A 115,800-nucleotide genomic window follows, 5' to 3' on the forward strand; every position below is an offset into this window, starting at 1 on the left:
TGTTTAATTGATTCAACTTATTGTGTACTATACATATAGCTTCTTGTGAAATATGTCTCATAAATTTCACTAACAACAAATATGGGGGAAAAGAAAATTCATAAACGTCACTTCAAATTGTGCATGTCAAACTTACCGAGAAATATACACTCGATAAAGATGAACGAATGAAACAGTATATCAATAAAGAGGAGCGAATGAAAGAGTATCATAATAAAGAGGAGCGAATGAAACAGTATCTCAATAAAGCGGAGCGAATGAAACAGTATCGCAATAAAGAGGAGCGAATGAAACAGTATCGCAATAAAGAGGAGCGAATGAAATAGTATCGCAATAAAGAGGAGCGAATGAAACAGTATCACAATAAAAAGGAGCGAATGAAACAGTATATCAATAAAGAGGAGTGAATGAAACAGTATATCAATAAAGAGGAGCGAATGAAACAGTATCTCAATAAAGAGGAGCGAATGAAACAGAATCTCAATAAAGAGGAGCGAATAAAACACAGAATCTCAATAAAGCGGAGCGAATGAAACAATATCTCAATAAAGAGGAGCGAATGAAACAGTATCTCAATAAAGAGGAGCGAATGGAACAGTATATCAATAAAGAGGAGCGAATGAAACAGTATATCAATAAAGAGAAACGAATGAAACAGTATCTCAATAAAGAGGAGCGAATGAAACAGTATCTCAATAAAGAGGAGCGAATGAAACAATATCTCAATAAAGAGGAGCGAATGAAACAGTATCTCAATAAAGAGGAGCGAATGAAACAATATCTCAATAAAGAGGAGCGAATGAAAGAGTATATCAATAAAGAGGAGCAAATGAAACAGTATCTCAATAAAGAGGAGCGAATGGAACAGTATATCAATAAAGAGGAGCGAATGAAACAGTATATCAATAAAGAGAAACGAATGAAACAGTATCTCAATAAAGAGGAGCGAATGAAACAGTATCTCAATAAAGAGTACGAATGAAACAATATCTCAAGAAAGAGGAGCGAATGAAACAGTATCTCAATAAAGAGGAGCGAATGAAACAGTATCTCAATAAAGAGGAGCGAATGGAACAGTATATCATTAAAGAGGAGCGAATGAAACAGTATCTCAATTAAGAGGAGCGAATGAAACAGTATCTCAATAAAGAGGAGCGAATGAAAGAGTATATCAATAAAGAGGAGCAAATGAAACAGTATCTCAATAAAGAGGAGCGAATGAAACAGTATCTCAATAAAGAGGATCGAATGAAACAGTATCTCAATAAAGCGGAGCGTATGGAACAGTATATCATTAAAGAGAAGCGAATGAAACAGTATCTCAATAAAGAGGAGCGAATGAAACGGTATCTCAATAAAGAGGAGCGAATGAAACAATATCTCAATAAAGAGGAGCGAATGAAACAGTGTCTCAATAAAGAGGATCGAATGAAACAGAATCTCAATAAAGAGGAGCGAATGAAACAGTATATCAATAAAGAGGAGCGAATGAAACAGTATCTCAATAAAGAGGAGCGAATGAAACAGAATCTCAATAAAGAGGAGCGAATGAAACAATATACCAATAAAGAGGAGCGAATGAAACAGTATCTCAATAAACCGGAGCGAATGAAAGTGTATCTCAATAAAGAGGAGCGAATGAAACAGTATCTCAATAAAGAGGAGCGAATGAAACAATATCTCAATAAAGAGGAGCGAATGAAACGGTATCTCAATAAAGAGGAGCGAATGAAACAGTATCTCAATAAAGAGGAGCGAATGAAACGGTATCTCAATAAAGAGGAGCGAATGAAACAATATCTCAATAAAGAGGAGCGAATGAAACGGTATCCCCAGAGAAATGAAAAGTAACCGTAGGCAATGAAAAGTTGTCTTGTTTATCATAAACCTTATAGAATGACGATTTTCAAATGTTGAAGTCAATGTAATAAGAATTGACGTCGAATTTAGTAAAAGTGAGTAAAGTTTGAGAAACTTTTATATTTTATTAAACTCTGGATTTTTTAAAGGGAACATTATTTCACATTTTGACATGGTTCGTCTTTTACCAAAGAGGAAATCCTGGATAATCATAGGTTTGTTTTAAGTTCCTTTGGAATTTCAACCAAAGATGAAGAACTGGATTTTCCATCACCGTATTGGATACCTAAACTACATAAGTGTCCTTACAAACAACGGTCTTGCTGGGTCTTCTAAGTGCTCCACGAAATCTCTTTCTAAATTCTTAACATCTATTTTATCAGCAATCAAAGCCGGGCCCCAAAGTTATTGTGAAACTGCCTAATCTAGAGGTGGCGTGAATCTGATGTGGATACTAAAAAATTCCAAAGATCTTTTAGAATACATACAATCTAAGACTCTCTCATCTTGCAATAGTATTAAAACATTTGACTTTTCTACACTTTACACAAGTATTCAACACTGGACACTTTTAATTTGCAAAACACTCATTTGCAAATCCGCCGCCGCCTCAAATAAGAGCTACAATGTCATGAATATAACCAAAATGTGCGGAATTATATGGGATTCAATATAAATTTCATTTGTTTTCTACTGTTACTATTATATTTATTTTGCTATTTGATTTATAAAAACATGGGATTTTCAATATCCCATGGAACAGGGCAAAATCCCATGGAATAATTGTAGTCCCATGGGATATTTGTTGTCCCATGGGACCAAAAAAATCCAATGGGACTATAATTATCCCATGGGACAAATTAAAATCCTATGGGATTCAAATTATAAATATATAGATATAAATATACAGTAATGTGTGTGTTACAATGTATTCTATTTGGTAGTAAATTGTTATAAGATGAATTTTTTTAATTGAATATCTTTTTTTCTTTGGAAATGTTATTTCAACATATTGTTCTATAACTGTTCAAAACTTAACTTTTAAACAACAAATCAGATAATGTAAGTATCAATATATGTTTATTTAAAATGTTTGACTTTTCTATTCTTTACACAAGTATTCCCCATTCCAAACTAAAAGACAAATTGAAAGAGTTGGTATAAATTTGTTTCATTAAAACGAATGGCGAACGTAGATACAAGTATCTTGTCTTGGGGATGGATAAATCATACTTTGTAAAGAATTACTCTGATTCAAACAAAAAATTCTCTGAAATTGATATTATCAAGATGCTTGATTTCTTGATTGACAACATATTTGTTACGTTTGGGGAACATGCTTCAGCGGCAACAGACTGTCGAAATTCCAATGGGAACCAATTGCGACTTGTTTCTTTATTATTATGAGACTGACTTCATACAGGAACTTCTTAGGAAGACAGATAAGAAGTTAGAAATATACGTTCTGATGTTCTCTCACTAAATAATACAAAATTTGGTGACTATGTTGAACGAATATATCTCATCGAACTATAGATAAAGGATACTACAGATACATACAGTTAAGTCGGCCTCATATCTTGACTTACATCTAGAAATTGACAATGAGGGTCGGTTGAAAACAAAACTTTACGACAAAAGAGATGATTTCAGCTTCCCAATTGTGAACTGGCCATTTCTATGTAGCAACATTACAGCAGCGACTGCAAACGGAGTATTTATCTCCCAATTGATACGATATTCCCGGGCTTGTATTTCCTATCATGGATTGGTTTCCTTGATAGAGGATTACAGTTAGTTGTTTCATTGACAATCAAACCACATCTACTCGTTTTATATCTGACTTAAAAAGCTTCAGCTATATGTTGTGTTTCGTTGAGTTGTTTTAGATTTAAATCACAAACTGAGATTTATGACATTAAAGAAATTAAAAACGCAATACGAGGGGCAAAGTAAGTGCTTATCATTATCCAAATTTTTAATATTTTTAAATAATAATGACAAACACTTGTGCATGCATGCTATCTTAAATACAAACATGTCGATAGATATTACGTTATGAATGAAAAAAACAAGCTATAATATATGCACTGGTAATGACGTTATAACTTGCTGTTCGGTGTGAACCAAGGCTCTGTGTTGAAAACCGTACTTTGACCTTTAATGGTTTAGTTTTACAAATTGTGACTTGGATGGAGAGTTGTATCATTGGCATTACCTGAAGATCTGTGAAAGCAGTGCAAGTACTAGTAAAAGTTATAAATTGAAACCGTTATTATCTTTTAATAATTTTCATATAGTACGTCTGAGTCAGTGACAACTCTACAACAGATTTATCCATCGGATCGCCATCAATAATGTCTAGCGGGACGGCTGCAGTGCAGGCGATTTGGTGTCACGATATCACAGTAGCATGGGTTCGAATCCCGGCGAGGGAAGAACAAAAAATTTGCGAAAGCAAATTTACAGATCTAACATTGTTGGGTTGATGTTTAGACGAGTTGTATATATATATATATGAAGTGTCTAGGTTGATTTTCTAGGCACTTTATACATATTCTAAGGCCTGGTATTTATGAAGTGTCTAGGTTGATTTTCTAGGCACTTTATACATATTCTAAGGCCTGGTATTTCTTAATCATAAGAAATCCGATGGACAAGGTATAATTTTCAGTTGTCACTACACACAGGCAGACATATACATGTGATTGTATGCTTCTAAAAATAGATGAGCATCCTGCAATTATACTGAAGAGATGAGTAGATGGTCATTTCTGTACACTAAAAATAAATACTTCGTGTGTTATATCAGAGATCCTTGTTTAATTCCTACAAGAAGGTAACACCTCTCGAATCGAAAGGTTAATTTTTTTAAGCTAAAGTTAGAGGAGGGGATAAGGTCTCTGCGCATTGCTAGGCGGTGTTGTAGTAGAAGTTAGAAAATAAAGTACAGGTTCCAGCCCCGGCGCCGGGGAGGAAGTTACGAATCAAATCTACTCTAACATCGTTAGGTTGATTTTCTACGCACTTTATACATATTCTAAGGCCTGGTATTTCTTAATCATAAGAGATCCGATGGACAAGGCATAGGCGGATCCAGGGTGGGGGCCCGGGCCCCCCCCCCTTTCGTGGGAAAAATTTGGTTGATTATATAGGGAATCATTGAAGCATGACTGGAGCGGAACCCCCCCCCCCCCTTAGGTCAGTCAGCGCCCCCCCCTCCCCTTAGGAAAAGTTCTGGATCCGCCACTGCAAGGTATAATTTATAGTTGTCACTACACACAGGCAGACATATACGAAAAATATTACGTTATGAATGAATTAAAACTCGTCTAAACATCAACCCAACAATGGTAGATCTGTAAATTTGCTTTCGCAAATCTTTTGTTCTTCCCTCACCGGGATTCGAACCCATTCTACTGAGATATCGTGGTACCAAATTGCCTGCACTGTAACCGGCTCGCTAGACCACACGACCACATGAGCTTCATTAAAATGAAGCTTTCGGTGGCCGGGTGTTACCTTTCCACGTCAGTTTTAATCTAGCGTCGTAATTACAGTACATGACATATATAAGGTATGAAGATGTTATTTTTTACAGATCAGCTTAATTATCTATAGTAAAGGATCCTACAAATTAATGTATGATACAGTCACAGAAATAGTTATATTGATAAGTACGTCTATATGTATATAAGTAAGCAATGAATGGTTGTTAAATTTAATAGATGCTTTTTGTGCTTAATCGAGATTGTGATACAGTGATGACTGTTGTACCCCTATTTTGGCAATTTTACCTTATGTCTGTTTTGTTCCCGCATTGTTGTAAATATAATGGAATTTGGTGCGACTGTCATACAAGTGAGAGGTTTAGTGCTATAAAACCAGGTTCAATCCACCATTTTCTACATTTGAAAATGCCTGTACCAAGTCAGGAATATGACAGTTCTTGTCCATTCGTTTTTGATGCGTTTTATCAGTTTTATCAGTTGATTTTGCAATTTGATTAAGGATTTCCCATTTGATTAAGGATTTCCCGTTTGATTAAGGATTTCCCGTTTGATTAAGGATTTCCCGTTTGATTAAGGATTTCCCGTTTGAATTTTTTCTCGGAGTTCAGTATTTTTGCGATTTTACTTTTTTTTTTCTTTCCTAAAGTCTACTCAATGTGCCAATAACCATTGCATGTTGATATATTTAAATGACACAGAAACACTGTGGAAAATTCTTTTTTAACAGCTCATTCTTTAATTATTGAGATCTAAGATAAAGACATCTAAATATCACAAGAGAAGAAAGCCCGAATACAGTCCTTTTTGTCATTCAACGGTAAGATGAACAACATTTCTTATTATACTGTACTTGTAATAGAATTTCCTCAAAACGAGAAATATTAGAAAGGAAAATTAATTTTATATTCAAAATACAGCATAAAATTTATACTGCTGAGATTTGTTTTGTTGTGGACAATATATCAGCTTTACTTATATTAGGGAATCGCCGGGTCTGATAAAATGATATATTATTTAATGTTTAACTTTTGATTCTACCATATAAAAAAGAAGATGTAGTATGATTGCCAATGAGACAACTATCCACAAAAGACCAAAATGACACAAACATTAACAAATATAGGTCACCGTACGGCCTTCAACAATGAGCAAAGCCCATTCCGCATAGTCAGCTATAAAAGGCCCCGATAAGACAATGTAAAACAATTCAAACGAGAAAACTAACAGCCTTATTTATGTAAAAAAAAAAAAAATGAACGAAAAACAAATATGTAACACATAAACAAACGACAACCCCTGAATTACAGACTCTTGACTTGGGACAGGCACATACATAAATAATGTGGCGGGGTTAAACATGTTAGCGGGATCCCAACCCTCCCCCTAACCTGGGACAGTGGTATGACAGTACAACATAAGAACGAAATATAAAAATCAGTTGAAAAAAGGCTTAACTCATCAGATGGACAAAAATACAAGTGGACGTGGCCGGGTACTTATACATCCCGACACAAAAGGACACAATGATCAGATCTGAGAGTACTCGCAGTTATCTGACAGCTAGTTCAAAGCCACTAACAACTAATTAAAAAATCATGCATTTAAGACTAAACTATCAATCCGTACACATCCAACATCCAATGGATTTAGTGTAAAGACGTCATAAACAGCCAGAAAAAAAAGACCTTGTGCAATGCCGAAATACAGGTATCGACAGATTGTAGGTCCATGAATATGTATATGTATATTACATACTAGTAATATTTAGTTGGCTTTTAATTTACTGATAACAAAATCAATAGTTATACCAATAAAAACAATATTCAATGATCTTATTACAGTGTTGAATAGGTAACCTTTTAGAATAAGTTTATTTGAAGGAGCGACAAGTTTACATGGATCATTTCTAAATTTCCGGGCACGGCTAACAACATTTCCGTAAAAGAGGATGTGCTATCCCGTTTGAAATAAGTTTTCTACAGGTACAACCAAACTTCAAAACCAAATCTTAATCTATGGAAAAATTTAGTAAAGGTTTTAAGTAATTTATGGAAACGATATCCCTGGCTTAATAATTTACCAGTTATAAATAGGTTACGTTCGTTAAAATCAAAAAGTCACAACGAATAGCGAACAAGTTGTTCTTAGGAAGAAAGATAAGAAGTTAACAATATCCTTTAACTCTACTTTCCACTATAAAGATGATGTTCTTTCACTAAATAATTCAAAATTTGGTGACTATGTGGAACGCATCTATCCAATCGAGCTAGAGATAAAGGATACCACAGATACAGTTAAGTCGGCCTCATATCTTGACTTACATCTAGAAATTGACAATGAAGGTTGGTTGAAAACAAAACTTTACGACAAAAGAGATGATTTCAGCTTTCCAATTGTGAACTTTCCATTTCTAAGTAGCAACATTCCAGCAGCACCTGCATACGGGGTATATATCTCCCAATTGATACGATATTCCCGTGCTTGCATTTCCTATCATGACTTTTTTGATAGAGGGTTGCTGCTCACAAGGAAGCTATTAAACCAAGAGTTCCAAATGGTGAAGTTGAAATCATCCCTTCGTAAATTTTACTGACGCCATCACGAGTTGGTTGACCGTTCTGGAATAACCGTTTCACAAATGATATCGGATATGTTCCTTACGTCGTAACTACAATCCCCTTCCCTTTCATGAATGTGACCTACCGAATTAGACTATTTACCGGATTTGTTATCACATAAGCAACACGACGGGTGCCACATGTGGAGCAGGATCTGCTTACCCTTCCGGAGCACCTGAGATCACCCCTAGTTTTTTTGGGGGGTTCGTGTTGTTTATTCTTTAGTTTTCTATGTTGTGTCATGTGTGCTGTTTTTTTGTTGTCTTTTCATTTTTAGCCATGGCGTTGTCAGTTTGTTTTAGATTTATGAGTTTGGCTGTTCCTTTGGTATCTTTCGTCCCTCTTTTGTGAAATATAAACACCGTAAGATGGTGCCAAAGGAACATCACCATCTAAAAATGGAAAATTACAATAGGGAACGAAAAATCGTCTCTTTTGTCGTAAATTTTAGTGTGGAGTTTCCCGTTTAAAACCGAAATATCTAAATACAGAAAAGGACAGTTATTACCGAATAAATTTGATTTATTTAAAGTAAGTTCCTTAGGGTAAATATCAGCAGTATTTTGAGAAAATTCTTGATTATTTAATGAAAAAATATCATCAAGATAACGGTAAGTGTTGTTGAATTTATCAATTAAATGCAATTTCGACGGGTCTTTATTGAGTTTAGTCATAAACTGTGATTCGTAACAGTACAAAAACAAATCTGCTATTAAAGGGGCACAGTTAGTGCCCATGGGGATACCTACAACCTGTCGATACACTTTGTTTGTCTGTGCATTATATCATTAAGTATGCAGTTGCCAACAGGTCTAATTTATTGTTAATTAATTTGTGTCTCGGAATATAAAGGTGTTTTTTGTTGTTTTTTTTTTGTATTGAAAATATTGTGCCAACAGAACGACAGTACTTTGTTTTTTAATCAGTTCTACTAACCGAATTATTGTCAATCTGGAAAATTAACATGCGTCTTTTATTATCGATTGAAATCGAAATTCAAAATTGCTAGATACTAATATGGGATATCGTTTGTTAAGATTATCCCTTGAGAACCTCACTCAAAACGAAAATAATCTTATGTGACGTCACAAGCACTGGTTCTTCCAAGATGGCCTACGGAGGTACAGAATGTTTGTGTGTGGATTATTTTTTGTTTATATAGTGTACCGACATTTCTTTTGAAATTTGTTTTTATCAATATTCATTTGATTAGGATAGAACGTTTTATTTTTCATGTAATCAATTTAATCCTGTTATATAAAATCAATGGACTGAATAAAAAATACAAAACATTGAAATCAGATTCTGAATACAAAGCCAAGGTGTGAGGCATCGGTTTCTAACGTAATTATTGTGATGTCAGATTTTGCAGCTTTTCAAGTTCATTATTTCAAATCATTCTCATATTGGATACAATAGTGATTTATAAACGCTAATTAATAACGACTTTGTTCTCTTTTGTTACAAATATTTCTATGCACCTGATGACTTCGATCAGTAACAACTGTGGAATGACTACATTTATTTGTGTATTATGATGTGAGTTAGATTGTGTATACACCTGATCTTATTAATTTGAGGGTGAATATCATGTAAATAATGGAGTAAATAAGTTATAAATGAATTACACAAAGCCTAGATCCAATGAAGATCTTTCTCTTCTTGGGCACTTTGGTATGGAGTTTGTTAATTTTACACCCTACGACATGTGGGGCTTGCCCACCAAGGTGCACATGCACATCTATAAAGAACAAGGCTGACAAGAATAAAGATATTGTGGAGACGCCTAGAGTCGGTCAGGGGAAAAAAGTGATCTGTTCAGGGGACTATATACAAATCTCATCTGTGGCGGAAATTCGAAATCTACCGTTAGACACTGTAATTTTGTAAGTATATAAATGTATTGTTTTTTAAAAGGTCCTTTGCATAGATCTATCATTGTCTATGGCAAGGTGTACCATTAAAAGATAATACCTATGGTCATTGGTAATTTCAAATTGAATATATCTTGTATATGTTTATATTTTTCTTTCAGTTTCAAATATAGAGCTCAAGTATACGTACCAGGCGAGTCCATGAGTCCTGGACTCCTCAAAATCTGTCTGGACTCACCATTTTCAAAACTGGTGATTCCACAGATGCATCAAGATTGAAATATTTTGAATAAACTGAACACAGTTAAACAAAAATATCATCATTTTATAGCAAAAGTTTAAAGTGATCTGAATTTAATGTTATTTTATTGCTCTGTTATGAAATGGAGACTAAAATATTACATTACATTGCAATAGAATATTTTCTTCTTGCTGTAGGACTCATCATGTCCAAAAATGACAAGTCCCTGGACTCTCCTTCAAAAAATCTTTAGCGAGAACCCTACATATTACATGTAGTTAATTTAACATTTATGGATGTCCCAGAGAAAATGCAAAAATTAATATTTTATTATATATAAATTATAAGAGTCACATTTTTAAACAGGTTTATTTTTTATAAATCATACTAAGCAAGATAAAAATTGTAACATACATTTACAATATATTATAAAGAATTATGATCAGTGACAAGAAAAATACAACACAGCACATAATACCTTGCTAAAAGATACTGCAAAAAAAATAGGAAAATTAAGCTCCGATTCAAATAAATACACATTGTACAAAAACATACATACATTTTTTACAAACTGATTTAATTTTATTTCAATTTCTAATTCAAAAGTGAATACACATACATGTACAAAAGTACATGATGATGTTGTTGTTCAATGGAGTAATGCATTATTCATCATGTACATGTTATACAATTGCAAGGAAGCACAAATTTGTAAATACAAAGTTTACATTTAGTCATGCAAGCTAGTACCATACATTTGTACATGTTTTTATGGCATGTCAAATATATGTTAAATTGAAGCTTTCTACATGCATATATGCCATTACCATTACACAAGATCATGAACATGTATACTTTTATGGTAATATACATGCACCTGATAAGTCTGCTGAGTGGTTATTTTCTTTATACAAATTGTATATTAGAATCATATATGAGGGGGAGGACAGGGGGTACCCTTCTCCCTTCTCCCACCCCTCTTCTCCTTTCTCCTACCCCGTTCTCCTTTCTCCCATTAGAATAAAACATCTCCTTTTGATATAAATTAAAAAATTTTCTCCTTCAACTTTTTCTCCTTTCTCCCAGCCTTCCTCTCCTTTCTCCTACCCCCTTTCTCCTTTCTCCCACCCCCTTTCTCCTTTCTCCTACCCCCTTTCTCCCTGTCTCCCTTACCCCTGTCCTCCCCCTCATATATATAATTATATAAAGTATTGAGATACATGTACAGATTTAGATTTCATTAATCATAAAAATTTACATTTCATCATACAATATGGAATGGTAAACTGTCAATTCCATGTGACATTTATTTACAGTTTTATGTAAATATATGTAATTATATATAAACCTTTGTTTTCCTATTGTATCATCAAAAAGTAAATTTACACAATTTGAATTAATCAACATATTCAGGGGCGTAGCTACCGTTAGGCACTTTAGGCACGTGCCTACACATATTTTTTTCAAAATTATTTTTTTTTTGTAAAAAAAAATTATAAACAACGTTATCTGTAGATGAAAGCTGGTGAAGTTGTCAAAACTCTTAAATTATCGAATGTCATGTGTACGTTAGTCTCTCGGCCTTGGTGAATGGAACATTGGATAGAATTGAATGTTTTTACGATTTTACCTTATATAGAAACTATATTAAAACTAGAACTTTGCTCAGATCATTTCACTTAACTTGAATGAACATCAACTTAGACACATGAGTTTTTTAATTAGTTGTTGTTAGTTTTCAAATAGCTTTCCACTTTGTCTTCACTCGACTTGCCAATGTTGGTCGTCCGTTTGGCTGTGCAGGATATATAAATACGCAGTCACACCTGGTCAGAAAGGAAACATTAAATCCGTTGCCTAGTTGAAGAGAGAATGCAACTCTTTGAGGAGTTCGTAGTTGGTCTAATGAAAGGCAAAATTTATGCTCCTATCCAATAATCCCTCATTTTCCAATGCATCGCTTTTTTGAATTTCCAGACCTTCGTCCTGGACGACACCTATTACAGGACCTAGCTCCAAGTTGTATTTATCGTAAAACAAAAATCAACGGTCCTGAACTTGCCTAAATATTTGACACTGGATGTAAAAAAAATCAATCAATCAACTGGCTTCCAGTAATTTTGAGTACTCTCAAATATGCGTGTAATGGCCACAATTATTCAAAATTCCTAAGCAGGTAGGGATTTTACAGAAGAGGATATATAAAGAAATACGAATTTCTTGAATTTTGTTAGGCAACGACTATGTCTGCGTTTTTGTGGCTAGGGTGAAGGTTTAAGATTCAAAAGATCGATGGTTGATGTCTAGCCAAAAGGATAGTTCTATTTTATAGTAGTATCAGTGTTTACGTGCCTATTTTTTAATTTTTTTTTAATGAAGGATCGTCAATATGTACTATTAATTAAGTTAAACGTATATATCAATCTGAACGGAATAGATATGATAATACCAAACAGGGTGTGCTGCTTAAATAAAGGGATACGCTGATCTACGCTGGGCAATGCATATTGTAAACATTTTTTTTTTATATTACGGATTGTACTGCGTTATTTAAAAATTCAGATGTTATTGTTCATTATTCATAATTCTTCGAACTTTTCATTATGTATATTATAATTATCATAATTAAATAAGGGGTAAATTTAATAGAATGAAATTCAAAACAGTGTGGCTGTGGCCATTGATTGACACATTAAATTCATCCATTGACTGGGACAATTTAGGTGAACGTTTGTATATAACGACCACTGCTCACTATGTACTTTTTAAAGACACTTAAACTATGGGGTCACCAAACGTTCTCAACACCTTAATAAAGTAATTCGAAAAATTAATCAGAAATAACACGATGTTTTGATTTATATCAATTATATAAATCAAAACATAAAGGTTATTCCTGATTAATTTTTCGAATTATTTTATAATTAAAGGCGTTAAGAAACCTTTGGTGACCCCACAGTTTAAATGTCTATCGTAGGTACGTCGTGAGCAGTGGTTGTTACATACAAACGTTCACGTAAATTGTCCCAGTCAATGGATGAATTTAATGTGTCAATCAATGGCCACAGCCACACTGTTTTGAATTTCATTCTATTTTTGTACATAAAATTTTGCAGCTAAAACGCTGAAAACTGTTTTCCTTCGGGGGGCTTTGCCCCCCCCTCCTGAACCCCTCTACCAGGGCTCTGTCCTGGAACTACTTAGGGTTTTCAGCGGTCCCCAGACCCCCTGCCGATTGGTGCCTACAGTTGAATGAATACCTAGCTACGCCCCTGATATTTAAATTTGGTTTCAAATGAAAATAACAATGTTTACACTGATATACATAAGATACAATGTACATGTACAATGCATATGTAGTGCAAATTAATACATAAATGTACCAATAAGACCAAAGTTCCAATAAATGTGTTTTTACTTTAGTTTCAGATTCTTGAGTGCCACTTCAGTTATGATTTTTTTTCTTGTAATTTGTTAAAATAAAAAACAAAAAAGACACCTTTCTTGCAGGTCATTGGACATGTTTAAATGAACATATGCTTTTGTGTAAAAATCATTGCAGAAACAGATTCCACCTTCATGACCACTGACCATAAAGTCTTGTCCATTCAAGTTTTACAACATTTCTCCAATCTGATATACATGTACAAATGTATTGTGGACAGTAAATTGTTAAATATATTTTAAATGATCACAAGCCTCACATTTTAGATCTGAAAATTGTCTCCAGACCATTTGAGAAATATAATATCACACTAGTGCAATAGAGAAATATAATATCACACTCATTGCAATAATAAAATATTTATTAATACATTGAGATGCCACTAAATCCAAGTTTATGACATTGTATGATGCCACCCTTGCAAATTGTTAAAAAAATGTACATGTACTGTACGGTATCATGGTATTTTGTTTATATCTTGTCTTTACAAGTGTTTTTTGTATAATTTCAGGGATTTAAGTAGGAATACTATAACAATATTACACAGAGGAGAATTTAATAAATTGTCTGGACTCAAAAAACTGTAAGTATATATAACCTTCAGTATATAGATTTGTAAAATGGCTTGTACAGAAGCTTGGTAGTCATTATAGGAATAAAGAGATGTGCAATGTACGTATACATGTGGCATGCATGATACAATGTACTATCGCCCAAAAAAGTTAGAATGAAGCTATTGTAGACGATTCTACAGTTTGTACATGTATCTACTGGAAAAAAGCTTATATTGCCCTTTGGGCCTAAATTAAAACATCGTTTGTTTCCCCAATCCTGACCCTGCCAGACTAGGTGTGGGTAGGTAGGTAGGGAAATAATTTTATTTTTCCAAAATGCTTGACATTATCGGACTATTTCGGAAGTCTGAAAATCCAAAATGAATAAAATATTATTTCACTTAGTTTTGACAATAAAATTTTATGAGTAGCACCAATTTTGCAGGGTTGGTCGGGATTGGGGAAGCAAACAATATTTTATTTTAGGCCTTGTCCTATTTCAGTGGGATTCATATTCAACACAAGGAAGATTATATATGACCAGACTTGTGACTTTTTAAAATGTTCAAAACTAGGCCTAGAATAGTTTAAACTGTATAGTTTGCTTAAACTTGACTTGGTGACATGAGGCAACTTTTAAACTTGACCTTGTGACCTAAGGAGAATACTTATGTACCCTACTTGAGACCCTCTATTTTTCAGTACATGTGTATGATGGTAAAATGTACACTTATAAATGCTTGTTAAATAAAGGTTTGTTTTTGACACCTTTTGCCTGTACTAATTAATTGGAGAACTATATACATTTGATATGCATACATTTACTTAATCTTTGTGTTGAAAATTGATTGAACGACTAGGTACTCCAAAAGTCTAGATTGTATGTAGGACAGAAGAAATACCTTTTCTGAGCCCCACATAAATGTTTCAATTACATGAAACCAACAATGCAATCTACATAAAGAAGTTTTGATTTTAAAACAATTATGAAGACATTTATAGATGAAAGTAACCAATTAGAGGTGTACTCGACTTCTTTCACAGCTCTATACAGTAATCTTCACACATGCCTACGTTTCTGTGTTTGTTATTCTGTGTTGTGTATATGAGATAATTTATAATTAAGAAAACAAGCATTGATGTTCTAGATAGATCATTATTATATGTTGCTACTGAGGAAATATTTGCATCCTTCAGTAGACATCAGGATGAAGCTCTAAAACATCTGTCTATAACTTGTATTGGAGATGATTAACTGTAGGCATTCACCCCCAGGGAACGTAACAATGTCTTCTGGGGGAATGTTTTTCTTCAGTGTTTTTTTCATTCATCCAGATCAGATTTTCTGCTCTAGTTGAGAAACCTGTTTAGAGTTTCATCTGTTGGCAAAGGGGGTTCTACAACTTGTACCAATTTGGTGTATATATACAATATGATATACATGTGTGGATATTTGAATGCAATATACAGTGAAACCTGCATAATCTGACACCTGAGTATTCCAACATCCTACTTTAACTGACACATTTTTCTGGTCCCAAAATATGCCTTGCCTTGCAGAAAAAACCTGACTATTCCGACACCCTGCTTAATCCCAGATTTTTGTCTCGTGTCGAATTACACAGGTTAAACTTATATAAAATTAAGAATGGAAAGGTTACACTTATATAAAATTGAGAATGGAAAGGTTACACTTTTTAAATTGAGAATGGAAAGGTTACACTTATATAAAATTGAGAATGGAAAGGTTACACTTATATAAAATTGAGAATGGAAATGTTACACTTATATAATTTTATTTTGAATGTAACACGTCTTCTGATTGGCCAACGTTATTTTGTTATCAGACCATAGACATAATTTAGTCATGTGACCGTGACGTCATCAACGTTTTTTCAAGGTTTTTCTACGGTTTAAAATGGAATTTAGAATTAAATTATAAGAAATGACTGTAATATTTTTTCTGTCTATGAAGAAATAACATAAAAAATGTGGTGCACACTGTTAGATAACCCGCTACGCGCGTTATTCAGTGTGCACCAAATTTTTTATGTTATTTCTTCATAGACAGAAAAAATATTACAGTCATTCCTTAAATAAAATTGAGAATGGAAACAGGGAATACATGTATGTCAAATAGACAACAGCCTGACCAAATAGACAATAACAGCCTGATCAAAGAGCAGGAAACAGGGAATAAAATTGAGAATGGAAATGGGGAATGTGCCAAAGAGACAACAACCTGACCATAGAGCAGACGACAGCAGAAGGTCACCAACAGGTCTTCAATGCAACAAGAAATTCTCGCACCCGGAGGCATCCTTCAGCTGGCCCCTGAACAAATATATATACTAGTTCAGTGATAATGAACACCATATATACTAAACTCCAAATTGTACACAAGAAACTAAAAGTTAAAATAATACAAGGCTAACAAAGGCCAGAGGCTCCTGACTTGGGACAGGTACATGTATGTCAAATAGACAACAACAGCCTGACCAAAGAGCAGAAAACAGCCCATGGCCACTAATATAATGAGTCTTTAACACAGGGAGAAAATTCCACACCTGGTGGTTGGCTTCAACTGGCCCCTGAACAAAATTTTGTACTAGTCAGTATGAATTGTTATGACTAAATCTGTTTTGTTAGTTTTAAATAAGACAATACTTTGTATATCATGTATATATCTTCTATAGTACATATCATTCAAATTCTTGTTTTTGATCAGAGCTCTTGACAGTGGCAGATCCAGAACTTTTCCTAAAAAGGGGGGGGGGGGTTCCCTATATAATCAACCAAATTTTACCCACAAAAGGGGGGGGCCTGGATACGCCTATGGTTGATAATTGTAAGACACAATTCCAATCTACATGTTTAGGTGTGTTCTGATAAATGTAGGTAGTTAGTTTGTCTGGTGTAATTGTTATTTAAAAATGATTTTCATCTAGTATCTGGTGCCTTTCTTTCCTTGAGTCATATGAATCATTGTGGCTAACATAAACAGATTGCAGATCATATTTGTTACTCTGTAATCTGTATATATAATAGACATTAAAATGTTTTTTCAACTAAATGCTTGAATTTGACAAAAAATATCATATGTTGGTTTTGCACTGTAAATTTTGTTGCAGTAGCTTAAGCTTTAAACAAATCAGTTTGCACTACCAATATATAATATACATGTATAAGCAATGTGTATGTAAACTTTTTCAAAAGAAAATCATATGGCTTGAATGTGGACCAACTGAGGGACATGAATTAATGAATTAATAGTGAGAAATGTCTTCAACAATTTGTTTTTCAATGCAATGGTGTAAAATCCATTTTATTCATGTTATTCATAAAGTAAAACAGCTCATCATGCAAAATAAATATATCCATATGTTATATATCTACAAAGTTGATATAATGTATGTTACATGTTTTATATATAGACATATTTATTTAGCTCTAAAGGAATAGTTATAATTTGAAATTAAACATGCACACAATGAATGCAAATGAGGCTCTAATTGTCAATCTTAACATTAATGATAATACATCATAAATAAACAGACTATAGAGATATACCATAATAGCATAAAGGTACCATGTGTGTAAATATCTGGTGCATTTGTAAAATGCATTTCTAATGATTATCTTAGCTGCTATTGCATAATACATGTACATGTATATTCATACAGTGATTTTCGAATTCTAATATCATGAGTATAGACGTTACCAACCCTGTCTGGTCAACGATGTCAATTATTAGGCACAGACAATTTTTTTTTTATCAAAATGGAGGTCAGATTATTTAACATGTTTTGAATAAACTAGTCACCATCCATGTGAAAATAAAATGGTCCTTGCCTTTGGGTTCCTGGCCAATTTAAGATTCTGAACTGAATATTGCAATTTGTTTTGTCAGATGATTCAGATTGTGGTAGACAATTATTGTCTAGGGGACTCTACAGTATCAGAGCCCTTCCACTATACACATGCTATATATTGTGTGTTTTTATAAGTGTAAAAACAAAAGACGAAAGTTAATCTTTATAAAATTGGAATATGAATAATTGATTTGTTCTATGGTCTATATCAGTTAACATTGTATTTGTTTTAATCTCCTTAGATTTCCTATATGGAATGGTATGGGATCTACTTCTATACTTGAGTCCTAATACAAGTTAAAAAAAGGATCTTTTCCTAAATCCAGGGCTTTGTTTTTTCTAGCTGACACATCAGATAGTAATGATTTTACAGTTAAAGTGGAGACATGTATCTTCATTGGGACTCTCGCTATATCTTGATAATGTTAGACCTTTAAAACTCAGGGATTATGTACATGGACAGATTTCCCATGATAAAAAACAATGTTTCTTATAAACAGCTCTCTGTGTCTGTGTATTACTTGTTTAGAGGTTGATCTGGTGTTTTAGATAAGAAACCTTTGAATTAAGAATGAATTATACATTTTGTACATGTGCATATAATTGTTGTGAATGTGTACATAGAAAAAAGTTGCATTTTTTTAATGCTGAATATATTGTAGATTGCACATAAATTATTTACAATCAATGTTGATAAGACAAAAAGTCATCCAACCAGATTTTTCTATAGCTTATTTGTGTTTGGCATGGATAGACTGAATCTTGATTCTGGCAATATTTTTCCTCTGTGAGTTCATACTGGTCTCCCCTGCACATAAGCATATAAGAATATTTTTATTTGGACAATAAAAAAATATTCTATTCTATTCTAATATGTATATATATATTATGTATACCAAAGTAAGGTTATATCTTCCAAAATTTGTATTTTGTTCTTGTGGCAGTTTTTTTTGTTTTGTTTTGATTTGTTATTTGTTTTTTCCGAAGAGTCATTTCAAATTGAGGTAAAACAATAGAAGGGAAGTTAAAGGGTGTTTAAAAGATATCCAAAAACACATCAACATATACATTTATCACTTTAGATGTTGGATGGGGTGGAGGACTTTAATACATACTATCTTAGTTACAGTGGGAATTATGTTCAAAATATGAATTTATTAAAGAGTTTCAGCAGATGATGTAAAATCAAACGCACACATACTTCATGTGCAATGATCATACATACAGTTCAAACATTCTTTGTGTAATAATTTTAAACAGTGATTGATTTCTCACAGAAATAATGAATAATTAGTACAAGATATAGATCTATAAAATATTGTTTACTATATAATTAGTACACGATTATTATCTCTTAACTCTTATTTACTATCTCTATGATACACCTGTAGATCCCTTGCTTCACCAATATTAAACAGATGAATCTTCCATTCATAACAAATTTTTAGGTGTTTCTATAGTAACAATCTTCTGCTTTTTCCACATTGTACAATATAAGTCATATTTAAGCAGACTTTGCTACATACTTAATGCTTATTAAATGACTGCTATAGCAGATTTACATATCTTGGTCGAAATCTGTTTGATGTTTTAAGAGTTCTTGGTTCAAAGTAATCTACATTACTGTCAATGAGAAAAGCAGTTAATTTTTGTCATAAAATCTGTGTATATTTACATCAGGAGGTATTTCTGTTTTATACTGGTACCAGGTGTGTATTATTGTTGTTTTTGGGGAAAACAAAAAGATCTGTGTAAACAAGTAGATTGATGACCAGGATAGGCACAACTTTTAAAGACTCCAGACAGTTACTTGAGATATTTTGAAGACAGCTGTTTTTAGTTGTATGTTGGTGTGTAGATTTCTTGTTATTTGGTTGCTGTCTCGTTGATTTATAACCACATCTTGCTTTATTTGCAAGTTTTCCTTCCAAAGCATTTTATCTAAGGCTTTCAAAAGTTTGGGAATATGTTGTCTACATGTATCTAATGGTTTAAGATACATTTTACTGGGGATCTAATTTCATGTGACTGCCAGACTTTGTTTCAAGTTTTCACTCGTGTAAATAATTTGACCTTCGGCCAATTCCATAAACATATATATGTACCATTTTTTTAAGTTTTATTTTTTGCTGTTGTCTATTTTCTTATAGTTGACTGCCACTTATGTCCTGTGGTATTTAAGATGTCTGTCCTTTAAGTAAAGTATACATTTATTTTTAGATTTGCGCCCTCATAAAAGGGTACTTGTAGTTCTGACAGCTGCTGTAAAACTGAAGTTTTCAATACACAATTTCTTATGCCTTAATATTTTTGCATTGTAACTATAATTGAGTATGTCCACATCATTCTTATTTGAAATGTATGTCCCCATTCACCTCTTGTTTAGAATCAATTAACAGAAATAGGAAGGACAAATTAGAGAATTTAGTTGTAGAATTTTTACTTTTCTGTGGTTTCTATAATAGTGATATTAATTTTTTATTATTTGTAGTTCATGACATCATGAATAGATTCAGTGGTGCATGAAATCAAACTCTTTTCATACCTTCATGATAACTTTAAAAAAATGACAAAAAAGTAGTTTATATTACAATGTTTAATGAGTGTCAGAATTTGAGATTTAAAGATAAACTTTATGTAATTATGTATTTAAAATATGAAAGATCTCATGGATTTTGTCAAAACTTTGGTAATGTCTAAATACCAGCATGGACTTGACAAATTTATCCTGTTAGTTAAACAAGAGTTTGAAGAAGCCATTCATGCCAATACAACATTCAAAACTCATAATTCAAATAGAAAATGATAATGTGATTGACAAACAATGAAGTAGAGTTTTTAAACTTCTTGAACAATTTGGATGCAGGGCTCAACTAAAAAAAGTTTTGACAGCTAGAAGCTTTAAAAAAGATGAAGAGCTGCACTGCCATAAGACAAGACACGCCCTGGTGAGAAGGATACTGAATGTCCAGAATATACATGTACCATCAAACATTATAGCAATAGCTTGTTATGTGATATGAAGACTGTACCATTTTTTACTTCCTGTCAACTTTTTAGTCATATTTTTGATTTCATATGCATGGTAGCAATTCACAGGAATTGATGTTTCCTTACTTTTTCTTAGAGTTTGAACTAGTCTTTACTCCTATTTCTGAATCCCAATTTTTTATGGGGACAAGCCATAATAAGACACATGTGAGACATGTGGTACCACAAAACCAAAATGGCAGTTCCTGGATTTCAGAGCAATAATAACTTTGCTGTCTGTAGTTGACCAGGATATAGTACTGGTTTAAATCTCATATACAATGATAGACATTACATTGTTATATGATTCAGACAATTCTTCTTACAAAAGTACATGTATGTGTGAGGCTTTAAATAAAACTTGGCTACATTATAAGCTGTCAAATAACTATCTTAAAATAGAAATATGGTATTTGGATTCAGAGACCTTTATCTTTAGACTACATGTACTATGTATATGCTGTTCTGCATATAATATAAAATATATATACAGGTCTGTTGAAGTAAACATTCAATGGGAACATCTAGTACATGTATGATCAAATTAAAAATATAAGATCCATGTTACAAAATAATTTACATATATCAAAATTGATACGAAGCAGACAAAGTAACTACCGGTACGTGTATTTCTTCCTATGAAATATGATAAATAGAAATCTTTAATATAAGGGTCATTAACGGTAAATATATCATTCTGCATTTGATGTATACAAAGCACTGCTCTTATATCTTGAATTAATTTATTAAAATTTCCTTTTATTTCAAACTTATTTTTATCTTTTAAGTAAGAATACACTTCTATTTAACCCTATTCTTTCCTATCATGATTTTGATCCGGGGCATCTGTGTTCCATACAATTACTTATTTTGATCAAATATATGTAGGTTTCTTGACTGCTTAAATCATTTATTCTGCCACTAATTAGAAAAAAGCTTGAAATATTTGGGTTCTATTCAAACATCTTTTTGTTTGTTTTCACAAGTAGAATGAAATCCTAGGTGTTTATGCAAAGAGGATTGCATTTCAGTGTAAAGTTAAAAGATCTTTAGCAGATAAAATTATGAAAATAGTTTATGTGTGTGGTATAGCCAGTAAATACAATCTGATTGTGTTTTATATGGGAGAGATAGGATCTGTGTTTCCTGAAGCAGTGGACTAATTAGCATGCGATATATCTTATAAATATTTGTCAATAGTTTGAATTCAGGTGTATATACTGATGAAAAACAGAATGCTATGAGAATGTTTACTTAGTTTGGGGAGGGACAAGTACATATATATATGATATAGGGTGCACTAAACCACATGTTACGAGGATCTTTATTGTGTGGATGGTTTAATTTACAGAAAGAAAGTTGTGGGTGCAGGTGTTATTCTATAAAAGAAAGTATTTGCCTCCTTTCTACTGTAGTTCTTGGTCTTAAAAGTTTCCAAAGTGGAAAACATATATACACTTATATTAGAGCCTACATGAATATAAAAATTAAAAAAACAAAATAAATCTTAGATTGGAATTGTCCAGCTGCTAAACATGAATATGAAATAGTTTGTGTGTAAATCCATAATCTTTTAACCTTCCATTATCCTGCTTGCACTCTACAGTTTTAGGTATCCTATAAAAAAACTACACTCCCTATGTTCACACCAATTAAAGTCTTTATATGCCAAGAGGTACTTCACAGTAAAACTGAACAGATCAAATGATACATCTTCATTGAGTCTGTTATATACCATACCTCCTCACAAACAAGTTATACACCATACCTCCTCACAAACTAAGTTATATATGGTACCTCCTCACAAACAGGTTATATGCTGTACTTCCTCACAAACAAGTTATATACCATATCTCCTCACAAATAAGTTATATACCGTACCTCCTCACAAACAGGTTATATGCCGTACCTCCTCATAAACAGGTTATATGCTGTACCTCCTCACAAACAGGTTATATGCCGTACCTCCTCACAAACAAGTTATATGCCATCCTCACAAACAGGTTATATACCGTACCATGCCGTACCTCCTCACAAACGGCTAATATACCATACCATGCCGTACCTCCTCACAAAAAGGTTATATACTGTACCTCCTCACAAACAGGTTATATACCATACCTCCTCACAAACAGGTTATATGCCGTACCTCCTCACAAACAGGTTAATAACAGGTTATATACCGTACCTCCTCACAAACAAGTTATATACCATACCTCCTCACAAACAGGTTATATACCGTACCTCCTCACAAACAAGTTATATACCATACCTCCTCACAAACAAGTTATATACCATACCTCCTCCATTGTCCTCACAAACAAGTTATATACCATACCTCCTCACAAACAGGATATATACCATACCTCCTCACAAACAGGATATCATTAGTTTGTCTGTTTTATGGTCTCTAACAAGACAGATATTTATATGCAGGACAGGTGTAAATATTTACCTCACTCTTTCATCTTTTATTGAATGATTGTTATGTAAAGACAATCATACATGTGACTAGCTCTTCAGAACAAGTTCAATGCATAGGTACTGGTGCACATTGTAACTGTTTGACCTGACTTTATAGGGATTCAAATATATGAATTATGTAATAATAGAATGAGAAGGGCATCCCCACTGTGCAGCTATACATGTACATACATGTTGTATGGGATGTTGAAATATCCATTGCACAGTTGTAAAATCCCTAAAGCAAATTTACTTTGTATACACTTTGGATTCCAGTGGCGGATCTAGAGATTTTCATAAGGGTGACCAACTAACTGCCTAAGAGGTTGTAGGCTTCAGTGATTCCCTAAATTATTATTTTTTTTACCTCAAAAGAGGGGAAGGGGGCTGGCTGGAAAACCCTCTAAATCCTTCTCTGTATTCAGAATGCGCAATGGCATGGTATGCACATTGATGTGGGATCCTACACGTAATTACACAAATTTGATTTGCACAGCTTTGGCACAGTCAATTAAGGAACAGCTACTTTAATATAACTACTTTCTTTCTTCCTCTTTTCAATGTTCTGTTGGTATGCATATTCAAGTTTACAATAAAGATCATCCAATTACACCTTCACTAGTTGTCCCAACAGGTTTATATTGGTTATAGGGCAGATTATGAATGAAAATTGTACAATTCATTTGAAGAAAAAAACTCTTATTGAAGTTATTGCAGACTTAAAGTAATAAATTGACTATATTTAGTATGACAGGTGTTATTTAAATGTGAAATCCAATTTAGATTGTAAAAAGTTGGCATTAAGTAGCTAGATATACATGAATTATAATCCTTCTAGATCCCTAATAAGTGCTTTTGATTGCACCTGGCCCCATATTAGTCTTGTGTGATATTTTGCTACACCATGGTTCTTACTGAAAACAAATGGCTATCTGCTTAAATCTTGAAATTATTAAGTAGTAGACAAATATATTACTGTAAATTCAGAAATTATTTGGAGATTTTTATTATTATTATTATTTTATTATTGACAGTATGTTGATTCCTTAAATGATGGGGTTCTATAGAGTTTTATAATGGGAAAAGTAGGAAGATGGTGACGGTTGGGTTAACAGCTGAGGTTCTATAGAGATTTATAATGGGGAAAGTAGGAAGATGGTGACGGTTGGGTTAACAGCTGAGGTTCTATAGAGATTTATAATGGGGAAAGTAGGAAGATGGTGACGGTTGGGTTAACAGCTGAGGTTCTATAGAGATTTATAATGGGGAAAGTAGGAAGATGGTGACGGTTGGGTTAACAGCTGAGGTTCTATAGAGATTTATAATGGGGAAAGTAGGAAGATGGTGACGGTTGGGTTAACAGCTGAGGTTCTATAGAGATTTATAATGGGGAAAGTAGGAAGATGGCGACGGTTGGGTTAACAGCTGAGGTTCTATAGAGATTTATAATGGGGAAAGTAGGAAGATGGTGACGGTTGGGTTAACAGCTGAGGTTCTATAGAGATTTATAATGGGGAAAGTAGGAAGATGGTGACGGTTGGGTTAACAGCTGAGGTTCTATAGAGTTTTATAATGGGAAAAGTAGGAAGATGGTGACGGTTGGGTTAACAGCTGAGGTTCTATAGAGATTTATAATGGGGAAAGTAGGAAGATGGTGACGGTTGGGTTAACAGCTGAGGTTCTATAGAGATTTATAATGGGGAAAGTAGGAAGATGGTGACGGTTGGGTTAACAGCTGAGGTTCTATAGAGATTTATAATGGGGAAAGTAGGAAGATGGTGACGGTTGGGTTAACAGCTGAGGTTCTATAGAGATTTATAATGGGGAAAGTAGGAAGATGGTGACGGTTGGGTTAACAGCTGAGGTTCTATAGAGATTTATAATGGGGAAAGTAGGAAGAAGGTGACGGTTGGGTTAACAGCTGAGGTTCTATAGAGTTTTATAATGGGGAAAGTAGGAAGATGGTGACGGTTGGGTTAACAGCTGAGGTTCTATAGAGATTTATAATGGGGAAAGTAGGAAGATGGTGACGGTTGGGTTAACAGCTGAGGTTCTATAGAGATTTATAATGGGGAAAGTAGGAAGATGGTGACGGTTGGGTTAACAGCTGAGGTTCTATAGAGATTTATAATGGGGAAAGTAGGAAGATGGTGACGGTTGGGTTAACAGCTGAGGTTCTATAGAGTTTTATAATGGGGAAAGTAGGAAGATGGTGACGGTTGGGTTAACAGCTGAGGTTCTATAGAGTTTTATAATGGGGAAAGTAGGAAGATGGTGACGGTTGGGTTAACAGCTGAGGTTCTATAGAGTTTTATAATGGGGAAAGTAGGAAGATGGTGACGGTTGGGTTAACAGCTGAGGTTCTATAGAGATTTATAATGGGGAAAGTAGGAAGATGGTGACGGCTGGGTTAACAGCTGAGCTAAATATTATTAAGTTAGTACCTATGGCCATAAACTGGTGGGTTGTGTGAAAAAGGGGGGATATTGTTAAGTCAATATCTGCTGTAGGCTGATCTTTAAAATCAAGACAATAGATACATTCCGTCAGGCTTGATAAAGGCTGATAGGATGAAGGTTGAGCATTAGCATAAGATTTATGTGAAGTCACTAGCTACATGTATCTTTTTGAGATCTGAGTATGTCTAATTCTATTATGAAGTGAATAGCAAAGTATTAGCAGGCTTTGTGAAAGACAGGTTGAAGGGAAGCCAGTAGACTAATAGAGGCTTTGAGCTGTATTCTGAAATCTGCAGTCAGTTAATGTTTGGCATTATCAGAGCTATCAGAGTTGAAGGGCGGCTGTCTAGAATAATAGCATGTATCACTGTGGAAAGGCTTAGCTCTATTGTTAACAGGGTTAATAAATAACAAGTCAAGCTATAGGAAGAATTAGATTTATTTGAAGTGTTCTGCAATATGATGGTTCCCACTGATAAAACAACAGATGATGAGTCAAAATCACTTACTAACGGAATTTATATAAAATTTAAATTATTGTTAAATAAAGAATTATAAGTGTGATTAAGCTGATCATAGCAGAAAATGATTAAAAAGTGATTTAAAATATCCATTGTACATTTAAATAAATCTGCTTTTGTATTCTGTAATGAATTCAGGTTATTAGCTTTGGCAGAAAAAAGTTTTTGTTTTGTGATGCAAATTGAATACATTTATCTGTATAATCAATAAATAGGTTTTAGATATTGATTCTCTTGACAAGTTTAATAGGCTGAGGGTCACAAGGGTGCTTAGATTCAATGATTTAACCAAGATGCCTCAGTCAGATTTCTTTTTACTGAGTGTATTATACCAGAAGATGACCTATCAATTATTAAATTGTTATTCAGCTTGGGAAAGAACTTTATTGAAAAATGTTTTCTAGTTCTTTGGCATTTTAGGCCATAAAGAAATAATCCATTGTGTTTACTTTAAATTATAAATAAAAAAAAAAATTTCGATGTGAGTTTGACCTGAAATATCTCAAAAGTGTACATGTGTACTCAAAATGTGAAATAGCACAAAAATCATGTACACATACATCATGTACATACAGAGCATTGCTTAAACTACAGAAATAGTAAGATGGAAGTTGTAGGTGCATCATGGGTGTTCAAAAAAGGGTTAGAATTACAAATTTTGTATTTTCATAAGAGTAATAAGTTCATAAAGTTTGCCCCCTTCCCTTAGTAAAAAATTAAGAATATATTTTATATGCAGCAAGAAATCAAATATTCCCATTTTTCTCACAAAGTTGATCATTATGTATTGTATTTCAAATTTGGATCTGAATCTGATGGCTGCGACCTGTCTTGTCCCTATTTAAGGCTTCAGATGAGTTAGACCTTGACATATTGTCTTTTGTTGGGAACTGTATGTGGACTCTGTGAAGTGTTTCAGTTATTGGTGGGTTGTTGGGTTGTTGTCTCAAGATGTTTCAAAAGCTTGACATATTGTAGACACCTGTCTTTTGTTGAGAACTGTATGTGGACTCCTTGTAGTGTCTGTTATTGGTGGGTTGTTGTCTCATGGATATGGTACCCCACACACTGTAAACCAAGAATAGTTTATAATTGGCCTAATTACACAAACAACTGAAGCCCTGTTCTAGGATGTAATAATTAGGGTTGGTGGGTTGTTGTCTCATGGATATGGTACCCCACACACTGTAAACCAAGAATTGTTTATAATTGGCCTAATTACACAAACAACTGAAGCCCTGTTCTAGGATGTAATAATTAGGGTTGGTGGGTTGTCGTCTCATGGATATGGTACCCCACACACTGCAAACCAAGAATAGTTTATAATTGGCCTAATTACCCAAACAACTGAAGCCCTGTTCTAGGATGTAATAATTAGGGTTGGTGGGTTGTCGTCTCATGGATATGGTACCCCACACACTGTAAACCAAGAATTGTTTATAATTGGCCTAATTACCCAAACAACTGAAGCCCTGTTCTAGGATGTAATGATTAGGGTTGGTGGGTTGTCGTCTCATGGATATGGTACCCCACACACTGCAAACCAAGAATTGTTTATAATTGGCCTAATTACACAAACAACTGAAGCCCTGTTCTAGGATGTAATGATTAGGGTTGGTGGGTTGTTGTCTCATGGATATGGTACCCCACATACTGTAAACCAAGAATTGTTTATAATTGGCCTAATTACACAAACAACTGAAGCCCTGTTCTAGGATGTAATGATTAGGATTGGTGGGTTGTTGTCTCATGGATATGGTACCCCACACACTGTAAACCAAGTATTGTTTATAATTGGCCTAATTACACAAACAACTGAAGCCCTGTTCTAGGATGTAATGATTAGGGTTGGTGGGTTGTTGTCTCATGGATATGGTACCCCACACACTGTAAACCAAGAATTGTTTATAATTGGCCTAATTACACAAACAACTGAAGCCCTGTTCTAGGATGTAATGATTAGGGTTGGTGGGTTGTCGTCTCATGGATATGGTACCCCACACACTGTAAACCAAGAATTGTTTATAATTGGCCTAATTATACAAACAACTGAAGCCCTGTTCTAGGATGTAATGATTAGGATTGGTGGGTTGTTGTCTCATGGATATGGTACCCCACACACTGTAAACCAAGTATTGTTTATAATTGGCCTAATTACACAAACAACTGAAGCCCTGTTCTAGGATGTAATGATTAGGGTTGGTGGGTTGTTGTCTCATGGATATGGTACCCCACATACTGTAAACCAAGAATTGTTTATAATTGGCCTAATTACACAAACAACTGAAGCCCTGTTCTAGGATGTAATGATTAGGATTGGTGGGTTGTTGTCTCATGGATATGGTACCCCACACACTGTAAACCAAGTATTGTTTATAATTGGCCTAATTACACAAACAACTGAAGCCCTGTTCTAGGATGTAATGATTAGGGTTGGTGGGTTGTTGTCTCATGGATATGGTACCCCACACACTGTAAACCAAGAATTGTTTATAATTGGCCTAATTACACAAACAACTGAAGCCCTGTTCTAGGATGTAATGATTAGGGTTGGTGGGTTGTCGTCTCATGGATATGGTACCCCACACACTGTAAACCAAGAATTGTTTATAATTGGCCTAATTATACAAACAACTGAAGCCCTGTTCTAGGATGTAATGCTTAGGGTTGGTGGGTTGTTGTCTCATGGATATGGTACCCCACACACTGTAAACCAAGAATTGTTTATAATTGGCCTAATTACACAAACAACTGAAGCCCTGTTCTAGGATGTAATGATTAGAGTATTGAACAGGATTATATAATTGTTTGAAATTAAATCAAACAAGATGCATTTGTCAATCTAAGGAAATACATCTTCAAATCAATATCTCAAAAGCATTTGGAATATTTAATGCTCAGAAAGTCTTCAGAATGTGAAATTGAAATGCATTATAAGAGATTGTGTGGGTATTGGGTGTAAAATTTATACCACTTCATCAAAGTTATGTACAATTAACTATAAATCTACAGTTTAATCACCTGTTTCTGTTAAAAATGAAAAAAACTCAAAATATAAACATGAATAAAAAAAGAGAATGTTCATGATTTGCCCCCATGCAGGGAAACATTTTGCAGGTTGAATTTTCAGGTTAACTAACTTTTATCTTGTATGCTAAATTAAGTTTTGGACAACTAGTTTTAAAACATGATGTTATCCTTCCCATTTTGTATTTAGTCAAATTTAAATCATTTTCTGTAAAATTACACAACATTTGAATATATCCCAACATCAGATCCAAGACAGAAAAAGACTGGATTATCTACAAAATTGATATAATTTATATTTTCAATCAACAGCTATAAAGGGAAGTAATTTAATCTAAAGGCCCAAAGTCACGTAGTACATATCATCTGTAATACTAAAATAATGGGGTCCAATTTGTCAGCCGTCATGGAGTAAAAACGACAAATCAAAGAATTCAACTTTATATATAGCTAATATAGGACAATGGTGTAGATTAAAAATTACACCACTCCAGACCCTTTCGTTTTTCACATAATTAATATTGGCAATAATTAACAAGTTCCAGGTCGAATCTGATACTGATACCAATAGTATATTCACCTGTTACCTATTACCTTATCTGTATGTTCCGCATCTGACAGGCACACCAAACAGTGTATTTAGGATTTTGCTATATACACGTGCACGGGTCATAATCACAGGGTTGACACTACTAAATTCAATCCTTGTCAAATTTTTCCCTATTGTATTATTTTAATCAGTAAGACTTTCTAGGATAACAATACGAATACTAAAAATCTGGACTTAAAGGTACAGTTTTCAATTTGTTAGCGGGCATGACATTAAACAGCGAATCAAAGAATTCAACTTTATTTATAACTACATGTAATATAGAACAATGCTGTTGATTAAAAAAATACTCCATTCCAGGACCTTTTGTTTTCCAAATAATTAATATTACCAATAATTGATGAGTTCCAGATCGATGGGTTCAAACAGAAAGATTTGAAAGCAGAGAAAACTGTGTATCTTATAATCGGCATGACTTTAACCAATGACAATACCAATACTAAAATAAGGCTTACGCATAGTTATATACTTTAATTCAGTCACAGACCCGCGATATCACAGGTGTGTTCTAGTATGAATAAAGTTTTAACGATTTGCTATATGATGTATATACCATGTTTGGTCATTCCCATATGTACAGTCATTTCAAATATTGATATTTTTTTCTGATTTCAGAAATTTAAGTAACAACCAAATAACACTAATAGAACCCAATGTATTTGAAGGGCTCCAGAATCTGGAAAAACTGTAAGTATCATTGAAAATCTACCATTATTAACGTCATATATGTTTTTTTCTGTCACAGACATTGATACATAGGGGTAGTGATTCGACAGTGGCGTTATCTAACACTTGAAAGCTTGATATTTCAAAAAGTAAAAACCCTTTATGCTTCTTTCTGTGTATATAGATGCCTTGCAATATGAAGTTTCCATCTGTCATTAGGACCATTGTCCTTGACCTCATTTTCATAGTTAAGTGACTACTTGAGGTGAGTTGTTGAGGTCAGAGCCCAAAGAGGCTAACAAGATGAAATTATCGTCCAGGACTGTAGCTATAAACAGTAATTTTTGTAAAAACCTTGTGTTTTAAAGGATATTTAATTGATCCCTCAAACATCAAATATGTAAACATTCATCATGATGAATTGATCAACATTACTGATAAATAAAAAAATCAAATCTGAAAGATTTATTATACAGAGTAATATTTTAAAATATCTCCTTTCATTGGCTATATTCTGTTATAAGTTTGTAAAAAATTATAAGGGGGGAAAAAAAGAAGATGAATAAAAAAATTAATTTCTTAGACCTGTAATCATGGTAATAATACTGAGTTTGTCATAAATAGATGGAAAAAAGTAGGTCGATAAATAAGTTAATACCATAGGTAAAAATACTACTAGTTATATACCATAGGTAACATATTAAATCTTATGAGATGATTTCACCGAGGAGCAAGGAGAAATGAATAGCTCGTCTTCGTGTGGTGTCCCGTCAATCTGATTAACTTTTATTACAATGACAAATTCCCTTAAAGAAAAATTAAATCGCGTACAAAGTAATCTGTGCCATCTTTATTCACTTTTAAGAGACAACCTTGTTAGTGAAAGATTTAAAATGAACTGTTGGGTTAAAGTTTTAATAGCGAGGCTCCTGTGTGCTTTGTCATACCACAATCATAATGAACATTTAATTAACTACTGTTAAAACTACTTTTAAAGAAGGTCCTTTGGAAAAGCTCCAGAAACATTTTAACTTCACACTTGAATAAAAGTATTATTAGGTGTGATTTGGCCAATTTAAATCTGCTGATAATTTACTCTAATAGGTCCAATTTGTTTGTAATTTATTCCCAGTTGTGAGAACAACTGTCATAGTTCAATTGTCAGTGAAGTTATTTATTCTCACAAAAACATAGAAGCAAAAAAGGATGGCAAAGATAAATGTCAATGGTTTTAACCTTAACCATTTTTTGAAATAACCTCATTACAAATATTTACTTTTTTTATTACAAATATTTGCTTTTGATCTTTTTACAGTGAAATAGTCATGATTATTAAAATTTACTCAGTTTTTGGGGTATATTGTCACATTATGAGATTTTATAAGCAAAACTTAAGGATATGGTACAACAACAAAATGTAGATTACTTGAATATTTATAAAAAAAATTATGATGAGTTTCAGTCTTTTTAAAGGTACAGTTACTATATTTTGGTAATTTACATATTTTCACAACTGTTTCTTTAAAAGTAAGACAAACTACAACCACAATATCAATACTATTGAATCTCATTATCTAAAATTCTTATATCTCAAAACTCCTCTTATCACTCATTTGTTATTTTAAAAAAATCTGAAAATGTTATTTTTTGATTTTAGTAGCAAATATATCCATTATGCTAGATGTGAACATTTTATAGCTGTTAGAATATATCATTTGTATATATAAAACATGAAGTATCTCTATATTTAATTCTTCCCTGAGAATATTTTCTGTGTTCATTAGAAGATAAGATGAAGTAGCAGACTGATGGTTATGTTAGCAATTATGAATTAATGAAAAATGAAGTACTCTGAAAAAACTTCTGATCAATTCTCATCTCTTTAATAAAATCCCTATGTTATTGGTTCAATGCTGGGGATATATTTGTTGTGCAGTTCTAATTGTAAACAGAGGGAATTCAAATGGCTCGCTAATGTCACGCCAGCGTTAATGAGTCGATTGTTTGATAACGTCCTAATTGATTTTTTGAGTGAATTCATCATACTGGGTTCCTTTTAAACAATTGTTCCTATTGATATAAAAAGTATTTGTACAAAAGCAACCAGAAGAGTTTAAATAGCAACATTGAAGAGGCCCTAGGAGGGATAAGACTTTATAAAAAAATATTGTTTGTCAAGAACATACAGGTGCTTGGAAAGATTTTGGCATAATTCATCATAACATAAAAAATAAGTGTTTTAGAGTTATGATAAACATGATATAGAATACTTTGAATTTTATCAAATTTAGAAATAAGTTAGATAAAACATTACAATTGCAGACAAATGATTATTACCCTCACCCCCTTTTTAGCTCACCTGGCCTAAAAGGCCATGTGAGCTTTTCTCATCACTTGGCGTCCGTCGTCGTCGTCGTCTGTCGTCGTTAACAATTTTTCAAACATCTTCTCCTCTGAAACTACTGAATGGATTTGAATGAAACTTAAAATGATTGTTCCTTAGATTATCCTGCACAAAGTGTGTGCTTCGATTTTTGATCCGTCAAAAAACATGGCCGCCGTTACTTAAAATAGAACATAGGGGTCAAATGCAGTTTTTGGCTTATATCTCAAAAACGGAAGCATTTAGAGCAAATCTGACATGGGGTAAAAATGTTCATTTGGTCAAGATCTATCAGCCCTGAAATTTTCAGACGAATCAAACAAACCATTGTTGGGTTGCTGCCACTTAATTGGTAATTTTAAGGAAATTTTGCAGTTTTTGGTCATTATCTTGAATATCATTATAGATAAAGATAAACTGTAAACAGCAAAAATGATCAGCAAAGTAAGATCTACAAATAGGTTAATATGACCAAAATTGTCAATTGACCCCTTAAGGGGTAAATGTCCTTTAATGACAATTTTTCACAATTTGTTCATCATATTTGCTAACTTTAAAAAATCTTCTCCTCTGAAACTACTGAATGGATTTGGATGAAACTTAGCATGATAGTTCCTTAGATTATCCTGCACAAAATGTGTGCTTCGATTTTTGATCCGTCAAAAAACATGGCCGCCCTTACTTTAAATACATGTAGAACATAGGGGTAAGTTTTTGTGTTTTGGTCTGTTTTTCTTATACTATATGCAATAGGTCTACTAAAATTGGTGTATAGAATGATTGTAAGGTGTACATGTCTAGCTGACAGGTGTAATCTAACCTTGACCTCATTTTCATAATTCAGTGGTCAAAGTTAACTTTTTTAGTTTTGGTCTATTTTTTTAATACTTTATGCATTAGGTCAACTATATTTGGTGTATGAAAATATTTTATGATCTATATGTCGGTTACGCAGGTTTTATTTGAACTTGACCTCATTTTCACAGTCCATTGCTAAGTTTTAAGTGTTTGTGTTTTGGTCTCATTTTCTTTATTTATAAACAGTAAGTCATATATATTTGTAATATTGAAGAATTGTTAGCTGTACATGTTTGCCTGGCATGGTTCAATATGTTCAATAAGGCATTGTTTACCAGGTGAGCGATTCAGGCTCTTGAGAGCCTCTTGTTCATACTGACAATCCAAAGTAGGAAGGTTTACTGGTTTGCCTATGTCTGTTTGTCAATTTGTCTGTCAGTCTGTCCATCCTATCAAATGTTATTGCATTTTCTTTCAAAGGGAAATCATATGTTCAAGAAATTTGATATAAAGCTTCAACCAACAAAATCGTACAACTTTTATTCAAACCATTTTGATTAGATAAGATGAGCAAGCATGTTTGTATTATATATATATATATTGTACAATGTATTTTCAGGGACATGTCTAACAACAAGATTGGAAGTATCAACAGTTCTATATTTACAGGCTTACCAAAATTACAGAAATTGTAAGTTCACAGTTCTATTTGACCTCAAGGTTTTAACAATGACTTAAAATGTGAAATTTCTGTTAAAATATATATATATATATAAATACCCTAGTTGGTTGAGTGGTCTAGTTCGTCAGGCACAGTGCAACAAACACATATACTCAGTATCCCGGTCAGGGAAGAACAAAAAAAAGTTTGCTTAAGCAAATTCACAGGTCTAACATTGTTGGGCTGTTATATAGATGAACTATATATATTTATCATCTGGAAATATGGTACCATGTTTGGCAACAATGAACAAAACCCATACCACATAGCTATAAAAGCCCTGCAATGACAATAAAACAAGTCCATTTATTGTAATTATATCATGGCAATCTTAGCTATATTATCATAAATAAAGGAAGAAGTTCGATATATTTTAATGAGACAGTAACCTAACAATAATAACCAAAAGATAGCCTTTTATGGGCAACATTTATATACAGTCATCAACAATAGCTAGGTGTTGCAGAACTTGAAGTAAAATTATAATAAAAGTTTGGAATAATAATAAAAAGAATGATAGAAATGTTTGCCTTTGTTTTTATATTGATCAATGTGTAAGAACACACAAGAAGACATAATGAATTATAATGATGACTTATACCTGTCAACTACATGCAGATAGATTACAGGGAGAGTCACTTCTCAAAAGAATGTTTAACCTATGTGTATACTTTATGTACTAGTCTATAACAAGGAGGTTAAGTCTTTTGATGTCAAATTGTTCTTTTTCTGGCTAAATAGCTATGTGGAAGACTTTATATTTTGAATATTTTGTATTGCTGGTTAAATTTCTTTTCCAATGCACCAGCATAACAAACCAGGACACAGCCATTTAATTTATTTACACAGAAGTATAGTTTCCATTGCTTTTCATGTCTTTGTTAATATGCACAAATCAAGTTGGCAAAATTTGAATAAGGAGTAACTTTTAGAGCCACTTTTAGAGCAGGTATTTTTATCAAGTGTGTATTTCATTGATATAGCTTTGTCAATTTGTTTGTTAGTTTGGGAATTTTTATGCCCCATCTAAGAATAGAGGGGCATTATGTTTTCTGGTCTGTGCGTCCTTTTGTCTGTTCGTCCATTTGTTGGTTCATCCTTCTGTCCTGCTTCAGGTTAAAGTTTTTGGTTGAGGTAGTTTTTAATGAAGTTGAAGTCCAATCAAATTGAAACTTAGTACACATGTTCAATATAATATGATCTTTCTAATTTAAATGCCAAATTAGAGTTTTAACCCCAATTATAACAGTCCACTGAACATAGAAAATGATAGTGCGAGTGGGGCATCCTTGTACTGTTGACACATAGTAGTAGTTCTGTCACACTACCTGTACGATCAGTACCAGTAAACAGTTAAACACAAAGATGGAGTTTTAGTTAGAATCCTCCATTTTTAATGCAAATCTCAACATTAGGGTAAAATGCAAATAGCTATCTTAAAAGCCATAACAAGAAATTTTCAGAATGGTATGATTATCAAAATCTATATTACTTCCAAGTTTCCTCAATATTATCAGATGATTCCCAATATGAGAGTTATTGTCCTTAAATAAACAATATTGTTTTATTTTGTAAGCAAATATCTTTAAGTTCATGAACTTATAAAAGATAGACAGAAAATATTTACATAATAGAGTAATGAGCAAGCTAAGATCAACTTCTGGTTGTCTAATTTTGAATAAGCTGTAATTTATACACCACAGTTTCTATTCAATTAGAATGTTTAAGACAGTTCTTTTTTTTTTTCTTTTTTTTTCCTAAAATAATATCTTTAATTACAATTTTCTTTGCTGTTATGACAAATTACTCAACCTACAGCAGTTGCCTGAGTATCCCTGTGTATTAGTCACTGGATAACCAGGGAATTTATTCAGTGAATTAATATTTATAGATAGTTTGTTAGTTTTACAATTCATAGTTATTACATACAACTCATCCAATAATTTGTGTAGAAAACTGGAACATAGTATATACTCCCACCTCAAAGTGGGGGTGGAAATTTTAATAATTTTCTGAAAGTAAATATGCTAAAGGGTAAAAAGCTGCCTTACTGAGATTGCAAAATTATAATCTCAATTATAGAAAGTAAAAAACACGATCAGAAGGCGCCCTTTGCCTTAAAGTCATATATTTTACAATTATCAAACAGAGACATATTAACCCATTAGTGTTAAAAGAATTCTATCAAATATTTATGGCACCTTTCAGCACTAATTGGAAAATACTAACTTTTCAGAATCTCTCACTTTTACATAATTTCTGATTCAGTTTTCTGTAATGTTATTATCAATCAAAGGAAATAGCTTTGTGTACCAGAAAATAAATTGTTTAGCTGTTAACCCTTCAAATTATAAAGTTTGCTTATTTCCTGACTAGAAAGGTACATACAGATAGATATGCTGGGAACCTGTCTTCTCTTCTTGTAACAATCTTACAATGCTGGTTTGATAGTGTTAGGTAATGATTGTACATATAAATTGGTTTCCATTAAATAGCTAAATTTGCTTTAGTCGAAAAATCATTATAAAATTAATTTTGGCAAGAATGGAAGATAGGATTGAAAACCACAAGGTGGAAGATTCTTTTTTCAAACACAGATCTAAAGAGGTAAAAAGGTTTGGTTTTTTTTTATTTTAGATGATAATACATGTAATAAGACTCATGTTTCCTATATAAAAAAGGGTAAATAGTAAGCACCTTTGTTTTTACTAATTCTTCATGGGAGATTTTATGAAGAAGTAGAAAATAGTATTGTAAACATATTTTATTTCAAAATTGTAGATACAAAGTCTTAAATAACTTTTATATTTTTTAGGATTCTCTCTTCCAACAAGTTCAACACTATACCAGAGGGAACTTTTAATCCATTGATTTCTCTCAGGAAAATGTAAGTGTGTTGTTAGGTTGCTGTCTAATGCTGCATTTTGTTGTAAATATAACCCTCTTGTAGGATAAAGAAAAGCTTAAATGTAAAAGGGTTTGTATAGATTTAAAATTTTAAATATTACCAGATAAACATGCCCAAACTGTGCTTCCAGTGTTCCATTTTTTAGGTTAATCGAAAAGACAGAAAAAACAACCAATAGACACAAGAAAAAAATCAACTCTTATTAGAATTCAAGACACTAAATTTTGATGGTTTTGACAAGTGTTGTTTTATAAACAAAAGCTGTTTTCAGCAGGTGCATAAATATCTTCTACCTTTATAAAAACTTGGAGAGAAGTTTCATTGGCAATAAAAACCTGTTTAATTAAACTTTGTTTAGATCAAACAAAAGACTGTTTATGTTTCTGCAGATGTTTAAATATATTCAAAAGTCTACAGTAATATCTATACACATCTTATTTTATATTCATTTAAAATTGAAATGTCAAAGATACAAAAATTGTATATTGAAAATTTACCAACAAGATTTACAATTGTTTCATTATTGCTTGACACAATAATAACTGAGGTCACACAAAACATGAATAACTAGAATCACTTAAAAAATATTAGACAATGCAATAGATTACACTAACTATCAGACTCCTATATATGTGTAATAGATTGTCAGGTTTTCTTCACATTGATAATGTAAAATATCAGCCACAAGCATTATGGTGAGTAAAATCTCAAATCAAAGCCGTAATATATGAATAACAGAGCACTGAGCCGTCTAACATAGGCGTAGGGAAGCATAATACAATATAAATTACACATCCTAAAGCAGTATTAATTTTGAGGTATATTATATTTTATACACATCCTAAAGCAGTATTAATTTTGAGGAATATTATATTTTATATGGACTTTATTATTCTATACGAGCTCATGGTTTTTCATTAAAACAAAAAATCTTATAACAATAAAAGATGATTGAAGAAAAATGACACGGGTCTATCAGTATGAATGTACTTTTCCTCTGAATTGAGATCTAGATTTGCCCATAATTAGAATTATGATAGAAATGACAACAGACGATATCTGTTCAAAGAATCCAATGCTTTATACCAGAAATGCAATATGTCTGTAAAAATTTGTGAAAATCTTTATCTATTTGGTTTTCAATTTGTTCTGATATGTAAGATGATTAATTGCTACAGAAATAAACATCTGGAGTTATTACAAATAGGAAGCTATATTCTTTTCTCTGATTGATCTCCGTTTGTCATTTTGAAACTTGTATCATAAATTTGTTTATCATCTGTCAAAATTGAAATAAGAAACGATTAAAGTTACATCAAACAAGTAGAAAAGAGATTGGCAGTGAAGCAGGGATTTGTCAGAGAATATGCTTGCTGGATTTATTCCAGAATCTCTACATTTATATCTTGTCATCAATTGAACTGATTTCTATAGTTATTCCAGAGTTTCTAATGCAAAAGTTGTGGTCTACAATATTATTAGACTGACTACTATATGATGTACAAATTCAAAGTCGGTCCTAAATAGATATAAGAAGATGTGGTATAAGTGCCAATGAGACATCTCTCTATCCAAGTCACAATGTATAAAAAGTAGGGTCTTCAACGCGGAGCCTTAGCTCACAGTGACCAGTTCAAAACAATTCAAACAGGAAAGTGTTTATTTTCAGTTCTGAGAATCTACCCAAACACTAAATATAAACAGAAGGTGTGGTATGATTGCCAATGAGACAACTCTTCACAAAAAACCAAAAGACACAGACCTTAGAAATTTAGGTTACTGTACGTCCTTCAACAATGAGCAAAGCCTAATCTTAGAAATGACTGTATGTGTTAAATATGTAAACATCAGATGAGCAAATTGATCATGAACCACAGATTACTTGGGTAGTTGGAGGGATGCAACTTATATAAAAACAAGTTCATGATCAAAATTAAAAATCTTTAAAAGAGTCCTTATGTGATGAAAATGATACTTCCAAGACTAATCTGAATGTATTGTGTATTTGTATATTAAGACTACCTACAATAACCTGAGTTACCCATGGATGAGCTGATAAAACATGGATGTACATTCCATCAATATCATAAAGCTTTAACATAATCATTTTTATGGATTATTTTTTCTGAAGTGGGGAAAATAATAACTTTAACAAGCAGATGTTTATGTTATACTAATATACATGAATATTTTTGATAAAAAAATCTCTATAGATAGACCATTAAATAGTTTTTAAAGATACAAGGGGATATAATGGGAAAGAATCTTTTCAAGGTTCTTAGAAGATAGCATTTCCAATGATTTTTTCAGATCGTGGCAATCAGTAATGAGCTGCAATGTTTGTAAACTTTTTTTTCTATTTGAAAACATATCTATTGAAAGTTTTCCCTAATTTTGCTTGTTTTGAGAAATGTTCAAAGTGGAATAAACAATCTTTCATTTTAATTTTGTTATATCCTTCATACTTTGAGTCCCTCAATAATACTGACCTGTTAATTTCAAAAACCTACAAATGCAGATTCAATCATCTTCTGCAATCTGGCATTCTGCAGTATAAAGTTATTTTTATATAGCACATTTTTGATAAGAGACAAGATTTGTATGTTACAACATGGAGATTTCTGGGAAGGTGTTACAATTAGTTGATTTATTACTGTTTATATTATTCAGTACAAAACACTTATAGCAAACATATTCAAGAAAAAGAGGCAAGGGGAGAAAAGCAGTAGAAAAGTGTAAGGGAAGCATGGTCATTGCTCAAGCTATAACAGATAACAATTTCATTGTTTTGGCTTTTTTGTATAGCCTGGACAGAGTTTAAAAGCAATACTTATGTATGCTTTTACCAGCAGTACACAGCCAATGATTTGTTAAATATTGTGATTAGTATTGTAAAATTTTATAATAACATCTTTTTGATGGTCACAGCATTGTCTTAGATACAGATCAGATAGTGCAGAAATGGTGTATAAATTCAATTCACATAAACCCTACACACACTCAACAAAACCACATATATATAACCAAAGGCGAAATTGTCCTATCAAGTCAAAATGAAGACTTCAACATTGAGCATTTTTTTGAGCTGAATTATTTGTTTTATGCCTTCAAACTTCATAGAAACATGTGACAGAGCCTGCTTATCACAATATTATATAAGATAATATGTAGTAAACTGATGTATTTATATTTTACAGAGAATTTATATCAGATTACTTGAGATGTGACTGTCACCTTCAATGGATTGTAAAATGGTCTCGTGAGAAGAATGTAAAGATTCAATCGTCTACAACATGTGCTGTCCCTAGTGAACTGAAATCTAGACCACTGAGGAAGTTAAAGGCTGAGGATCTACATTGTAGTAAGATAATATAGTTATTGTGGCATATATGGCATATTGGTGATGGATATCAGATATTAAACAACAGCCAAAAAGTGTGTGTGGGAGGGAAAGGAGGGAGAGAATGCTCTTCACATCTGCATAGTTTATTTTTGAAATAAGAAAGTATATGTAGATAACATTGAGTTTGTTTCTTTGATTACCCTTCTAAAAACAATGGTTTTGTTTTATATTAACTGTGTATGTTTTGATGTTTCTGAGAATTTGATTTGAGGATTAGAACTATATCAAATTTATTTGATATTTTCTGATTCACTGTTACGACAGCAGGTAACTCTTGAAAAGTTCATTAAAAGATCAATATATATGTTGATTCACAGAAATGGACAACAATATACCACCTTTAAACAATCATTCAAAAATCATTCCGATTTAATAATATGACATGTATATATTTTTTGTACAACATCTGTTTACTCACAATAATTGATTTTTCTGTTACTAAAACTATGGAAAAACCTTGAGTTTTGAATTTAAAGTCACAGATGATATGGATGTAATGGTCAAATCTATATTCAACCTTATAGAAGCTATTAAGTGTTCATATGCTTATATTTGGTTTGGATGTATGTCACATAAGAAAATTTATATCACACCTACATGTATAATTTGACCAAAAAAGGGGAAGAGTTTGATATAAAGCAGTCAGTTCAGGATGGTCACAGTGTCATTAATTGAAATTTTGTGTTGATTTTTGGGAAAAAAATAGGTTAACCATAAAAAAGGTATTATATCAGTCAACGTCTGTTTTTTAAGGGTGAAAGGGAAGTTAAAAAAAATCTTGTGAGTTCCATATGGATTTGCAATATTTATGATTGAAAAGAAATGAGGTTTTTGATTAAATATGAAATAGTTTATATAAAGAACAAGATAAAAGATGGAACATATGATTATTCAAGCTGTGATCGAGATATAAACCTAATGAGGTGGAAAATTCTTCTAACAGGCTTATAACAGGAAAAAACAACTGTTCAAAACATTAAAAAAATCTGTGTTTAGTCTTTAGGAAAAATCATTCAATCAATTGACCTTAGCAAAGTTGAACTGTAGCAGGTGGGTTCACGGATGATGATAAGTCTCCACAGGTTGGGCAATGCTCAGCAAAAATTGTTTCCCCAACTTCTGAAGGGTTTTTCATGATGTATCCTTTATTTTTCCTCCTCCCTTACAATTTTGTAGAGTTTGGGACTTTTTCAAAACCAGAAGGGATTGAGAATATTTGTTACAATTACAAATCTTTAAGACTGAATTAATGCATGCCTTTTGGTTGTTTCTCTTTAATTTTTATGGGAAAAGTTAACAGAAAAAAAGAAAAAGGAATTGTGTAATGAAATTTTTGTCAGTATTGTTCCAGAGATTTAGAGGTCTATGTGTTGTATAGACACCTGTAAAGACTATATATGTTGACCTTAAGATCACTAGATGCATTTAACTTTGATATATCTTGTGGAAAAGCTATGCCTTAAAGGAAACTTTACCAACTGCACATGTTTGTCTGTTCTCTAACTTTCTAGGTTTAAACACACTCAATTTTTGTCCACTTGACATTGTTTTTTTTCATTTTTAGCAGAGATGATAATAAGTCTCTAGCTATTCTGTGGCAAGCATGTGTAATACCCATACTATAGGTCACTGTATGGCCTTCAACAATGAGCAAAGCCCATAACATATAGTCCGCTATGAAAAGCCCTGAAATATAGGTTTTGGTCTTAAAGGTTATTTCACCAACTGGAAAATCCTTGAGTCATCATTGATCATATATATGATTTAAAAACGATTCCCTTAAGAAAAATAGCTGAACTTCTATGAATATTGACTGGAAGTGTGAAATATAAAAGAAAACATTATTTTTATTGAAATATATTATCTTCCATTATCAACGAGTAGAATGTTCTTTGTGGTTAATGGACAAATTGTCTGCAGATTGATTTTCTTTAGACTATCGTCATTTCCATTTGCTGAATATTTATGTAGTATCTTACAAACCTGTATTTTTATGTGCATAAAGTACATTTCAGTAATATTAAGTTATTTATTTATAGTTATTTTTATGGCTAGAATTGTTTGTTTTTCATGTAACTTGCTGATTGGAAAGCCATTCTTTGTTAAGATGTATACTGCTGACTTAAAATACAGAAAATGAATTACAGAAACTAATAAATTGATGATTTTAATGGTGTGGTAAAATTTCACAATAATATAATACTCTGAAAATAGCTATTAGATATAAGTTGTAATGTTTCAGTAAATAGAATGAACATCAATTTTGTTTTATCTTTATTTCTTAGTCTAAATGTTTCTTTCGGTTAAATTATGTTAGAACTAATTTAGTCTAAATGTTTCTTTCGGTTAAATTATGTTAGAACTAATTTGTACTCTGAATGAAATTTTATTGTTGCTTTCTATTTAAAACAATTTCGTGAGCACCATCAAACATGACTGCATGTAATTTGTATGATAAAGCCCCTTCTGTGTTTTTACTGTTATGATTCACATGAATATTTTGAAAATTTCTGTTGCTTTTTAAAAAATATTTTGATGAATTCCAGTGACTTCTGTATTGGCATGTTTAACATGTTATGTATTATTCATTTCAGATCGACCTTTAGAACTTCCACTGTTTGAGATTTCCCCTAGTACAAGTCAAGTTGTATTTGAAGGAGACAAGCTTCCATTTGAATGCAGAGCATCAGTCATAGACAGAAATACAAAAATGGTGTGGATTAGGAAAGAGGAAATTGTGGAAACCAATAGAAAGAAAGGAATAATTGTCCACACGTCCGAGTCACGTGATCAGTCCATCATGATTCACCATCTTGTACTGGAGGAGTTGTCTAAGAATGATTCGGGTATCTGGCAGTGTAGAGTTACGTCACCACAGGGAAATGTCACCAATAACATCAGTATCGTTGTCATGCCAACAACAGCCAAATTCTGTCCATCCTTCACAACAACAACAAATAAAGGTGTATACAAATGGCCGAAGACTGTAGCTGGAGTCCACAGTGAACTGGCGTGTAAAATAGGTGTGAATAAACTGGCATCACATTTCTGTTCTCCAGCTGGTCTGTGGGAAAATCTTAATGTAGAGGCCTGTGAATATACAGATGAAAAGTTACGTGGATTGAAATCATCAGGACAAAAGGTATTGTTCTCTTATAGTGATATGGATACATTGATTTTAGAAATAAATATCTTTGTCATTGTAAGCAAGTATTCAAACTGTATTCCATTCATTAACTAATCATGATTATAAGAGCTACGGGAGAGTTTGTTAAAACATTTGTAACATGAAATATTTTAAAAACATATATTAGAATTTTAACACAACTTAAAATAGGTTTCATTCAAGCAATTTGATAAATATATACTACTTACATTGTTCCAAAAATCACAAGAAAAAAATGCCAAGAATTAAATTCTCAATAAAATAATGAATTGACAAAGAAAAATTAAATTGTTCTTAAGGAAATTTTCTGTTTTTCAATTGTTGAAATATAACTTCTTCCAAAACAGAATATTTACATTTGTATGAAAATAAGGGAATTGTATAAAGTTTGAGTAATTGAAACATAAACAAAAGAGATTAAATTAATTTTATATTTGAATATCTGTCTCGATTCTTTTTCCATGAAAAGTCTTTTATTTTGTTAGTTTGATGGAAATGCTGATGACCTAGCAAGACAGTTGGAGACCTTGACCTCTGACCCTAGTCTGAACAGGTCACCTTACTTTGAAGTGGCTACAGGAGCTATAGAAAGTCTGGCTGCATTTATACCAAGCAGACAAGAGGTAAGTAAATGTACAGTTGGAGACCCTGACCTCTGGTCCTAGCTAGTCTGAACAGGTCACCTTACTTTGAAGTGTCTACAGGAGCTATGGAAAGTCTGGCTACATTTATACCAAGCAGACAAGAGGTAAGTAAATTTAGTTGGAGACCTTGACCTCTGACCCTAGTCTGAACAGGTCACCTTACTTTGAAGTGGCTACTGGAGCTATAGAAAGACTGGCTGCATTTATACCTAGCAGACAAGAGGTAAGTATACATACAGTTAGAAACCTTGACCTCTGACCCTAGTCTGAACAGGTCACCTTACTTTGAAGTGGCTACAGGAGCTGTAGAAAGTCTGGCTGCATTTATACCAAGCAGACAAGAGGTAAGTAAATGTACAGTTGGAGACCTTGACCTCTGGCCCTAGTCTGAACAGGTCACCTTACTTTGAAGTGTCTACAGGAGCTATAGAAAGACTGGCTGCATTTATACCTAGCAGACAAGAGGTAAGTATACATACAGTTAGAGACCTTGACCTCTGACCCTAGTCTGAACAAGTCACCTTACTTTGAAGTGGCTACTGGAGCTATAGAAAGACTGGCTGCCTTTATACCAAGTGGACAAGAGGTAAGTTTATAATGCTTAGGACCAATTAGTTTATACTAAACATATTGATTTATAATGCCTGACCATGATTGACTTTTAAAAATCCTGGAGCTGTCAGTGTGATTTATGCAATAATATGCAAACGCACAAATTTGTGCAGATGTGATTTTAGTTTTTTGTCATAAACCATTAATATTATCATTATAAAGAATGTAAATTGTCTCTGAATAGATTTTGCTATTTACTTTGAAAACCTACAAGACTTTTGGAAAATGCATCAACAGTTAAAAATCAATCAGAAAATGGAATAAGCAAAAGTAAAATGATATGTATTGAGGTTTTAGATTGATAAAGAAAGAAAAAGGTAACTCATAATTATCTTAATTATGTAAACATTACTCAATACAACATATGTTGAATGATTTAAATCAGATAAAAGGGAGGTAATCAGATAGATAAACAGATTATAAATCACTTTGTTTACTTCCTGTGGAGAATAAGATATTAAGCAGTAACTGAGATTTAATTGTGTCAATATTTATGTCTTTAAAGTCGTATAGACATTTTGGTTCACAAAGGACATTGATATGAACTAGACATTACTTTGAAACTCACTTCAGTAGTTGTGTGCATTTCCTACACGAGCTCTTCAACTGATCCAGAACTTTTGTACCAAGTCATATTTAAAAAATCTTTAAATGTTAAAAATACCATGTAAAAACTCTTTTTAACATGAGAAACCCTGTTGAGAAAACCAAATACATTACAGCAACCAAATACATTACATTTGTTTGTTTCAAGCACCAAGTTTACCATCATATACTTTACAATGAACTACCCACATATATGCTAAAGGGAACTCATTCTCATGATGGGTTGTTGGTATTTGCTTATCCATCCCCAAAAGTTTTAACATTGTTTAAGGTGATCTAATAAACTTTTTGGGTTACCGTTTTATTTGGATCATGTGACTTTATACTGCTACCAACATATAACATACCTTTTCTAAAATTTGCACAAAAGAACTTCTCTTGAACTGAATTTTAATGTGCGTATTGTTATGCGTTTACTTTTCTGCATTGGCTAGAGGTATAGGGGAGGGTTGAGATCTCACAAACATGTTTAACCCCGCCGCATTTTTGCGCCTGTCCCAAGTCAGGAGCCTCTGGCCTTTGTTAGTCTTGTATTATTTTAACTTTTAGTTTGTTGTGTACAATTTGGAGTTTAGTATGGTGTTCATTATCACTGAACCAGTTTATATTTGTTTAGGGGCCAGCTGAAGGACGCCTCCGGTTGCGAGAATTTCTCGTTGCATTGAAGACCTGTTGGTGACCTTCTGCTGTTATCTGCTCTATGGTCGGGTTGTTGTCTCTTTGGCACATTTCCCATTTCCATTCTCAATTTTATTTTTATGAATGTGATTGAAAGTATTCTGTGTTTACATTTAGTCAGTCATGTGGTCTTCTGACAGCTGCTTCACCATGTTATTGTCTTTGATTTCTGAAAAACTATTTTTTGTTTAAATTCAACACCATGCATAAATTTATGCAGAAATGTTTAATATTATCATTCTTAAAGATGAGTACCTATTAACTCAGATCCTACAAACTATTAATTCTTAAGATGCATATCTTACTTATATAGATTTAAGAAGATGAGGTATGAGTGCTAATGAGACAACTCTCCATCCAAGTCACAATTTGTAAAAGTAAACCATTTTATGTCAAAGTACGGTCTTCAACACGGAGCCTAAGCTCACACCGAACAGCAAGCTATAAAGGGCCCCAAAAAATAACTGGTGTAAAATCATTCAAACGGGAAACCCAATGGTCTAATCTATATAAAAAACAAGAAATGAGAAACACTTATGAACCACATCAACAAAAGACAACTACTTTATGCACAGATTTAATATGCATCACTATACAGATTCATCTAACTAAACTGATCAAACTCTCTTCAATTAAACTTCTATTGACCTAGATAAATTTTGTAAAATGGTTTTTATATCCACCGAAAATATGATTATGTTGAAGCATATATGGGGGTTCACACAGTATCTCATTTAAAATTTGTGTTCTATTTCACCCAATTCAGAAGGATTTCATTAAAAAAGTCAATGATATTTTATATAGAAAGCAAGGGACACTTTTTTATCAATAGCAAACCATTAATCTACTATAAAAATTTGTAACAGTTTAATTTATTTAAAACATCAAAGGGATATTATCTGATCAATAAATATTATAAATCTATTATTTACCACAAAAGAGGCTTATGTTAATAACAGATTTAACTTTGTCAATATTTTCATCATCAAATGTCAAAAGAAGATTTAAAATGAAAATAAAATCTGTAAAATATAAACTGTGAAAGTTTGTTAAAGGGATAAGTGTAAAGTAGATTTATTGACTGGGTATGATGTTAGGGCTGTTTTTATGCAATAAATTTATCTTTTATATTTCCGAAATGGAAAAGTACAAAGTAGTAGCATTTGATGAATTATGTAGCTTGTTAAAGTTTTATTATGTACAGACATCTTCAGTTGAGAATGATCTTGCATTTAAAATAATTAAATAGCAGACCTGCTTGGTAAAGAATTTATGTTAAAAAGATAACAAATTGTACATCAGATAAATAACCTCAAGGATAGGCAAATGTTCAGTAAAACAATAAAGACCCACATCTTACAGTAGCTAAAGGAACAATATAAAATAGTACAAGTCTCTTTCAAACTTTGCAGACCTACAAATAAAATAGCTACAGTAAATAACCAAAAACAACACTAAAACTTCACCATGTGTAATGTGCCTTTAAAGGAATTTTGTGGTTGTGGTTGTATTTTTATGCCCCATTTATGGCCATTATGTTTTCTGGTATCCATCTGTTCCTTAGCCATCCGTCCGTTCTTTCATCCGTCCGTCTGTTCATCTGTCCTGCTTCAGGTCAAAGTTTTTGGTCGAGGTAGTTTTTGATGAAGTTTAAGTTCAATCAACTTGAAACTTAGTACACATGTTCCTTATGATATGATCTATCTAATTTTAATGCCAAATTAGAGATTTTCCACTATTTTCATGGTCCACTGAACATACAAAATGATCGTGTGGATGGGGCATCCGTGTACTGGGGACACATTCTTGTTGAGGTATATTTTTCGTTTAAATAACTTGATGTTGTCAACAAATCTTTGATAGTCTCCATTAAATCTCTAAATTTACAATTTGTCTAGATTATGTTAATTTTGATCTTGTATTGTTGAGGGACTTAATTTTGGCCTTGCTTAGGAGTCTTAAGAATACATATAATGTAGTAACTTGGTGGCGGTGTTACAATGCTCTTTTTGGTCCTGTCCTGGTTTTATGATAATTTGAATAAAGAGAGGGGAATGCTTAGGAAGACAACATGTTGTTCTTGTTGAGAATGTGAGAAAACCTAGTATTTGATACATATTTGTCTTTGAGAGTCCTAACCTAAAAACATCCTTAAACATGGATGGTAATAAAAAAAAGTTTTACTGAGATGTTGGGATTCAAAAACAATAGAAATATATATACATATATTTATAAATTCTATTTTAAATTGAAAATCTCAAGACCAGAATGTCAGAAATGTAAATATAGGAAATAATTGCACTTTTAATTTATTGTCTTGTACATGACTATTTACAGATAGCAGAAAGAGTTCTGAAGATTGTGAGTGGGATGATGAACAGTAGTAAAACAGTATTGAAACATGGGCAAGTCAATGATCAAGCTTGTTCAAGGTTGGTAGAATTCATTAGAAATATCAAATTGAAATTATATATGTTTATTTTTTTCCAGCTGACTACCAAATTCATTTATTATAGTTTTAATTGTTATTTTTTTTGCTGCTAAGCAATCATATTTGTTGTCTGATACTTTATTATTTAAACATTTAGCAATTTTAAGTTTTAAAAGCATTTAACTCATTAAAAGTCGTTTAGTGATTAAACATAGCTTTATGTGTATAGAAATTCAATCCTTTGTACATTGTTCTTTACTTTGCTTGCATTCAAAGCTAGAAAAAGAAAATAATAATTTCCAACAAATTAAGGGAAGGGAAGTAACTCTAGAGGACTTCGCTGCATAAAAAGGGAAATAACTTTAGCTTTATATGAAACATCTATGTTTTGCATTAACAGCTTACAAAAGAGACTATTAATTGTTCTTTTTATTGATTATGATAAGAATTGTATGACAAATTAAAAATATAATAAGAGGGGAGGAATTCCAGATTCATGTTTGTTAATGCTGGAGGTTGCCCCCAAAAAAGATTAAACATGGCATTATTTCAACTTAGAATTATTATCAAATTATGGAATTTGCATAATTTCTTTTGCTTGAAATTTGTAATAAATTAATGTTCTGTGCAGCGCACAGCACTTGTTATTATAAAGAAGATAGCATATTTTCAATAGAATGTTCTGTGTGGCATATGAATAGTTTTATAAACTGCTCAATTTGTTTTTTTATACAGAAAAATATGGAATTTATTAAAAAGTACAAACACAAGATAAATATGCAAATTCCATAATTAAAAATAGTTCCAAGTTGAAATAATATCCTGTTATTAGTTAAACACTTTAAAAGTTGTAAAGTTATAAAATTTCAATATACAGTTTTATGCCAAGTATACAATTATTTGTTGATTTCACTCATTTGATAAACTTTTATGAGTAGAAATCCTGTGTCATTTGATGAATATTCAGTACTGAAAGAAAAAATCAGGTTGATGCAATAAACTGAAAATTATATGATCAACCATGAATGTCTCTATGCTTCTGTATATGCATGTAATCAAAACTATTATATTGAAATAACATCAGCTGTAGAACCATTAATTGCCATACATATGACATTCCATTACACTATATGATACATATGGAGAACAATCATCAATACAGAATATGAGCCTAGAATGGGAAACACAGATTTATAGACACATTTTTTTACTACATGAACTACATATACTGTGGTTATTTTGACTAATGAAACTTAACAGGTGAAATACACAAAAATGCATCTTTGGCAGAAGTCTGTAGCCCTTTCACAAAAAATGTTGAGTGTAAAATTAATCTTACAATAAAAATATTTAGTTGAATTGATAAGGAATATTTTAGACATACGATAAATTTAACACTGAAGATTTTTTGTGAAAAGGTCTACAGATTCTGATAGCTGTATATACTCTCATGTTTATACAAAACACATAGAAACTTACTTGTTACAAAAACCATGCATAAAAAATTTACTGAAAAGAATCAATCATACAAATTTCTATTAATAGATTGGTACACGTAGTGGAATCTATCCCAAACCAGGTCACAACGAGACCTCAGGCTTTGTCCTCACAGAATATTGGTATCTATATCATGGAGGTTGAGGCCAGTCAGTTTACAGGGATTAAATGTAATGTGGCATCCAGTTTCAGTACTAATGTCTGGTGTCAACAAAGCTTTGAAAATTTCACAGACAAGAACTTCTTTGCCAAAATTGTAAGTAACAATTAATTATAATTATTATCCCACAGAAAAACAAAGATGTAGTTATATTTCCTGTGATTGGTTGAGGGAATATAGGAATTAGTTTAGTTCTCTTTTTGTATGATTTACTAAAAAGGATCATTTAATACAAAGAATAGCTTTAATTTTCAATGTCAATCCCCTTCAACATTTGATTTCTAACTTTAACCACTTCTTTATCTTTGAGTAAACACAAAGCAATGTCACTGTAAGTTAACCATTCTTTTGATCATACCCATGACAGGCAATGGTATATACTCAAATATTCAATTGACAAAATGGTGTTTGATTATTATACCTATCAAGAATACATTTAAATTAAGTTTCACAAATGGCTCAGAATGAATCTATTAACAATGTGTGTGGATAAGGGGAAATAACTCAATTCAGAATACTATTTCTTTGCAAAGTTTCAGTTATAGTTACCAAACCAAAATGTAAATAAGTTTTAACCCTCAGTGCCCACAAAGACTATGATTAATTTATGGTTATTTTCCACCATGTTAAGAAATTAATGTCACATGTGCCTTACACCACTCTATTCCTATTATTACATTTAATGTTGGTTTGGTAAGAGTTTAATGTTTGATACCATTCTGAGTCATAGATGCTGATGTTTGGGAGTCTTTTGAGTTGGATGGGGTTAAGACATTAGTCACTAGCACTGAGGAGATGTCTTTAGATCAGAATGAAACTGTGGCAATACCTTGATTAAGACAGCAAGCCACCAACATAACTTATCAAAGAAAGGACAAGGTCATCTAGATCTTTAAAATTGAATAAATTGTCTTTAACAATAAACAAGAATCAAGAATCCATCAAAAATTTAACAATTGTCCCTTAAACAAATACATGTATTGATTTACTCTCCTACTTTAGAAACCAACTTGATGGTCTCGTGCTAGTGGCTGACATGTTTTCTATGTGAAACTGCACGTTAAAAACATAGCTCAGTGTGTTGGTCAAGGACCAAGCAGGGTTTAAAACTCATATCATATTTACAATTTCGTGTCCAGCATATACATTTTACTTGGAACTGACTATTAAGTAGCTATCCATCATTATCTTCATCATCAAAGAAATCATCATTAAATTTTAGATTTCTTTCAAATCTAAACAACCCCATGGTAGGAGAAACTGTATCCCTGTCTAAAATAGGTAAATTGAGCATCACATATTTTGCCGTGTTTCAAATCCGCTGTGCAGGCTTGTTGCTGTTTGCCAATAGTTCCAAATTTTACAAACCTCATTATGCTTGGAAATTTTTTGTCAAATTTTTCTTGGCTCTTATTTAGTGAAGGGAATGATTTATTACAGCACTTCAGCTGCTTAATGTTTAGTTGAAGCGAGTAGGCAACTTTTACATTCCCATATAGCCACTTCCTGCATTGAAATACAATTTATTGGGAATCAGTCAATTTCTCACTACAATTTATTGGGAATCAGTCAATTTCTCACTACAATTTATTGGGAATCAGTCAATTTCTCACTACAATTTATTGGGAATCGGTCAATTTCTCACTACAATTTATTGGGAATCGGTCAATTTCTCACTACAATTTATTGGGAATCGGTCAATTTCTCACTACAATTTATTGGGAATCAGTCAATTTCTCACTACAATTTATTGGGAATCAGTCAATTTCTCACTACAATTTATTGGGAATCAGTCAATTTCTCACTACAATTTATTGGGAATCAGTCAATTTCTCACTACAATTTATTGGGAATCAGTCAATTTCTCACTACAATTTATTTTATGAAGGAGAAATAGACAATCCCCCTCTTTTTGTTATTGAAAGGAATTGTCCAAAATAATGTCCAAAATAATGTCCCCTTAAAAAACACCTATTTCAAAATATCTATAATACTATCTATAATACTAAAATAAAGGAAGTCCAATTTGTCAGCCGTCATGGGGTAAAAACGACAAATCAAAGAAATCAACTTTATATATAGCTAATATAGGACAATGGTGTTGATTAAAAATTACACCACTACATACCCTTTTGTTTTCCGCATAATTAATATTGCCAATAATTAACAAGTTCCAGTTGAATCCGATACCAATAGTATATTCACCTGTTATTACCTATTACCTTATCTGTATGGTCCGCATCTGACAGGCGCACCAAAAAACGGTGTATTTAGGATTTTGCTGTATCCACGGGTCATAATCACAGAACAATATAGAACAATGCTGTTGATTAAAAGAATACTCCATTCCAGGCCCTTTTGTTTTCCAAATAATTAATATTACCAATAATTGATAGGTTCCAGGTCGATAGGTTCAAACAGAAAGATTTTGAAAGCAGAGAAAACTGTAAAATAATCGGCATGACTTTATCGGATGAGAATACCAATACTAAAATAAGGCATACTCATAGTTATATACTTTAATTCAGTCACAGACCCACGATATCACGGGTGTGTTGTAGTATCTTATAAAAAAGAAGATGTGGTATGATTGCCAATGAGACAGCTGTCCACAAGAGACCAAAATGACACAGAAATTAACAACTATAGGTCACCGTATGGCCTTCAATAATGAGCAAAGCCCATACCACATAGTCAGCTTTAAAAGGCCCTGAAATGACAATGTAAAACAATTCAAACGAGAAAACTAATATCTTGTTTTATTTGCCAAAGAATAATTTTCACACCTGCAAACTATATTAAATTGTATACCCCATAATTCTCAAAAACAATAAATATGACCTATATTTTTATTATTAATATATGTAATATATATTTACCCTTTCAGTAAAATGTCAGAAAAATATATGGAATATAATAATAAATTTGAATCCACTTTAATCATGTTTCTGCATCATATCATTTAGAGAATTTGATGCACTTTGGATGCATGTGAAGAGATTAATTAGCCCCAGATATTACATATTTATAAAAATGTTTCTATTTTTATTATAAGTTAGATAAGAAACCAGGGCATCTTCATTCATCATCAGCATGAGTCATTTTCCCAGGTGTAAAAGTTTATTTCTGGTTTATTAATAAAGAATTTACATACGGTCTCAATGGAATACTAAGTAGGCAAAAAGTGGACAATATTCTGTGAAAGATTTATTTCCCCGTCAAGATAGTTTGATTCTTAAAATGGTACACTGAATTTTATGAAAAAGGATATTTAAGTCTAAAGAAACAAGATGCTTGAGTTGAATTAAAAGTATCAACCGTTTTAAAGTTGAAAATCCATGAAAAAATTTAGTATCTACTGTATTCTCACTAAAAAAAAATTTCAGAGAGCTTTTTTTTTATTAAAACAGGTAGAATTGGGTGAAGCATTATAGTGATACAAAAATACAACAAAAGCATAATTATGATGATTATATCAAATATTTGTTACTGAATGTTAAGCAACCTACAATCAATTTATTAATGTTGTATACTGTCTCTGGTATTTGATATATGATTATTTCTGATGAAGACCTATTAGTTAATAATTGTTTAAAGTGAGCTACTAACTCTGACAGTAGTTCATGTACAGTGATACTAAAGAAGTACACTTAAACCTGCTTTTTAAACAAATGAAGTAAAGAAGGGAAGGTGAACTTGATAGAAAGTGTGTCAAATAACATGTTTATTATCTATCACAAAAGTAAGATTGTTCATTCATCTGATGGTTTGTTCACCTTTGTGTACTGTTAACAGCTGGACATCATTTATTTCTGATGAAGACCTATTAGTTAACTTTTAGTTCTTTTAGACCTATATGTAACATAGTTCATCTCTTCTCTGAAGCCATTGTTTTGTTTCCTTCACTTGAAATATATGCCCCTAGTTGTGATACTGAAATATGTAGCAAATTTCAAAGAAAACAGTTTCTTTTGATGTCCTGTTTAATCTTTTCTCCTGGTTGTGTACCTCTGACAACTTGAATCAATTTTGTTTTTTTGTTTTTATATAAAACAGATTTGTTTATTCACATCTGCTTCTTCTCTGATCACAATGTTTTTTGCAATAGTTTATGAATTAATTGATTGATCTTTTCTTGCTCTGACAGATTTGAAAAAGAAGCTCCATGTTCTCATTCATTTAAATATGAATATTCTGCTAAGTTTTTTTCCCTATATTCTAGCTAGTGGAGGTATGCTAAGTTTTTTTTCACTATATTGTAGCTAGTGGAGGTATGCTAAGTTTTTTTCCCTATATTCTAGCTAGTGGAGGTATGCTAAGTTTTTTTCCCTATATTCTATCTGGTGGAGGTATGCTAAGTTTTTTTCACTATATTGTAGCTAGTGGAGGTATGCTAAGTTTTTTTACCTATATTCTAGCTAGTGGAGGTATGCTAAGTTTTTTCCCTATATTCTAGCTAGTGGAGGTATGCTAAGTTTTTTTCCCTATATTCTAGCTAGTGGAGGTATGCTAAGTTTTTTTCACTATATTGTAGCTAGTGGAGGTATGCTAAGTTTTTTTCACTATATTGTAGCTAGTGGAGGTATGCTAAGTTTTTTTCACTATATTGTAGCTAGTGGAGGTATGCTAAGTTTTTTTCACTATATTGTAGCTAGTGGAGGTATGCTAAGTTTTTTTCACTATATTGTAGCTAGTGGAGGTATGCTAAGTTTGTTTCACTATATTGTAGCTAGTGGAGGTATGCTAAGTTTGTTTCACTATATTGTAGCTAGTGGAGGTATGCTAAGTTTTTTTCACTATATTCTAGCTAGTGGAGGTATGCTAAGTTTTTTTCCCTATATTCTAGCTAGTGGAGGTATGCTAAGTTTTTTCCCCTATATTCTAGCTAGTGGAGGTATGCTAAGTTTTTTTCACTATATTGTAGCTAGTGGAGGTATGCTAAGTTTTTTTCACTATATTGTAGCTAGTGGAGGTATGCTAAGTTTTTTTCACTATATTCTAGCTAGTGGAGGTATGCTAAGTTTTTTTCCCTATATTCTAGCTAGTGGAGGTATGCTAAGTTTTTTTCCCTATATTCTAGCTAGTGGAGGTATGCTAAGTTTTTTTCCCTATATTCTAGCTAGTGGAGGTATGCTAAGTTTTTTTTCCTATATTCTAGCTAGTGGAGGTATGCTAAGTTTTTTTCCCTATATTCTAGCTAGTGGAGGTATGCTAAGTTTTTTTCCCTATATTCTAGCTAGTGGAGGTATGCTAAGTTTTTTCCCCTATATTCTAGCTAGTGGAGGTATGCTAAGTTTTTTTCCCTATATTCTAGCTAGTGGAGGTATGCTAAGTTTTTTTCACTATATTGTAGCTAGTGGAGGTATGCTAAGTTTTTTTCACTATATTGTAGCTAGTGGAGGTATGCTAAGTTTTTTTTCACTATATTCTAGCTAGTGGAGGTATGCTAAGTTTTTTTCCCTATATTCTAGCTAGTGGAGGTATGCTAAGTTTTTTTCCCTATATTCTAGCTAGTGGAGGTATGCTAAGTTTTTTTCCCTATATTCTAGCTAGTGGAGGTATGCTAAGTTTTTTTCACTATATTGTAGCTAGTGGAGGTATGCTAAGTTTTTTTCACTATATTGTAGCTAGTGGAGGTATTTTTGGCATGTATTTGATTAGTTTGTGACACCTTGTTCAAAGACTGTTAGAGGTATGACTGTTAAAGCATTCTGAATGTTTAGGGCTCACCAGTCTATTTGGGTATAATATGCTAGCCTCAGGCTATCATATAATAATCTGAAAGTAGAAATTGGTCAAATATGAAACACACTCCTCCCCAAAATTGAACTCTTCTTTTGAAGAGGACCTGAAGCTTGAAACTCTATATAACTAAAGCATGTCACAAATTCTCAACTTGGATTGGAAACTTGAGCTGAGAAAGCTAATCAGCAAGCAGCTCAATTTGATAAAAATCCAGAATTATTTTGATACAGATGATTTTCAATTGACTAGTTATATAGGGTTAATGTAGACCGAATATAATGACTGAAATATTCAGGTTACACCTATCCTTACTGCATTTTAATAGATTTTCCTAAACAGATATACAATACTAGCCAGTATGACTATTCAAAATACAAACCATACTGAATCAGGAACCAGGCAGTTTGTAACTTTTTGATTCTATACCTATCAGAAAGGGAGTTTTCAAATCTGTTGCTGGCTGTTGAATTTAATATTTTTCATGTGGGTTATAACCCTGGAAATGAAAATGTGAGAAGTATTTATCAATCTATGATTATGTTGATTAATGTAATGAATGAAATAAATAAAACGTCTTATCTATAATGATGCAGAGTTGTAAAAAAATGAGAGCTGAATATGATGGCATACTGTAAAACATGGTATGGTATGATGGTATGGTATGTGTTATGGTATGATGGTATGGTACGAATACCATCATACCATGGTATGGTATGATGGTATGGTACAAATTCCTATACCATGTTACGAATTCCTATACCATGGTATAACTTGATAGAATGAAGCATGGTATGGTTTTTTGAAGTAGGAAATTTTGAAAAATTAATTTAGGTAATATGAACTATGATTTTGTTTTAATTTGTTGACATTATATATATGTTTTATTTATTAAAATAATATTTTACGAAATAGATGTAGACAAACCAGATAGACTATCACTTACATGTATAAAGCTGTAAACAGAAAACAAGAGAAAACTCAATTTAAACATCTCAGATAACAAGATAAGATAGATATAATGTCCTGTTCTGACACATTATAAATGGCTGTCAATTATTCTTTGAAATTTTGGGAAGTACTGCATATCTTTAGATGATAATCTAGATAATGTAGTTAAAGTTTTATTGCACAACCTTCTGTCAATGGTCGACTTATATATTGTTTTGAAATATGACACTTTAAACAGTTGCATATTCTGTCTACATCTATGGCCAAGAAATTCCACTAAAAATGTGAATAAAAGGTGAATGCATCTCCAGTGGTGATTAGAAAACACCATACTTTCAAATTTAATTAAAACTGTCACTAATATAATACTATGTTAGTTGATAGATACCACATGTTGTAGAGTGTATATTGTTTTCTTCATTTATATGTAAAAACAATGTGCATTATGGAAGTTAATACACAATATCAACCAAGGAATGAGTCTTTTTTTATCATGTGAGATTTTATTAAACAATTTTATTTCATTTTTTTAATTCATGCTGAGAGTGACAGCTATTTCTGTGCAGATAGAGATAGGAATAGGTTTCTTTAAAATGTATTTCAAGGTCAATAATAATTGCCATGTGTTGTAAATATTTGACCTTTAATTACATCAACATTTAAGAACGATTTTTTTTCCTTTTAGCTTTAATAAAGGGTTATAATAATTTGCTAGACGAAAAAAATCTATTATTTCATCTGATGTTCCATCGAATATTATGAATACATATTGTCCCTATATCTGCCATGATAGAATATTATGTAATGCAGAATTAAAGTATTTGATTCATTATTTCGAATATATTAACATGATTTAAAAGTATATCACAGATTTCCCGTGAAGGGACTGCACCAATTGCCGCAACTATTATTTGTTTATAAATTTTTCCATCGAATTCAAATGCTATATATATATATGTCATGGGCTCGTTTACAGAACGTTTGAGGAAGATTAGTAAACATCTGTGTTATATTATACGAAACCAAAAGGCTATTTGCCATAGGTTCTAATTTCTCAATGATATTAATGAACGATGTAGTATCCTTTATATATGTAGACTGATTTTGAACTATAAGTATAAGAAAATGATCAACATAATGACCTATAAGAGGGGGGGGGGGCAATACCTTTTTGTGTTAACCTGTTTTTGCCTTTGTGTTTTTAACTGTTATTTGAGACAAAATTAAACTGTTAACTGTTTTCAACTCACTGGCTGTCATCTGTTCTGTTAAAATTTGAAATGTTGTTTACTGTTTATATGAAAATGGGATTCCTGTAATTTGTTACTAGACACTTAAAGTGTTTTTGGACATAATTTGTCCCTGAGAACTGATCTTACATGTACCTGTAGTTTACAAGAATTTTAAGATTCACGCTAATCACATTAAATTTGCTGTCCATTTCTTTCTTTACGGTGCTTGCTCAAAGGAGTGACATAAACAGCATATATGTAACTGTCTTTGAGTATAGTAAATCCTTCATTAAATTTAGAATGGAAATGAGGAATGTGTCAAAGAAACAACAACCCGACCAGAGAGTAGAAAACAGTCCAAGGTAAACAAAAAAAGTCGCTTACACAGTGAAAAAATCTTGCACCAGGAGGCGGGCTGAAGCTGGCTCCTAAGGGAGCAATAATTTAACTTCAAAAAGGGGGTGGGGTTAGAAGTTATATGGCCGTTTTCTGAACAAAAATGTGTACTAGTTCATATAAAATAAACGTGACAATACACTCCAAAACATATAAATGAACCAAATTTTTTTAAAAACAAGACTAGAGAACAGGTTCCAGACTTGGTACAGGTGCAACAAATGTGGCAGTGTTAAGCATGTTTTGTGAGATCTCAACCCTCGCCCTATACCTCTAACCAATGTAGTTCATTACTGTCTCCTATCTATAGTTTATCCCAAAGTTAACAGGAGTGGCCACTCCTCAACCAGCTAAATCCCTGTTTTATTTAAAAGTCATCCAAACCCACCCAAGCATATACATATATATGCTCATTAGCATTGATAATGTTTTTTGAAATGATCATAGATTTTAAAATTGAACCAATGAATATTTTGTTTACATTGTTTTTCAACCAAAATTCTTGTTCCTGTTTCTCATTGGAAAAAAAAGTTTGTTTTGGAAAAGGTCAAAAAAGAAAGAAAGAAAACAGATATTTAATAAAATCCTGTTTAAGAATAGGTTTATTAACTTATCAAAATTTCCTCTTTTGAAAAACCATACCATGCTTCATACCATAGCATAATAATTTGTACCATGGTATAGTAATTTGTACCATACCATCATACCATACCATGGTACCATTCATGTATACCATGGTATGATGGTATTCGTACCATACCATCATACCATACCACATACCATACCATCGTACCATACCATGTTTTACAGTATGCCGAATATGATAATACATTAATCTTGCAATTCAGAAGTTCTCAGTGTGAGACTGTCAGGATTGTATACCTCAACAGTATAATATATTAATGTGTTTGCACTTTTGAGATAGGATCAGATTAAGAGAATTTTCCTTGAAGTGTGCTACAGTGATCAGCATATGTATTCCCTTTCTATGCAACAAGCAGGGGGTATTTCTTCCCACTGTGTCAAGAAGGGTATTCCTTGCTTCTTATTTTAGAATTTCACTTATAATACCGATGAAACATTCAGTGATAATTCAGTCATAATTTATTTTTCATCCCACATTAGGGTCATGCAACTTCCTGATTTTAGGAAAGGATTTATAATTTGTTATTGATATACATTAACAATATTATAGTCATTTAAAATTGAGTGGTGTTTAGGAAAATATTCAAGTGAAATATGTCTTTTTGGTTACGTATCAATTGTACAGGACAGGAAGAGACCTCTATGCAACAGCTCAATGATACTTGTCTTATAAATAAGATAAGATAAGAATTTTATTAATTTAATCAAGAACCCATAAAGGGCATCATTTTACAACACAATATGATTGGAAAAAGCAAAACAGAAAACTAATGCCATTATACTATAACATTATGGACAGGATCAGAGCCTAACACAACATGTGTCTTATATAACTATTATATTAAATGTTATAACAATAAAATTTCATATTATTTCATATATTTTGTTTACATCTGGATCTTATTTGTAAACCTTTAATAATGTAATTTCCTAGGCACATGAGAGTTGGTAAATGCTCATTTGTGAACAGCCAGAAATATTTCTTATCATTAGGTAGTTCTTTAAAATTAGTACAAAAAGTGATAACTTTATCAAATAATAATTTCCTCTGTTCATCATATAATGGACAATTTACTGTAAAATGGGTCTCATCTTCAATAGAATTTGATCCATGTGATAAGCAGTGATGACATAGACGTTGAGTTCTCTCTATGTATTTTTTACTATATCTATCTTTCTCAATTCTAAGATCATGAGCACTTATTCTCATTTTACATATAGCTCTTCTTATACTAAAATCTTTAATTGATAAATAAGCCTCCTTTACAAAGTCAGTCTTATAAATATATATCTGTCAGATAAACCAAGAATGTTTCCAAATTATTTTCCTTGTTAGTTACTTGTTTCTGTCTTATCCAGTTTAAATTGAAAAACAATTTAACAAACAACCAAATATTTTAATTGTCACAAATCCAAACATAAATTTGGACAGTGACCTATACAATGATGACTTTAAAAGCTGTTATTAACAATAGTTATCATACAGTTACATGACCTGTGTCAAATTTTTCATGGTCAGTTTTCCAGGTGGTTCAATAATTGACACGCTTAATTAACGAGAAATACCTGTACTATACAGGTAAGATCATATGTCAGTGGTAAATAGATAAATGTTTTGCTTTGTTCACAGCCATTCAGGATAGTAAGATGTTTACATGGGATATAATATAGGAGTACAAAATGAATTTTGATATTTTCCATCAAGGAGGTAGGAAATTTATTCTTTTTTATGGGAAACTGCCACTATCATATCATGTGAGAGTAACAAAATCAAATGCTAAAAAATATGAAGAACATAGATGAAATTATTCTAACATATACAAAGTTGTATTTTGAAAGTGTTCATCCTTCATGTTATGAATTTTTTTTATCTGGTAACTCAAGCTACAGCAGTACAGTTAGATAAAGTTTAAATTTTAATGTATTATGATACGAAAAGTTTCAAGTATTCCTCATCTTTCTACAGTTAGCCTTGCTTTTTGTATACAAACAACTTAAAGAAAGGTATAAGTGTAGTGTAAAAAGCTTAACTTTTAGCAATTGCGAATATATATATTGATACAGTTCTATTATTTACCACTATACCTATTAATATCTTACATTTTTATGTTGTAAAATTTTGTTTATGTGAGTAATATAATTTTTGTCCTTTATAATTTCATCATTGCATGAAATGTGTCTTGTTTTAAATGTGTATTTTATTGCATTTACTTGTTTAAACTGAACTGACCAAGGTGATAGTTAAGATCTGTTACGTACAAAACAACTTTTGTTAGATTTACCCTAGATTTTGTATACAAGTAATGAGTATGCATTTACAAAAAACGCATTACTTAGTTATAAATTGCCTAGACAAAACTTACTCATATTATCCTATAAATTACTGGCTTTATGATACTTTGACCTCCTGTTCATTGCAGAAAGAGTCTAGTTGCAACCCTATATCAATAAAGAGTTGTGGTGTCATTACATTTTTGCTTTTGAGGGGTAGGTGACGTTGGATTGGAGTCTTGTTGATGTTTACTCACCCCTCTTTTCTTTCATTCATAAAGCCTTATTTCTCCCAGAGGAACAGATGTTATGAATGGAGGAGAGAACTAGTCATTTGGCAACTGTCCTTTTGTTTTTGGGGGGAGATGTTCACCCCACCCCCTCTTTTGTTCCCTTCATAAAGCCTTATTTCTACCAGATGACCAGATGTTATGAATGGAGGAGGGAATTAGTCATTTGGCAACTGTGTTTTTGTTTTTGCCAAGTTTAAATGTTTCTGCTTCATGTATATCCGTATAACTTTTACAGACATAAAGCCAGGTGGTCTTATAAAGCATGAGGAGGCCTTCATCTTAACTTATTACTTATCTGTATTTTTTTTTTCTATTAAGAGAGGAATTTGTCCTAGATGGATGTGTTACAAAGATAGATCTATGTTATTAGCAGAATTTTTGGTGTATGAATGTTATTGTCTCACATCCCATAATAATTCTTTTCACCAGGTTGTACCTTCATTTGTTACCATATCCTCTATAAATTTATAAGCAGGCTTCCACTCAGCAAAACATTGCTTGAGTTTTGTCATTAAAAAAATTTGCAAAGCAGGCCACTTGTTTAATCAACACACATTTATAATGTTGGAGAGTAGGTGTGTTAGCTTGCCCAGTATATCAGTTCCCTCACAAGCTCATTTAATGTTCCTTCATTATACAATGGTTGTCATCTGCAGATGCTTACATTTGAACATATTGCTGAGATCCAAGTTTCACAAGAGCATCCTCCATGTAACAATAGAATCCTGCTAATGAGTGGCCATTAGTATCTGTTGAACTGTATCTATTACTTGAAGGTCAAGGTCGGATAAATGATGTACCTACCAATATATATTCAGTAATCCACACTTCACATCTGATATTGTATAGTCAAACTTCACGCAAGAAAGCCACTTGTCTGTAGTAGTTTTTTAAGTGCCATAAGTATTGTAATTTTCTACAATGTTGAAAAAAAACGTTACCCAAATTACGGCCAATCACATGTAATTATAAGTCAAGAGACTGTGTATTATATTTCAACCTCTATAATAGACAAGTTCTTTATATAATTTTTGTTGTAGTTTAATATTTTCATAAAGGATCAAGAAAAAGTTCACTTTTAATAATACCCCCATAGTTAAAGATAGAATGAGTTTGATCAAGCCAAACAATAGATCAAAAAGTCGACAGAAGAGGTAAAAATAGCCGGAGATTTAATTTAGATAATCAACTGGAATTATGTTTTTCTTCTGACTTTGGACATTGTGAATATTTTCACCTGTGACAAATCTTATTAATAAGATCCCACAAGGACACAATGTGATTTATAAATGCCAGAATTATTTCTCACTGGTAGGACAGGTGTTGGACATTTTATAACATGGATGCATCTATAGATATAAAAAGTTGTGCATGGTTTTAAATGATTGGGGAGTGAAAGTTGGCTTATAGATAAGTTATTTGTGATTTTCCACACAATTCATTTACATAATCTTTCATGAATAACAAATTTTTCTCTCATTTAACAATTTTGATAATCAATTGAAAGTGAAGTGACAGAAATTCAAATTTTGATTTATGTTTTTGATCCGTGATGGTCTTGTTCAATAGCAGGATTATCTATATAGAAATTGGATTAATTTTTGACGTAGAGTGGTATGAATATAACAATATTCAATAATAACGACATTTGAATTGTACGTGGGATTTTATTGTCAAAGGTAGGTTCAATAATTTTAATTGTAGGACTATGCAAGTTTGCTTTTAAAGGACTGCATCAAAGTTCACTCAAAGATTAAGCAACTTAACTTGCAAAGTTTTTCTTTCATTATGCAGACATTTTTACCATTTCTAAAGATTTCCCACAGAGAAAATATAACTTTGTAATTTACAAATGTTAAATATTGAGATATAAAATAAGTATTAATTTAGATGCATAATATGTGATGTTTAGCCAATCACATGTTTGTCCCAAATATAAATTCACAGATTGACAGGAACCCTTTTTATCCAGAGTAACTTTAAATGAGGTGGATATAGAATAATAAACTTGGAGGGGATTGACTTAAATATAACCCCACCCAAACTACATGTATGAAAATAAATCTTTTGATGTAGTCCTTAAAGTAAAGTTTGTTGGATGCAATAGCTATACATGATCTCTACAGGTTTTAAAAGTGCTCAGTCCAAACTGGTACATTGAAATATGTCCATTTGACCTCAGCATTGTTCATTAGAATGAAATAAGTTTGATCTGAAAAAATAGGCGCATTAATACCAATGATATAGTTTTTCTGGACAGTATTTAAAAACAGTAGGCACATCTTAAGAGGGATTGTCTATAGCATGTAACACTAACCTTTGCTTACCCCAGGTGGCTAAGTGGTCCGTTTGGTATCTATCATCTCTTTTACTCTTCAGGGGTCTCGGTGGCTAAGTGGTCCATTTGGTATCTATCATCTCTTTTACTATTCAGGGGTCTCGATGGCTAAATGGTCCCTTTGGTATCTATCATCTCTTTTAGTATTCAGGGGTCTTGGTGGTTAAGAGGTCTAAGGGTATCTATCATCTCTTTTACTATTCAGGGGTCTCGATGGCTAAATGGTCCCTTTGGTATCTATAATCTCTTTTACTATTCAGGGGTCTCGGTGGCTAAGTGGTCCCTTTGGTATCTATCATCTCTTTAACTATTCAGGGGTCTCGGTGGCTAAGTGGTCCCTTTGGTATCTATCATCTCTTTTACTATTCAGGGGTCTCGATGGCTAAATGGTCCCTTTGGTATCTATTATCTCTTTTACTATTCAGGGGTCTCGGTGGCTAAGTGGTCTAAGGGTATCTATCATCTCTTTTACTATTCAGGGGTCTCGATGGCTAAATGGTCCCTTTGGTATCTATTATCTGTTTTACTATTCAGGGGTCTCGATGGCTAAATGGTCCCTTCGGTATCTATTATCTGTTTTACTATTCAGGGGTCTCGATGGCTAAATGGTCCCTTTGGTATCTATCATCTCTTTTACTATTCAGGGGTCTCGGTGGCTAAGTGGTCTAAGTAGTTACTACTGTAATCACTAGCCAGTCAACACTGATGTTGTGAGTTTGAACCCCGTTTGTGCAGGTGCACTCGACTCCAATCTTAATTGACTAGGATTATCAGTTTTCCTATGGAAGGTTGGAGGTTTTCTCCAGGCACTCCGGCCTCCTCCAGCAATAAAAACTGACCGCTACGAAACACCCTAAATGTGATGCTTAAAAGTGGCATTAAAACACCAAAAATCAAAAAAATCTTTGACTATTGGACATTCTTAGTATGAACTACCAGTAGACATCAGTAGTAGATGTATCAATTGTAAAACTACTTGCTGAAGCCAGTTTCTTGTGACAGCCGTCTATAGCATATATATATATATATATATCATGACAATTGAAGTTAGAGGGTCCTAAACTTTTTCACTTGAGGTGTAATACCACCAAATCTTGGTACGTCACATCGCTTGTATACGAAAATAGGTCGAAAAAAATATTCCCTTGAATTTGACAGTTGTAGGTAATGTGTCATAAACATATGCCTTGGGTATTTCAAAGCACCATTATTTTTTTATTTGGGATTTCTATAGAATATTTTGTAATCTTGAGGTTACATGGTGACTAAACCTTGTACACAGACAAAATAAGGGGAGAAATTTGATTGGTTAACTTCCAGTGATGGTTATTTTCTTATATGCAATGAAATGTTATGTGAATTTTTTTCTATAGAACTGGACAGGATAAAAGTTTACTCATGCCAAGTATTTCTTTATTTGAAACAAAGATAAATTCTGCAGATTTTTTGGAAAAGTTCAAATTTAACAAAGACTAATAGGTAAAAATCAACAAAAAATGACAGTTTATGAGACGGCCTACTTCCATGAGGGGGAGGACAGGGGTAAGGGAGACAGGGAGAAAGGGGGTAGGAGAAAGGAGAAAGGGGGTGGGAGAAAGGAGAAAGGGGGTAGGAGAAAGGAGAGGAAGGCTGGGAGAAAGGAGAAAAAATAAAATATCTCTCCTTTTAAAATATTTTCTAATATTTCAAGAAAAAATATCTCAAAAGGAGATGTTTTATTCTAATGGGAGAAAGGAGAACGGGGGTAGGAGAAAGGAGAAGAGGGGTGGGAGAAGGGAGAAGGGTACCCCCTGTCCTCCCCCTCTTCCATGAAGAAGTTCCATCAGGTTCACATTTTCAATATTGCTTATATGCAAACATGAACCCATGAATTACATAATGGAAACATGACTAATCATAAAAACTGAAAAGCATATCATAAATATATTTCTGTCTCCAATACTAGATTAATTTATGATAGAAAACCTGGGAAAACCTACAATATAACAAATAAATAGTCAGTTTATAAAGTTGGAAGAATTAAAGTTAATGACTAGTATTGAGAAGTAGAAGATCTCCATTAATTTACTGTAACTGAGAAACACTGGCAGACATCCTAGTTTTAAGGGTTTTAACATAAAAGTCACAGCAGGATAATGGTTGTTATTATATCTGTAGGGGGAGATAATTTATGTCAAAAGGATTACAAAGTCTGCAATTATTTTGTATTCATTTTTTTTGTAATTGAAAATGATTACCTGTAGTTGAAGGTTAACTGCCTCCCATGTGAGTAAACACTGGTAGATTGGTACATTAGCTGTGTGATGTAAATATAAAGTATCTCCTCCCTGCTGTGGGAAAAACAAATTAGTGCCTGTATTGTACTGATGGGAGGAATCTTCACATCCTAGATATTATTAATAAAAAGTTATGTTTACTATGGCGATCTATATACTGTCAGTTGTGACACTTGACAACTGGCATGAGAATTAGCTCTGTATTACGTAACAGGATTGCTTGAATTAGATACAAGTCTGTAGGAAATACCTGGTAGATGAGTATACAACTGGTAAATATTCAATTGCAGCCTTTAAACTTCTTATATACTGAGCTTATGCTCAAAAAACTTTATACTTTTGATCTGCATGGTGACTGAGTGTTCACTTTTATTAAATTCTTGTTTTTTTTTTCAATTGAATATATTTAAGCTTCATATTTCCTATTTATGACTTTAAAGTTTTTAGTAGATAAGTAGACAACTAAAAAATTCTAGGTGACTGAGGGTATACTTAAATCTACAACTTGGTTGCCAAGCCAAAGCATTTAAATCTGGGTTACTGAATGTACACCTTCAACATTTGTTGCTTACTAGTATTGTATATATCTAAGTCCATACAGCAGTTCCCATTTGATTTAGTGTTCCCCCTTTAAGTAGATGTGCTAACTATTTTAATGGTCTTGTTAGCTAGGATGCAACTTATATGTTTGAGTGTGAAACTTCAAACTTTATTGTGGCTGGATGGGATCTTTCTTGTTTGCTGAATGCAGACCTTTTGAATTCTTGTTAACTTACTTATTTTTTTGTATGTTTATGTGTCAGAGTGTACATCTTCATTCAACATTGAATTTATTGGTCTCTAAATGTACTCATATGAAATTGTTGGTAAGTGAAGGGTTACAAACTAAAATCGAGGGAAACACATTAACTGTAACAGGAAAACAAGGAAGCAACAGATACACTGAAGTGCAACAAAAAAACAAATGCTAGCATACATAGACACGAACTATTAGATAACAACTGCCATATTCCCTGACTTGGTGGGTTGAACCTGGTTGAGTGCTAGCCAAACCTCAAGCTTTATGGCCATGTTAGATAAACCGCTAAAATGACAACATTACATGACAGGAATACAGTACAAATAAATGCAAGAATAGAGAAATACATAAATTAATAGTATATATAATAGTATATTTAAGTTAACACCTTTAAAAAATTCAGCTTAGTATACAACTCTGACTTTCTTGGTGGTTGACTATATACACCTTTGAATTGTTGTAAGTAGAAAATAAGCAATTTTTGTGCTGGCTGGGAATAATGGACGTTTTTGGAAACTTGTGTACATCTTTTGAATTGTAACATTCTTTCTTTTCTTAAGGTCCCTTTCTGCAACATTAAACAATATGATTACTAACAGTTCAGAATAATAACTGGGAGTTAAATTTCATTGACATAACTATAAACAATCATGTCACCTTGGAAGCCTCAGGGATCATATGATCATACACTTAAATGATAGACATTATTATCTGCTTGAAAGGCATAATAATTTTATTTTAGGAATGAATTTTTTTACCTTGATGACCATTGGCGTTTAACATTCACGATCAATTTTGAAATTTGAGTTTTAAAAGTTGATTTTTTTCTCTTCAATATTATATTTTATTATTATTGTGAGCTAGAAATGGTATACCAGATCTGCAGGACCCTTTTAGCTAGATGGACACCTCCGGGTGTGGGAGTTTCTCCCTACATTGAAAACCCATTGGTGGCCTTCAGCTGTTGTCTGCTCTATGGTCGGGTTGTTGTCGCTTTGACACATTTCCGATTTCCATTCTCAATTTGATTAAAATGTGAATTTCATACCACATGCAACCTGGCCTAGTTTTCCAGTGTCAGTCAAAACTCTACCCATTTTCTTTCTTTGGTAGTATGGGTTTTTAAATTAACCAACCTATTTAAACCTTTTAAGCCCATTTAACTATATACTTTCTCTTGTCTATGCACATCCTTTTGTATAAATTTAGACACTGAGTAGTCCTGAACAGTAGTAATCCAAAAAAAGGACTTAATACACCCCAAAAAATTAATGATTTCAATATATTTTGTGTGTACATGTAATATCTGTCACTGGACATAAGGAACTACCAGTCATCAATAGGATAACAGTTAAAGTCATAAGGGACTCACACAGAATTATAAAAAATAAGTTATATACATGTCATTTGTTGAAAAGGAATTTTACTTTGCTTATTTAAATCACATCATATTTCAGTGTCCTATGAACCTCTTAATCCTTGAACTGTAGTAATAAGACATAACCTTGTAAGTTAAAAATCAAATCTTATAAAAAGAATGTTCCCATAGTGACTTTGCTGTCAAGTTTTGTACAAGGATTTATTGTGAATTGGTTGTTAGTAGTACCATGCTGTAGTATTGGTGTACAGGTACCAACCATTTTAGTTTGGTTGTATTTGTAACCACAAGATCTTATCTGCTTACAATGTCAGTAATGATCCATTCAAACATGGTTAATTTTGCATGTCTTCGTATGAATGGTATAGATCATTTACCACTTAATGATATAATGAGGGAGAAATTGGAAAGTGATATCTTAATCTTAACATTGTTAGGCTCTTCAAATCAAAATTGTGAAATTGTAGTAAGGATTTGATATCACAAGTTATTCAAATTGCTTTATTTTTTTAATTTTACAGTTTAACTGTATTACTCAAGTTGTATTTATATGTTGATAGCTGATTCAATGTATAATAATCTCCTACATTGAATGGAGGATGACGGAAGAGTACAGTTATCTTGTTGCTGAATTTATAAAAATAAAGAAATGAGGTATAATTGCCAATGTGAACTATCAACGGACCTAAGGAAGCCAGGTAACTGTACAGCCTTCAACAATGAGCAAAACCCATACTGTATAGTAAGCTGAAGTATATAAAAAGCTCTTACATCTAAGTCAATTTGACTCTGGTGGATAGTTGTCTCATTACATAAGTCACAACTCATTTCCTTATTAGCTCACCTGACTGGTGGATAGTTGTCTCATTACATAAGTCACAACTCATTTCCTTATTAGCTCACCTGACCACAGTGACTATGACTCTTGTGGATAGTTGTCTCATTACATAAGTCACAACTCATTTCCTTATTAGCTCACCTGGCCCAAGTGACTATGACTCTTGTGGATAGTTGTCTCATTACATAAGTCACAACTCATTTCCTTATTAGCTCACCTGACCACAGTGACTATGACTCTTGTGGATAGTTGTCTCATTACATAAGTCACAACTCATTTCCTTATTAGCTCACCTGACTGGTGGATAGTTGTCTCATTACATAAGTCACAACTCATTTCCTTATTAGCTCACCTGGCCCAAGTGACTATGACTCTTGTGGATAGTTGTCTCATTACATAAGTCACAACTCATTTCCTTATTAGCTCACCTGGCCACAGTGACTATGACTCTTGTGGATAGTTGTCTCATTACATAAGTCACAACTCATTTCCTTATTAGCTCACCTGACTGGTGGATAGTTGTCTCATTACATAAGTCACAACTCATTTCCTTATTAGCTCACCTGACCACAGTGACTATGACTCTTGTGGATAGTTGTCTCATTACATAAGTCACAACTCATTTCCTTATTAGCTCACCTGGCCCAAGTGACTATGACTCTTGTGGATAGTTGTCTCATTACATAAGTCACAACTCATTTCCTTATTAGCTCACCTGGCCACAGTGACTATGACTCTTGTGGATAGTTGTCTCATTACATAAGTCACAACTCATTTCCTTATTAGCTCACCTGACTGGTGGATAGTTGTCTCATTACATAAGTCACAACTCATTTCCTTATTAGCTCACCTGACCACAGTGACTATGACTCTTGTGGATAGTTGTCTCATTACATAAGTCACAACTCATTTCCTTATTAGCTCACCTGGCCACAGTGACTATGCCTCTTGTGGATAGTTGTCTCATTACATAAGTCACAACTCATTTCCTTATTAGCTCACCTGGCCACAGTGACTATGACTCTTGTGGATAGTTGTCTCATTACATAAGTCACAACTCATTTCCTTATTAGCTCACCTGACTGGTGGATAGTTGTCTCATTACATAAGTCACAACTCATTTCCTTATTAGCTCACCTGGCCACAGTGACTATGACTCTTGTGGATAGTTGTCTCATTACATAAGTCACAACTCATTTCCTTATTAGCTCACCTGGCCCAAGTGACTATGACAGCTTTTCTCATCACTTTATGTCTGATTTGTCTCCACTTTTACACACAAAAATAGGGATTTGACAGTTTAGAAAAGTCTGGGTTTTTTATAGGCAGTGTTGTTAAATAATTCTTACATACTTATTTAGGCTAGGTTTTTGGTGCACCAGAAAGTAAGAAAGTTTACAGAGATTAATTTGGCAATCTTTTTCTTAGGTAAAATATGATCAATAACTGATCACTTTGAGATTATAGCCATATATTAGAGTAAAATTTGTAACTAACAAATACAGATATTCAAAGACTGTCTTATTTTTAACCACCCATACACATTATCCATTGCCTGATGTTTTGTATGAATGCATATGATTGTTCATTGCAATACTGAACACAAGAGCATATTCTCTTCCTCATAAACAGAAACTAAGGTTAATTAATAGGATGCTTTAGGTAGGAAAGTTTATAAATTATATTTAATTATTACTTAACAGAATTTGTTGTAGTCTTTTCCCTTAAGGCGAAGTGTACGTAATTGCACGCCTCTAGCGGAATACGGGATTAAAAACGTTCGTCGTTAGTTACGCAAGTTATCTCCCTTAATCCAAGAAAGGACACACGAAAGAGAAACTACTTTCTGCGGTCTACAATGAATCCAACAAGCACGCCTGTGCTGTCTTAAACCTCATAGAAATTATCTAAATAACTCCAACTAGAAATCACAGCATTCTGTACGTTGTTCTGTGTGCAGCCTGACTTATAAACACTTTTTTTTTTGTTTTAGATACGTAGGAGAAGGCATTTCGTGTTTATGATATCATCAGAAAGAAAAAAAAACGCCTCACAACATATTATAAAGAAATAAAGAAATAAACATGTAAAAAATTTTCTTCTATTGATATCAAATTAATTAAAATAAAACCTGAATTGACCCATTAATATCGTTTAAAAAGCCGTAGTCTTGAACGAAAAACACAGTACTCAACGTAAAGTTTTATAAAAGGTTACAAATAATTAATGAAAGACGTGTGAATTTACTTGTTTAATTAAAAAGACGTTGAAATGTTCGTATTTTGTGCAATTGAAAATTTAAGGACATGATTTATTTTCATACAAGATATCAGACGATACCAAGAGAATAATTTGACCACTAGTGCAACACTTACAAGTAGGAAGAACAAAGACGGAAATCAAACAAAAAATAAACAAATTATGCCCCAAAAATTACTCAGTAACTTAAAAGTTGTCTCACTGCAACATTTATCTTAAAATAAGTAAAAATTATGTCATTCAACTCCCAGTTTTCAACTTTTTCTACATGTGCAGAAAATAAACAGGGTGTCTTCTATTCCGTCCGCAATTTATGGGAAAACTAAATCTAAATTTAGAACCATATTGAAATTGAAAGTACACATATAAGATAAAATATAACATGTCATTTCTTCTTTCACAAATTCCAATTTCGAAGAGATATAGCGAAATCTGTTTTCTTTTATTGTGCCTGTGTGCATCATTCAAAATTAGAGAATGTCATTTTGAAGTATCAAGTCTCAATTCAAGATTATGAATGAATAGAATATAGAATTACGGGGGGAAAAAGGGGGGGGTAGGACCTTTATCGGAACTCCGGGATCGGGTGTTTTTAAGCTGGGGATTTCGAGATTGACACTTTCGCGATCCGGGAATTCTATTTCCGAATTTCGGGTAGTCGGGATTTAATTTTTTTTAAATTCGGGACCTCGGGATTTCGTGTTTTTAAGCCCGGGATTTCGGGATCTGGATCCCTCCTTCCCTCCTCCCTCTATTATGGTTAAAGAAAAGAGGTCAGGGAAGTTTTGTGATACTTGTAACTGCAATTTAATATTTATTGAAATGAGAGGTGAAATGTGTTCAGACTATTACATTTTGATTTTTTTTAAAATTTAACCCAAGTTTACTGCAAGGGGTGTTTAACGACCTCGATGATTATCCATGAGGATCTCGCACTCGGTCAGCTCTAGGTTTTCACCTAGTTCATGATCATACAAGAATTGAGAAGACTGTGGTTTACTAGTCTTATAATATGAGACTTTGGAGTTCATATAATTTACATTCAACGTTTTTTATCGAATATTTCAACGTTTTTTGACTATCAATGTTGACCCCCCCCCCCCCCCCCCCCAAATTGATAGAAATAATTGGTATCTCTGACTCATATTGGTTCAATACCGTAATGCCGAAAAACAATCATTTGTTTCCGCGAATTCCGAACAGCTAGAAATATATTCCAGAGTTTCAATTTGACTAACTCGAATAATTCAAGCCCTTAAAATTTCCATGTCTGATTTTCTCCCACACGAGGAATGTAGCATTCGTACATCAGCTGAATAATACGACTGAATTATTCGGGTTACAATTTGTGTAAATCCCGAATGCACATAAAAGTAAAGGTCAAGCCCGACTTTCGGAAAAGGACTGTTGTAGATTTCAGATTGATTTCCAGAAATAAAAATCATACAAAAATGTTTCACGCAAATATTCGTCTTCAGACGTGTAAAGTTATACAACGGTTACTAGCCGGTCTGGATTGTGATAAAAAGAAGCGCATGCAGTGCATAAAATATATAATGTCGTGGCTCAGGGATGTGTTGAATTATAGAAATGCTTATGCGGCACAAAGATAAGATTAATTTACCCAAATGTACTAACAATTACCACACAACTTAAATTTACTTAAATATTGAGTTGTTATCCTGTGCCAGACAGATGGCTGATATACTGAGAAGAGACCTTAATGAAATGAAGTTTATGGGAACAAAGATTTTGAAAACACGTCGCAGTGTTTAGATTTTAACAAAAAGAAGGCACCAAGGTCGAAAATAGTTCTAGTTCATAATGAAGAAAATGTCAACCGTTTTCTAGCTTGGCGATCTTCGCATCCACCCGAATATAATAGACAAATACAATACAATAGTACACAAAACGTAACATAAAGAACTAAAGACCGAGCAACACGAACTCCAACAAAACGGTCTATATTTCATACAAGTATAGAACTATATGAAGCGTCGTAAGTGTTGCAGCGACGTCAATAACGTTGTCGTTGTTTTTTGTTTTTTTACACTCAAGATTCAACTTTAACAGGGTATAGCTTGAAAAGTAGCACGGTTGCTAAGGACTTTCTTTGCACCAATCGATTCCTCAGACATTTTAGAATCGTCTCATAAATTAAAAAAAAAATCGATTGTCTAATATAATAGAAAATCTTGGAAATGTAACAATTCCTGCCGAATTTCACGATTTTCCCTATATATCCTTTGTAATTTTGGTGTATGATGCTGTTAACTTCAACAGCTCGTATCTCAAAAACGAAAACGGTTACCCCCTTTTTTTATTTTATTTTCCGATTTATTTTTACAAGCAGAATCTACATGTAAAATTTTAAAAAAATCTATTGTGTAGTTTAATTACGTACACTTCGCCTTAAGTTAAGGTAAGAAAATTTCTTTAAATATTGATTAAAATATTCAGTAGTTAACCTATTTTTCTTCTCTCTAATCAAACTGATGGGGAACATCAAACAGTCAGGAAGGAGATTGGAAATTAACATTACAATTTTAAGGTTGAACAAACATAATCACCAGTAAGCCCATTGTTCAAATCGTTTAAGTCAACATGACATGTTGATAAAAATCTAACATGCATATCTTTGCATCTAATATTGATAGTAGTGAGTTTTTGTCATCTCTACCTTTGAGGTGTCCTATGGTAGGATCATATCATTGAAGTAAGTTGGTCAAAATCATTTCTCTGTCTACGTTTAATTGATTAAAATTGTGAATTTCGTTATTTACATAAAGTCAATGCAAGCTTGATTAAAATCATAAGTTTGACTTTGAAGCCTAAAGTTGAATTTAAGTGGCAATTTATAATAAAATAGAAAAATGTCTCATGTTTAAGTGATCTGCTGCACAATAATTGTATTGGTTTGGTGTATTACGAATACCAACCTGTCTGTCTTTATCTAACATGAGTATTATTTGGATCAGAAGGGGTTGGGTTATTTTTTGCCTAGAATTCTGTATCAGAGTTGGATTGTAAAGGATACAGGCTTATCTTTTGTTCAAAGTTGTCAAGTGACTTAAGAAATCTTTTGTCGAACAAAATAAACCTTAGAAATTTTTAAAAAGTCTGAAATATTTATTATAAATGTAATCTATCCTCTTGAAAGCATTGAATTTTGATCGTGAGAAATGAAATATCTAATGCATTGTTAAGGAGGAAGGCAATGTTGATAATTTGAAATCAGTTATGTTACATCAGTAATTCATTACACAGTTGATTTTATCTAACAAAATAAACACAGATTTATAACATTTGTACAAGAAATACAAAAATCTGTCAAGATTTCTACAGCAATGAGAGTTTTCTGCCAACATTTAATTGAGTTATTGTTTAGTTTCTTTATCTTTTCCATTTGTCAATTGTAGTTTATTTACCAGATAAGATAACTTTTTAGATTATAGAACTTTGCTTATTTAAAATTTGTACATGTTAAAAGTTTTATGACAAAACTACTCAGCGTTAATTGATGAAGCTTTCTGTGATTTGTTGGCCTCTGTCCAGTGAGAAGTGCCTTGTCAGGGCATAACAGTAAAAAAAAAATGCATACATTACATATACATTACATTGTGCAAAGATTGATAAACTATATTTTGTAAAAAGAGAGAGAGAATGATTGGTTAGAAGTGCCCATTAGTACACTCAGTAACTGGGATGTCATTTATCTGAATGTCCTGCCTAATTGTATTATGAAAGGTTTAGCTATAAACATGATAAACCTTATCGTCGCTGGGCTTCTAAAATGTCGTATATGACTTTTTTGGCTAAAAATACTTTTTGACACCAATGGTCTGGGCGGCAGGAAATCTTTGGTATTACAAAATAGAATACAGTTAGACCAATCAAAATGTGTGAAATAAGACATATTACAAAATTGCCAATGTCAGTTGTTTGTAAAGTTTGCTTCCAAAATGTTGTATGAAAACTTAAAAATCGTTGTAGAATGGCTTTGGGAAAAAAATAATTGTACATTTCTTTATTTCTGTGAAAATAGTTTAAGTTCTTGGATAATCCAGAAATGTCAAAGTTTTTATTTCACTGCTATTTACAAAAATGTTCAAGTTCACATACGACATTTTGGAAGCATGCATTTTGCCAAAAATTTCAAAGCCTGTTTGTGAGAATTTTTTTTATTGAAAAATTTGTAATTTACGACATTTTAGAAGCCCAGCGACGTTATGCTTCTCTGTTAGTTACAAAACTATGTTACTCAATGATTCAGTTACTTACCACAAGTTACTCATTCAGATACTTACCATGAGTAACTCATTCAGTTACTTACCATGAGTAACTCGTTCAGTTACTTACCATGAGTAACTCATTCAGATACGTACCATGAGTAATTCATTCAGTTACTTACTTAAAGTTACTCATTTAGTTACTTACCTTAATTACTCATTCAGTTACTAACCTGTAGTTACTCATTCAGTTATTAACAAAAGTTACTTATTTAGTTACAAACTGAAGATTAATCAGTCAGTAAAGAACTGTGGGTTACTCAATCAGATCGATCAAACCTTTGGTAAACCAGTCAATTACAACATATTCCTTTTCTATTTCAGGGATTTGTCTACTTGCCAAAATCCTTAATAAGGAACAACACCGACATAGCATTGGATGATTCTGTTACTTTTCACTTTGTGGCTTACAAGGAGCCTTCATTGTTCCCCATCACTGTGTCTCCAAAGGATCCTTTATTGCAAGGAAAAGTTCTGACTGCTGTGTCACCAGTTCTAACTGTTAATATCTGTAAGTATTGACTTCTTTAATCAAGGGATATACTGTGGTTAAGATACCAGTACCTATATTAGTTGTCATTAAATTGAGAATGAAAATGGGAAATATGTCAAAGAGACAACAACTCGACCAAAGACCAAAAAAAGAGAAAATCCTGCACCTGGTGGTGGTCCTCAGTTGGCCCCTAGATAAAACAGTTTACTAGTTCAGTGAAAATGGATGTCACACTAAAATTGCCGAACATATAAATGAACTAAAGTTTTATACATGCAAGACTAAAAAAGGCCCGAGGCTTCTGACTAACAGACTTGAAACAAGTGCAAACATGAGGCGGGGTGAAACATGTTTTGTGAGATCTCAACCCTCCCCCTATACCTCAAGCTGATGTAGAATAAAGAAACACATAGCAATATGCACAGTAAAACTCAGTTTAAAAGAAGTTCTAGTCTGATACAAAAGAAACCTAAACAAAATGATAATGATACGTAAAATAACAAAGGACTACTAGTTTGTCCTTGTATGTAACATTATTTTTAAAGCAACTTTTATTACTAATGAATATCAGAAACCTGTGATAATGGTAATCAATTTTAACTTTTTCATGAACTGTGCATTGCTATAAATTGAAAAAATCAGGATATTGGAGAATCAAATATATATAAGAAGATGTGGTATGAGTGCCAATGAGACAACTCTCCATCAAAGTCACAATTTATATAAAAAAAACAACATTATACATGTAGGTTAAAATATGGTCTTCAATACGGCTCACACAGAACAGCAAGCTATAAAAGCCTATGTTTTACACTTGGTCTCTACAAAAAAAGATAAAATTTTAGTCCCAATTTTTATGGCCCCGCAACAAAGATGTCGGTGCCATATAGTTTTACCCTTGTTCGTCATTCCGCCATTACATCATTCCGTCATTCCACAGCAAACCATTATACAGACTTTTTTTAATATTGGGCTGATTTTTGGTATGTGAGTAAACCATGATGAGTTACATATCAAGTTTAAGTTTCGTTCCGCTCTTCGTAAGTAAAGAAGGCTAGACATTTCAGCGTGTGCACTCTTGTCTTCTATATTGTAATGTAAAGTTTTCATTAAGATTGTTTATGCAATGCCTATTGATTTATACTTCAATATTACCAATGTCTGTCATTCTTACATTCTGGAATCCAACAGTTGCCCTTACATTTTCATTATGACTGTAGATTTGGAACATTATTTGTTTTTAACGATGATTCTGATTCAAATAACATGTGGATAGAGTGATTGGTTCAGGTTGACTGATTTGTCAGAAAATTATGGTACAGCCTTTGAACATTGAAAATTTTATTGAAATTATACTGGTCTGTACTTTTCTTTTGTAATGCCTGCAGATCTGGGAATTTTTTTGGTACATTAATATATAATGATCAGTTAAAGATAGAGTTTGCAATGTTTTGCTAGTTCATTGACTTGTTGTGATAAGACTGCAGGCAGGGGCAGGCATTTCTTACTGACATATTTAGGTTTTACATAATTCAGCAATAAAACAAATGTTATATTTATAAGGAGATACTGGTGTATTATTTAAATATTGAATAACAAATATATGTATATCAATTATATAAGAGATCTGAATACCTTTCTCGTATTCATATTTTAATCTTTACCATTTTATATATTTTCAGCCACCCCCATTTATAACTTGACAGAACCTATTGTGCTGACCTTTAAGATCAGAGCCAAGTCAAAACAGTTATATTCAGCTTACTGGAACTTTGAGGCTAATGGTAATTTAATAGTTTATAATTGTCAATGAAGAAAACAATGAATTCTTTGTTTTAATTGATTAATTTTTTATACGACCCATAAAAAATTAAAATTTTTCGTCGTATATTGCTATCACGTTGGCGTCGTCGTTTGCGTCTGCGTCGTCGTCGTCCGAATACTTTTAGTTTTCGCACTCGAACTTTAGTAAAAGTGAATAGAAATCTATGAAATTTTAACACAAGGTTTATGACCACAAAAGGAAGGTTGGGATTGATTTTGGGAGTTTTGATCCCAACATTTTAGGAATTAGGGGCCAAAAAGGGCCCAAATAAGCATTTTCTTGGTTTTCGCACAATAACTTAAGTTTAAGTAAATAGAAATCTATGAAATTTTGACACAAGGTTTATGACCACAAAAGGAAGGTTGGGATTGATTTTGGGAGTTTTGGTTCTAACAGTTAAGAATTAGCGGCCAAAAAAGGGCCCAAATAAGCATTATTCTTGGTTTTCGCACAATAACTTTAGTTTAAGTAAATAGAAATCAATGAAATTTAAACACAAGGTTTATGACCACAAAAGGAAGGTTGGTATTGATTTTGGGAGTTGAGGTCTGAACAGTTTAGGAATTAGGGGCCAAAAAGGGGCTCAAGTAAGCATTATTCTTGGTTTTCGCACCATAACTTTAGTTTAAGTAAATAGAAATCTATGAAATTTAAACACAAGGTTTATGACCACTAAAGGAAGGCTGGGTATGATTTTGGGAGTTTTGGTCCCAACAGTTTAGGAATAAGGGGCCCAAAGGGTCCAAAATTGAACTTAGTTTGATTTCATCAAAAATTGAATAATTGGGGCCCTTTGATATGCCGAATCTAACTGTGTATGTAGATTCTTAATTTTTGGTCCCGTTTTCAAATTGGTCTACATTAAGGTCCAAAGGGTCCAAAATTAAACTTAGTTTGATTTTGACAAAAATTGAATCCTTGGGGTTCTTTGATATGCTGAATCTAAAAATGTACTTAGATTTTTGATTATGGGCCCAGTTTTCAAGTTGGTCCAAATCGGGTCCAAATTAAACTTTGTTTGATTTCATCAAAAATTGAATAATTGGGGTTCTTTGATATGCCAAATCTTACTGTGTATGTAGATTCTTAATTTTTAGTCCCGTTATCAAATTGGTCTACATTAAAGTCCAAAGGGTCCAAAATTAAACTAAGTTTGATTTTAACAAAAATTGAATTCTTGGGCTTTTTTGATATGCTGAATCTAAACATGTACTTAGATTTTTGATTATGGGCCCAGTTTTCAAGTTGGTTCAAATCAGGATCCAAAATTATTATATTAAGTATTGTGCAATAGCAAGAAATTTTCAATTGCACAGTATTCAGCAATAGCAAGAAATCTTCAATTGCACAGTATTGTGCAATAGCAAGAAATTTTCAATTGCACAGTATTGCACAATAGCAAGAAATCTTCAATTGCACAGTATTGTGCAATAGCAAATATTTTCAATTGCACAGTATTGCGCAATAGCAAGAAATATCTAATTGCACAATATTGTGCAATAGCAAGAAATTTTCAATTGATTGGCGTTATCTTTCTTTGTCCAGAATAGTAGTTCAACTTAAATCATTGGTTTATACAATATACAATGTATATTCACTTTTACTACCAACTGATAAATTAAAACAATCTTTACCATTCAGTGATAACAAGCACCTTTTGTTACATTTTAATATTTTATGATGTTTTTAAATGAGTAGTTATTGTTGCAAACTCCATTAGAAATTTGAATTGAGATCAGTTTTGGAAAAAGGGAAAGGGGATGTGAAAAAAAAAAATGGGGGGGGGGGGGGTTAAATTTTTCTCATTTCAGATTTCATAAATAAAAATAAAATTTCTTCAAACATTTTTTTGAGAGGATTAATATTCAACAGCATAGTGAATTGCTCAAAGGAAAAAAAAGTATTTTAAGTTCATTAGACCACATTCATTCTGTGTCAGAAACCTATGCTGTGTCAACTATTTGATCACAATCCAAATTTAGAGCTGAATCCAGCTTGAATGTTGTGTCCATACTTGCCCCAACCGTTCAGGGGTCAACCTCTGCGGTCGTATAAAGCTGCACCCTGCAGAGCATCTGGTTTTATTTTAACATTTAAAAGTAAAATGTATGGTGTTTTCTTTTTTTTTTGTGGGTTAATATATTTGATTGTATGGTTTTGCTGAAAGAAAGGATACAATCCTATAGAAAAATGGAATAGACAGAGATATACTTCTCAAATATGTACTTATAAAAAATCAATAATTGTTAAATTTGAATTTAAAGATATTTTGTTTCTAATTCAAAAAGTACAAGTTTCCTTAATAAGTATACAAAAAATAATATGACACAGTTACCTTTCTAAATGAATCAATGTCTATATATTTAGCCTTATTCTGTACAAGTTGATTTGTTTGAATATGTTATAATACCTATACATTAAGTGATGAGGTTTCCCCTCCAGATCCTTTGTTTAAATGACAGCTGCATTTGTTCTATGTCAAAATTTCCATTTAATATTTATGTATTAATATATTTGCATAACATTATACATGTACTATTCGAACTGTAGATGGCTTAGGAGAATGGAATACAGACGGTTGCATTCTACACAGTATTACCAATGGGTCAGCTGTTGTGCACTGCTTTCACCTGTCAAGCTTTGTAATTCTGGAGGTACGTTTTAAATATTGGGAAAAAGGGGGCGGGTTCTCATAATGTTTTATTATTTTTGTACTTGTAGAGTTCCAGAGAAAGGTATTATTGAAAGAATCAGAGTATAGTTATATTTGTTCTTTTTTGCTAGGGGGATTTACAGATGTGAATATGTATTCTCAATTTTTCAATTTCTGATGTCGAATTAATGATGCAAGTAGGAAGTGGGGACAATTAGTTTCTGTTAAAATTATTGAAACACATATTATTTTTTTTTTAAATTTTGTTATGGCTATCATTTGATGTGTCGCGGTAATAAGAAAGATCAGTTTGACAGGATCAACAATTACATAGGGTAGACAGATAGCTACAATCCATAGGTTGACAGGGTAGGCAGATATCTACACATGGACCTGGTTATCATAATAAATAGAGCGTGTTTCCAAACAGTTATTATAAATTCTCAAATTTTCATGGATTACATCAATCAAATACTTGGATTAAAATGAAAAATCTTGTAACTCAATTCAGTCTGTGCTTTGATTAGAATAATCTTGGGACACTCATGAATGGGTTACACCAGAGAAATCCGTTATTCACCAATCAAGTTCAGCTGAAAGAATTCATTACTTATTATTTTATTTCAACAAGATACCAGTTTTGCTTCAACAGAGAAAAAGTAGCCATCACACAATTCTTATATACAGATATTGCAAAATTAAAGTCAACACAATATGATAGTATGCTTTAATGAATGTCAACGGCATGAACATAATTTAATATTGATTTATGTCACAGAAAACTCTCAACATGTCACTGCACTATATATGTTTAATGTTTGACTGCACAAATATGCATAAATTCTTGGATCTATATACCTTTAATTAGATTTCAAATAAATATAGGTTAACAAACAAACTAGCAAGTGATGGTCAAAATTGAAAACAGAATTTCAAACTGAATGTGAATCTACAAGAATATAACATTGTACAAAAAATATACAATATTGACGTAATGATATATTAACTGTTAAATTTATAAAGCTTTAAATAGTAAATCTTGTTTTGATCACTGCCTTTTGTATATTACACTATTTTTAAAAAGTTGATTATTTACTTTCAGGAACACGTTGCTGATGATTTGGGTTTACTTAAAATGTTACACTTAATGAAACCAGCAGTATATGTTGGAAGCTGTGTGTGTATTCTCTGTCTAATGGCAGTCATTGTTACATATGTATCATGTTTTAGGTAGGTATTGCACATATGTATCATGTTTTAGGTAGACATTGCACATATGTATCATGTTTTTGGTAGGTACTGCACATATGTATCATGTTTTTGGTAGGTACTGCACATATCTATCATGTTTTTGGTAGGTACTGCACATATGTATCATGTTTTAGGTAGACATTGCACATATGTATCATGTTTTTGGTAGGTACTGCACATATGTATCATGTTTTAGGTAGGTACTGCACATATGTATCATGTTTCAGGTAGACATTGCACATATGTATCATGTTTTTGGTAGGTATTGCGTGCTGTCTTTGAATTCACAGAAAAAGGTGCAGAATCGAACATGGATGAAAAATAAACATTTCAAAGCCAACAGCATTAAAACATCTTTTGAAACTGTGATAGAAAAAATCACCAATATAGTACAAAAGAGTGTCAAAGATACCAAAGGGATACTTAAACTCACTAGTTGAAAAAGAATTGTCAATGCCAAGACTATAAAGGAAAAATGATTAAAAGACAAACAATAGTATACAACGTACAACATAGAAAACTGAGCAACACAAACCCCCACCAAAACTAGGATTCGTGTGCTCATGAATGGTAGACAAATCCTGCTCCACATATGGCACTTATTGTGTTGCTTATAGAAGAACAAACCTTGTGATAAATCTAATAAAAAACATATATTAGCCAGAAATGTTTGATATGGAAAAGGTGGTTAAAGAATTGGGGAATATATAGTCACATCAAGCTTCTATACATTGTATCTGAGTATTGTCTGGAGTTGCAACCATAGAATAGCTATTTGAAAAAATCTAATGTAATCTAGAAAATAAGTAAAAAATAACTTGTTAACTCAATTCGTAAATAAATTACGTTTGAAAATAAGGTGTAATTAATTGAATTTGTATATGATAGAGTTTTTCATCTAGGCCTTTCACAAAAATAATTGATTAATTCTTAAATGATGATTAATAATAGTATTATCTTTTTTTTCAGATTTATAAATGTGCCAAAGAAAATGAAGCATTCAGTCATTAATATTTGTATTAGTTCTTTACTTCTCATTATAACTTTTACAATGGGGGTTAAAAGAATGGACCATTATCTAGCATGCCAGATTGTTGGAATATTTATACATTACTTAACGCTATGTGCCATGTTCTGGGTGACTATCACAGCTTAGTAAGTATTTATATAACATCAAGATTTAAATAAATGAATGGATCGTATGCATCTTCAGTGATGCTTGATGCTAAAATATTTGAAAGCCAAAATCTATAGAAATGGCTTCTTTAACAATTAATATATTTATACAGATCTTACTTCAAGATTTAACATTTTTATATAGATCACCATCAAATAATGTGAAAAACCTTTCTAGACATATTTACATGAGATTATGCAATCATCAATGGGGAAAGTCATCTACTGCTGGTGATCTTAACATTTAATCAGTCATGCCTTTAGATGTTTAGAAATATGAACAGTTGATTTCAAAACCAACAACCATACCAGGATCAAGGATAGATCTTCTATTCTCACTGCAACAACAAAATACTGTTTTTTTACGACCACAAACCAAAATTTGGGATCGTATAATGGTATGATGTCGTCATCGTCTGAAGGCACATTGGTTTCCATACAATAACTTAAGTTTAAGTGAACGTATCTCTATGAAATTTTTTCAAGAAGTTTCAATACCACAAAAGGAAGGTTGGGATTGATTTTGGGGATGATGGTCCCAACCTAGAGGGGCCAAAAACAAGCATTTTTCTAGTTGAAATTGTACCATAATTTGAAATACCACAAGTATGATGTTTGGATTCTTTTAAGGGGTTAAGGGGCCAATAGTTTTGGAATAAAGTGCCAAAAAGGGGTAAAAAACAACATTTTTGAGTTACCAGACAATAACTTCTGTGTAAGTGTATGGATCTCACTGACATTGTACCACAAGGTTCCTTATCACAAAAGGAAGGCTGGGATTGAGTTTGGGGATAATTGCTTTAAACTTGTAGAAATTAGGGGCCAAAAAAAGGCAAATAACAAGCATTTTTCCAGTTTCCAGACAATAACTTGTGTTTAAGTGTATCGATCTCTCTGAAATTATACTACAAGGTTCCATACTTCAAAGGGAAGGATGGGATTGAGTCTTGGGGTAAATTCTCAAAGGGGGTTTCCAAAAAACAAACAAACAAAAAATTATAGGGGGGAGGCGGATGGTTTGCATTTTTTGTAACAAATTTCAAATCTTGGACAATAGATTGTTGACAGACCTACAATATAATAGAAGACAGCACCCAGCGTTAATGCTAACCATACATCTTTGATATGCATGTGATAGATCTTACAAATGTGTTATACATATGGGAGTTTAATCAATAAATAACTAATGATTGTCATGTTCAACATGAATTAGTCATTTGCTGTCTGTATATCTATGGTTTTTATTTTTTTTTTTTAAATAAAGAACTTTAGGGAAGTATTATTTTGAACCTTGAAACTATTAATTTGATTAAAATTAGCAATAGAAAGAATTGCCAAAAACTTAACTTTGCAAAACATGTGTTTGCTTGTTAAAAGCTATCAAGAAGTTTAGAATTTATCACTCACAAACACTTAGAATTTATCACTCAAAAACACTTAGAATTTATTACTCAAATACACTTAATCTGCATTCAGTTTATTTGTTAATATCATCACTTTCACATATAGATTTTGTATTTTTGTTTTAATCATTGTTTTTCAGCAATCTGTTAAAGAAGTTTACCAAATCTGACAAGCCACCAGCGCCTCCTCCTGACCCAGTTAACATGCCGTTACCTCCTCAGCCTATGTTACGCTTCTACCTCCTAGGGTACGGTGTACCCATCATTGTATGTGGCATTACAGCTGCTATCAGTTTAGATCATTATGCAGACTCTAATTAGTAAGTATATATCTTCAAACAAGTCAATTCAACTAGAACAATAGATATGTTTCATGGGAATAACATCTTTCAAAAAAAAAAATTATCACATTGGTAGGTGTTAAAATTACTGGAATAAGCATCATGTTAACACGGTCATCTTTAACTTTATGGGAAAAATCTCTACATTAACGGCATCATGATGGAACAAGAAAAAAAAACTAGGATATTTATATAGATGAGATAAAAATAAAAAAATAAAATTTTAAATATCTTTTTATCAAGGATTATCTCCCTTTAGTGATTATCTTTTTCTTTTAAATTGGGAAGAAAAAAAATATCTCAAATAATGAAAGATATTATTCTTTCAGTATTTCAAGTATAATGACTCAGATTATAAGCTCTTTTGACTTAAATCTATTTACAAAGCATCTGTGTATATCAACATAAATACATGGAGTATTATTACAGTAAATAACTGAACATGTTTATATAAGATGCAGAAAAGCTTATATGATATTTCTTTTAAACAATATTTCATTTTCATTTCAGCTGTTTCTTACAATGGGATCCTAGTTTGGGTGCTTTTTATGGTCCAGTAGCTTTATTGGTGCTTTTCGATGTTGTGTTCTTTTTACGTATTGCATGTGTTGTACAAGACATCAAACCAGAAACAATTAATGTGATCACAACAGATATTGATGAAACCCATGACATAGAATTAAATCACAATACAGATGAGATCACCACTGAGATTGAAGCTTTAACGCCAATTAGAATGGCACAAACAAAGGATATGTCTGATACCCAGTCAACAGTATCAAGTGTAATGGACCAGGAGAAACAACCTAAATCACAATTATATTCTGTGGTTGGAATACTTCTGTTATATATGTTATTCTGGGTTTGTGGTGCCATTGCTGTCGCGGAACCATTTAAATTATGGATTCCTTATCAAGAAGATATATTCAGTTATTTATATGCATTTACTTGTGCCCTATTTGGGATTTTTATGTTGTCCTATTTTTGTTTGTCTCGTAAAGATTCATGCTCCAGTTGGAAGCGATTCTTCCTGTGTGATCAGCCTTTAGTATATGACATGGATTTTCATGTGCCTAATCAGTTAGATGTTCCAAATGGAAGTGTATCGAAAGGGACTGGTGAATCTTCTGTCCCTATAAATCATCATTACAACATTACTCAGGAAGAGAATGACAAGACATTCAAGGATAAATCTCTCATCAGTTTGGTGCCTGTTAATTCAGTGACTGATGGATCAGTGACCAGTGTTCCTGAAAACCCACAAGTATTTTATAACCCAAAGCAAAACGGGGCTGCCAAACGCTTCTGGGAAAAAAGGCACCATTCTAAAGTAATAACCAAAGATATGTTTAAAAACTTCAGTGGCAGTGCTACTGATTATTTCTCAGGATCTGAGGCCGGCAGGCCAAACAAAATGTGTAATGGAAATATTAGTGATACAAACACACATCTAAGTATTGAAATTCAAATACAACCAAGGAATGGTTTGAATAGTAAACCAACATCACCAATCAATTTTTCTCCAGGAATGTATTGTCAGCCTATTCAACCACCAAATGGCATGCCATATCAGGCTCCCTACTTTTCACTATTGCCATTACACAGAAACCAGATACCTCCAGTAGGAGGGTCTAATATGGGATCAAATATGGGATACAGTTCCCCTGGTCCTGGGAGTCAGTGTTGTAGTGTTACGTCATATCCTGAGTCACAAGTCACAAGTACTAATCGATGTCCCAGTTCATGTTCATTAGGAACTAAATCTCATCCTAGTGCATTTACTCCAGTACACCCTAAAAACAATACACTACCCAAACAAGGCAAGGGTGTCAAACCATATAGTCCTGTGCAAGATATGCAGAGAAATGGATCCGTCCAACGCATGCGTGATTTCGATGGACAGAGTCAGATTACTGAATCATGTCAGAGTGAGGAACAAAAAACAATGCCTTCTGGGAATAATCTTAACTGCAATAATAATAAGATAACGAGAGATTGTACTTATAAACAATATGGAGCAATTGATGATAACATAGCCGAAGTTCAGAACCCAATAAGTATTCGCAGGTCATTATCAGGAGGTTCTGATCATAGTGCACGTAATCATCGTAACCATGACAATTTCATACAGGAAGTTCATCAACGAATTCCTAATGAACCCACATCAAAGCAAAAATCTCTGTCACCTCATGGGTATCAATCTCTGTCGCCACCGGGTTACCAATCAGTGTCGCCTCCAAGTTATCAATCTCCGACACCAATACATAATAAGACTCCTAATGGTGATTTGTTATCGCCAACAGATACTAAACCTATGAATGGTATCATCCATTCGCCAGACTCTGATAGTCAATTACAATTTAGAAAATTTCGTGGGAATGACTCAGATCATAATTCTGAGCCTGCCTCTCACTCGTCTTATCGGAGACATCACAGACGTGATCATCATCACAAAAGACATTCTCGGCACAAAGGTTTACCTAAACCAAGGTCACTTGACTGGGACGAGGAAAAAAATCAATCAAAAAATAATAAAGCAATACCTTATGTTTATGTGAATCATAGTTACACTGAAAGGGTGAAGGAGAAACTTATATCCAAAGGACTAATAGATCGGCAAACCAAATCTTCTAACAGTATTAATCGTTATGCAGAGTACGGTCCCATGATTGAAGACGATGATAGTTCTACGACAAGTTCTGATGAGAATGATTATTATGGGCATGACGTATGGGTGTTACAGGGGGCAAAGTCTAAAAAGTCCAAAAAAGAAACCAGTGTGTAATATATATTATTAAGCATTTCATTTTCTGTATGATCATCAAAACTGATACGGTAATTCAGAGAAATGAATTTATAAAACTACATGTCAGACAATCCTTTTGACAGGTACAAACTAGTTCATATCTCAATGTTTTTGCAATGAATATCAATTCAATTGTTTTTAACATTTGATAAATAGCATTTTAAAATTGATTTTACAAAAAAAAAATTTCCACTGACAGGACTTCCTAGACATTTGCCAGAAGCACAGAAAGTGTTTTTTTAGTTATTAATTTCAAAATTTTGTACTTTTTTTCAAGATGGTAAAAATGCAAGATAAATGTATATATTAAATTTTCTAAACACGATTTAAAGGTTTGATAAGGAACTGAAAGCATTCTATATACTGCTTTTTTTATGAAATTAATGTTGAAATATTGACTTACAATTCAATATTAGACAAGAAAACCAGTTAATTTTATTCTTTTTTTTTTTTAACAAAACTACATAAGTTTTTAACCTCTCTTTTTTTATGCATTTTTTTATAATTTATTTTCATGCTGGAGCATTCTTACTTTTTATGAAAATTTTATGCATTTTTAATAACATTGTTTTGTGCAAAATGATAGCAATATATATTGATTGTGATCCTATATGGTTGTAATATTTTCTAACCCATTTATTGGTCAGTATTTTGACCATAAGACTACAAGTAGTGATTGTTTATTGTGATTATGAACTTTATTTATTTATTTTATACAACATGTTGTAAATTCATTGATTGTCATATTTCACAACACTTTTCTGAACCCTGTTAAATTTAAATATTTTAGATAAGTGATTAAAATCTGAACATTTTCTTGACTTTAAATGTCAGCATTACTCAGATACTATTCAAAACTTGTATATAGATATATTTAAGGTCATCACTTTGACATGTATGAAGCAATGACCTCATTCTCATGACCACTGCACTATCTTTGGTTTAAATTTATAGAATATCCTCAAAAATTTTAGATTCATGATGTGAATTTAGTAATAAGATCTTCGAAAATTAAACTTTGTTTAAGAACCATTTTAAATTACCACTTACACAAGTAGCATCAGACATGGCTAGCAATAATTTAACAAAAAGCAAAATTTCAAACAGATTTACACTTATTTGACTATACTTGAATTCAAGTAATTCACTGTAGATAATATAACAAATTTAAAATAGTTTAATTAATTAGACTTCTATGACATGTATGATGGTGTTTGCTACAAGATTACAACACAAGGAAATGCTTCTGAACAAATTTCAATATCTATAAAAAAAAAAATAAGTAAACTTGTATTTTGTAAATGTAGTAGAGGAATTGTGACAATCAATGAACAATATCTATCTTTATTGTAATTTATATGTATAACTATCATGTATTCATCAGTCAACAGGACTTGTGCCATAGTAATTAAAATACCAAAAAATATATACATATAGAAAACAATTGTTATGGGAAACAAACATTTCATTGATGACAAACAGATATTTTAACTTAAAAGATTTCAGCTTTTTATGCCCAATGGCAAATGTGAATTGGACTATTATCATGAATATATATTAACCCTTTTCTTTTTATATGTGTAGCTGTACATGTCAAGCCAGATTGGGTTCGTTTGTTTTAAGTCTGTTTCTCAGGAACCCCTGATGTTTAACTATATAACATGTATAATACAACAATATGTGAGCTGTGACGGATAGAAATCGACCTTATGCAAATGAATATTAATACATCATTAAACCTATTTTGGGTTGAACAAATCTCTATGCAACGTCTGTAAGTTTTTGACAATTGACTTGTTATAACAACCCTATAAAACATCAAAACTTATCTTTTATTTCAACTTATAATGTTTCAAAGTCAATCAATTTTATACATTTACATGTACATATATGTGCACTTGCATAAGGTCCATTTCGATAGATGCAGGTCAGTCATGTTGACCAGGATTTATTTCTTCAGTAATATACAAATTTTTATAAATGGTTCCATTGTTAGAAACCAATAATTCTATATAAGCGATACTTTTATATTGCATCTACTTTTTAACATACAATACATTTTACAAACAGAATATTATTTAGCTTTTCAAATCAAACCTGTATTAATCCAAGACACACATTATCCTGAAAGCTGTGCTCCAGGGAAATAATTTGTTGAGGGTTGGCACAGTGGCTGATATTGGAAAAGCCATATCACATACTCTTTATTATATAGTTCATTCTGTTGGGGTTTGAAAATATATGTGCAACCATGACTAAAGTTAATATAATGATGGATGGATGATACAGAGGGATTGCCATTGATTTTATTACACATGAACAAAATACTTGTTTCTACAATATAACCTATATTTTAAAACAATTAGGCCCCTGTGACCTACATTTTGCACATTTTTTTACTATGTTGAAAATTGCATTTTTAACTTAATTTCAGTAAATGTTACTGGTAAAAATGTTTTGGAATAATATTACAATTAAGAAGAAACTTCTACTGGTAAAAAATAAAAAGGTTTGTAGGATATAATCTTCATAAACTTATTTTTAAAAAGTCCCATTTCATTACAAAACACATGTCCTAAAATAATAAATGAAGTTCCTCAAAATAAAATGAAAAACAAATATATGTCAAGTTTTCTTTTAATTGGAAGTTTTTTTTACTGTACATTACCAAATTAATATAAATACGTCAGAAAGAAAGAATTATTGATTTACAAATAATTCATTACAATTTATTGAAGGTTTCTAGATCTGTGTAAATTATAAAAGGTATATAGAAAAGTGCTTTCCACCGATAAAATTGTAGGATTTCAGGTTTCTTAATTGTTAATAATGAATGTAAAACATGTAGGTACAAATCACTAAATAGAATGAACCCTATATAAAAACAAAATGTGGTCCCTGACTCCCTAATCCCTATACACATTTTGCATATTAGACAATTTGAATCTCAAACGATAATGGTATTTTGTGAACCTAGAGAAATAGACATATAATATAACTTTACCAGTGGGAAAAGGGAGGGGGATAATTCCTTAATGAGCTTTATAACATGCATATATGTGTACAAAATACTGATATAAGCAATTTATTTTAAACTCATGATAAATAATTTTTAGGAATAGGAAGAGGTAACAACTGACAAATCTTGCTTACCTTTCTTATACAATCTTCTCTCATCAATCTATCCTTTTTCACTTTTTCATAGAAAACCAAAGAAGTTAAAACATTTTACAACAGGTGCTTGCTTCCTTTAATTCAGATCTCATTATATATATCTCACTTAAACCATTGACATTGTATACAGTGTATTAAGTTATTTTTTCTTTGGTGCAAAAATTAACCTAATGTGTGTTTTATTTCTCATGTGTAATAGATTTTCTACATTTTCAGTAATCATTGATATAATTTTTAGTGATATATTGTACATACATGTATTTGATGTAATTGTAAAGAGATAAAAATGTACATTAAATGGTGCTATACCTGTGAATTTCATTGAATTAGAATTATATGCCTTTCATAGTATTAATAAGATGTTGTATGAGTGCCATTGAGACAACTCTCCATCCAAGCCAAAAATTTGTAAAAGTAAACCTTTATTAGGTCAAAGTAAAGTCTTTAACAAGGAGCCATGGCTCACACCGAACAGCAAGCATACCTGCCAACTTTCACGATTTAGGCGTGTATTACACGATTTTGACCCTTTGTCACGATTGCACGATCGTGATCGTGAAAAACCCTCTAAAACATGATTTTGTGAAAATCTTCACGAAAAATATGATGGTTACTGATTTTGAACTGTGTCCAAGGGTGGTCCAAGGAAGAAATTCGTGTTCAGCCAATCAAAATTCTATGTTTCTCATGATCAAATTAATGCTGCAAGCTATAAAATAACCCCAAATGACTAGTGTAAAATCTTTTAAAAGGGATAACAACAGTCTAATGACTCTTCCATATACAAAAACAAGACTTCCTGACTTAGGACAGGTGCAAACAAATACAGTGGGTTTAAACATTACCAATCTTCACCCTTACCTGAAACAGTGTAACATCTCAACATAGAAAGACTCGCTAAAAAATATTGAATTGGCCCGAAAGACATATTAACACAAGTGAACATACACTGAACGAATAAATTAGATCTATGACACAATGTAAATGCAAAATCAATTAAATAAGGGGTGAGATATTAAACAATTTCAGAAAGAAAAAACATAACCTAGAATGCCACCAAATAGAATAATGTACACACTACACAGGTAAATTGTAAGATATACAGTAAAAGAGAACCGAAATATTTTACAAAATATGTTTCATAGTACGAGAACAGAAGTGAAAATCTATGGTCAGACCAATCACTTGAGTTAGTACATACACACTGTACCTTCACTCAAGAATATACAAACTGTACTTCTAATCAAGTACATGCACACTACTTCCAATCAAGTACATACACACTACTTCCAATCAAGTACATACACACTACTTCCAATCAAGTACATACACACTACTTCCAATCAAGTACATACACACTACTTCCAATCAAGTACATACATACACTTTACTTGCAATTGAGGACATATACACTGTACTTCTTAAGTATATACACATTGTACTTCTTATTAAGTACATAACACTACTTCCAATCAAGTACATACACTGTTCTACCAATCAATTATACACACAATATACTTCTAATCAAGTGCATACACACTGTACTACCTATCAAGTACATATACTCTGTACTTCCAATCAAATACACACTGTACTTCTAAACAAGTACATATACACTCAACTACCTATCAACTACATACACACTACTTTAAATGAAGTAAATACACACTATACTTCCTATCAAGTACATAAATTCTACTTCAAATCAAGTAAATACACACTGTACTTCCAAACAAGTACATAGACACTACTTTCCAATCAAGTACACACACTCTATACTTCAAATCAAGTACATTCACATTGTACTACCTATCAAGTACATACACACTACTACCAATCAAGTACATACACACTATTACTACACAATTACATGCACACTACTACCAATCAAATACACACATTGTACTACCTATCAAGTACATACACACTGTACTACTCATCAAGTACATACACACTGTACTATCAATTAAGTACATACACTCTACTTCCAAAAAGGGAACACACACTGTTCTACCAAAAAATACATACACTCTACTCAAGTACATATACACTGCTCCCAATCAAGTACATATACACTGTACTTACTATTAATTTAATACACACTACTTCCTATCAAACACATACTCTATACTTCCAAAAAAGTACATACACTCTGTACTACCAATTAAGTACATACACACTGTACTACTCATCAAGCACATACACACTGATATACTAATCAAGTACATTCACACTGTACTAACAATCAAGAACATACACTCTATACTTCCAATCAAGTACATACGCTATTCTTCCAAACAATTATATACACTCTATAAATTCTATTGAGTGCATACACACAATACTTCGAAACAAGTATATACACACTATACTTTCATTCAAGTACACACACTCTGTACTTCCTATAAGGTGCATACACACTACTTCCAATCACATATATACTATATGCTTTTAAAAAAAAGTACACACACTCTGTACTTCCTATAAGGTGCATACACACTACTTCCAATCACATACATACTATATACTTTAAAAAAAAGTACATATACTCAATACTTCCAATCAAGTACATACACACTGTACTTCCAAACAAGTACATACACATTGTACTTCCAAACAAGAACATACACACTGTACTTCCTATCAAGTACATACACACTACCTACAAACAAGTACATTCACACACTGTACTTCAAATCAAGTATATACACACTGCACTTCCAATCAAGTACATACACACTGTATTTTAAATCAAGTACATACACACTGCCCTTCCAATCAATTCGTAAACACTGTACTTCCAATCAAGTACAAACCCTGTTCTACCAAACAAGTACTTAGACTGTTCTACCAATCAAGTACATACACTCTATACTTCTAATCAAGTACATACACACTGTACTTCCAACCAAGACAAGAAAACTATATATCCAACCAATCACATACACTGTATTTCCAATCAAGACAAGAAAACTATATATCCAACCAATCATATTCACTGTATTTCCAATCAAGACAAGAAAACTATATATCCAACCAATCATATTCACTGTATTTCCAACCAAGACAAGAAAACTATATATCAAACCAATCATATTCACTGTATTTCCAACCAAGACAAGAAAACTATATATCCAACCAATGACATATACTGTACTAGTATTTCCAACCAAGACAAGACAACTATATATCCAACCAAGACATATACTGTACTAGTATTTCCAACCAAGACAAGAAAACTATATATCCAACCAATCACATATACTGTACTAGTATTTCCAACCAAGACAAGAAAACTATATATCCAACCAATCACATATACTGCATTTCCAACCAAGACAAGAAAACTATATATCCAACCAATGACATACACTGTATTTCCAACTAAGACAAGAAAACTATATATCCAACCAATGACATATACTGTACTAGTATTTCCAACCAAGACAAGAAAACTATATATCCAACCAATCACATACACTGCATTTCCAACCAAGACAAGAAAACTATACATCCAACCAATGACATATACTGTACTAGTATTTCCAACCAAGACAAGAAAACTATATATCCAACCAATCACATACACTGCATTTCCAACCAAGACAAGAAAACTATACATCCAACCAATGACATATACTGTACTAGTATTTCCAACCAAGACAAGAAAATCATATATCCAACCAATCACATACACTGCATTTACAACCAAGACAAGAAAACTATATATCCAACCAATGACATATACTGTACTAGTATTTCCAACCAAGACAAGAAAACTATATATCCAACCAATCACATACACTGTATTTCCAACCAAGACAAGAAAACTATATATCCAACCAATCACATACACTGTATTTCCAACCAAGACAAGAAAACTATATATCCAACCAATGACATATACTGTACTAGTATTTCCAACCAAGACAAGAAAACTATATATCCAACCAATCACATACACTGTATTTCCAACCAAGACAAGAAAACTATATATCCAACCAATGACATATACTGTACTAGTATTTCCAACCAAGACAAGAAAACTATATATCCAACCAATCACATACACTGCATTTCCAACCAAGACAAGAAAACTATATATCCAACCAATGACATATACTGTACTAGTATTTCCAACCAAGACAAGAAAACTATATATCCAACCAATCACATACACTGTATTTCCAACCAAGACAAGAAAACTATATATCCAACCAATCACATACACTGTATTTCCAACCAAGACAAGAAAACTATATATCCAACCAATGACATATACTGTACTAGTATTTCCAACCAAGACAAGAAAACTATATATCCAACCAATCACATACACTGTTTTTCCAACCAAGACAAGAAAACTATATATCCAACCAATCATATTCACTGTATTTCCAATCAAGACAAGAAAACTATATATCCAACCAATCATATTCACTGTATTTCCAACCAAGACAAGAAAACTATATATCAAACCAATCATATTCACTGTATTTCCAACCAAGACAAGAAAACTATATATCCAACCAATCACATACACTGTATTTCCAACCAAGACAAGAAAACTATATATCCAACCAATCACATACACTGTATTTCCAACCAAGACAAGAAAACTATATATCCAACCAATGACATATACTGTACTAGTATTTCCAACCAAGACAAGAAAACTATATATCCAACCAATCACATACACTGTATTTCCAACCAAGACAAGAAAACTATATATCCAACCAATGACATACACTGTATTTCCAACTAAGACAAGAAAACTATATATCCAACCAATGACATATACTGTACTAGTATTTCCAACCAAGACAAGAAAACTATATATCCAACCAATCACATACACTGCATTTCCAACCAAGACAAGAAAACTATACATCCAACCAATGACATATACTGTACTAGTATTTCCAACCGAGACAAGAAAACTATATATCCAACCAATCACATACACTGCATTTCCAACCAAGACAAGAAAACTATACATCCAACCAATGACATATACTGTACTAGTATTTCCAACCAAGACAAGAAAATCATATATCCAACCAATCACATACACTGCATTTCCAACCAAGACAAGAAAACTATATATCCAACCAATGACATATACTGTACTAGTATTTCCAACCAAGACAAGAAAACTATATATCCAACCAATCACATACACTGTATTTCCAACCAAGACAAGAAAACTATATCCAACCAATTACATACACTGTATTTCCAACCAAGACAAGAAAACTATATATCCAACCAATGACATATACTGTACTAGTATTTCCAACCAAGACAAGAAAACTATATATCCAACCAATCACATACACTGTATTTCCAACCAAGACAAGAAAACTATATATCCAACCAATGACATATACTGTACTAGTATTTCCAACCAAGACAAGAAAACTATATATCCAACCAATCACATACACTGCATTTCCAACCAAGACAAGAAAACTATATATCCAACCAATGACATATACTGTACTAGTATTTCCAACCAAGACAAGAAAACTATATATCCAACCAATCACATACACTGTATTTCCAACCAAGACAAGAAAACTATATATCCAACCAATCACATACACTGTATTTCCAACCAAGACAAGAAAACTATATATCCAACCAATGACATATACTGTACTAGTATTTCCAACTAAGACAAGAAAACTATATATCCAACCAATCACATACACTGTTTTTCCAACCAAGACAAGAAAACTATATATCCAACCAATGACATATACTAGTACTGTACTAGTATTTCCAACCAGGACAAGAAAACTATATATCTAACCAATCACATACACTGCATTTCCAACCAAGACAAGAAAACTATATATCCAACCAATGACATATACTGTACTAGTATTTCCAACCAAGACAAGAAAGCTATACATCTAACTAATCACATACACTGTATTTCCAACGAAGACAAGAAAACTTTATATCCAACCAATCACATATACTGTATTTCCAACCAAGACAAGAAAACTTTATATCCAACCAATCACATAAACTGTATTTCCAACCAAGACAAGAAAACTATATATCCAACCTATCACATACACTGTATTTCCAACCAAGACAAGAAAACTTTATATCCAACCAATCACACATACTGTATTTCCAACCAAGACAAGAAAACTATATATCCAACCAATCACATACACTGTATTTCCAACCAAGACAAGAAAACTTTATATCCAACCAATCACATATACTGTACTAGTATTTCCAACCAAGACAAGAAACCTATATATCCAACCAATGACATATACTGTACTAGTATTTCCAACCAAGACAAGACAACTATATATCCAACCAATGACATATACTGTACTAGTATTTCCAACCAAGACAAGAAAACTATACATCTAACTAATCACATACACTGTATTTCCAACCAAGACAACAAAACTATATATCCAACTAATCATATTCACTGTATTTCCAACCAAGACAAGAAAACTATATATCCAACCAATGACATATACTGTACTAGTATTTCCAACCAAGACAAGACAACTATATATCCAACCAATGACATATACTGTACTAGTATTTCCAACCAAGACAAGAAAACTATATATCAAACCAATCACATATACTGTACTAGTATTTCCAACCAAGACAAGAAAACTATATATCCAACCAATGACATATACTGTACTAGTATTTCCAACCAAGACAAGAAAACTATATATCCAACCAATCACATACACTGCATTTCCAACCAAGACAAGAAAACTATACATCCAACCAATGACATATACTGTACTAGTATTTCCAACCAAGACAAGAAAACTATATATCCAACCAATCACATACACTGCATTTCCAACCAAGACAAGAAAACTATATATCCAACCAATGACATATACTGTACTAGTATTTCCAACCAAGACAAGAAAACTATATATCCAACCAATCACATACACTGCATTTCCAACCAAGACAAGAAAACTATATATCCAACCAATGACATATACTGTACTAGTATTTCCAACCAAGACAAGAAAACTATATATCCAACCAATCACATACACTGCATTTCCAACCAAGACAAGAAAACTATATATCCAACCAATGACATATACTGTACTAGTATTTCCAACCAAGACAAGAAAACTATACATCCAACCAATGACATATACTGTACTAGTATTTCCAACCAAGACAAGAAAACTATATATCCAACCAATCACATACACTGTATTTCCAACCAAGACAAGAAAACTATATATCCAACCAAGACAAGAAAACTATAGAATCATATTCAAAACAGTGTAGCTGTGGCCATTGATTGACAACCTTAAAGTATCCCATTGACTGGGGCAGATTAGGTGAACGTGTGTATGCAACGACAACTGCTCACTACTTACTTATTATAGAATTTAAACTGTGGGGTCACAAAAGGTTCTTAACGCCTTTAATATTAAAATAGTTCGAAAAATAATCAGGAATAACTTTATGTTTTGATTTATATTATTGATATAAATCAAAACATCGTGTTATTCCTGATTAGTTTTTCAAATTTCTTTGTTTAGGTGTTGAGAACCTTTTGTGACCCCACAGTTTAAGTGCCTTTAACAAGTACATAGTGAGCAGCGGTTGTTACAGACAAACGTTCACATAATCTGCCCCTGTCAATGGGATAATTTAAGGTTGTCAATCAATGGCTACAGCTACACTGTTTTGAATATGATTCTATATCCAACCAATCATATACACTGTATTTCCAATCAAGACAAGAACACTATATATCCAACCAATCACATACACTGTTTTTCCAAGCAAGACAAGAAAACTATATATCCAACCAATCACATACACTGTATTTCCAACCAAGACAAGAAAACTATATATCCAACCAATCACATACACTGTATTTCCAACCAAGACAAGAAAACTATATATCCAACCAATCACATACACTGTATTTCCAACCAAGACAAGAAAACTATATATCCAACCAATGACATATACTGTACTAGTATTTCCAACCAAGACAAAAAAAATATATATCCAACCAATCACATACACTGTATTTCAAACCAAGACAAGAAAACTATATATCCAACTAATCACATACACTGCATTTCCAACCAAGACAAGAAAACTATATATCCAACCAATGACATATACTGTACTAGTATTTCCAACCAAGACAAGAAAACTATATATCCAACCAATCACATATACTGTACTAGTATTTCCAACCAAGACAAGAAAACTATACATCTAACTAATAACATACACTGTATTTCCAATCAAGACAAGAAAACTATATATCCAACCAATGACATATACTGTATTTCCAACTAAGACAAGAAAACTATATATCCAACCAATGACATATACTGTACCAGTATTTCCAACCAAGACAAGAAAACTGTATATCCAACCAATGACATATACTGTATTTCCAACCAAGACAAGAAAACTATATATCCAACCAATGACATATACTGTATTTCCAACCAAGACAAGAAAACTATACATCTAACTAATCACATACACTGTATTTCCAACCAAGACAAGAAAACTATATATCCAACCAATCATATTCACTGTATTTCCAATCAAGACAAGAAAACTATATATCCAACCAATCATATACACTGTTTTTCCATCCAGGACAAGAAAACTATATATCCAACCAATCATATTCACTGTATTTCCAACCAATGACATATACTGTACTAGTATTTCCAACCAAGACAAGAAAACTATACATCTAACTAATCACATACACTGTATTTCCAATCAAGACAAGAAAACTATATATCCAACCAATCATATTCACTGTATTTCCAATCAAGACAAGAAAACTATATATCCAACCAATCACATACACTGTATTTCCAACCAAGACAAGAAAACTATATATCCAACCAATCATATTAACTGTATTTCCAACCAAGACAAGAAAACTATATATCCAACCAATCACATACACTGTTTTTCCAAGCAAGACAAGAAAACAATATATTTCAACCAATCACATACACTGTATTTCCAACCAAGACAAGAAAACTATATATCCAACCAATCACATACACTGTATTTCCAACCAAGACAAGAAAACTATATATCCAACTAATCACATACACTGCATTTCCAACCAAGACAAGAAAACTATATATCCAACCAATGACATATACTGTACTAGTATTTCAAACCAAGACAGAAAACTTTATATCCAACCAATCACATATACTGTACTAGTATTTCCAACCAAGACAAGAAAACTATACATCTAACTAATCACATACACTGTATTTCCAATCAAGACAAGAAAACTATATATCCAACCAATGACATATACTGTATTTCCAACCAAGACAAGAAAACTATATATCCAACCAATGACATATACTGTACTAGTATTTCCAACCAAGACAAGAAAACTATATATCCAACCAATCACATACACTGTATTTCCAACCAAGACAAGAAAACTATATATCCAACCAATCACATACACTGTATTTCCAACCAAGACAAGAAAACTATATATCCAACCAATGACATATACTGTACTAGTATTTCCAACTAAGACAAGAAAACTATATATCCAACCAATCACATACACTGTTTTTCCAACCAAGACAAGAAAACTATATATCCAACCAATGACATATACTAGTACTGTACTAGTATTTCCAACCAGGACAAGAAAACTATATATCTAACCAATCACATACACTGCATTTCCAACCAAGACAAGAAAACTATATATCCAACCAATGACATATACTGTACTAGTATTTCCAACCAAGACAAGAAAGCTATACATCTAACTAATCACATACACTGTATTTCCAACGAAGACAAGAAAACTTTATATCCAACCAATCACATATACTGTATTTCCAACCAAGACAAGAAAACTTTATATCCAACCAATCACATAAACTGTATTTCCAACCAAGACAAGAAAACTATATATCCAACCAATCACATAAACTGTATTTCCAACCAAGACAAGAAAACTATATATCCAACCAATCATATTAACTGTATTTCCAACCAAGACAAGAAAACTGTATATCCAACCAATGACATATACTGTATTTCCAACCAAGACAAGAAAACTATATATCCAACCAATGACATATACTGTATTTCAAACCAAGACAAGAAAACTATACATCTAACTAATCACATACACTGTATTTCCAACCAAGACAAGAAAACTATATATCCAACCAATCACATACACTGTATTTCCAACCAAGACAAGAAAACTTTATATCCAACCAATCACATATACTGTACTAGTATTTCCAACCAAGACAAGAAAACTATATATCCAACCAATGACATATACTGTACTAGTATTTCCAACCAAGACAAGAAAACTATATATCCAACCAATGACATATACTGTACTAGTATTTCCAACCAAGACAAGAAAACTATACATCTAACTAATCACATACACTGTATTTCCAACCAAGACAAGAAAACTATATATCCAACCAATCATATTCACTGTATTTCCAACCAAGACAAGAAAACTATATATCCAACCAATCACATACACTGTATTTCCAACCAAGACAAGAAACCTATATATCCAACCAATGACATATACTGTACTAGTATTTCCAACCAAGACAAGACAACTATATATCCAACCAATGACATATACTGTACTAGTATTTCCAACCAAGACAAGAAAACTATACATCTAACTAATCACATACACTGTATTTCCAACCAAGACAACAAAACTATATATCCAACTAATCATATTCACTGTATTTCCAACCAAGACAAGAAAACTATATATCCAACCAATGACATATTTTGTACTAGTATTTCCAACCAAGACAAGACAACTATATATCCAACCAATGACATATACTGTACTAGTATTTCCAACCAAGACAAGAAAACTATATATCAAACCAATCACATATACTGTACTAGTATTTCCAACCAAGACAAGAAAACTATATATCCAACCAATGACATATACTGTACTAGTATTTCCAACCAAGACAAGAAAACTATATATCCAACCAATGACATATACTGTACTAGTATTTCCAACCAAGACAAGAAAACTATATATCCAACCAATCACATACACTGTATTTCCAACCAAGACAAGAAAACTATATATCCAACCAATGACATATACTGTACTAGTATTTCCAACCAAGACAAAAAAAATATATATCCAACCAATCACATACACTGTATTTCAAACCAAGACAAGAAAACTATATATCCAACTAATCACATACACTGCATTTCCAACCAAGTCAAGAAAACTATATATCCAACCAATGACATATACTGTACTAGTATTTCCAACCAAGACAAGAAAACTTTATATCCAACCAATCACATATACTGTACTAGTATTTCCAACCAAGACAAGAAAACTATACATCTAACTAATCACATACACTGTATTTCCAATCAAGACAAGAAAACTATATATCCAACCAATGACATATACTGTATTTCCAACTAAGACAAGAAAACTATATATCCAACCAATGACATATACTGTACTAGTATTTCCAACCAAGACAAGAAAACTGTATATCCAACCAATGACATATACTGTATTTCCAACCAAGACAAGAAAACTATATATCCAACCAATGACATATACTGTATTTCCAACCAAGACAAGAAAACTATACATCTAACTAATCACATACACTGTATTTCCAACCAAGACAAGAAAACTATATATCCAACCAATCATATTCACTGTATTTCCAATCAAGACAAGAAAACTATATATCCAACCAATCATATACACTGTTTTTCCATCCAGGACAAGAAAACTATATATCCAACCAATCATATTCACTGTATTTCCAACCAATGACATATACTGTACTAGTATTTCCAACCAAGACAAGAAAACTATACATCTAACTAATCACATACACTGTATTTCCAATCAAGACAAGAAAACTATATATCCAACCAATCATATTCACTGTATTTCCAATCAAGACAAGAAAACTATATATCCAACCAATCACATACACTGTATTTCCAACCAAGACAAGAAAACTATATATCCAACCAATCATATTAACTGTATTTCCAACCAAGACAAGAAAACTATATATCCAACCAATCACATACACTGTTTTTCCAAGCAAGACAAGAAAACAATATATTTCAACCAATCACATACACTGTATTTCCAACCAAGACAAGAAAACTATATATCCAACCAATCACATACACTGTATTTCCAACCAAGACAAGAAAACTATATATCCAACCAATCACATACACTGCATTTCCAACCAAGACAAGAAAACTATATATCCAACCAATGACATATACTGTACTAGTATTTCAAACCAAGACAAGAAAACTTTATATCCAACCAATAACATATACTGTACTAGTATTTCCAACCAAGACAAGAAAACTATACATCTAACTAATCACATACACTGTATTTCCAATCAAGACAAGAAAACTATATATCCAACCAATGACATATACTGTATTTCCAACCAAGACAAGAAAACTATATATCCAACCAATCACATATACTGTACTAGTATTTCCAACCAAGACAAGAAAACTATATATCCAACCAATGACATATACTGTACTAGTATTTCCAACCAAGACAAGAAAACTATATATCCAACCAATGACATATACTGTATTTCAAACCAAGACAAGAAAACTATACATCTAACTAATCACATACACTGTATTTCCAACCAAGACAAGAAAACTATATATCCAACCAATCACATACACTGTATTTCCAACCAAGACAAGAAAACTTTATATCCAACCAATCACATATACTGTACTAGTATTTCCAACCAAGACAAGAAAACTATATATCCAACCAATGACATATACTGTACTAGTATTTCCAACCAAGACAAGAAAACTATATATCCAACCAATGACATATACTGTACTAGTATTTCCAACCAAGACAAGAAAACTATACATCTAACTAATCACATACACTGTATTTCCAACCAAGACAAGAAAACTATATATCCAACCAATCATATTCACTGTATTTCCAACCAAGACAAGAAAACTATATATCCAACCAATCACATACACTGTATTTCCAACCAAGACAAGAAACCTATATATCCAACCAATGACATATACTGTACTAGTATTTCCAACCAAGACAAGACAACTATATATCCAACCAATGACATATACTGTACTAGTATTTCCAACCAAGACAAGAAAACTATACATCTAACTAATCACATACACTGTATTTCCAACCAAGACAACAAAACTATATATCCAACTAATCATATTCACTGTATTTCCAACCAAGACAAGAAAACTATATATCCAACCAATGACATATACTGTACTAGTATTTCCAACCAAGACAAGACAACTATATATCCAACCAATGACATATACTGTACTAGTATTTCCAACCAAGACAAGAAAACTATATATCAAACCAATCACATATACTGTACTAGTATTTCCAACCAAGACAAGAAAACTATATATCCAACCAATGACATATACTGTACTAGTATTTCCAACCAAGACAAGAAAACTATATATCCAACCAATCACATACACTGCATTTCCAACCAAGACAACAAAACTATACATCCAACCAATGACATATACTGTACTAGTATTTCCAACCAAGACAAGAAAACTATATATCCAACCAATCACATACACTGCATTTCCAACCAAGACAAGAAAACTATATATCCAACCAATGACATATACTGTACTAGTATTTCCAACCAAGACAAGAAAACTATATATCCAACCAATCACATACACTGTTTTTCCAACCAAGACAAGAAAACTATATATCCAACCAATCATATTCACTGTATTTCCAATCAAGACAAGAAAACTATATATCCAACCAATCATATTCACTGTATTTCCAACCAAGACAAGAAAACTATATATCAAACCAATCATATTCACTGTATTTCCAACCAAGACAAGAAAACTATATATCCAACCAATGACATATACTGTACTAGTATTTCCAACCAAGACAAGACAACTATATATCCAACCAAGACATATACTGTACTAGTATTTCCAACCAAGACAAGAAAACTATATATCCAACCAATGACATATACTGTACTAGTATTTCCAACCAAGACAAGAAAACTATATATCCAACCAATCACATATACTGCATTTCCAACCAAGACAAGAAAACTATATATCCAACCAATGACATACACTGTATTTCCAACTAAGACAAGAAAACTATATATCCAACCAATGACATATACTGTACTAGTATTTCCAACCAAGACAAGAAAACTATATATCCAACCAATCACATACACTGCATTTCCAACCAAGACAAGAAAACTATACATCCAACCAATGACATATACTGTACTAGTATTTCCAACCAAGACAAGAAAACTATATATCCAACCAATCACATACACTGCATTTCCAACCAAGACAAGAAAACTATACATCCAACCAATGACATATACTGTACTAGTATTTCCAACCAAGACAAGAAAATCATATATCCAACCAATCACATACACTGCATTTCCAACCAAGACAAGAAAACTATATATCCAACCAATGACATATACTGTACTAGTATTTCCAACCAAGACAAGAAAACTATATATCCAACCAATCACATACACTGTATTTCCAACCAAGACAAGAAAACTATATATCCAACCAATCACATACACTGTATTTCCAACCAAGACAAGAAAACTATATATCCAACCAATGACATATACTGTACTAGTATTTCCAACCAAGACAAGAAAACTATATATCCAACCAATCACATACACTGTATTTCCAACCAAGACAAGAAAACTATATATCCAACCAATCACATACACTGTATTTCCAACCAAGACAAGAAAACTATATATCCAACCAATGACATATACTGTACTAGTATTTCCAACTAAGACAAGAAAACTATATATCCAACCAATCACATACACTGTTTTTCCAACCAAGACAAGAAAACTATATATCCAACCAATGACATATACTAGTACTATACTAGTATTTCCAACCAGGACAAGAAAACTATATATCTAACCAATCACATACACTGCATTTCCAACCAAGACAAGAAAACTATATATCCAACCAATGACATATACTGTACTAGTATTTCCAACCAAGACAAGAAAACTATACATCTAACTAATCACATACACTGTATTTCCAACGAAGACAAGAAAACTTTATATCCAACCAATCACATATACTGTATTTCCAACCAAGACAAGAAAACTTTATATCCAACCAATCACATAAACTGTATTTCCAACCAAGACAAGAAAACTATATATCCAACCTATCACATACACTGTATTTCCAACCAAGACAAGAAAACTTTATATCCAACCAATCACACATACTGTATTTCCAACCAAGACAAGAAAACTATATATCCAACCAATCACATACACTGTATTTCCAACCAAGACAAGAAAACTTTATATCCAACCAATCACATATACTGTACTAGTATTTCCAACCAAGACAAGAAAACTATATATCCAACCAATGACATATACTGTACTAGTATTTCCAACCAAGACAAGAAAACTATATATCCAACCAATGACATATACTGTACTAGTATTTCCAACCAAGACAAGAAAACTATACATCTAACTAATCACATACACTGTATTTCCAACCAAGACAAGAAAACTATATATCCAACCAATCATATTCACTGTATTTCCAACCAAGACAAGAAAACTATATATCCAACCAATCACATACACTGTATTTCCAACCAAGACAAGAAACCTATATATCCAACCAATGACATATACTGTACTAGTATTTCCAACCAAGACAAGACAACTATATATCCAACCAATGACATATACTGTACTAGTATTTCCAACCAAGACAAGAAAACTATACATCTAACTAATCACACACACTGTATTTCCAACCAAGACAACAAAACTATATATCCAACTAATCATATTCACTGTATTTCCAACCAAGACAAGAAAACTATATATCCAACCAATGACATATACTGTACTAGTATTTCCAACCAAGACAAGACAACTATATATCCAACCAATGACATATACTGTACTAGTATTTCCAACCAAGACAAGAAAACTATATATCCAACCAATCACATACACTGCATTTCCAACCAAGACAAGAAAACTATACATCCAACCAATGACATATACTGTACTAGTATTTCCAACCAAGACAAGAAAACTATATATCCAACCAATCACATACACTGCATTTCCAACCAAGACAAGAAAACTATATATCCAACCAATGACATATACTGTACTAGTATTTCCAACCAAGACAAGAAAACTATATATCCAACCAATCACATACACTGCATTTCCAACCAAGACAAGAAAACTATATATCCAACCAATGACATATACTGTACTAGTATTTCCAACCAAGACAAGAAAACTATATATCCAACCAATCACATACACTGCATTTCCAACCAAGACAAGAAAACTATATATCCAACCAATGACATATACTGTACTAGTATTTCCAACCAAGACAAGAAAACTATACATCCAACCAATGACATATACTGTACTAGTATTTCCAACCAAGACAAGAAAACTATATATCCAACCAATCACATACACTGTATTTCCAACCAAGACAAGAAAACTATATATCCAACCAAGACAAGAAAACTATAGAATCATATTCAAAACAGTGTAGCTGTGGCCATTGATTGACAACCTTAAAGTATCCCATTGACTGGGGCAGATTAGGTGAACGTGTGTATGCAACGACAACTGCTCACTACTTACTTATTATAGAATTTAAACTGTGGGGTCACAAAAGGTTCTTAACGCCTTTAATATTAAAATAGTTCGAAAAATAATCAGGAATAACTTTATGTTTTGATTTATATTATTGATATAAATCAAAACATCGTGTTATTCCTGATTAGTTTTTCAAATTTCTTTGTTTAGGTGTTGAGAACCTTTTGTGACCCCACAGTTTAAGTGCCTTTAACAAGTACATAGTGAGCAGCGGTTGTTACAGACAAACGTTCACATAATCTGCCCCTGTCAATGGGATAATTTAAGGTTGTCAATCAATGGCTACAGCTACACTGTTTTGAATATGATTCTATATCCAACCAATCATATACACTGTATTTCCAATCAAGACAAGAACACTATATATCCAACCAATCACATACACTGTTTCTCCAAGCAAGACAAGAAAACTATATATCCAACCAATCACATACACTGTATTTCCAACCAAGACAAGAAAACTATATATCCAACCAATCACATACACTGTATTTCCAACCAAGACAAGAAAACTATATATCCAACCAATCACATACACTGTATTTCCAACCAAGACAAGAAAACTATATATCCAACCAATGACATATACTGTACTAGTATTTCCAACCAAGACAAGAAAACTATATATCCAACCAATCACATACACTGTATTTCAAACCAAGACAAGAAAACTATATATCCAACTAATCACATACACTGCATTTCCAACCAAGACAAGAAAACTATATATCCAACCAATGACATATACTGTACTAGTATTTCCAACCAAGACAAGAAAACTTTATATCCAACCAATCACATATACTGTACTAGTATTTCCAACCAAGACAAGAAAACTATACATCTAACTAATCACATACACTGTATTTCCAATCAAGACAAGAAAACTATATATCCAACCAATGACATATACTGTATTTCCAACTAAGACAAGAAAACTATATATCCAACCAATGACATATACTGTACTAGTATTTCCAACCAAGACAAGAAAACTGTATATCCAACCAATGACATATACTGTATTTCCAACCAAGACAAGAAAACTATATATCCAACCAATGACATATACTGTATTTCCAACCAAGACAAGAAAACTATACATCTAACTAATCACATACACTGTATTTCCAACCAAGACAAGAAAACTATATATCCAACCAATCATATTCACTGTATTTCCAATCAAGACAAGAAAACTATATATCCAACCAATCATATACACTGTTTTTCCATCCAGGACAAGAAAACGTTATATCCAACCAATCATATTCACTGTATTTCCAACCAATGACATATACTGTACTAGTATTTCCAACCAAGACAAGAAAACTATACATCTAACTAATCACATACACTGTATTTCCAATCAAGACAAGAAAACTATATATCCAACCAATCATATTCACTGTATTTCCAATCAAGACAAGAAAACTATATATCCAACCAATCACACACACTGTATTTCCAACCAAGACAAGAAAACTATATATCCAACCAATCATATTAACTGTATTTCCAACCAAGACAAGAAAACTATATATCCAACCAATCACATACACTGTTTTTCCAAGCAAGACAAGAAAACAATATATTTCAACCAATCACATACACTGTATTTCCAACCAAGACAAGAAAACTATATATCCAACCAATCACATACACTGTATTTCCAACCAAGACAAGAAAACTATATATCCAACTAATCACATACACTGCATTTCCAACCAAGACAAGAAAACTATATATCCAACCAATGACATATACTGTACTAGTATTTCCAACCAAGACAAGAAAACTTTATATCCAACCAATCACATATACTGTACTAGTATTTCCAACCAAGACAAGAAAACTATACATCTAACTAATCACATACACTGTATTTCCAATCAAGACAAGAAAACTATATATCCAACCAATGACATATACTGTATTTCCAACCAAGACAAGAAAACTATATATCCAACCAATGACATATACTGTACTAGTATTTCCAACCAAGACAAGAAAACTGTATATCCAACCAATGACATATACTGTATTTCCAACCAAGACAAGAAAACTATATATCCAACCAATGACATATACTGTATTTCAAACCAAGACAAGAAAACTATACATCTAACTAATCACATACACTGTATTTCCAACCAAGACAAGAAAACTATATATCCAACCAATCATATTCACTGTATTTCCAATCAAGACAAGAAAACTATATATCCAACCAATCATATACACTGTTTTTCCATCCAGGACAAGAAAACTATATATCCAACCAATCACATACACTGAATTTCCAACCAAGACAAGAAAACTATATATCCAACCAATCATATTAACTGTATTTCCAACCAAGCCAAGAAAACTATATATCCAACCAATCACATACACTGTTTTTCCAAGCAAGACAAGAAAACTATATATCCAACCAATCACATACACTGTATTTCCAACCAAGACAAGAAAACTATATATCCAACTAATCACATACACTGAATTTCCAACCAAGACAGGAAAACTATATATCCAACCAATGACATATACTGTACTAGTATTTCCAACCAAGACAAGAAAACTTTATATCCAACAAATCACATATACTGTACTAGTATTTCCAACCAAGACAAGAAAACTATACATCTAACTAATCACATACACTGTATTTCCAATCAAGACAAGAATACTATATATCCAACCAATGACATATACTGTATTTCCAACCAAGACAAGAAAACTATATATCCAACCAATGACATATACTGTACTAGTATTTCCAACCAAGACAAGAAAACTGTATATCCAACCAATGACATATACTGTATTTCCAACCAAGACAAGAAAACTATATATCCAACCAATGACATATACTGTATTTCCAACCAAGACAAGAAAACTATACATCTAACTAATCACATACACTGTATTTCCAACCAAGACAAGAAAACTATATATCCAACCAATCATATTCACTGTATTTCCAATCAAGACAAGAAAACTATATATCCAACCAATCATATACACTGTTTTTCCATCGAGGACAAGAAAACTATATATCCAACCAATCATATTCACTGTATTTCCAACCAATGACATATACTGTACTAGTATTTCCAACCAAGACAAGAAAACTATACGTCTAACTAATCACATACACTGTATTTCCAATCAAGACAAGAAAACTATATCCAACCAATCATATTCACTGTATTTCCAATCAAGACAAGAAAATTATATATCCAACCAATCACATACACTGTATTTCCAACCAAGACAAGAAAACTATATATCCAACCAATCATATTAACTGTATTTCCAACCAAGACAAGAAAACTATATATCCAACCAATCACATACACTGAATTTCCAACCAAGACAAGAAAACTATATATCCAACCAATCATATACACTGTATTTCCAACCAAGACAAGAAAACTATATATCCAACCAATCATATTCACTGTATTTCCAACCAATGACATATACTGTACTAGTATTTCTAACCAAGACAAGAAAACTGTATTTCCAACCAAGACAAGAAAACTATACATCTAACTAATCACATACACTGTATTTCCAACCAAGACAAGAAAACTATTTATCCAACCAATGACATATACTGTACTAGTATTTCCAACCAAGACAAGAAAACTGTATATCCAACCAATCACATACACTGTATTTCCAACCAAGACAAGAAAACTATATATCCAACCAATGGCATATACTGTACTAGTATTTCCAACCAAGACAAGAAAACTGTATTTCCAACCAAGACAAGAAAACTATACATCTAACTAATCACATACACTGTATTTCCAACCAAGACAAGAAAACTATATATCCAACCAATGACATATACTGTACTAGTATTTCCAACCAAGACAAGAAAACTGTATATCCAACCAATCACATACACTGTATTTCCAACCAAGACAAGAACACTATATATCCAACCAATCATATTCACTGTATTTCCAATCAAGACAAGAAAACTATATATCCAACCAATCACATACACTGTATTTCCAACCAAGACAAGAAAACTATATATCCAACCAATCATATTCACTGTATTTCCAACCAAGACAAGAAAACTATATATCCAACCAATCACATACACTGAATTTCCAACCAAGACAAGAAAACTATATATCCAACCAATCATATTCACTGTATTTCCAACCAATGACATATACTGTACTAGTATTTCCAACCAAGACAAGAAAACTGTATTTCCAACCAAGACAAGAAAACTATACATCTAACTAATCACATACACTGTATTTCCAACCAAGACAAGAAAACTATATATCCAACCAATCACATACACTGCATTTCCAACCAAGACAAGAAAACTATATATCCAACCAATGACATATACTGTACTAGTATTTCCAACCAAGACAAGAAAACTGTATTTCCAACCAAGACAAGAAAACTATACATCTAACTAATCACATACACTGTATTTCCAACCAAGACAAGAAAACTATATATCCAACCAATGACATATACTGTACTAGTATTTCCAACCAAGACAAGAAAACTGTATATCCAACCAATCACATACACTGTATTTCCAATCAAGACAAGAAAATTGTATTTCCAACCAAGACAAGAAAACTATACATCTAACTAATCACATACACTGTATTTCCAACCAAGACAAGAAAACTTTATATCCAACCAATGACATACACTGTATTTCCAACCAATGACATATACTGTACTAGTATTTCCAACCAAGACAAGAAAACTATACATCTTACTTATCACATACACTGTATTTCCAACCAAGACAAGAAAACTATATATCCAACCAATGACATATACTGTACTAGTATTTCCAACCAAGACAAGAAAACTTTATATCCAACCAATGACATATACTGTACTAGTATTTCCAACCAAGACAAGAAAACTATATATCCAACCAATCATATACTGTATTTCCAACCAAGACAAAAAAACTATATATCCAACCAATCATATACACTGTATTTCCAACCAAGACAAGAAAACTATATATCCAACCAATCACATACACTGTATTTCCAACCAATGACATATACTGTACTAGTATTTCCAACCAAGACAAGAAAACTATACATCTAACTATTCACATACACTGTATTTCCAACGAAGACAAGAAAACCATATATCCAACCAATCATATTCACTGTATTTCCAATCAAGACAAGAAAACTATATATCCAACCAATGAGATATACTGTACTAGTATTTCCAATTATGACGTATTCAATGCATATCCAACCTTTTACATAAAATGTATTTCAAATCAAGACAAGAACACTTCATATCCAAACAATGACATACTCTATTCCAATTAAGGTAGCACAATACAAAGATTTTTTCACTCCCAATCAGACAACTTTGAACTGATGTAATTCCACTCATCTTTCTTTAAATTTTATAAATGAGGTACCAAAAGAAAGAAGAAAGATAAATCTTTCAAATTGTGATAATTTCATTATGACATAATTATTACATAATTATTATGTAATTAGTTGCTATATTGTGATGTCCACACTTGAATGAATTTAGCGTCTTTGTTCTTCATAGCACCCCAAAATATTTTATAGATTCTTGAGCTTGACCTCCAAAACTGTGTCTCAGATTTCCAAAAACATCAATAGAACACATTTTATACCTAATTGAATGTAGTGGTCTCTTATGAATTGATGTTGCAAACTTCATTTAATATTTATGAGAGAATGAAATACAATAGGAAAAATCTGAGACACAGTTTTGGAGGTCAAACTGTGTTGTGCAAGAATCTATAAAATATTTTGGGATGCTATGAATAACAAAGAAGCTAAATTCATTCAAGTATGGACATCACAACATGGCAACTAATTACATAACAATTAATTATGTAATAATTATGTCATAATGAAATTATCACAATTTGAAAGATTAATCCTTCTTTCTTTTGGTGCCTCATTTATAAAATTTAAAGAAAGATGAGTGGAATTACATCAGTTTAAAGATGTCTGATTGGGGATGAAAAATCTTTATATTGTGCTACCTTAAGATAGAACACTACATATGTATTCAAGACATTAGACTGCATATCCATCCAATGACATACATGTTTACAAACTGCATGTCAAATCAATGACATACAAGTGCACACTGTACAATTAATCAACATGATCAATACCAAAACATGGCAAATTCAAAGACTAACATATAAGTTGTAAATTTATGTCCACTGAACTTGCTCAAAGACATTACCACTGTTTATCCAGCCTTCAATATGTAAACACTGACATTTTGTTGGGGAGAACATGATTATTTTAAGTTGTAATTGGCTTTGAACTATCTTTGGGAATCTTCCAGTTACCTCCTATACCTGTGCATTGTCTCCATTGTTTTATGCAAGTTGTTTTTGGAGCAATTTGCAGCTGATTTTTATAGTTTTTTATAGTTCGTTCTTATGTTTTGATGTACATGTAACACCACTGTCCCATGTTAGGGGAGGGTTGATCACTCACAAATATGTTTAATCCTGGCACAACGTTATATGTGGCTGTCCCGAGCCTGAAGCCTGTAGTACAGTTGGTTCATGTCTGTCGGACTCTGTCCTGTTTTTTTTCTTACGTAAATTGTATTGTTTTAAATAAGTTGTTAGTTACATGTTTGATGTGTTTCATATTTTTCATGCTATTATAGTTTTTTTCTCATTGTTGAACTCATTTCAGTACCTATAAAAATTGCTTATATATGTATCAATGTCAATTAAACTCTGGTGGACAGTATTTAGTTGTCTCATTGGCAATCATATTTTTATACTGTACTACTATCATGACTATTGTCAAATCCACATGATCAAAGACATGTACACAGTGTTGATTGTGTATAAATGTACACTGTGTAGATTGTGTATAAATGTACACTGTGTAGATGGTGTATAAATGTACACTGTGTAGATGGTGTATAAATGTACACAGTGTAGATGGTGTATAAATGTACACCGTGTAGATGGTGTATAAATGTACACTGTGTAGATGGTGTATAAATGTACACCGTGTAGATGGTGTATAAATGTACACTGTGTAGATGGTGTATAAATGTACACAGTGTAGATGGTGTATAAATGTACACTGTGTAGATGGTGTATAAATGTACACTGTAGGTGGTGTATAAATGTACACTGTGTAGGTGGTGTATAAATGTACACTGTGTAGGTGGTGTATAAATGTACACTGTGTAGGTGGTGTATAAATGTACACTGTGTAGATGAATGTACACTGTGTAGGTGGTGTATAAATGTACACTGTGTAGGTGGTGTATAAATGTACACTGTGTAGATGGTGTATAAATGTACAC

The 115,800-nt window shown here is 32.4% G+C and overlaps 1 protein-coding gene across 1 annotated transcript; it reads left to right on the plus strand.

Moving 5' to 3' along the window:
* The first annotated feature begins 9,089 nt into the window (after positions 1-9,089).
* Positions 9,090-91,904, plus strand: LOC143073610 (adhesion G protein-coupled receptor A3-like). The gene is made up of 17 exons (XM_076249280.1): positions 9,090-9,876; positions 14,062-14,133; positions 30,702-30,773; positions 34,553-34,624; positions 37,470-37,541; positions 40,760-40,923; positions 43,560-44,107; positions 44,617-44,754; positions 49,009-49,103; positions 50,648-50,855; positions 76,791-76,977; positions 78,642-78,743; positions 81,335-81,438; positions 82,540-82,667; positions 83,658-83,843; positions 85,408-85,587; positions 86,119-91,904. The coding sequence occupies exons 1-17, from the start codon at positions 9,635-9,637 to the stop codon at positions 88,391-88,393; spliced, it is 4,845 nt and encodes a 1,614-aa protein (XP_076105395.1). The 5' UTR covers positions 9,090-9,634; the 3' UTR covers positions 88,394-91,904.
* Positions 91,905-115,800: the final 23,896 nt, after the last annotated feature.

This window comes from Mytilus galloprovincialis, chromosome 4 (assembly GCF_965363235.1).
Source record: "Mytilus galloprovincialis chromosome 4, xbMytGall1.hap1.1, whole genome shotgun sequence".
NCBI lineage: Eukaryota > Metazoa > Mollusca > Bivalvia > Mytilida > Mytilidae > Mytilus > Mytilus galloprovincialis.

Bases quoted from the DNA above. Each gene is read 5' to 3' on its own strand.
- LOC143073610 (XM_076249280.1), top strand. From the start codon at position 9,635: ATGAAGATCTTTCTCTTCTTGGGCACTTTGGTATGGAGTTTGTTAATT. The intron at 37,542-40,759 runs GTAAGTGTGTTG...TATATTTTACAG, and splicing joins TTGATTTCTCTCAGGAAAAT to AGAATTTATATCAGATTACT. The intron at 78,744-81,334 runs GTAATTTAATAG...TTCGAACTGTAG, and splicing joins CTGGAACTTTGAGGCTAATG to ATGGCTTAGGAGAATGGAAT.